Source organism: Oncorhynchus mykiss, chromosome 18 (assembly GCF_013265735.2).
Source record: "Oncorhynchus mykiss isolate Arlee chromosome 18, USDA_OmykA_1.1, whole genome shotgun sequence".
Taxonomy (NCBI): domain Eukaryota; kingdom Metazoa; phylum Chordata; class Actinopteri; order Salmoniformes; family Salmonidae; genus Oncorhynchus; species Oncorhynchus mykiss.
Genome location: NC_048582.1, coordinates 66,694,857 through 66,839,035, shown reverse-complemented (window position 1 = coordinate 66,839,035; position 144,179 = coordinate 66,694,857). Strand labels below are relative to the sequence as shown.

Below are 144,179 nucleotides of genomic sequence, written 5' to 3'. Positions count from 1 at the left end.
TTGGTTTGTAGCCACTCAAAGACTGACCTAGCATCCTCCCCTCTTGTTGGTATTGCCTCTACCCATTTGGAGAACCTATCTACTATAACTAGGAGATAGAGTTAGCCTTTAGATAAATTTTCGGGGCCCATGTCGGTGTAGTCTATACTAATATCCTGAAAACATGCATTAGGTATTACGTATGAGCCCATTGGTGTTTGATATGGTTTCTTTGGGTTGTGTCTGTCACAACCATTGCATTCGTCACAAAATAAATCATCGTCATAAAATAAGTCAGTCATATTTTTTATGTGAGGGTGCCACCAGATGTGCGAGGCCTTTTGGAGGGTCTTTAGTTTGCCTTCGTGTGTGGGGCCATGTGTTTCTCATAAAAGTTCTGGGTCCATCAGTGTGGACTGCTTCATGGTCATGGGCTGAGTCTGTATAGATATTCACAGTCTTTCCTTTTCCTGCCGTGGGTGGTGGGCATCTTTTATGGCCAGGGCATGGTGTTCCCTGCCCTGCCTTGGAACTGTGATTGGTTGTAATCTTGCTGCTCCTGCTGCATGTGGCTAGATTCTGGGTGGTTGTATGCTGGCTGTTGCTGAGGTCCTGGGTGGTTGTAGTGAAAAGGGGGTGGTCCTCCTCTTCCTCTCCATTGCAGTTGGTGCGGGGAGAGTGGTTTTGTGCAATATCTGGCATAGTGACCGGAAATTCCGCAGTTATAACACTGGTAGTTTCCCTTTCTGGGTTGTCCAGTGTAGGGCCCTCGTTGAGCCCATTGTGGCTGTTGTTGTTGCATGATATACTGCTGTGGGGGAGGGTATTGGGGTGGTTGGGCCCCCCTAGTGGCCGTGAGTGAGGCTGCCTGCTGTTGGATCATCTGAGAGACAGTCTGGGCCACTATTTGGGAGATGTCTGTTTTGGTTCCTGGCTCCTTCGTTTCTTCCGCCACCATCTGTTTCTTAGGTTTTTCTCCTTGTTGTGCTTCCTTCAATTGGAGTTTCAGGAGTTGTACCTGGAGGGACTGCACCTGGCTCTCAGCACCCCCTCTTTCCTTGTTGTGCTGGGTCACATGGTGGTGCACATGCGTATTGAATTGGGTCAGAGGAAGTGCAATCAACCCTAACGTTCCTCTGAGTTTGGTTTTAACATCTCCAGGACACCCGTTGACCACCATTTCCTTCCACATGCTGAGTGTGGTATCAGTGTGATCGAATGGTTCTTCGTGGACCGATCTCCATGTGGTCTTAGCCCTGTCCAGGTATGCTGCAGGTTGCTCACCTGGGTTGATTGTAAAGGAGGATAAGGTGGCATGGTTTCTTTCTGTAGGGTATGCTCTCCGTAGAACTTCCCATAATCTGGTACGGAAGTGGTCTATGGGCAGTGTTGGGGCCCGCCATCCAAGGTCAGCTGCTGTCATGAGGGCCTCCATGGTTCCGTGGTCGGTGGCTCTTGCTAGAAGTGCTTTCATGTCTCCTAGGCAGAGTTGCAGGCCTGACGTAAGTGTCTGCAGTTGAAGTAGCCACGCTGAAGCTCCTCCATGTAGGCTAGGCCCATGTCCCTATCTTGAGCTCCACCTCCGCTCTCTCTCTCTCTCTTGTACCTACTTTTTTGAACCTGTGTATCTTGTTTCTCTCCGCCTCACTCGCTTTTGCATGCTCTACTGCGTCCTCTAATTCTGTCTGCATATCTTGGAGTTTCCCCCCTGTAGGGGGTCCTCCGCTAAAATAACCTGCTTGTGTCCATTTTATCCGTAATCCTTTCCACACTTTCTCCACTTTCCCATACTGTTCTTTACCTCCCGCTCTATCAATCATACTCTGATCTAAATATTCATTGAATTTTAGTTTGGGCGTGGTGGCATTTTATCTAGTTCGTCTGATAATGTGTATAATGCGTTATTTAGGTATATTCAATCCTTACTATGTGGTGTTTATTTCTATCGTTGTATGCTTAGCCCGTCCCTGGTCGAGACCAGGGATGTACTGCTGTACTGGCTATGGCTTATCTCTTCCACCCCCACCCTCGCATACAAAGGGGGTTATCAGTATGTGACGCCCGCCACGTGTGTGTTTCTCCGGTATTTTATTTGAATTTGTTCAGCGATTCGTTTAGGTATTTTCTAGAAATGATTCGGCGATTTCCTTTTGGAACAATATATCAGTGAATATATGCGGTTCTATAACAATTTTCAGAGTAATTCTAGCTCTGTAGGAAATATAGATAGAATTTCTAGACAACTAAGAGTTGTTCAGTGAATTATTTAAATACTTTCTGTAAACAATTCAGTAACTTCCTTTATGAACTTATATCAGTAAATTTGAGCGATTCTATAGCAATTGTCAGAATAATTCTATCTCTTTAGGAAATATGGATAGAATAGAAAAACCCAAAAATCAGTGTGTAGCTTTTAGCATCTGTCAAACAAAGTCTGTAGTAAGCTCGGCGGCTTATTTAAATACTTTCTAGAAACAATTCAGTAAGTTCCTTTATGAACTTATATCAGTAAATTCCAGTGAGTCTATAGCAATTGTCAGAATAATTTTAAACTTTAGGCAATATCAACAGGAATGAAAAAAAGCGAAAATCAGTATTTCAGCCCGGCTGCTGTCAATCAAAGTTGCACGGCCATTCGATACTAAGGTAGCTTTGTCTATCAGCACGTGTTAGCCCAGTTACGTATCCCAACCTAGCGGTTTACTCCGCGACAAACGTTTCTTTCAATTTAATTTCCCCGGTCTCAGAATCATGGAACGTCAACTTTGGTTCATATGTTTTCTCAATACTACATTCATTCATACGAATTTCACATTGAAATTCCAACATCCATAATTGTGTCCTTTACATGTTAAAACACAGCCTCTGCTTTTCCTCACCTCTATACACAACCCAATATATATATCATTAGGACAGTTTTCTATGCAGATTTCAGAACAAACAGCGTCCCGAAGGAATTTAACACATTGGTCAATCACAATTCACACATTCCTATTAAAATAACTGAGTATAGGCCAATTAATAAGATTTTTTGTTTCTTTTTTTTTGTACAAAACAAGATATCTTTAATCAATATCTTAGGTTCTTATGTAAAAAAATTTGGGCACCGATTCATACTCACGCCCAGTACTTTCTGATCAAAATTTGGTTTAGGCTATAATACAATATGCAGATTTCGATTTAACAGGCTCTGCTCACCTTATATAGAGCGCTCCGATCAGATTTCCTGAGGCAAGATGAATGGCTGGGGAAGTCACTCTTCCGTCTGATTTTTTAGCCGTGATCAGTCTCGTCCTCTCACACTAACTTATCATAGATCGAATTCAAGAATAACCATCCTACGCTACCAAGTTCTGTTAGTGTTTAAATACTGGAGAGTCGAGACCAAATCACGGACGCTGGACAGAGTGGATTTCAGTTGTAACAAAAGACAGTTTTAATGAGTCAGAGATATCTTGTCCCGCAGTTTTACGTGCACGGATCTAGTTCACATAACTCGGCAAGGAGTCAGGTGAAAAAGAGGCCTTATACAAAGGTTACATTCATTTTTATACATAGAATAAAGTAGGTGGAGTCTTGTCGTTTCGGTCTTCTTGACTGGTCGGAGGGTTGGAGGCGGGCCTTGCTCTAGCCAGAGCAGAAGCCCCATTGGTGCACAGCAGAGCCTTATCCTGAGCATCCGACCAATAGAGGGGGTCAGTCTTGTGGCTGGGTGTATGTGTTCTTGCGACGGAATGTCTTTGTTTATATGAGCTATGTGTATGAATATTTATATAACAATACATCCATAACAATGAGCTAATGAGGTGTGATTTCACTTGTCATAGAACACTGATGTTCAGAGGAGCTAGTCAACAACACTGCTAACACAATCACTTCAAACTGAAGCAGGACACTGCTGTTCAGAGGAGCTAGCCAACAACACTGCTAACACAATCACTTCAAACTGAAGCCGGAAAGACTGCAAACTAGCTGCACTTTGTTTTTTCAATTGACATTTCTTTGTATATATCCATACAGAAAATTACCAGCTGTTTCATGATTTTGACTGGCTGAGAAAAACTGCCTGTCGGGCTCGTCCTGACTCCCAACACATTCATTACTATGGGACAGCTGGCAATCGAATTTGAAAATTGAAACAATGTTGCAAATATCGGAGAGACAGAGAGCAGGTTAATACAAGTCTAAAAGAAATGTGAGATAACGTCTAGATGCTTTTTATAGTGGAGATCAAGTTTATAAATTGCCTGGCTGGGCTGATGAGACAGTGGATTGTGCAGTCAGATGGAACAAAGTAAATAGGCATTTTAATGTCATAGATTTAGCTGCTGGAAACTTGTGGAATAGACACCGGCCGGAATGCGGTTTTAACCAATCAGCATTCAGGATTAGGCCAACCCATTGTATAAAATATGAAACAACACTGAGGTTCAGGGTCCTGATTCTTGTTATGCAAAAACTCAAGGAGAAACATAAGAAATTGCGGAAGTCAATTTCCAGTAACCTTTTTGAGGAATAGCAACTTTGTTTAACTTTCTTTATAAGTCTATAGTTAGATAAGAGCTGTGTTTGAATAGTCATACTAACATACTGTTGTTACGGTGCGTGAATGAGGACCCAAAAGCGAATCAACTTAAACAGAGCTTCTTTAATTACCAAACATAGGTAGGCTCAGATGGACCGGCAGATTCCGACAGGACAGGACAAGGTTACAGCAAACATGACGGCAGTCTGGTTCAGGCATGAATGACACAAACAAACAAGAATCCGACAAGGACAGGAGCAGAAACAGAGAGAGATATAGGGACCTAATCAGAGGGAAAAAGGGAACAGGTGGGGAACGGGGTGAATGGGTAGTTAGAGGAGACAAGGGACAGCTGGGGGAAAGCGGGGGAGAAAAGGTAACCTAACACGACCAGCAGAGGGAGACAGGGTGAAGGGAAAGGACAGAGACAAGACAACATGACAGTACATGACAGTACCCCCCCACTCACCGAGCGCCTCCTGGCGCACTCGAGGAGGAAACCTGGCGGCAACGGAGGAAATCATCAATCAGCGCACGGTCCAGCACGTCCCGAGAGGGAACCCAACTCCTCTCCTCAGGACCGTACCCCTCCCAGTCAACTAGGTACTGATGACCACGGCCCCGAGGACGCATGTCCAAGATTTTACGGACCCTGTAGATAGGTGCGCCCTCGACAAGGATGGGGGGGGGGGGGGGGAAGACGAGCGGGGGCGCGAAGAACGGGCTTAACACAGGAGACATGGAAGACCGGGTGGACGCGACGAAGATATCGCGGAAGAAGAAGTCGCACTGCGACAGGATTAATGACCTGAGAGATACGGAATGGACCAATGAACCGCGGGGTCAACTTGCGAGAAGCCGTCTTAAGGGGAAGGTTCTGAGTGGAGAGCCAAACTCTCTGACCGCGACAATATCTAGGGCTCTTCGTTCTACGCTTATTGGCAGCTCTCACAGTCTGCGCCCTATAACGGCAAAGTGCAGACCTGACCCTCTTCCAGGTGCGCTCGCAACGTTGGACAAAAGCCTGAGCGGAGGGGACGCTGGACTCGGCGAACTGAGATGAGAACAACGGAGGCTGGTACCCGAGGCTACTCTGAAAAGGAGATAGCCCGGTCGCAGACGAAGGAAGCGAGTTGTGGGCGTATTCTGCCCAGGGGAGCTGTTCTGACCAAGACGCAGGGTTGCGAAACGAAAGACTGCGTAAGATGCGACCAATAGTCTGATTGGCCCGTTCTGCTTGACCGTTAGACTGGGGGTGAAAGCCGGAAGAGAGACTGACGGAAGCCCCAATCAAACGGCAAAACTCCCTCCAAAATTGAGACGTGAATTGCGGACCTCTGTCCGAAACGACGTCTGACGGAAGGCCATGAATTCTGAAAACATTCTCGATGATGATTTGTGCCGTCTCTTTAGCAGAAGGAAGCTTAGCAAGGGGAATGAAATGAGCCGCCTTAGAGAACCTATCGACAACCGTAAGAATAACAGTCTTCCCCGCTGACGAAGGCAGTCCGGTGACAAAATCTAAGGCGATGTGAGACCACGGTCGAGAGGGAATAGGAAGCGGCCTGAGACGGCCGGCAGGAGGAGAGTTACCGGACTTAGTCTGCGCGCAGACCGAACAAGCAGCCACGAAACGACGCGTGTCATGCTCCCGGGTGGGCCACCAGAAACGCTGGCGAATGGAAGCAAGCGTACCCCGAACGCCAGGGTGGCCGGCTAACTTGGCAGAGTGAGCCCACTGAAGAACGGCCAGACGAGTAGGAACGGGAACGAAAAGAAGGTTCCTAGGACAAGCGCGCGGCGACGGAGTTTGAGTGAGTGCTTGCTTTACCTGCCTCTCAATTCCCCAGACAGTCAACCCGACAACACGCCCCTCAGGGAGAATCCCCTCGGGGTCAGTGGAGGCTACTGAAGAACTGAAGAGACGAGACAAAGCATCAGGCTTGGTGTTCTTAGAGCCCGGACGATAAGAAATCACGAACTCGAAACGAGCGAAAAACAGCGCCCAACGCGCCTGACGCGCATTAAGTCGTTTGGCAGAACGGATGTACTCAAGGTTCCTATGGTCAGTCCAAACGACAAAAGGAACGGTCGCCCCCTCCAACCACTGTCGCCATTCGCCTAGGGCTAACCGGATGGCGAGCAGTTCGCGGTTACCCACATCATAGTTACGTTCCGACGGCGACAGGCGATGAGAAAAATACGCGCATGGGTGGACCTTGTCGTCAGAGAGGGAGCGCTGAGAAAGGATGGCTCCCACTCCCACCTCTGACGCGTCAACCTCGACAACGAACTGTCTAGAGACGTCAGGTGTAACAAGGATAGGAGCGGATGTAAAACGATTCTTGAGGAGATCAAAAGCTCCCTGGGCGGAAACGGACCACTTAAAGCACGTCTTGACAGAAGTAAGGGCTGTGAGAGGAGCTGCCACCTGACCGAAATTACGGATGAAACGACGATAGAAGTTCGCGAAGCCGAGAAAGCGCTGCAGCTCGACGCGTGACTTAGGGACGGGCCAATCAATGACAGCTTGGACCTTAGCGGGATCCATCTTAATGCCTTCAGCGGAAATAACAGAACCGAGAAATGTGACGGAGGAGGCATGAAAAGTGCACTTCTCAGCCTTCACAAAAAGACAATTCTCTAAAAGGCGCTGGAGGACACGTCGAACGTGCTGAACATGAATCTGGAGTGACGGTGAAAAAATCAGGATATCGTCAAGGTAAACGAAAACAAAGATGTTCAGCATGTCTCTCAGGACATCATTGACTAATGCCTGAAAGACAGCTGGAGCGTTAGCGAGGCCGAAAGGAAGAACCCGGTATTCAAAGTGCCCTAACGGAGTGTTAAACGCCGTCTTCCACTCGTCCCCCTCCCTGATGCGCACGAGATGGTAAGCGTTACGAAGGTCCAACTTAGTGAAAAACCTGGCTCCCTGCAGGATCTCGAAGGCTGAAGACATAAGAGGAAGCGGATAACGATTCTTCACTGTTATGTCATTCAGCCCTCGATAATCTATGCAGGGGCGCAGAGACCCGTCCTTCTTCTTGACAAAAAAAAACCCCGCTCCGGCGGGAGAGGAGGAGGGGACTATGGTACCGGCGTCAAGAGCTACAGACAAATAATCTTCGAGAGCCTTACGTTCGGGAGCCGACAGAGAGTATAGTCTACCCCGGGGGGGGGTGGTTCCCGGAAGGAGATCAATACTACAATCATACGACCGGTGTGGAGGAAGAGAGGTGGCCCTGGACCGACTGAACACCGTGCGCAGATCGTGATATTCCTCCGGCACCCCTGTCAAATCACCAGGCTCCTCCTGTGAAGAAGAGACAGAGGAAACAGGAGGGATAGCAGACATTAAACATTTCACATGACAAGAGACGTTCCAGGAGAGGATAGAATTACTAGACCAATTAATGGAAGGATTATGACAAACTAGCCAGGGATGGCCCAAAACAACAGGTGTAAAAGGTGAACGAAAAATTAAAAAAGAAATGGTTTCACTATGATTACCAGAAACAGTGAGGGTTAAAGGTAGCGTCTCACGCTGAATCCTGGGGAGAGGACTACCATCCAGGGCGAACAAGGCCGTGGGCTCCTTTAACTGTCTGAGAGGAATGTCATGTTCCCGAGCCCAGGTCTCGTCCATAAAACAGCCCTCCGCCCCAGAGTCTATTAAGGCACTGCAGGAAGCTGACGAACCGGTCCAGCGTAGATGGACCGACAAGGTAGTGCAGGATCTTGAAGGAGAGACAGGAGTAGTAGCGCTCACCAGTAGCCCTCCGCTTACTGACGAGCTCTGGCCTTTTACTGGACATGAAGTGACAAAATGACCAGCGGAACCGCAATAGAGACAGAGGCGGTTGGTGATTCTCCGTTCCCTCTCCTTAGTCGAGATGCGGATACCTCCCAGCTGCATGGGCTCAGCACCCGAGCCGGCAGAGGAAGATGGTAGTGATGCGGAGAGGGAGGCGACGGAGAGCGCGAGCTCCTTTCCACGAGCTCGGTGACGAAGATCAACCCGTCGCTCAATGCGAATAGCGAGTTCAATCAAGGAATCCACGCTGGAAGGAACCTCCCGGGAGAGAATCTCATCCTTTACCTCTGCGCGGAAACCCTCCAGAAGACGAGCGAGCAAGGCCGGCTCGTTCCAGCCACTGGAGACAGCAAGAGTGCGAAACTCAATAGAGTAGTCTGTTATGGATCGATTGCCTTGACATAGGGAAGACAGGGCCCTGGAAGCCTCCTCCCCAAAAACAGATCGATCAAAAACCCGTATCATCTCCTCCTTAAAGTCTTGATACTGGTTAGTACACTCAGCCCTTGCCTCCCAGATTGCCGTGCCCCACTCACGAGCCCGTCCAATAAGGAGAGATATGACGTAGGCGACACGAGCAGTGCTCCTGGAGTAAGTGTTGGGCTGGAGAGAAAACACAATATCACACTGGGTGAGGAACGAGCGGCATTCAGTGGGCTCCCCAGAGTAACACGGCGGGTTATTGATTCTGGGCTCCGGAGATTCGAAAGCCCTGGAAGTGGCCGGTGGATCGAGGCGGAGATGGTGAACCTGTTCTGTGAGGTTGGAGACTTGGGTGGCCAGGGTCTCAACGGCATGTCGAGCAGCAGACAATTCCTGCTCGTGTCTGCCTAGCATCGCTCCCTGGATCTCGACGGCTGAGTGGAGAGGATCCGAAGTCGCTGGGTCCATTCTTGGTCGGATTCTTCTGTTACGGTGCGTGAATGAGGACCCAAAAGCGAATCAACTTAAACAGAGCTTCTTTAATTACCAAACATAGGTAGGCTCAGATGGACCGGCAGATTCCGACAGGACAGGACAAGGTTACAGCAAACATGACGGCAGTCTGGTTCAGGCATGAATGACACAAACAAACAAGAATCCGACAAGGACAGGAGCAGAAACAGAGAGAGATATAGGGACCTAATCAGAGGGAAAAAGGGAACAGGTGGGGAACGGGGTGAATGGGTAGTTAGAGGAGACAAGGGACAGCTGGGGGAAAGCGGGGGAGAAAAGGTAACCTAACACGACCAGCAGAGGGAGACAGGGTGAAGGGAAAGGACAGAGACAAGACAACATGACAGTACATGACAACTGTATACTACATACTGAGTATATACTACATACTATATACAATTAGTTCATTTTAGTACTGTAAACGAACAGTATCCTTTCATCCTTTCAGTTGAGCGTACTAGCGCTTCGCCTGTCTACCGGAATTTGATGCTGTTGCTATGCAACCCCTTGCTAGCTTGTTAGCATAACAAATTAACTAGCTAGACTTCAGGTCCGTTTGTAAATGCAGAGCGTTTCACTCTCGGAGCGTTCAGAGCAGACACTGGACTCTCTGTCTGAGGAGTAAGGTTGATCCGAGTGTTCTGACCTCATAAATACTGTCAAGCAACCAAGCTAACTGGCTAACTACTTCCAGACGTGAATGAGAGAACACCTCACTCACATTTTACTCGCCGTAGCAGAGCTGGTTAGGGTCAGTTTTCATGTTATCCAGAGTGTGGGTGATTGCAACTGTGCTGCTGACAACAATATAATTACGCTTTTTTTGATGAAGTTTACTGACACCGGCTACATTCAACAGGTGTTGAGCGTTAGTAAATTCATCAGTTATTCTGCACTCTGGAACAGTAGGACGAGAGTGCTCTAAAATCGGAGTAGATATCCAGAGCGAATTTACGAACACACCCGAACCACTATACCACTTGGCTAAGCTATGAATGACGTTAATAATCAAGTCAATAAACATTGGGTAGTTAGTTAGATAGCATAAAATAAATATACTGGCAAGTTTGATGTATTAGTTGCCAACTAACGTTACAGTAGGTAGCTAACATACCCAGTACATACTGCTGCTGTAATGATATGCTATGTGGTTCGTAAGGATAACGTAGATAAATTGTCAGCCAACATAACGTTTAATGTAACTTCTTTGAAAAGTCATTACTTTATTACGTTGCTCAATATTTTCTTAGCATTATGCGTAATTAGTTAACCTGTTGGATCTCTAGGGGCGCTATTTCATTTTTGGATAAAAAACGTTCCCATTTTAAGCGCAATATTTTGTCACGAAAAGATGCTCGACTATGCATATTCTTGTTTTTGAAAGAAAACACTCTGAAGTTTCAGAATCTGCAAAGATATTGTCTGTAAGTGCCCCAGAACTCATTCTACAGGCGAAACCAAGATGATGCGTCAAGCAGGAAATGAGCAGAATCTCTGAAGCTCTGTTTTCCATTGTCTCCTTATATGGCTGTGATTGCGCAAGGAATGAGCCTACACTTTCTGTCGTGTTTGCAGCATTGTGACGTATTTGTAGGCATACCATTGGAAGATTGACCATAAGAGACTACATTTTCCAAGTGTCCGCCTGGTGTCCTGCGTGGAATTCGGTGCGCAAACGCCAGCTGCTTGTACTTTTCCATTTGATTGAGGGGAGAAACCATGCTTCCACGAACGATATATCATTGAAGAGATATGTGAAAAACACCTTGAGGATTGATTCTAAACAACGTTTGCCATGTTTTCAGTCGATATTATGGAGTTAATTTGGAAAAAAGTTCGCGTTTTGAGGACTGAATTTTCGTTTTTTTTTTGGTAGCCAAATGTGATGTAGAAAACGGAGCTATTTCGAATTCACAAAGAATCTTTTTGGGAAAAACTGAGCATCTGCTATTTAACTGAGAGTCTCCTCATTGAAAACATCCGAAGTTCTTCAAAGGTAAATTATTTTATTTGAAGGCTTTTATGTTTTTGTTGAAATCTTGCGTGCTGGATGCTAAAGCTAATGCTAACGCTAAATGCTACGCTAGCTAGCCACTTTTACACAAATGATTGTTTTCCTATGGTTGAGAAGCATATTTTGAAAATCTGAGATGACAGTGTTGTTTACAAAAGGCTAAGCTTGAGAGATGGCATATTTATTTCATTTCATTTGTGATTTTCATGAATAGTTAACGTTGCGTTATGGTAATGAGCTTAGGTCTGTAAATAGAATTCCGGATCCGGGTTTGGTCGACGCAACAGGTTAAAGCAACTAATTTGTATCCGCTCTCCGCTATATTCAAATCTGAGAATGTTATGAATCCACGCACATTTCTGAAGAATTGCATTATGGGCCTTAAAAGCACGGAAATAGTGCCCACTGCTTGTATACTTCATATTTGTGACTCCTGCTTCCAACTCACACTCTCAAACACGTAGATCCCCTGAACACAGCTCACTGTCCAGCCCACTTTCCAGCTCACACTCTCAAACACGTAGATCCCCTGAACGCAGCTCACTCTCCAGATCCCAATCACCTGAATTCTGATCACCTGTTCACACACCTGTATGTCATTATCACACACTATTTAGTTCAGTTCTTTGCACCCCATCATTGTGAGCTATTGTTTGTTTTGTGACACACTTCTATTATGAGGGCTGTGTTTCATGTGATTTACTCATCCTCCCTTGTATGATAGTTTTTGTCTGCCTCACTAACGACGCCTTTTGCCTATTCACTGCCTGTACTTTAGCCTACTGGATTTCCTGTTATCAACCAATTGCCTGATCTCCTGGGCGACGTTACTAGCCTTTTCCCTTCCTGTACTGTTGCCTTTTTGGACCCCCTGTGTATGACCTTCTGCTACCTGCCTCCTCCTGTGTATGACCTTCTGCCTGCCCCTGGACCCAGCTACCTGCCTCCTCCTGTGTATGACCTTCTGCCTGCCTCTGGACCCAGCTACCTGCCTCCTCCTGTGTATGACCTTCTGCCTGCCCCTGGACCCAGCTACCTGCCGCCTCCTGTGTATGACCTTCTGCCTGCCCCTGGACCCAGCTACATGCCTCCTCCTGTGTATGACCTTCTGCCTGCCCCTGGACCCAGCTACCTGCCTCCTCCTGTGTATGACCTTCTGCCTGCCCCTGGACCCAGCTACCTGCCGCCTCCTGTGTATGACCTTCTGCCTGCCCCTGGACCCAGCTACCTCCCTCCTCCTGTGTATGACATTCTGCCTGCCCCTGGACACAGCTACCTGCCTCCTCCTTTATGACCTTCTGCCTGCCCCTGGACCCAGCTACCTGCCGCCTCCTGTGTATGACCTTCTGCCTGCCCCTGGACCCAGCTACCTGCCTCCTCCTGTGTATGACCTTCTGCCTGCCCCTGGACCCAGCTACCTGCCTCCTCCTGTGTATGACCTTCTGCCTGCCCCTGGACCCAGCTACCTGCCTCCTCCTGTATGACCTTCTGCCTGCCCCTGGACCCAGCTACCTGCCGCCTCCTGTGTATGACCTTCTGCCTGCCCCTGGACCCAGCTACCTGCCTCCTCCTGTGTATGACCTTCTGCCTGCCCCTGGACCCAGCTACCTGCCTCCTCCTGTATGACCTTCTGCCTGCCCCTGGACCCAGCTACCTGCCGCCTCCTGTGTATGACCTTCTGCCTGCCCCTGGACCCAGCTACCTGCCGCCTCCTGTGTATGACCTTCTGCCTGCCCCTGGACCCAGCTACCTGCCTCCTCCTGTGTATGACCTTCTGCCTGCCCCTGGACCCAGCTACCTGCCCCTGGACCCAGCTACCTGCCCCTGGACCCAGCTACCTGCCTCCCCCTGCGCTTTGAACCAGTTCTCTGTCTCCCATCATGTTCATTTACAGTATTTTGGAGAATTTAGTACGACATCTGGGAACTTTTGGCATACCAATTATATCCATACTATGACCAATAAGCATATTACATACTTGATTTATGTCACAAATAGTGTGTTCAGTGCAGTTAGTAAGAGTATTCGAACACAGCTAAGGTTTTGTGAATCTGGACCCAGATTCACAAAACCATTTTTAAGAAGGAATGTATTCTTAACTGGCATTTTTTCTCCTTATGAAGAAAGTTCCTATAGTTCCTAAAGTTCCTATACCACAAAAAAGGTTATTGGAAATGTTGTTGTGCTATTTCTTATGTTTCTCCTTATGAAAAAAAAGTTAATAATGATACTTTTATTCTTGAAAATAAAGTTATTGAAAATGTTCTTAATTCCAAAATAGCAACAACATTTTTTTACCTTTATTTAATTAGTCAAATTCAGCAAGAACAAATTCTTATTTTCAATGATGGCCGAGGAACAGTGGGTTAACTGCCAAGTCCAACACTCTAACCACTAGGCTAGCTGCCAGACAGACAAAAGCAAGGTCCCTAGCCTGTACACACTCAACCGATTAGCCCCTAACCACTGACCCCCCTTTCCCCTCAAACAACTCTACTACAGACTGACCTCTGTGTTACAAACAAGGAAGAGTAATGGCCCTGTACCGTGCTTCTCCATTCCTACTCTCCTAATTGGTAAAGGTATGTTTGGTAAAATTTAGATTCTTGCTAATGAAAGCAATTGAACATGTTAAATTCATTCACAAACGTCATCTGAAAGTTTCAGTATTGCTTATTTAAACCCAAGAACATGTTTTAGAACAGTAATCTCAGTAAGAAGCATGCTAACATGATTCCCACTGCTAACTAGATAGCTATCTAAAACCGTTGCCTAGCAACAATTATCTTATTTGAGAAGTTTGTAAGAAAATCATTCAATCTTAAAATATTGTTGTGAGGAATTGCACTTACGAACCATTTTATGAACTTCTTACTTTTTTTTTTCTTAAGATGCTTCTCAAGTTTTTGCGTAAGAAGTGTTTTTGTGACTCTGGGCCCAGAAGACTAAGCAGTGAGGACAGATCCAGTGAGGTGGTGGAGTTGAACTGTGTTGTTGAACACTACTGACACCTAGTGGCAGAGACTGGACATTCACAGGACACCTGGGTCAGCCATATTCATGGATTCCTAACCTTTTTCCCCAAGGACCCCTATTTCACATTTATATAATGTCACTTGTTTTTTGAGATAGCCTATATTAGGAACATGTTTTGTGACAACCATTTATTCATTCAGTCATTAGACACAATAAAGTAACATAAGGAATAGGAACATGTGTGTATTGGACAAGTTCGGGTGATACCATTTCAGGCCCAATGAACACATTTCTTTTGCTCACAGTGAATGAATGGTACTGCTGGGTTGACATCTGATGCTTGTGAACCAATATTTTCAACCTCTTGCCCTGAAACTCAAAATTGATCTGTTAAAATAATGTCTGAATGTGCCTCAAGGTTGAGAGCCTAGATAGAGAGAGACAGAGAGAGAAAGAGAGAGCGTGGAGAATTTAAAGTAGATGAGGAGTTGGGGGAGGAGTTCAGTGAGGATCACTTCTGGTCTCTATCAGCAATCAGGGTCATGCAGAGTGCTATGGGGAAACATTCCAGGCACTTACATTACACACACGCAAACGTACAAATACACACACAAATACAAATAAACACACATACAAACACACACACTTGGACATACACACGCACACGCACTTAGACACACGTAAAACACACTTAGATATACACACACACACAAACATAAAAAAAACACACTTAGACACACATGTAAAAACACACACACACACACACACACACACACACACACACACATATAGACATACACACACACACACACACACACACACACATATAGACATACACACACACACACACACACACACATATAGACATACACACACACACACACATAGACATACACACACACACACACACACACACACACACACACACACACACATATAGACATACACACACACACATATAGACATACACACACACACACACACACACACACACATAGACACACACACACACACACATATAGACACACACACACACACACACATATAGACATACACACACACACATACACACACACACACACACACACATATAGACATACACACACTGTGTTATTGGAAACAGAGGTAAAAGACATTCAGTTAATTGACAAGACATCTATGTGATCATATGACTCCAGTGCTTCCCTACACTGGCTTCCTGTTAAGGCAAGGGCTGATTTCAAGGTTTTACTGCTAACCTACAAAGCATTACATGGGCTTGCTCCTCCCTATCTCTCTGATTTGGTCCTGCCGTACATACTTACATGTACGCTACGGTCACAAGACGCAGGCCTCCTAATTGTCCCTAGAATTTCTAAGCAAACAGCTGGAGGCAGGGCTTTCTCCTATAGGGGTCCATTTTTATGGAATGGTCTGCCTATCCATGTGAGAGACGCAGACTCGGTCTCAACCTTTAAGTCTTTACTGAAGACTCATCTCTTCAGTGGGTCCTATGATTGAGTGTAGTCTGGCCCAGGAGTGTAAAGGTGAACGGAAAGGCTCTGGAGCAACGAACCGCCCTTGCTGTCTCTGCCTGGCCGGTTCCCCTCTCTCCACTGGGATTCTCTGCCTCTAACCCTATTACAGGGGCTGAGTCACTGGCTTACTGGTGCTCTTCCATGCCGTCCCTAGGAGGGGTGCGTCACTTGAGTGGGTTGAATCACTGACGTGATCTACCTGTCTGGGTTGGCTCCCTGTGCCGTGGCGGAGATCTTTGTGGGCTATACTCGGCCTTGTCTCAGGATGGTAAGTTGGTGGTTGAAGATACCCCTGTAGGGGTGTGGGGGCTGTGCTTTGGCAAAGTGGGTGGGGTTATATCCTTCCTGTTTGGCCCTGTCCGTGGGTGTCCTCGGATGGGGCCACAGTGTCTCCTGACCCCTCCTGTCTCAGCCTCCAGTATTTATGCTGCAGTAGTTTATGTGTCGGGGGCCAGGGTCAGTTTGTTATATCTGGAGTACTTCTCCTGTCTTATCTGGTGTCCTGTGTGAATTTAAGTATGCTCTCTCTAATTCTTTCTCTCTTTCTTTCTCTCTCTCTGAGGACCTGAGCCCTAGGACCATGCCTCAGGACTACCTGGCATGATGACACCTTGCTGTCCCCAGTCCACCTGGCCGTGCTGCTGCTCCAGTTTCAACTGTTCTGCCTGCGGCTATGGAACCCTGACCTGTTCACCGGACGTGCTACCTGTCCCAGACCTGCTGTTTTCAACTCTCTAGAGACAGCAGGAGCGGTAGAGATACTCTTAATGATCGGCTATGAAAAGCCAACTGACATTTACTCCTGATGTGCTGAACTGTTGCACCCTCGACAACTATGTGATTATTATTATTTGGCCAACATCTTGGCCATGTTCTGTTATAATCTCCACCCGGCACAGCCAGAAGAGGACTGGCCACCCCACATAGCCTGGTTCCTCTCTAGGTTTCTTCCTAGGTTCTGCCTTTCTAGGGAGTTTTTAGCCAACGGGCTTCTACACCTGCATTGCTTGCTGTTTGGGGTTTTAGGCTGGGTTTCTGTATAGCACTTTGAGATATCAGCTGATGTAAGAAGGGCTATATAAATACATTTTATTTGATTTGATCTATAACATACATAATGACATCACCAGGCTATAACATACATAATGACATCACCAGGCTATAACATACATAATGACATCACCACCCCTATAACATACATAATGACATCACCACCCCTATAACATACATAATGACATCACCACCCCTATAACATACATATTGACATCACCCCCTCTATAACATACATAATGACATCACCACCCCTATAACATTCATAATGACATCACCACCCCTCTATAACATACATAATGACATCACCACCCCTGTAACATACATAATGACATCACCCCCTCTGTAACATACATAATGATATCACCACCCCTTTAACATACATAATGACATCACCACCTCTATAACATACATAATGACATCACCACCCCTATAACATACATAATGATATCACCACCCCTTTAACATACATAATGACATCACCACCCCTATAACATACATAATGACATCACCACCCCTATAACATACATAATGACATCACCACCCCTCTATAACATACATAATGACATCACCACCTCTTTAACATACATAATGACATCACCACCCCTATAACATACATAATGATATCACCACCCCTTTAACATACATAATGACATCACCACCCCTATAACATACATAATGACATCACCACCCCTATAACATACATAATGACATCACCACCCCTCTATAACATACATAATGACATCACCACCCCTATAACATACACAATGACATCACCACCCCTATAACATACATAATGACATCACCACCCCTCTATAACATACATAATGACATCACCACCCCTTTAACATACATAATGACATCACCACCCCTCTATAACATACATAATGACATCACCACCCCTATAACATACATCATGACATCACCACCCCTATAACATACATAATGACATCACCACCCCTTTAACATACATAATGACATCACCACCCCTCTATAACATACATAATGACATCACCACCCCTATAACATACATCATGACATCACCACCCCTATAATACATAATGACATCACCACCCCTATAACATACATCATGACATCACCACCCCTATAACATACATAATGACATCACCACCCCTATAACATACATATTGACATCACCCCCTCTATAACATACATAATGACATCACCACCCCTATAACATTCATAATGACATCACCACCCCTCTATAACATACATAATGACATCACCACCCCTGTAACATACATAATGACATCACCCCCTCTGTAACATACATAATGATATCACCACCCCTTTAACATACATAATGACATCATCACCTCTATAACATACATAATGATATCACCACCCCTTTAACATACATAATGACATCACCACCTCTATAACATACATAATGACATCACCACCCCTATAACATACATAATGACATCACCACCCCTATAACATACATAATGACATCACCACCCCTATAACATACATAATGACATCACCACCCCTCTATAACATACATAATGACATCACCACCTCTTTAACATACATAATGACATCACCACCCCTATAACATACATAATGACATCACCACCCCTCTATAACATACATAATGACATCACCACCTCTTTAACATACATAATGACATCACCACCCCTATAACATACATAACGATATCACCACCCCTTTAACATACATAATGACATCACCACCCCTATAACATACATAATGACATCACCACCCCTATAACATACATAATGACATCACCACCCCTCTATAACATACATAATGACATCACCCCCTCTGTAACATACATAATGATATCACCACCCCTTTAACATACATAATGACATCACCACCCCTATAACATACATAATGACATCACCCCCTCTGTAACATACATAATGACATCACCACCCCTATAACATACATAATGACATCACCACCCCTATAACATACATCATGACATCACCACCCCTCTATAACATACATAATGACATCACCCCCTCTGTAACATACATAATGATATCACCACCCCTTTAACATACATAATGACATCACCACCCCTATAACATACATAATGACATCACCCCCTCTGTAACATACATAATGACATCACCACCCCTATAACATACATAATGACATCACCACCCCTATAACATACATCATGACATCACCACCCCTATAATACATAATGACATCACCACCCCTATAACATACATCATGACATCACCACCCCTATAACATACATAGGTGCACCACTCTCCCTAATAATGTATTTCAGACTCTCTATGTGAAGATATGACATCTGGAATGTCATTATCTTCTAGGCTACTGCTCTGTGGTATATGAGGTCTTTATACACCATTATCTCTCTCTGGTTTTCTCTCAGCTTGTCAACATGCAGCTGCATTATTCATCTTGATGTGCCATGATCCGTCGCTCTGCGTGAGGTGCCACGATCTCTCGCCTCGCCGACCAAGCGCCGTCTGCTGATCCTGAAGACGAGTCTATTGACTTTGTGAACTGAACTCCTCATGTTACGCCAGGGAGCAGTGGGGGGATGGAGTGTGTGTGTGTGTGTGTGTGTGAGAGAGAGAGAGAGAGAGAGAGAGAGAGAGAGAGAGAGAGAGAGAGAGAGAGAGAGAGAGAGAGAGAGAGAGAGAGAGAGACAGAGAGCACATCAGGAAAAAGCTCTTTCTCTGTGACAACTCCTCCATCCTGAGTGAGTCTGATCTCACCTCTTCAAACTGTCCTGTAGACGAGGATAGTCTCCCGTCCCCCGTCCCCCCCGTCCCCCGTCCCCACCATCCCCCCGTCCCCCCGTCCCCCGTCCCCCAGCACTGAACACACCCAGGTCCCACAACTGCTCCTCCATCAATGAGAGGGATAAATTCACAGAGCTGCAGAAAGACATGGTGCTCAGAGAGCTCGTCCACAAACTCCAGACAGAACAAACCCACAAAACTGACCAGCACAACAACAACAACTTCCACTTTCACCAACGCACAAGTTGTTATCTCCACCCTGCTACCTTGCCACCATACAGCTGGTGAATGTAAGCATATTCTGCGAGACTGTGCCTCAATCCCTAATCTCTACCTGGCCCACCACTCCACCCTGGACTTGAACAGCCTGTGGTATAGGGCTCTGAGGGATTCTAGAACGACATGATGATTCTGCTCTCTCTACAAGGCAGCAATCCCAACCTTTGCCAGGACCCTGAAGGACGTCACCCCTCCCAGACCTGCAAGACCCCCTACTGAAGGACCTGCACCGAGAGAACCCATGCCAGGAGGACCTACACCCAGACCACAGCATCACCAGCCACACCCAACCAGCTAAGACCACCCCAAGCAAACCCTGGCCACACCCTTTATAGACCTCCCCATTCTAGATATATGCCCTATCTGCCCACCCCATGCCCCCCGCACCTGTGGCAAGGGCCTCAACATGACAGCAGGACATATGCCCAGGCCGTGAGCAGAGCAACAGGCCCAACCCCCACTATTACCCCCCCCCCCCCCCCCCCCCCCCCCCAGCACCATCCATGCAGTACTGGTTTGCGCGCGTGACTTTGTGTGCTCTTCGTTCTTTTTCCTTTCTATTGAATACGCTATTGTCCGGTTGAAATATTATCGATTATTTAGATAATTGACAACCTTAACATTAATTCTAAACATCGTTTGTCATGTTTCGACGAACTTTACCGGTACTTTTAGGATGTATTCGTCTGCATGTTTGGACTACCTTTGAGCCAGTGGATTACTGAACAAAACGTGCCAACAAAACTGAGTTTTTGGGATATAAAAGAGGGATTTTATCGAACAAAATGACATTTTATTGTGTAGCTGGGACCCTTTGGATTGCCAACAGAGGAAGATCTTCAAAGGTAAGTGATTTATTTTATCGCTATTTCTTACTTTCCTCTACTTGGTTGGGAAATGTTTCTATGCTTTTGTATGCGGGGCGCTGTCCTCAGACAATCGCATGGTATGCTTTCGCCATTAAGTCTTTTAGAAATCTGAAAAAACAGCTGGATTATCAAGAAGTTCATCTTTTAACCTATGTATAACACTTTTATTTTCATGGATGTTTATTATTACTATTATTGTAATATCGACAACAGTATGTTGTCGAGGTGGGACGCTAGCGTCCCAATGAGCCCAAAGAAGATAAAGGAGATGGCCCCACTGGTTGCCCTCTAGGTTACAGAGCGCTGGTAGTCCCATCCACCAAACTACTAGGTGTGAACAGGGAAGAGACTCAGGGGGTATGCTAATTCGGTACAGAGAAGACCTAACCCACTCTATTAAATTAGTCAAAACAGGAACATTTTACATCTGGCTAGAAATTAATAAGGAAATCATCACAACTGAAAAAAATAGAGGGGGAGATGAACAATTTCCAGGCCCAGGGACATGTACTAGTCTGTGGCGACCTAAATACCAGAACTGGACAAGAACCTGACACCCGCAGCACACAGGGGACAAACACCTACCTGGAGGTGACAGCATTCCTTCCCCCATATGCCCCCCTAGACACAACTACGACAACATAACCAACAAAAATGGGTCACAACTACTGCAGCTCTGTCAGACGCTGGGTCTGTACATAGTCAACGGTAGGCTTCGAGGGGACTCTTACGGTAGGTACACCTACAGCTCATCCCTTGGCAGTAGTACTGTAGATTACTTTATCACTGACCTCAACCCAGAGTCTCTCAGAGTGTTCACAGTCAGTCCACTGACACCCCTTTCAGTTTACAGCAAAATCACAGTCTACTTGAACAGAGCAATAATCAACCATGAGGCATCAAATACAAAGAAACTGAATAATATTAAGAAATGCTATAGCTGGAAGGAAAGTAGTGTGGAAATCTTCCAAAAAACAATTAGACAACAACAAATTCAATCCTAGACAATTAGACAATTTCCTGGACAAAATGCTTCACTGTAATAGTGAACGTGTAAACTTAGCAGTATAAAACCTAAAAAGTACAGTACCACAAATTTGGACACACCTACTCGTTCCTGTCACATTGGCATGAATGATTCGGGAGACAGGAGCAGGAGTGCGTAATAGTTTTTTTTTAAGCTCTGTTAAGGGAAGAAAACCAAACAAACACATAACAAAACACAGGATAGAAACGCAAAACAAAGAGCGAGGAGTACCTCGAATAAATAACGCACGCACAATGATTAACCCACGGGACGAGACCCATAATCATCTGCGCAATCCTCAATGGAACGAAAGCCAAAACACAGAGAGTTAATCACATGCACCAGCGGACATTGTAACAATAATGGACAGCCCAATGGAAACAAAAGGGCACACTTATACAAGTACTAATCAGTGGAAATAGGGAAGAGGTGTGCGTAATGAAAGTTCCGGAGGGATCCGTGACAGTTCCAGGGTTTTTCTTTATTTTTACTATTTTTTACATTGAGGAATAATGGTGAAGACATCAAAACTATGAAATAACACATATGGAATCACGTAGTAACCCAAAAAGAGTTAAACAAATAAAAATATATTTGAGATTCTTCAAAGTAGCCACTCTTTAACTTGATGACAGCTTTGCACACGCTTGGCTTTCTCTCAACCAGCTTCATGAGTAAGTCACCTGGAATACATTTCAATTAACAGGTGTGCCTTGTTAAAATGTGTGGAATTTCTTTCCTTGTTAATGCATTTGAGCTAATCAGTTGTGTTGTGACGAGGTAGGCGGGTATACAGAAGATAACCCTATTTGGGAAACGACCAAGTCCATATTATGGCAAGAACAGTTCAAATGAGCAAAGAGAAACAGCAGTCCATCATTACTTTAAGACACAAATGTCAATCTATCTGGGAAAATTTCAAGAACTTTGAAAGTTTCTTCAAGTGGAGTCACAAAAACCATCAAGCACTATGATGAAACTGGCTCTCATGAGGACCTGCCACAGGAAAGTGAGGACCAGAGTTACCTCTGCTGCAGAGGATTTACCAATTTACCAAGTTACCAATCTCAGAAATTGCAGCCCAAATAAATGGTTCACAGAGCTCAACTAACAGACACATCTCAACATCAACTGTTCAGAGGAGACTGCGTGAATCAGGCCTTCATTGTCAAATTGCTGCAAAGAAACCACTACTGAAGGACACCAATAAAAAGAAAAGACTTGCTTGGGCCAAGAAACACGAGCAATGGACATCAGACCGGTGTAAATCTGTCCTTTGGTCTGATGAGTCCAAATGTGAGATTTCTGATTCCAACCGCCGTGTCTTTATGAGACACAGAGTATGTGAACGGATGATCTCCGCATGTCTGGTTCCCATCTTGAAGCACGGAGGAGGATGTGTGATGGTGTTGGGGTGCTGTGCTGTTGACACTGTCTGTATTTTATTTAGAATTTAAGGCACACTTAACCAGCATAGCTACCACAGCATTCTGCAGCAATTCGCCATCCAATTTGGTTCACGCTTAGTGGGACTATCATTTGTCTTTCAACAGGACAATGACCCAACACACCTCCAGGCTGTGTAAGGGCTATTTGACCAAGAAAGAGAGTGATGGAGTGCTTCATCAGATGACCTGGCCTCCACAAACACCCGACATCAAAACCAATTGAGATGGTCTGGAATGAGTTGTTTCGCAGAGTGAAGGAAAAGCAGCCATCATGTGCTCAGCTTATGTGGGAACTACGTCGAGACTGTTGGAAAAACATTCCAGGTGAAGCTGGTTGAGAGAATGCCAAGAGTGTGCAAAGCTGTCATCAAGGCAAAGGGTGGCTACTTTCAAGTATCTCAAATCTAAAATATATTTTGATTTGTTTAACATTTTTTGGGTTACCACATGATTCCATATTTGTTATTTCATAGTTATGATGTCTTCACTATTATTGTACAATGTAGAAAATAGTAAAAATACAGAAAAACCCTTGAATGAGTAAGTGTGTCCAAGCTTTTGACAGGTACTGTATATTTGACCTCTCAGCTTCCCTATCAAATCTAAACATTTCAAGCAGACAACCTAAGAAAATTAACAACAACGACAAATGGTTTGATGAAGAATACAAAAACCTAAGAAATAAAATGGGGAAATCTATCCAACCTAAAACATAGAGACCCAGAAAACCTGAGTCTACGCCTTCACTATGGTGAATCATTAAAACAATAGAGAAATACACTACGGTGAAAGAAGGAGCAGCACATTTGAAATCAGCTCAATGTAACTGAAGAATCCACAGAATCTAATCACTTCTGGAAAAATTGGAAAACAAACAACAACACAGAGTTATCTATCCAAAACAAAGATGTATGGATAAACCACTTCTCCAATATTTGTGTCTCTGTAACAACGACCAAACAGCAAAAACGTATACATGATAAAATATAAATCTTAGAATCACTTATTAAAGACTTCCTGAACCCACTGGATTCTCCAATTACATTGAACGAAAGGAAGGACAAAATACAAACCCTCCAAAAACCCTCCACAAACCCTCCAACCCAGAAAGGCCTGTGGGGTTGATTGTATCCTAAATGAAATGATAAAATATACAGACCACACATTCCAAATGACTATACTTAAACTCTTTAACATTATCCTCAGCTCTACAATATTCCCCAATATTTGGAACCAAGGACTGATCACCCCAATCCACAAAAGTGGAGACAAATTTGACCCCAATAACTACCGTGGGATATGCGTCAACACCAACCTTGGGAAAAGTCAAAGGCAAAGTCTTCTCATGCTTTATTGATTTCAAAAACGCTTTCGACTCAATTTGGCATGAGGGTCTGCTATACAAATTCATGGAAAGTAGTGTTAGGGGAAAAACATACGACATTATAAAATCCATGTACACAAACAACAAGTGTGCAGTTAAAATTGGCAAAAAACACACATTTCTTTCCACAGGGTCAGGGGGTGAGACAGGGATGCAGCTTAAGCCCCACCCTCTTCAACATATATATCAACGAATTGGCGAGGGCACTAGAACAGTCTGCAGCACCTGGCCTCACCCTACTAGAATCTGAAGTCAAATGTCTACTGTTTGCTAATGATCTGATGCTTCTATCCCTAACCAAGAAGGGCCTACAGCAACACCTAGATCTTCTGCACAGATTATATCAGTCACGGGCCCTGACAGCAAATATCAGTGAGACAAAAATAATGGTGTTCCAAAAAAGGTCCAGTTGACAGAACCACAAATACAAATTCCATCTAGACATCGTTGCCCTAGAGCTCACAAAAAAACGATACATACCTCGGCCTAAACATCAGCACCACAGGTAACTTCCGCAAAGCCGTGAACGATCTGAGAGACAAGGCAGGAAGGTCCTTCTATGCCCTCAAAAGGAACATAAAATTTGACAAACCAATTAGGATTTGGCTAAAAATACTAGAATCAGATTTAGAACCCATTGCCCTGTGAGGTCTGGGGTCCGCTCACCAACCTGGAATTCTCAAAATGGGGACAAGCACCCCAAAATTGTCAGATATCTCCAAAAAGAGATGTGCGTGTGGAGTCAGGCGCAGGAGAAAGCAAGTTTCCGAAAAGGGGCGTTTAATAAACAAGGTCCAAAGAACAGGAAAAACAGGACTAACACAGTAGCCTCAAACCACCTGTACAACAGAACCTAAAAACGCAACCCAGAACTGAACGACAGCAAACGAAACAACCCCACACAAAACCCAGAAGAAATGGCGAGATTTAAATACCCCAACTAATTATCCAAAATAGAACACAGGTGACACATAAGACAGACACAACCAAATGAAAGGAAAAAAGGATCGGTGGAAGCTATTAGACCGGCGCCGACGAGCGCCGAGCACCGCCTGAACAGGGAGAGGAGCCACCTTCGGTGGAAGCTATTAGACCGGCGCCGACGAGCGCCGAGCACCGCCTGAACAGGGAGAGGAGCCACCTTCGGTGGAAGCTATTAGACTGGCGACGCCGAGCACCGCCTGAACAGGGACAGGAGCCACCTTCAGTGGAAGCTATTAGACTGGCGACGACGAGCGGCGCCTGAACAGGGAGAGGAGCCACCTTCGGTGGAAGCTATTAGACTGGCGACGACAGGCGCCGAGCACCGCCCGAACATGGAGAGGAGCCACCTTCGGCGGAAGTCGTGACATAAATATCCTCTGTGTAAAACACCAAATAATGCCTGCAGAGTAGAATTAGGCCGAGACCCGCTAATGATCAAAATACAGAAAAGAGACATTAAATTCTACAACCACCTAAAAGGAAACAATTCCCAAACCTTCCATAACAAAGCCATCACCTACAGAGAAATTAAACTGGAGAAGAGTCCCCTAAGAAAGCTGGTCCTGGGGCTCTGTTCACAATCACAAACACACCCCACAGAGCCCCAGGACAGCAACACAATTAGACCCAACCAAATCACGAAAAAACTAAAAGATAATTACTTGACACATTGGAAAGAATTTACAAAAACCTAGAATGCTATTTGGCCCTAAACAGAGAGTACACATTGGCAGAATACCTGATCACTGTGACTGACCCAAACTTAAGGAAAGCTTTGACTATGTACAGACTCAGTGAGCATAGCCTTGCTATTGAGAAAGGCCACCGTAGGCAGACATGGCTCTCAAGAGAAGACAGGCTATGTGCTCACTGCCCACAAAATGAGGTGGAAACTGAGCTGCACTTTCTAACCTCCAGCCAAATGTATGACCATATTAGAGATGCATATTTCCTTCAGATTACACAGATCTACCAAGAATTCGAAAAACAAATCCAATTTTGATAAACTCCCATATCTACTGGGTGAAATTCCACAGTGTGACATCACAGCAGCAAGATTTGTGACCTGTTGCCACGAGAAAAGCGCAACCAGTGAAGAACAAACACCATTGTAAATACAGCCTATGTGTACTTTAACTATTTGCACATCGTTACAACACTGTATATATAGACGTGGTATGACATTGGAAATGTTGTTTACTTTTGGAACTTTTGTGAGTTTAATGTTTACTGTTAATCTGCTATTTTATTATTATCTATTTCACTTGCTTTGGCAATGTTTCCCATGCCAATAAAGCCCTTAAATTGAATTTAAATTGATTTGAGAGAGAGAGAGTGAGGAGAGAGAGCAGGGGGGAGAAGAGAAAGAGAGAGAAACTGTAATGATAGTGGTTCTGCCTCGGTAGCTTCTTCCTTCCATAATGACGTAATGGATTAACTCTGCAGTCCCTACACAGAGCCTCAGTGGTTGGCCTGTCTGTGTGGGGTGATTGGTGACAGCCACTGTCTGTAGAAAATACACACCCAGAGCAGCAGGCCATAATATGGTCATATAACAGGAGACTTTATCCAGAGTGTTGAGAGAGAGAGAGAGAGAGAGAGAGAGAGAGAGAGAGAGAGAGAGAGAGAGATGTGAGGGAGAGAGAGAGGGAGATGTGAGGGAGAGAGAGAGGGAGAGAGAGAGAGAGGGAGAGAGAGAGAGAGAGAGAGAGAGAGAGATGTGAGGGAGAGAGAGAGAGAGAGAGATGTGAGGGAGAGAGAGAGAGAGATGTGAGGGAGATGTGTTGCGTCCCCTTGGTGACATACTCACTGACAATGTTCATTACTAAAATCAATACTAGGAGTACACTGTGTTCCCTCTGTAAATATCCTACTATCTGATAGGAGTACACTGTGTTGCCTCTGTAAATATCCTGCTATCTGATAGGAGTACACTGTGTTCCCTCTGTAAATATCCTACTATCTGATATAGGTACACTGTGTTCCCTCTGTAAATATCCTACTATCTGATATGGGTACACTGTGTTCCCTCTGTAAATATCCTACTATCTGATATGGGTACACTGTGTTCACTACCAGTGGGATCAGATGGTCTTGAGTCACAACGATTTTAAAGGTGCTTCACCTAGGATTTTTTATTCTACACTGTTTCTCAATTTCAGTTTACGTGAGAAAACAACTTTAGATTTTAGTCCATCAGCTTCAAAGCTGTAAAAACAATATTTGTTGTTACTGAAAAGATGTTTCACAGCAATTTAGATGGTACAATGGTTTCACTACACTATTCAGTGCTCGTTTTCTCACAAAAAAAGCTGAAATTGAACACGCCCACAAAGTCAGAACAGCTTTCTCAGTTCGACAACAGATGTCGCTCAGGCAGGGGAAATCAATAGGCGAGCATCACAGCCAATCACAACACTGTGAGTGAAACACTCATCATTCCACTATTAGAGGCAGATATACAGTATTAGCGACATTTTCTGAAATTACAATGCAAAAATTCAAAATAATCCTATGTGTAGCACCTTGAAAACTCATTAGTACAGTTGTGATCAAGACCAATAATCAACTGAATAAACAGTTAGATAAAGAAATAAATAAAAATGTGTTTGGCTTGGCATGACAATGAAGAGTTGAATTTGTTGAATGCAGAAACAATCCGGTAACCAAGATTCCCTTATTCTCCTTTTATTTCGTTTCCCTAAAGGAGGGTCTATATCCCAACCGGCACCCTATTCCGTAGTGCACTACGTAGGGAATATACTGTCATTTGGGAAGCAAAGGTGATGTTTTGTTGTTGTTTTCCTGCGGGACGTGTTGTGTCACTGGTTTAGGATATTACATACCGTATGAATTATACATGGCCAGGACCAAATTAAATATGTACATAACCCACATAATCAGGATGTGACTCGGTGTGCGTGAGAGAGTTTGTGTTCGACTTCACTCCCCATCACATCTTATTACCCATTGCATCGGACGTGTTGAATTACAGAACTGAATAGCCGACGGAAACGAATGTGTAGAAACCTGCCCCTCCAAAATAGTACGTTATTCACTCTGTGGTCAGTAGACTTGTCTCTACACTTGACGGTTTGGAGTTGGATATTCGATACAGCCTGTGGAACTCAACTCCTCTTTGTAATTTGATTTCCACGAAACCATCACTGCCCAACACCATGTGCTACAGGCACGGTCACTGAAAGGCACTGCCGGAGTGTCGAGGTAAGTTTTAGGAGGAAATCTCATTATAGGCTATTGAAGGAAACAGATCAATTGAAGAAATAGGCAGCGTGTAGCCATGGTTGTTGGTAACTAGTGACAACCGGGTTCCTCTGATAACAAATGTGTTGGAGCTGTGCACCTGCGCACAGGCTCTTTATTGCAAATTGAGTGTTGATGTCAAGTGTAGATTCACTGGTTCTGAGAGCTCGTTCTGCAATGGGACTCGAGTAAGACCGTGGCGCGGAAGCGAGCACTCCGGACAAGGTAAGATTAGAAAATGAGCCTAAACACGTTCATGTTCACGTTCATGCTAATAAAATACATGTTTTGCAAAGAGTTTCTCTGGAGTTGTGAAAACGGCATTTTGTAGCACGTAATTGGACAATGAGGATTGGGGGAAAGAGTTGAGACACTACATTATCTTCTGTCTATCTACATTATCTTCTGTCTACCTACATTATCTTCTGTCTACCTACATTATCTTCTGTCTACCTACATTATATTCTGTCTACCTACATTATCTTCTGTCTACCTACATTATCTTCTGTCTACCTACATTATCTTCTGTCTACCTACATTATCTTCTGTCTACCTACATCATCTTCTGTCTACCCACATTATCTTCTGTCTACCTACATTATCTTCTGTCTACCTACATTATCTTCTGTCTACCTACATTATCTTCTGTCTACCTACATTATCTTCTGTCTACCTACATTATCTTCTGTCTACCTACATTATCTTCTGTCTACCTACATCATCTTCTGTCTACCCACATTATCTTCTGTCTACCTACATTATCTTCTGTCTACCTACATTATCTTCTGTCTACCTACATTATCTTCTGTCTACCTACATTATCTCCTGTCTACCGCTGTGGGGAGAGTTCGGTCTGTTTTCAGCACCGCAATCGAAAACTAATTCACTGCTGCAAAATCGATCAATTTACCGACATTTAGTCTTGCCGTCTTTAATCTGAACAAACAATGTGGAAAAAAGAAGCTGAGGAATTAGCTGACGAGAACCAGTCGGGTATCTAAATGTGATACATTTAATATGTTGTGTCGCACGTCTCTCTCTATTCTTGACACATCATGCACCCTCAGCTCAGTGATAATAATAGATAAGCTAGTTATTTGACAGTGTTGCACACAGCGCATCTTGTCAAGTGTTATGAGTAAGTCTCTAGTGTAGCCATTTCTGTTCTCACTAAAGCTATTCAAGTAACAAGACAATAGCTCCTTATAGACGCAGGGTGTGTGTGTGTGTGTGTGCGTGTGAGTGACTCATCCGTGGGTGGCTATCAACCCCTGGGCCTTGGCGTCATGGCATCATCCTACACAGACAGAGCTCTATCCTTCTAACGTTGCTTGATGAAACTGAGGCGAAGGAGACACCCAGGGAATACTGAAGCAACAGGGCCCCGTTTCACAAAACACTTCTAATGCAAAAACTTAGGAAGCTTCTTTAAGAAAAACAATAAGAAGTTCATAAGATAATTAGTAGGTGCAACTCCCCAACAATATGATTAAGATTTCATGTTTTTCTTATGAACTTTTGAAATATCTTTCCTGCAGTAAAATGACCAAAACTCTAGTGGCCTCATGGGTGGAATGTTTTTAATATTTTTAATACTTTTATAATGAATAAATGTTATTAAAAGAAAACTGCCAAAACTCTGGTGTTTCTGTTGTCAAACAGTTTTATTATAAACTCAAAAACAAAAAAAGAAACGTCCTCACTGTCAACTGGGTTTTATTTTCAGCAAGCTGAACATGTGTAAATATTTGTATGAACATAAGATTCACCAACTGAGACATAAACTGAACAAGTTCCACAGACATGTGACTAACAGAAATGGAATAATGTGTCCCTGAACAAAGGGGAGGGTCAAAATCAAAAGTGACAGTCAGTATCTGGTGTGGCCACCAGCTGCATTAAGTACTGCAGTGCATCTCCTCCTCATGGACTGCACCAGATTTGCCAGTTTTTGTTGTGAGATGTTACCCCAGTCTTCCACCAAGGCACCTGCAAGTTCCTGGACATTTCTGGGGGGGAATGGCCCAAGCCCTCACCCTCCGATCCAACAGGTTTCAGATGTGCTCAATGGGATTGAGATCCAGGCTCTTCGCTGGCCATGGCAGAGCACTGACATTCCTGTCTTGCAGGAAATCACTCCAGAACGAGCAATATAGCAGGTGGCATTGTCATGCTGGAGGGTCATGTAAGGATGAGCCTGCAAGAAGGGTACTACATGAGGGAGGAGGATGTCTTCCCTGTAACGCACAGCATTGAGATTGCCTGAAATGACAACAAGCTCAGTCCGATGATGCTGTGACACACCGCCCCAGACCATGACGGACCCTCCTCCTCCAAGTCGATCCCGCTCCAGAGTACAGGCCTCGGTGTAACGCTCATTCCTTCGACGATAAACGCGAATCCGACTATCACCCCATGTGAGACAAATCTGCAACTTGTCAGTGAAGAGCACTTTTTGCCAGTCCTGTCTGGTCCAGCGACAGTGGGTTTGTGCCCGTAGGCGACGTTGTTGCCGGTGATGTCTGGTGAGGACCTGCTTTACAACAGGCCTACAAGCCCTCAGTACAGCCTCTCTCAGCTTATTGCGGACAGTCTGAGCACTGATGGAGAGATTGTGCATTCCTGGTGTAACTCCGGCAGATGTTGTTGCCATCCTGTACCTGTCCCGCAGGTGTGATGTTCGGATGTACCGATCCTGTGCAGGTGTTGTTACACATGGTCTGCCACTGCGAGGACGATCAGCTGTCAGTTCTGTCTCCCTGTAGCGCTGTCTTAGGCGTCTCACTGTACGGACATTGCAATGTATGACCCTGGCCACATCTGCAGTCGTCATGTCTCCTTGCAGCATGCCTAAGGCACATTCATGCAGATGAGCAGGGACCCTGGGAATCTTTGTTTTAGTTTTTTTCAGAGTCAGTAGAAAGGCCTCTTTAGTGTCCTAAGTTTTCATAACTGTGACCTTAATTGCCTACCGTCTGTAAGCTGTTAGTGTCTTAACGACCGTTCCACAGGTGCATGTTCATTATTTGTTTATGGTTCATTGAACAAGCATGGGAAACAGTGTTTAAACCCTTTACAATGAAGATCTGTGAAGTTATTGGGATTTTTACTAATTATGTTTGAAAGACAGGCTCCTGAAAAAGGGATGTTTCTTTTTTTGCTGAGTTTATTTCAGTCTCCTTTGATGTGTAGTACCAGTCAAAAGTTTGGACACACCTACTCATTCTAGGGTTTTCCTTTATTTTTACTCTTTTCTACATTGTAGAATAATAGTGAAGACATCAAAACTATGAAATAACACATATGGAATCATGTAGTAACCAACATTTTTAAACAAATCAAAATATATTTGAGATTCTTCAAAGTAGCCACCCTTTGCCTTGATGATTGCCAAGTGTTTGCAAAGCTTTTTCTCAACCAGCTTCATGAGGTAGTCACCTGGAATGATTTTCCAACAGTCTTGAAGGAGTTACCACATATGCTGTGCACTTGTTGGCTGCTTTTCCTTCACTCTGCAGTCCAACTCATCCCAAACCATCTCAATTGGTTTGACATTAGCTTCCGTTTCCGTAACAGACATTTGCTTCCGTTTCTACACCCCAGATCACAAGCAAACACAGTTGACTTTCATAGCAGCCACATACAAACAGCATGGTCACTTTGCTCGTTAATTTCTTCTCATATCTATGTGCTCTCCTCCTCTCACCTTTTCCCTTCACTTGTGGGCTTCAGTGCACAACACATCAGCAGTCTGTGACCAGCCAAAATAACCTTTCCAAGACAAACCTTCATATCATAACCACTAACCGCTACACACAGCCTACATCGTTGTCACCATATTAATTAACGTCATAGTCAACATAGCTACTAGAACTAACGCGTTAGTAAACAGCAGTTTAGCAGTTACATCGTTGGGCCTCGGTGGCAAGAAATTAATAAAACCAAAAGCTTACTTGGAAGCGTTCCAGTGTTGGATAGCGATAGCCAGCTAGCTAACATAGCATCCCTCTCTGTTGGATAGCCATAGCCAGCTAGCTAACATAGCATCCCTCTCTGTTGGATAGCCATAGCCCGCTAGCTAACATAGCATCCCTCTCTGTTGGATAGCCATAGCCAGCTCGCTAACATAGCATCCCTCTCTGTTGGATAGCCATAGCCCGCTAGCTTACATAGCATCCCTCTCTGTTGGATAGCCATAGCCAGCTAGCTAACATAGCATTCCTCTCTGTTGGATAGCCATAGCCCGCTAGCTAACATAGCATCCCTCTCTGTTGGATAGCCATAGCCAGCTAGCTAACATAGCATCCCTCTCTGTTGGATAGCCATAGCCCGCTAGCTAACATAGCATCCCTCTCTGTTTGAGCCAGGTGTTTGAGTAGGCTAAACTAGCTAGCTGCATTCGCTAGCTAATTAAGTGAAAGCGAATGTTTTTTTTAAAAATACAACAAAATATAGCTAACTCTCTCTCAATTCAATTCAAGGGGCTTTATTTTTTATTCTCTCTCTCTCTCTCTATCTTGCTTCTCCATTTTGGAAGAATTTAATTTGGTCAACTATTGTCTTTCTCTTTCTTTGAGTCAACTACTCCCCACATTTTGTGCACTGCAGTGCTAGCTAGCTGTAGCTTATGCTTTCAGTACTAGATTAATTCTCTGTTCCTTTGATTGGGTGCACAACATGTCAGTTCATGCTGCAAGAGCTCTGATAGGTTGGAGGACGTCCTCCGGAAGTTGTCATTATTTGGTGTTTAAGTCTATGGAAGGGGGTGAGAACCATGAGCCTCCTAGGTTTTGTATTGAAGTCAATGTACCCAGAGGAGGACGGAAACTATCTGTCCTTCGGCTACACCATGGTGCTACCCTACAGAGTGCGGCTGAGGCTACTGTAGACCTTCATTGCGTAACAGTGTGTTTTAATCAATTATTTGGTGACGTGAATATATTTAGTATAGTTTTATCTAAAAATGATAACTTTCACTATTTTTCTGAAATTCACTGAGGAGGATGGTTCTCCCCTTCTTCCTCTGAGGAGGCTTCACTGGTAGTCTACAGTCTAAAGTAGGAGACAAGGAGACAGTTGCTGTTGGTTGTCTACAGTCAGTTAATGATTTATATATACACTAGATTATTGATAAGGGGCGCTGTGCTTAAGCCACCCACTGCGCCTCCATCTTGTCACTCCTACACTATTTTGGTAGTTATAGAAATACCTTTATATTAATGTCTACATTAGTTTTCGCCAGATGTATTCTTCTACAGACACCTTAATGCATACTTTATCATTATATTATGTGAGCTAAACATAAATAAATAAATTGTTTTTAAAAATCATTAAAGTATATATTTTTTTGATTACTAATGTTACTGTTCCCACTATAATAAAAAATATTATACTTAAATATGTGTAATTTTGTCTTTGATACAATGAATTGAAATACTGTAGAATTTCATTCATTCCTATGGAGGACTTCTTCTACTGGGGAGAGCCAATATGGCCAACCAGTGGCTTCAAAGTCTCTCAATGGCCAATACATAGCATCAGCAATCTCGGGTTTACATATTATTGTATTTTACAGTCTAAAGCAGGAGACGAGACAGTTTGATGTACGTCTGTAGGCCTTGGAAACAGTTAGGGAAAGTCAACCACAATTGAGAGTGTGTGTGTCCTCATGTCTCTGTGTGTGTGTGTGTGTGTGTGTGTGTGTGTGTGTGTGTGTGTGTGTGTGTGTGTGTGTGTGTGTGTGTGTGTGTGTGTGTGTGTGTGTGTGTGTGTGTGTGTGTGCGTGCCTGTGTGTCTCTCCAGGTGTATGAGGTGTGATGGCGTCGTGCTCTGAGGCCTGTAACTCAGGGTCTGGATGTGGGGCAGGGTCCTCAGGCTGTGAGGTGAGATCTTACTAATCTGCTTTCTTAGTTTGAACATTTATACACTGGTATTTATTATTTGGTTCCCTCTATGGTTCCCTCCCACAGGTAGGTTCTAGCTGTGCCTGTCTGCAGTTTGGGGTGCGTTCCTACCTGCACCATTTCTATGAGGGGTGCAGCACTGCATCAGGGTGGGAGAGAGACCCTGAGGGAGTGGGGGACGTCCAGACCTTGAGATCGCCCCTGAGGTGGAGCTCAGCACTCTGGAAGGTAGACAACTAATGCACTGTCAATGACTGACCTTATCTCTCTCTCTCCCTCTGTCTCTCTCTCTATGTCTCTCTCTCTATGTCTCCCTCTCTATGTCTGTCTGTCTGTCTGTCTGTCTGTCTGTCTGTCTGTCTGTCTGTCTGTCTGTCTCTCTCTCTCTCTCTGTCTCTCTATGTCTCTACCCTCTTTCTCTACCTCATCTGGTCACTCTCTGTCTCCCTATCTTCCTTTCCGGTCCCTTCGTAACTCACTCACTTTTATCTCTCTCTCTCTCTACTCCCTCTCTATCTCTCTCTCTCTCTACTCCCTCTCTCTCTCTCTCTCTCTCTCTCTCTCCCTCTCTCTCTCTCTCTCTCTCTCTCAGGTCTCTCTGGCCCTTGGTCTCCTGATGGTGACCTCTGGTCTGGTCAGTCTGTCCGTGGGTTACTCCGGCCCCACCAGGATCGAGTCCTTCGGGGAGGGGGACCTCCTCTTCATAGACACCCAGGCTGTCAGTTTTAACAGGGGTCTGCATCACTGCGTGGCGGCCGGGATCGGTCTCACCTGCCTGGGAACGGGTCTGACCGTGGCGGGCCTCCTTTTCTGGTCCTTCTCCAGGAGCCGATTGAAAGAGAGGCTATATCGGAGAGAGATAGAGAAGAAGGGAGGGATAGAGGGGGGGGCACAGGGAGGAGGACAGGGGGAGATGGGGACGGCTGTTATGAAGGCCCCTGGAGCAGGGGAGGGGAAGGTGCCTGCCACCCTGACCAAAGTGGAAACGGTCCAGCCATCAGGAAGATAATCCCCATAGGTTTTAAAAGGTCTTTATGTGGTGCACATGTGTCCTCTTTTAAAATGAGCTGAATTTAGTCAAATCGCACATGTTGAAAAGTCTATAAGCTATATAAATAATGGTCACATGTTGAAAAGTCTATAAGCTATTTGAATGGTGGTCTTGATAAGGAGTGATTTGGTACAACTCTCATACATTTGTTCTTTGGATTTACGCATCAATGATTTTTGCATTGTGTTCCACCTCACTGTTGTAAAATATAAGAAATGGACTTTTCTCATGTCATTTTAGAACAATTTGGGAGACCAATTTTACTCAATTCCATAGCACTTTTTCTCCTAAGATGAATTGTGTGTTGGGTAAAGCAATCCGTGTGGAATTGAATACATACAATGCATACATGAAAATACTGTATATATATACATATATATATATATATATATATATATATATATATATATATATATATATATATATATATATATATACATATATATATATATATATATATATATATATATATATATATATATATATATGTATACAGTGGGGCAAAAAATTATTTAGTCAGCCACCAATTGAGCAAGTTCTCCCACTTAAAAAGATGAGAGAGGCCTGTAATTTTCATCATAGATACACTTCAACTATGACAGACAAAATGAGAGAAAAAAATCCAGAAAATCACATTGTAGGATTTTTAATGAATTTATTTGCAAATTATGGTGGAAAATAAGTATTTGGTCAATAACAAAAGTTTATCTCAATACTTTGTTATATACCCTTTGTTGGCAATGATAGAGGTCAAACGTCACAAGGTTTTCACACACTGTTGCTGGTATTTTGGCCCATTCCTCCATGCAGATCTCCTCTAGAGCAGTGATGTTTTGGGGCTGTTGCTGGGCAACATGGACTTTCAACTCCCTCCAAAGATTTTCTATGGGGTTGAGATCTGGAGACTGGCTAGGCCACTCCAGGACCCTGAAATGCTTCTTACGAAGCCACTCCTTCGTTGCCAGGGCGGTGTGTTTGGGATCATTGTCATGAAAGACCCAGCCACATTTCATCTTCAATGCCCTTGCTGATGGAAGGAGGTTTTCACTCAAAATCTCACGATACATGGCCCCATTCATTCTTTCCTTTACACGGATCAGTCGTCCTGGTCCCTTTGCAGAAAAACAGCCCCAAAGCATTATCTTTTTAAGTGGGAGAACTTGCACAATTGGTGGCTGACTAAATACTTTTTTGCCCCACTGTATATATATATATATATATTACTGTATTATCACATGATTTACAGTGGGTGTGTTTACTCACATGTGTAAACACTCCGGCCTCATTGAGCATTACACCCATTACCTGTACTCCTGTACTCACGCACCGAACCAACAACCTTCTCTCTAATTGGTCAATTTATTCCAAGCTCTTATTGGCCATCAATGCATGTCCATGTCCATCAATGCACTGACGTGAACGCATGAACAAGTAGAAGCAATGTAGGGGAAAGCGTACTGGGAACTTGCTTACACTTGTCCAATTCTTTATCGATGTAGTGTAGATGAAGGGAAGGAGAGGAGGAAAGGAAACAGCTGAAGACCATTGAGATACAGCCTGTGTGAAGTGTCTTAAGTTCAACTGTCGTGAGGAACCTTATTAACATTTCAAACGATCATGATGTTGAGTGAAGTGAATAGGTGTAGTATAGTATACCTGTATAGTATAGCTGCATAGTATACATGTATGGTATATACCTGTATAGTATATACCTGCATAGTATCTACCTGTATAGTATAGCTGCATAGTATACATGTATGGTATATACCTGTATAGTATACCTGCATAGTATATACCTGTATAGTATATACATGCATAGTATCTACCTGTATAGTATAGCTGCATAGTATACATGTATGGTATATACCTGTATAGTATACCTGTATGGTACATACCTGTATAGTATATACCTGCATGTTATACCTGCATAGTACATACCTGTATAGTATATACCTGTATAGGATACATGTATGGTATATACCTGCATAGTATATACCTGTATTGTATACCTTTATGGTATATACCTGTATAGTTTATACCTGCATTGTATATACCTGTATAGTATAGCTGCATAGTATACATGTATGGTATATACCTGTATAGTATACCTGCATAGTATATACCTGTATAGTATATACATGCATAGTATATACCTGTATGGTATATACCTGCATATGATATACCTGTATGGTATATACCTGTATAGTATACCTGTATAGTATACCTGTATCATATATACCTGCATAGTATATACCTGTATAGTATATACATGCATAGTATATACCTGTATGGTATATACCTGTATAGTATACCTGTATAGTATACCTGTATCATATATACCTGCATAGTATATACCTGTATAGTATACCTGTATGGTATATACCTGTATAGTATACATGTATGGTACATACCTGTATAGTATATACCTGCATATTATACCTGCATAGTACATACCTGTATAGTATATACCTGTATAGGATACATGTATGGTATATACCTGCATAGTATATACCTGTATTGTATACCTGTATGGTATATACCTGTATAGTATATACATGCATAGTATATACCTGTATAGTATACCTGTATAGTATACCTGTATGGTATATACCTGCATAGTATATTCCTGTATAGTATACCTGTATAGTATATACCTGTATAGTATATACCTGTGTGGTATACTATAGTATATACCTGTATAGTATATACCTGTGTAGTATATACCTGTATAGTATATACCTGTATGGTATACCTGTATAGTATATACCTGTATGGTATACCTGTATTGTATATACCTGTATAGTATATACCTGTATAGTATACCTGTATAGTATATACCTGTGTGGTATACCTGTATAGTATATACCTGTATAGTATATACCTGTATAGTATATACCTGTATGGTATACCTGTATAGTATACCTGTATAGTATATACCTGTGTGGTGTACCTGTATAGTATATACCTGTATAGTATATACCTGTATAGTATGCCTGTATAGTATATACCTGTATGGTATACCTGTATAGTATATACCTGTATAGGATACATGTATGGTATATGTGGTATACTATAGTATATACCTGTATAGTATACCTGTATAGTATATACCTGTGTGGTATACTATAGTATATACCTGTATGGTATACCTGTATAGTATATACCTGTGTGGTATACTATAGTATATACCTGTATGGTATACCTGTATAGTATATACCTGTGTGGTATACTATAGTATATACCTGTATGGTATACCTGTATAGTATATACCTGTGTGGTATACTATAGTATATACCTGTATGGTATACCTGTATAGTATATACCTGTGTGGTATACTATAGTATATACCTGTATGGTATACCTGTATAGTATATACCTGTGTGGTATACCTTTATGTGAGAATTGGAGTGGAGCAAACGGTTGTCTGCTGAATAAACCCCTGATCTGCAAACTCTACCTGGAGTTGAATTACTGATGTTCTACTGACTACTGACTCAGGTCTCGACGTTTAACACTTGTCCGGGACAAGTAAAAAACATTTAGGATAAGACTGCATATCGCAATGTCAAACACTTTCTGAGATCAGAATCGGATCAGAGATGCCAACATTGGAATAATACATAAATAACGCAGCAAGGTGTAGGAAATGTGCAGTTTGGCTACAGCCTTGTGTCCAAACCAATGCTGACATGAGGGAGACGCCAGGAAATGTAGCATAACTTAAATGAATCTTTGAATTACATACAGTACCAGTCGAAAGTTTGGACACGCTTATTCATTCCATGGTTTATTTTAATTTTCCTATAATAGTGGAGACATCAGAACTATGAAATAACACATATGGAATCATGTAGCAACCAAAAAAGTGTTAAACAAATCAAAATATATTCTTCAAAAGTTAAATTCCACAAATGAAAAGTTAATTTGTGATATTTCTTTCCTTCTTAATGCGTTTGAGCCAATCAGTTGTGTTGTGACAAGGTAGGGATGGTATACAGAAGATAGCCCTATTTGGTAAAAGACCAAGTCCATATTATGGCAAGAACAGCTCAAATAAGCAAAGAGAGACGACAGTCCATCATTACTTTAAGTCATGGTCAGTCAATCTGGAAAATGTCCTTCTTTCTCATGGCACAAACTATCAAGGCACAAGGCGAGACCTAGATGCAGACACAGGAGGCAGATGGTTGGAGTTTTACAATGTTTATTCATCCAAAAAGGGGCAGGCAAGAGAATGGTCGTGGACAGGTGAAAGGTAAAAACCAGCTCAGAGTCCAATAGGTACCGAAGGGCAGGCAGATTCAAGGTCAGGGCAGGCAGATTCAAGGTCAGGGCAGGCAGGATGAACAGGCAGGCAGATTCAAGGTCAGGGCAGGCAGGATGAACAGGCAGGCAGGATGAACAGGCAGGCAGATTCAAGGTCAGGGCAGGCAGGATGAACAGGCAGGCAGATTCAAGGTCAGGGCAGGCAGGATGAACAGGCAGGCAGATTCAAGGTCAGGGCAGGCAGGATGAACAGGCAGGCAGATTCAAGGTCAGGGCAGGCAGGATGAACAGGCAGGCAGGATGAACAGGCAGGCAGATTCAAGGTCAGGGCAGGCAGGATGAACAGGCAGGCAGGATGATCAGGCAGGCAGGATGAACAGGCAGAAAGGATGATCAGGCAGGCAGGATGAACAGGCAGGCAGGATGAACAGGCAGGCAGGATGATCAGGCAGGCAGGATGATCAGGCAGGCAGGATGATCAGGCAGGCAGGATGAACAGGCAGGCAGGATGATCAGGCAGGCAGGATGAACAGGCAGGCAGGATGATCAGGCAGGCAGGATGATCAGGCAGGCAGGATGAACAGGCAGGCAGGATGAACAGGCAGGCAGGATGATCAGGCAGGCAGGATGAACAGGCAGGCAGGATGAACAGGCAGGCAGGATGAACAGGCAGGAGGGAAAGTAGTCCAGAGTCAGGCAGGGGTCAAAACCAGGAAGACGATCAATAGAAAAGGAGTACGGAGGAATACACACTGGTTGACTAAACATACAGGACAAACTGGCACAGAGAGACAGGAAACACAGAGATAAATACACTGGGACAGAGAGACAGGAAACACAGGGATAAATACACTGGCACAGAGAGACAGGAAACACAGGGATACATACACTGGGACAGAGAGAGAGGAAACACAGGGATAAATACACTGGCACAGAGAGACAGGAAACACAGGGATACATACACTGGTACAGAGAGACAGGAAACACAGGGATAAATACACTGGCACAGAGAGACAGGAAACACAGGGATACATACACTGGGACAGAGAGACAGGAAACACAGGGATAAATACACTGGCACAGAGAGACAGGAAACACAGGGATAAAAACACTGGGACAGAGAGACAGGAAACACAGGGATAAATACACTGGCACAGAGAGACAGGAAACACAGGGATAAATACACTGGGACAGAGAGACAGGAAACACAGGGATAAATACACTGGCACAGAGAGACAGGAAACACAGGGATAAATACACTGGGACAGAGAGACAGGAAACACAGGGATAAATACACTGGCACAGAGAGACAGGAAACACAGGGATAAATACACTGGTACAGAGAGACAGGAAACACAGGGATACATACACTGGGACAGAGAGACAGGAAACACAGGGATAAATACACTGGGACAGAGAGACAGGAAGCACAGGGATAAATACACTGTTACAGAGAGACAGGAAACACAGGGATAAATAAACTGGCACAGAGAGACAGGAAACACAGGGATAAATACACTGGCACAGAGAGACAGGAAACACAGGGATAAATACACTGGGACAGAGAGACAGGAAACACAGGGATAAATACACTGGGACAGAGAGACAGGAAACACAGTGATAAATACACTGGGACAGAGAGACAGGAAACACAGGGATAAATACACTGGCACAGAGAGACAGGAAACACAGGGATAAATACACTGGGACAGAGAGACAGGAAACACAGGGATAAATACACTGGCACAGAGAGACAGGAAACACAGGGATAAATACACTGGCACAGAGAGACAGGAAACACAGGGATAAATAAACTGGGACAGAGAGACAGGAAACACAGGGATAACTACACTGGCACAGAGAGACAGGAAACACAGGGATAAATACACTGGCACAGAGAGACAGGAAACACAGGGATAAATACACTGGGACAGAGAGACAGGAAACACAGGGATAAATAAACTGGCACAGAGAGACAGGAAACACAGAGATACATACACTGGGACAGAGAGACAGGAAACACAGGGATAACTACACTGGTACAGAGAGACAGGAAACACAGGGAGAAATACACTGGGACAGAGAGACAGGAAACACAGGGATAAATACACTGGCAAAGAGAGACAGGAAACACAGGGATAAATACACTAGTACAGAGAGACAGGAAACGCAGGGATAAATACACTGGCACAGAGAGACAGGAAACACAGGGATAAATACACTGGCACAGAGAGACAGGAAACACAGGGATAAATACACTGGCACAGAGAGACAGGAAACACAGGGATAACTACACTGGTACAGAGAGACAGGAAACACAGGGAGAAATACACTGGCACAGAGAGACAGGAAAAACAGGGATAAATACACTGGCACAGAGAGATTGGAAACACAGGGATAAATACCCTGGCACAGAGAGACATGAAACACAGGGATAAATACACTGGTACAGAGAGACAGGAAACACAGGGATAAATACACTGGCACAGAGACACACAAAACACAGGGATAAATACACTGGCACAGAGAGACAGGAAACACAGGGATACATACACTGGCACAGAGAGACAGGAAACACAGGGATAAATACACTGGTAGAGAGAGAGTCCTCTGTAGTTCAATTAGTAGAACATGGTCCTCTGTAGTTAGTAGAACATGGTCCTCTGTAGTTCAGTTAGTAGAACATGGACCTCTGTAGTTCAGTTAGTAGAACATGGTTCTCTGTAGATCAGTTAGAAGAACATGGTCCTCTGTAGTTAGTAGAACATGGTCCTCTGTAGTTCAGTTAGTAGAACATGGTCCTCTGTAGTTCAGTTAGTAGAACATGGTCCTCTGTAGTTCAGTTAGTAGAACATGGTTATCTGTAGCTCAGTTAGTAGAACATGGTTATCTGTAGCTCAGTTAGTAGAACATGGTTCTCTGTAGATCAGTTAGAAGAACATGGTCCTCTGTAGTTAGTAGAACATGGTCCTCTGTAGTTCAGTTAGTAGAACATGGTCCTCTGTAGTTCAGTTAGTAGAACATGGTTCTCTGTAGTTCAGTTAGTAGAACATGGTTATCTGTAGCTCAGTTAGTAGAACATGGTCCTCTGTAGTTAGTAGAACATGGTCCTCTGTAGTTCAGTTAGTAGAACATGGTTCTCTGTAGTTCAGTTAGTAGAACATGGTTCTCTGTAGTTCAGTTAGTAGAACACTGTCCTCTGTAGTTCAGTTAGTAGAACATGGTCCTCTGTAGTTAGTAGAACATGGTCCTCTGTAGTTCAGTTAGTAGAACATGGTTCTCTGTAGTTCAGTTAGTAGAACATGGTCCTCTGTAGTTCAGTTAGCAGAACATGGTCCTATGTGGTTCAGTTAGTAGAACAAGGTTCTCTGTACTTCAGTTAGTAGAACATGGTCCTCTGTAGTTCAGTTAGTAGAAAATGTCCTCTCTAGTTCAGTTAGTAGAACATGGTCCTCTGTAGTTCAGTTAGTAGAACATGGTCCTCTGTAGTTAGTAGAACATGGTCCTCTGTAGTTCAGTTAGTAGAACATGGTCCTATGTGGTTCAGTTAGTAGAACAAGGTTCTCTGTACTTCAGTTAGTAGAACATGGTCCTCTGTAGTTAGTAGAACATGGTCCTCTGTAGTTCAGTTAGTAGAACATGGTCCTCTGTAGTTAGTAGAACATGGTCCTCTGTAGTTAAATTAGTAGAACATGGTCCTCTGTAGTTAGTAGAACATGGTCCTATGTGGTTCAGTTAGTAGAACATGGTCCTCTGTAGTTAGTAGAACATGGTCCTCTGTAGTTAAATTAGTAGAACATGGTCCTCTGTAGTTCAGTTAGTAGAACATGGTCCTCTGTAGTTAGTAGAACATGGTCCTCTGTAGTTCAGTTAGTAGAACATGGTCCTATGTGGTTCAGTTAGTAGAACAAGGTTCTCTGTACTTCAGTTAGTAGAACATGGTCCTCTGTAGTTCAGTTAGTAGAACATGGTCCTCTGTAGTTCAGTTAGTAGAACATGGTTCTCTGTAGTTCAGTTAGTAGAACATGGTCCTCTGTAGTTCAGTTAGTAGAACATGGTCCTCTGTAGTTAGTAGAACATGGTCCTCTATAGTTAGTAGAACATGGTCCCCTGTAGTTCAGTTAGTAGAACATGGTTCTCTGTAGTTCAGTTAGTAGAACATGGTCCTCTTTAGTTCAGTTAGTAGAACATGGTTCTCTGTAGTTCAGTTAGTAGAACATGGTCCTCTGTAGTTCAGTTAGTAGAACATGGTCCTCTGTAGTTCAGTTAGTAGAACATGGTCCTCTGTAGTTCAGTTAGTAGAACATGGTCCCCTGTAGTTCAGTTAGTAGAACATGGTCCTCTGTAGTTCAGTTAGTAGAACATGGTCCTCTGTAGTTAGTAGAACATGGTCCTCTATAGTTAGTGGAACATGGTTCTCTGTAGTTAGTAGAACATGGTCCTCTATAGTTAGTAGAACATGGTCCCCTGTAGTTCAGTTAGTAGAACATGGTCCTCTGTAGTTCAGTTAGTAGAACATGGTCCTCTGTAGTTCAGTTAGTAGAACATGGTCCCCTGTAGTTCAGTTAGTAGAACATGGTCCTCTGTAGTTCAGTTAGTAGAACATGGTCCTCTGTAGTTAGTAGAACATGGTCCTCTATAGTTAGTGGAACATGGTTCTCTGTAGTTCAGTTAGTAGAACATGGTCCTCTGTAGTTCAGTTAGTAGAACATGGTCCTCTGTAGTTAGTAGAACATGGTTCTCTGTAGTTCAATTAGTAGAACATGGTTCTCTGTAGTTCAGTTAGTAGAACATGGTCCTCTGTAGTTAGTAGAACATGGTCCTCTGTAGTTAGTAGAACATGGTCCTCTGTAGTTAGTAGAACATGGTCCTCTGTAGCTCAATTAGTAGAACATGGTTCTCTGTAGTTCAATTAGTAGAACATGGTTCTCTGTAGTTCAGTTAGTAGAACATGGTCCTCTGTAGTTAGTAGAACATGGTCCTCTGTAGTTCAGTTAGTAGAACATGGTTCTCTGTAGTTCAGTTAGTAGAATATGGTCCTCTGTAGTTCAGTTAGTAGAACATGGTCTTCTGTAGATCAGTTAGTAGAGCATGGTCCTCTGTGGTTCGGTTAGTAGAACATGGTCCTCTGTAGCTCAGTTGGTAGAGAATGGCTCTTGCAATGCCAGGATAGTGTGTTGATTCCGGGGACCACCCGTTCATAAAATATATGCACAAATGACAATAGATATTGACAAAACTGATGTATGTCATCTGATAAATGACATATGTATAAAAATATAGCGTATTTTTACTCACAATCATCATTAGAAAACCGTCACCTTCAGTGACGGTTTTCTCCTTTTATCAATGAGTTGTGTTCTGTCACCTTACAATGAACGTTGTTCTGTCACCTTACAATGAACGTTGTTCTGTCACCTTACAATGAACGTTGTTCTATCACCTTACAATGAACGTTGTTCTATCACCTTACAATGAACGTTGTTCTGTCACCTTACAATGAACGTTGTTCTAACACCTTACAATGAACGTTGTTCTGTCACCTTACAATGAACAGTGAGAGTCAAGGATGCTTGCTTGGCCACCTACACTGTTTTGCATATTCATTTTACTTTTGCACATTAGGTAAGTGACTGCACTTATCTAAATGAAGGCCTCTGTGTAGAGTCCCCCCATGCCAGGCATGTGTCCCTACTGCTTCATCATTGTAGGATATATGGGGGGAGAGTCGGCTCAAGAGATTGGAGGTAATATCGCATGGTTATAGTTAATGCAGTTTTTCTTCTGTGTACACCAGCTGTTTGGCCTCCCAAATGGCAACCTACAGTATTCCCTATATAGTACACTAGTTTTGACCAGGGCCCACAGTGATCAGAACCCTAAGCAGTACACCATGTAGAGAATAGGGTGCCATTTGGGATTGTAGGGTCGTCGCTCTGACTAAAGACCAAGGCCAATTCCAAGTGTCTGGCAGTTGGCAGACCGTACCCGATACACATCTACTCGCCGATCGGCATGACAACGGTAGAGATGAAAAATACCCTGGCACATCCCAGCCACTTCCCCTTTCCCAGCACACAAGATAACACTCCAGAGGGCCCTTAAACGGCAGAACATCCACTTATAAATGTTCTATCCAGGACAGGATGGCACCGTGACAGAGGGTGCCCGCCAAATGGCTCTCGCTCTCTGCTCTTAAAGGACAGAATCCAGACTAGTCATGTGGAATCAGGAGGACATTCTTGTTAACACCAATAACCTTTATGTAAGGATCTGGGCTGGGAGGCAAAAAGTGTACTGATGCACACGATGATCATTCTGCACTGTAGAAATGTTAAATTGTGTATTCTCCCCCCCGTTGTGATTAACTTCTCTCTTTAAAGGAGAACAGGAGAACATGTCATGTTTTGCACACTATATATATCTACAAAAGTATTTGGACACCGCTTCAAATTAGTGGATTTTTTTCTATTTTCAGCCACACCCGTTGCCGACAGGTGTATAAAATCGAGCACACAGCCATGCAATCTCCATAGACAAACATTGGCAGTAAAATGACCTTACTGAAGATCTCAGTGACTTTCAATGCGCCACCTTTCCAGCATGTCAGTTCTGTCAAACTTCTTCTCTTCTGGAGCTTCCCCGGTCAACTGTAAGTGCTGTTATTGTGAAGTGGAAACATCTAGGAGCAACAACGGCTCAGCCCTGAAGTGGTAGGCCACACAAGCTCACAGAACGGAACCACCAAGTGCTGAAGCACGTAGTGCGTAAAAATCATCTGTCCTCGGTTGAAACACTCACTACCAAGTTCCAAACTGCCTCTAGAAGCAACGTCAGCACAAGAACTGTTCGTTTCCATGCCCCCGGGAAGTCATACACAAGCCTAATATCACCATGTGCAAAACCAAGCGTCGGCTGGAGTGGTGTAAAGCTTGTTGCCATTGGACTCCAGAGCAGTGGAAACGCATTCTCTGGAGTGATGAATCACGCTTCACCATCTGGCAGTCCGGTGGATGAATCCGGGTTTGGCGGATACAAGGAGACCACTACCTATAATATAACCTATAATATTACTATCTCTGAGATTTTGAATCTGACTTATAATTGCGACAGGTATAATTGCGACAGGTATAATTGCGACAGGTATAATTGCGACAGGTATAATTGCGACAGGAATAATTGCGACAGGTATAATTGCGACCGGTATAATTGAGACAGGTATAATTGCGACAGTTATAATTGCGACAGGAATAATTGCGACAGGTTTAATTGCGACAGGTATAATTGCGACAGGTATAATTGCTACAGGTATAATTGCGACAGGTAATATTGCGACAGGTATAATTGCGACAGGTATAATTGCGACAGGTATAATTGCGACAGGTATAATTGCGACAGGTATAATTGCGACAGGTATAATTGCGACAGGTATAATTGCGACAGGTATAATTGCGAAAGGTAATATTGCGACAGAAATAATTGCGACAGGTATAATTGCGACAGGAATAATTGCGACAGGTATAATTGCGAAAGGTAATATTGCGACAGAAATAATTGCGACAGGTATAATTGCGACAGGTATAATTGCGACAGGTATAATTGCGACAGGAATAATTGCGACAGGAATAATTGCGACAGCTATAATTGCGACAGGTAATATTGCGAAAGGACTAATTGCGACAGGTATAATTGCGACAGGTATAATTGCGACAGGAATAATTGCGACAGGTATAATTACGAAATGTATAATTGAGACAGGTATAATTGCGACAGGTATAATTGCGACAGGAATAATTGCGACAGGTTTAATTGCGACAGGTATAATTGAGACAGGTATAATTGCGACAGGTATAATTGCGACAAGTAAAATTGCGACAGGTATAATTGCGACAGGAATAATTGCGACAGGTATAATTGCGAAAGGTAATATTGCGACAGGTATAATTGCGACAGGTATAATTGCGACAGGTATAATTGCGACAGGTATAGTTGCGACAGGTAAAGTTGCGACAGGTAATGTTGCGACAGGAATAATTGCGACAGGTAATATTGCGACAGGAATAATTGCGACAGGTATAATTGCGACAGGTATAATTGGGACAGGAATAATTGCGACAGGTTTAATTGCGACAGGTATAATTGCGACAGGTATAATTGCGACAGGTATAATTGCGACAGGTATAATTGCGACAGGAATAATTGCGACAGGTATAATTGCGACAGGTATAATTGCGACAGGAATAATTGCGACAGGTATAATTGCGACAGGTATAATTGCGACAGGTATAATTGTGACAGGTATAACTGTGACAGGTATAATTCAGGTATAATTGCGACAGGTATAATTGCGACAGGTATAAATGCGACAGGTATAATTGCGACAGGTATAATTGCGACAGGAATAATTGCGACATGTATAATTGCGACAGGTATAATTGAGACAGGTATAATTGCGACAAGTATAATTGCGACAGGTATAATTGCGACAGGTATAATTGCGAATTGCGACATGTATAATTGCGACAGGTATAATTGCGACAGGTATAATTGCGACAGGAATAATTGCGACGGGTATAATTGCGACAGGTATAATTGCGACAGGTATAATTGCGACAGGTATAATTGCGACAGGTATAATTGCGACAGGTATAATTGCGACAGGTATAATTGCGACAGGTATAATTGCGACAGGTATAATTGTGACAGGTATAATTGCGACAGGAATAATTGCGACAGGTATAATTGCGACAGGTATAATTGCGACAGGTATAATTGCGACAGGTATAATTGCGACAGGTATAATTGCGACAGGTATAATTGCGACAGGAATAATTGCGACAGGTATAATTGCGGCAGGTATAATTGCGACAGGTATCAAACAAGTCCATAGGGTTGAGAGTGCTTGATGTGTCTGGGAATCCGTTGGACATCTCCGTCGTCACAGGAAGTGTTTTTCCAAACCTTCAGAAGTTAAACTTAGCCTACTGTGGCCGTAATGGAAGCGTGCAATGGGATGTGGCAGACAGGTCTTTTCTGAGGAACGTGTCGAGTCTTGACATGAGTAGTCTCCACATGTCTCTGGAGGTTATGAGCATGTTGCTGCGGAGCTTCGACTCCCTGTTAGATTCTCTGACACTTTCTCATTTAGGAATAGAGACGTCTGCCTATACAAAAGTCCTCGCCAATATTGCCTGCCACATACCTACGTTGAGAATACTCCAATTTAGATATAACAACATCAGTTTTGTTTCTGAGGAACTCCTGCAGTTCTGCACCCAGATGACAGATCTGGGAATGCAATATAATAATATGATTGATCTGTCTGACTCTTCATTCTGGCAAATGAAGCAGCTGCGAAATCTGGAATTGGGACACAACATGCTTTCACCTGTGCTAAAAGCCACAAGCAATCTCCCCACCTGGGATGTCCTGGATCTCAGCTTCAATAGAATCAATCAACTAGAATGCTCAGATTTTGCCAATAAAACTGGACTCACATAACTCTTCCTTCACAAAAACAAAATCCCTCAATTTGAAAGCTGTGTTTTCCAGGATGTGAAGTCCTTAAAGGTCCTAAACATTGGAACAAACCAAATGCTGGCCTTGAGTGATGCTTTCAAGAATGGTTTTCAAAAACTTGAGATCTTGGATTTGCGAGGCAATAAACTAAGTTCTGTCAGAAAAGAAGACTTTAACAGCTTACAATCACTCAAGGAATTGCTTTTATTCAGAAAATCTAATTAGCAGCTTAGAAGATGTCGGCATTTGAGGTGATGGTCAACCTTTAGAAGCCTTACTCTTTCAGCAAATAGAATCAGTCAAACTGAAACAAGAGACCGGGTGTTCAGAGGACGAACACGCATAACCAGCCTCAGTATTTCTTCCAATCATATCAAACATGAAACACATGATAAACTCAACCCTCCACCCTTCTATCACCTGACATCACTCAAGATTCTATATGTCTTCAGCCAACGGATGGATAATAAACCATCAAACTTTCTTGAGGGTCTGGAATGTTTATCAGAATTCAGGGCAGGGTATCTGAATATTGAGTCTCTGCACTCAGACACATTCATTCACACCCTCCAATTGAGGTACCTTGACATCAGCAATAATGTGTTCTCAACCCTCACTCCAGAGCTGTTTCTTCCAATGCCAAAAATCAGCAGACCATATCTGTCCAAATCTCAACTTCAGTCTTTTAGATTTCCTCATACTAGCCAATCTATCTCAAGTTGCATTTCTGCTGTTGGAAAACAACCAGATTAGAGAGATCAATGAGACATTGATACGTTCTCTCCCTGCCTTAACGTCCTTGAAAATGAATAATAACCCTTTCATATGTGACTTGGTTCATCCAGTGGGTGTAGGACAATAAACCAAACACAAGTTGGTGAAGCCCATGACTATAACTGCAGCCATCCAGACCATCTGAGGGGCACTAAACTGTTGGACCTTGACACCCGTCCGTGTTCAGTAGACGTAGGTTTCTTCTACTTCCTGTCCACCACTTCTCTGGTCCTCCTCACCCTGCTGGGGTCCATCATCTACCTTCTCCTGAGACTGCAAGTTGTCTATTCCTTCTTCTTCTTCTTCGTGGCATTTCTCTACGACACCAAGCGGAGGAACAGGCGTGCAGCTTATCAGTATGATGCCTTTGTCTCCTACAATACCCACGATGAGCCCTGGGTCCCGAGGGAGCTTCTGCCAGAGCTGGAGTGGCAGCAGGGCTGGAAGCTGTGTCTGCACCACCGGGACTTCCAGCCAGGCAAACCCATCATAGAAAGCATCCCAGATGCCATCTACGGGAGCCGCAAGACCATCTGTGTGATCAGCCGTCACTGTCTGGAGAGTGAGTGGTGCTCCAGAGAGATACAGGTGGCCAGGTGGGTCTAACAATCTTCAATTACAGTTATAAGAATATTTTGACGATAAATACACAACGCAGGGGATGAAGGACTAAAAACTAGAGTACTAATGGTCAATAGGGAATTGTAAATATGAGTTGGGTTTCCGTTAAACAGCTGTTTAGAAACTGTGGAATGTCAGTCCTGAACTCAGAGCTACGTGTGCTACGTTCTGTACATTGAGTCTGGAGCAGGATACTTGTTATTTGGCCATCGGCCCAGTTGTACTGCAAGGACTAAACCCCAGGCTAGGGTGGGGGGGTTGTAAAATGGTATCCTGTCCCTTTGTTCTGTAGAGAATAGCTGAGGACAGGGGAGACTGAATATCTACCTCCCAACATGTATGATTTGTCCTTCTCAAATAAATCTATTTTTCTCCCCCTGATTTGCTCTGGAGTATGTGTTATTGAAGAGTAACATCAACTGCTAACACAGTACACATAAACACACATATACTGTACTTCATAAAGAATTTCTACTTTACTCTCCAGCTTCCGTCTGTTTGACGAGCAGAAGGATGTGTTGATCCTGGTGTTTCTGGAGGAGATCTCAGACCAGCAGCTCTCTCCCTACCACCGCATGAGGAGGCTGCTGAAGAGACAAACCTACCTCAGCTGGCCCAGAGCTGGGGAGTACACCGGGGTCTTCTGGCAGAAACTACGGGTGGCTCTGGAGACCAGGGACTGCCCTGCTGAGCAGAACCCAATCCTCACTGGGGTGGAGAGATGGTGACAGAAATAAACTAAATGTACTAACCTTTAACCTATATGTTCATCAGACATGTTATGATATAAACATGAGTGAACGTTATTCACAAATACTAATGCATCTTATATAATTAGAAATTCAGCTAATTTACTTGCGTATAGTTACATGCCTACCCAGCTAGCAAAATATTGAACCAAATGTGAAGTGGGCCAATGACTGCAGATGTGTTGCTATTATAAGTTGGCTCTCAGGGTCATTTTTTATTAACTTGCTTAGCTTTGCCTAATATCATTGGTGTTTTTTCTTCTTCGAGTAAGATAAAATGTACAATTATTATGACAAATAGTGTTCTACCTTATTTTTTTGTTGTTAATTTGTCAAAATCCTTTTGACTCGTAATGTTTATGATGAATACAAGTTTATAATAGTCACACCTTTGTCAGTTATGCTTCAGTTGAACTAGCATCCCAGCTAGATAATGCTAGCTACCTGACAAGCTAATGAAGACAACTATTGCTAGTTAGCTGACAAGCTAATGAAGATAACTATTGCTAGCTAGCTGACAAGCTAATGAAGATATCTATTGCTAGCTGACAAGCTAATGAAGATAACTATTGCTAGGTTGCTGACAAGCTAATGAGGATAACTATTGCTAGCTAGCTGACAAGCTAATGAAGATAACTATTGCTAGCTAGCTGACAAGCTAATGAAGATAACTATTGCTAGCTGACAAGCTAATGAAGATAACTATTGCTAGGTTGCTGACAAGCTAATGAGGATAACTATTGCTAGCTAGCTGACAAGCTAATGAAGATAACTATTGCTAGCTGACAAGCTAATGAAGATAACTATTGCTAGCTAGCTGACAAGCTAATTAAGATAACTATTGCTAGCTGACAAGCTAATGAAGATAACTATTGCTAGCTAGCTGACAAGCTAATGAAGATAACTATTGCTAGGTTGCTGACAAGCTCATGAAGATAACTATTGCTAGCTAGCTGACAAGCTAATGAAGCAAAACACTCAGATGAAGATAACTAACTTAGCTAGCTGGTTAGTTTGCTAGATTCAATTCGCATGATGATCTTGATATAATTTTAGCTACACACACTATCCTTACAGACTCTGTAATAAACAGTGGGGCTTGAACCACCAATGATTACAAGGCAAGCAGGATGATGCAGACCTCCAAGAGCTGTAGTACAGAGTGCGCTTACACACAACAGGGCTCCTTCTGACGTCGCAATTCCAGGGTGTAGAGTGGCAAATCCACCACTAGAGGGCGCGCCATCTCCATAAATGTCAGTGAGTGTACAAAAACATTAGGAACACCATCCAATATTGAGTTACAACTCCTTTTGCCCTCAGAACAGATCCAATATGCCGGGGGCATGGACTCTACACGGTGACAGAAGTGTTCCACAGGGATGCTTGCCCATATTGACTCCAATGCTTCCCACAGTTATATCCAGGTGGCTGGTAGACCATTCTTGATACACAAGAGGAAACTGTTGAGCATGAAAAACCCAGCAGCGTTGCAGTTCTTGAGTTACTCAAGACGGTTACCATGCCACCCACTACCATATCCCGTTCAAAAGCACATTGTTTGTCTTGCCCCCTGAACGTCACACATACACAATCCATGTCTCAATTGTCTCAAGGCTTTCAAAGCCTTCTTTAACCTGTCTCCTCCCCTTCATCTACACTGTTAAAGTGGATTTAACAAGTGACATCAACAAGGGATCATAGATTTCACCTGGATTCACCTTGGTCAGTCTGTGTCATGGAAGGAGCAGGTGTTCCTAATTTTTTGTACACCCAGTGTATAACGTCAAGAGAACCTGTCTGATATGGAAAGTTAACCACAAGTACAATAATTATAGACTTCTGACATGCTGTGAACACTGTATGTGGTGTTGCCTGCGGGCGATGTTGAAATACTCTCAGGGACTGTAGCTACAGCCTGAGGTTCCTTCTACTCAGCCACCTGCACAAAAACTGAGATGTACAGTTTCCCTGAGGGATATACAGTTTCCCTGAGGGATATACAGTTTCCCTGAGGGATATACAGTTTCCCTGAGGGATATACAGTTTCCCTGAGGGATATACAGTTTCCCTGAGGGATATACATTTTCCCTGAGGGATATACAGTTTCCCTGAGGGATATACAGTTTCCCTGAGGGATATACAGTTTCCCTGAGGGATAACGTGTGTTAAGTATTTAAATGACATTGTATTCTATTGCGTGAAACACTGATTAGTGTTGGTTAACATTTGGATAAGGAGCATCAGGGATGATATCACTAAACTGTTGAATTAACACTGTCAGAGCTGTGTTGTTGAATAAACACTGTCAGAGCTGTGTTGTTGTATTAACACTGTCAGAGCTGTGTTGTTGAATTAACACTGTCAGAGCTGTGTTGTTGAATAAACACTGTCAGAGCTGTGTTGTTGAATTAACACTGTCAGAGCTGTGTTGTTGAATGAACACTGTCAGAGCTGTGTTGTTGAATAAACACTGTCAGAGCTGTGTTGTTGAATTAACACTGTCAGAGCTGTGTTGTTGAATAACACTGTCAGAGCTGTGTTGTTGAATTAACACTGTCAGAGCTGTGTTGTTGAATTAACACTGTCAGAGCTGTGTTGTTGAATTAACACTGTCAGAGCTGTGTTGTTGAATTAACACTGTCAGAGCTGTGTTGTTGAATTAACACTGTCAGAGCTGTGTTGTTGAATTAACACTGTCAGAGCTGTGTTGTTGAATAACACTGTCAGAGCTGTGTTGTTGAATTAACACTGTCAGAGCTGTGTTGTTGAATTAACACTGTCATAGCTGTGTTGTTGAATAAACACTGTCAGAGCTGTGTTGTTGAATTAACACTGTCAGAGCTGTGTTGTTGAATTAACACTGTCATAGCTGTGTTGTTGAATTAACACTGTCAGAGCTGTGTTGTTGAATAAACACTGTCAGAGCTGTGTTGTTGAATTAACACTGTCAGAGCTGTGTTGTTGAATTAACACTGTCATAGCTGTGTTGTTGAATAAACACTGTCAGAGCTGTGTTGTTAAATTAACACTGTCAGAGCTGTGTTGTTGAATTAACACTGTCATAGCTGTGTTGTTGAATTAACACTGTCAGAGCTGTGTTGTTGAATAAACACTGTCAGAGCTGTGTTGTTGAATTAACACTGTCAGAGCTGTGTTGTTGAATTAACACTGTCATAGCTGTGTTGTTGAATAAACACTGTCAGAGCTGTGTTGTTGAATTAACACTGTCAGAGCTGTGTTGTTGAATTAACACTGTCATAGCTGTGTTGTTGAATTAACACTGTCAGAGCTGTGTTGTTGAATAAACACTGTCAGAGCTGTGTTGTTGAATTAACACTGTCAGAGCTGTGTTGTTGAATTAACACTGTCATAGCTGTGTTGTTGAATTAACACTGTCAGAGCTGTGTTGTTGAATAAACACTGTCAGAGCTGTGTTGTTGAATTAACACTGTCAGAGCTGTGTTGTTGAATAAACACTGTCAGAGCTGTGTTGTTGAATTAACACTGTCAGAGCTGTGTTGTTGAATTAACACCGTCAGAGCTGTGTTGTTGAATAAACACTGTCAGAAGTTAGAGGAAGATTATCAGGGACTCCCAGCCACCCGAGCCATGGCCTGTTCTCCCCGCTTCCTTCACCCAGAGCATCATGGCAGACTGGCCAATAGCTTTTTACCCCGAGACCATAAGGCTGCTGAATAGCCACTAGACGGCTACCTGCTCTGCCTGCCCCCCCCCCCCCCCCACTCCCAATGGACATTTATCAATGGTACAGGGTAAATATGTATAAAGGATTCTTTATTTTTATTCAATTTTTTACGTTTCATTCATCTCTCACTCCCTCCCCCCTCCCTGCTGCTCCCCCTATGGACATTCCCTAATGGACTCTTACCCCCCACCCCCTCCCTGCTGCTCCCCCTATGGACATTCCCTAATGGACTATTAACCCCCCTCCTCTATCTATCTATCTAACTAACTAACTAACTATCAATCTATCTAACTATCTATCGATCTATCTAACTAACTAACTATATATCTCAAATCAAATTTATTTATATAGCCCTTCTTACATCAGCTGATATCTCAAAGTGCTGTACAGAAACCCAGCCTAAAACCCCAAACAGCAAGCAATGCAGGTGTAGAAGCACGGTGGCTAGGAAAAACTCCCTAGAAAGGCAAAAACCTAGGAAGAAACCTAGAGAGGAACCAGGCTCTGAGGGGTGGCCAGTCCTCTTCTGGCTGTGCCGGGTGGAGATTATAACAGAACATGACCAAGATGTTCAATGTTCATAAATGACCAGCATGGTCAAATAATAATAATCACAGTAGTTGTCGAGAGTGCAGCAAGTCAGCACCTCAGGAGTAAATGTCAGTTGGCTTTTCATAGCCGATCATTAAGAGTATCTCTACTGCTCCTGCTGTCTCTAGAGAGTTGAAAAGAGCAGGTCTGGGACAGGTAGCACGTCCGGTGAACAGGTCAGGGTTCCATAGCCGCAGGCAGAACAGTTGAAACTGGAGCAGCAGCACGGCCAGGTGGACTGGGGACAGCAAGGAGTCATCATGCCAGGTAGTCCTGAGGCATGGTCCTAGGGCTCAGGTCCACCGAGAGAGAGAAAGAAAGAGGGAAAGAGAGAAAGAATTAGAGAGAGCATACTTAAATTCACACAGGACACTGGATAAGACAGGAGAAGTACTCCAGATATAACAAACTGACCATTGCCCCCTGACACATAAACTACTGCAGCATAAATACTGGAGGCTGAGACAGGAGGGGTCAGGAGACACTGTGGCCCCGTCCGATGATACCCCCGGACAGGGTCAAACAGGAAGGATATAACCCCACCCACTTTGCCAAAGCACAGCCCCCACAACACTAGAGGGATATCTTCAACCCCCAACTTACCATCCTGAGACAAGGCCGAGTATAGCCCACAAAGATCTCCGCCACGGCACAACCCAAGGGGTGGCGCCAACCCAGACAGGAAGATCACGTCACTGACTCAACCCACTCAAGTGACGCACCCCTCCTAGGGACGGCATGAAAGAGCACCAGTAAGCCAGTGACTCAGCCCCTGTTATAGGGTTAGAGGCAGAGAATCCTAGTGGAGAGAGGGGAACCGGCCAGGAAGAGACAGCAATGGCTCCAGAGCCTTTCCGTTCACCTTCACACTTCTGGGCCAGACTACACTCAATCATATGACCCACTGAAGAGATGAGTCTTCAGTAAAGACTTAAAGGTTGAGACAGAGTCTCCATTTCTCACATGGGTAGGCAGACCCTTCCATAAAAATTGAGCTCTATAGGAGAAAGCCCTGCCTCCAGCTGTTTGCTTAGAAATTCTAGGGACAAAATTAGGAGGCCTGCGTCTTGTGACCGTAGCGTACGTGTAGGTATGTACGGCAGGACCAAATCAGAAAGATAGGTAGGAGCAAGCCCATGTAATGCTTTGTAGGTTGCAGTAAAACCTTGAAATCAGCCCTTGCCTTAACAGGAAGCCAGTGTAGGGAGGCTAGCACTGGAGTAATATGATAACATTTGTTGGTTCTAGTCAGGATTCTAGCAGCCGTATTTAGCACTAACTGAAGTTTATTTAGTGCTTTATCCGGGTAGCCAGAAAGTAAAGCATTGCAGTAGTCTAACCTAGAAGTAACAAAAGCATGGATTAATTTTTCTGCATCGTTTTAGGACAGAAAGTGTTTTATTTTTTGCAATGTTACGGAGATGGAAAAAAGCTGTCCTTGAAACAGTCTTGATATGTTCGAAAGATCAGGGTCCAGAGTAACGCCGAGGTCCTTCACAGTTTAATTTGAGACGACTGCACAACCATCAAGATTAATTGTCAGATTCAACAGAAGATCTCTTTGTTTCTTGGGACCTAAAACAAGCATCTCTGTTTTGTCCGAGTTTAAAAGTGGAACTTTTGCAGCCATCCACTTCCTTTTGTCTGAAACACAGGCTTCTAGCGAGGGCAATTTTGGGGCTTCACCATGTTTCATTGAAATGTACAGCTGTGTGTCATCCGCATAGCAGTGAAAGTTAACATGATGTTTTCGAATGACATCCCCAAGAGGTAAAATATATAGTGAAAACAATAGTGGTCCTAAAACGGAACCTTGAGGAACACCGAAATGTACAGTTGATTTGTCAGAGGACAAACCATTCACAGAGACAAACTGATGTCTTTCCGACAGATAAGATCTAAACCAGGCCAGAACTTCTCCATTTAGAGCAATTTGGGTTTCCAATCTCTCCAAAAGAATGTGGTGATCGATGGTATCAAAAGCAGCACTAAGGTCTAGGAGCACGAGGACAGAGCAGAGCCTCAGTCTGACGCCATTAAAAGGTCATTTACCACCTTCACAAGTGCAGTCTCAATGGTATGATGGGGTCTAAAACCAGACTGAAGCATTTCGTATACATTGTTTGTCTTCAGGAAGGCAGTGAGTTGCTGAGCACAAGCTTTTTCTTTAAAAAAATGAGAGGAATGGAAGATTCGATATAGGCCGATAGTTTTTTATATATACAGTGCCTTGCGAAAGTATTCGGCCCCCTTGAACTTTGCGACCTTTTGCCACATTTCAGGCTTCAAACATAAAGATATAAAACTGTATTTTTTTGTGAAGAATCAACAACAAGTGGGACACAATCATGAAGTGGAACGATATTTATTGGATATTTCAAACTTTTTTAACAAGTCAAAAACTGAAAAATTGGGCGTGCAAAATTATTCAGCCCCCTTAAGTTAATACTTTGTAGCGCCACCTTTTGCTGCGATTACAGCTGTAAGTCGCTTGGGGTATGTCTCTATCAGTTTTGCACATCGAGAGACTGACATTTTTTCCCATTCCTCCTTGCAAAACAGCTCGAGCTCAGTGAGGTTGGATGGAGAGCATTTGTGAACAGCAGTTTTCAGTTCTTTCCACAGATTCTCGATTGGATTCAGGTCTGGACTTTGACTTGGCCATTCTAACACCTGGATATGTTTATTTTTGAACCATTCCATTGTAGATTTTGCTTTATGTTTTGGATCATTGTCTTGTTGGAAGACAAATCTCCGTCCCAGTCTCAGGTCTTTTGCAGACTCCACCAGGTTTTCTTCCAGAATGGTCCTGTATTTGGCTCCATCCATCTTCCCATTAATTTTAACCATCTTCCCTGTCCCTGCTGAAGAAAAGCAGGCCCAAACCATGATGCTGCCACTACCATGTTTGACAGTGGGGATGGTGTGTTCAGCTGTGTTGCTTTTACGCCAAACATAACGTTTTGCATTGTTGCCAAAAAGTTCAATTTTGGTTTCATCTGACCAGAGCACCTTCTTCCACATGTTTGGTGTGTCTCCCAGGTGGCTTGTGGCAAACTTTAAACGACACTTTTTATGGATATCTTTAAGAAATGGCTTTCTTCTTGCCACTCTTCCATAAAGGCCAGATTTGTGCAATATACTACTGATTGTTGTCCTATGGACAGAGTCTCCCACCTCAGCTGTAGATCTCTGCAGTTCATCCAGAGTGATCATGGGCCTCTTGGCTGCATCTCTGATCAGTCTTCTCCTTGTATGAGCTGAAAGTTTAGAGGGACGGCCAGGTCTTGGTAGATTTGCAGTGGTCTGATACTCCTTCCATTTCAATATTATCGCTTGCACAGTGCTCCTTGGGATGTACGGAGACTTGATTACACACAGGTGGATTGTATTTATCATCATTAGTCATTTAGGTCAACATTGGATCATTCAGAGATCCTCACTGAACTTCTGAAGAGAGTTTGCTGCACTGAAAGTAAAGGGGCTGAATAATTTTGCACGCCCAATTTTTCAGTTTTTGATTTGTTAAAAAAGTTTGAAATATCCAATAAATGTCGTTCCACTTCATGATTGTGTCCCACTTGTTGTTGATTCTTCACAAAAAAATACAGTTTTATATCTTTATGTTTGAAGCCTGAAATGTGGCAAAAGGTCGCAAAGTTCAAGGGGGCCGAATACTTTCGCAAGGCACTGTATTTATATATTTTCTGGGTCAAGGTTTGGCTTTTTCAAGAGAGGCTTTATTACTGCCTCTTTTAGTGAGTTTGGTACACATCCGGTGGATAGAGAGCCGTTTATTATGTTCAACATAGGAGGGCCAAGCACAGGAAGCAGCTCTTTCAGTAGTTTAGTTGGAATAGGGTCCAGTATACAGCTTGAAGGTTTAGAGGCCATGATTATTTTCATCATTGTGTCAAGAGATACAGTACTAAAACACCCTAGTGTCTCTCTTGATCCTTGGTCCTGGCAGAGTTGTGTAGACTCAGGACAACTGAGCTTTGGAGGAATACGCATATTTAAAGAGGAGTCTTTAATTTGCTTTCTAATGAATGATCATGATATTTTCCTCAAAGAAGTTCATGAATTTATTACTGCTGAAGTTAAAACCATCCTCACTTAGGAGACGATATATCTATCTATCTATCTATCTATCTATCTATCTATCTATCTATCTATCTATCTATCTATCTATCTATCTATCTATCTATCTATCTAACTAACTAACTAACTATCTATCTATCTATATCTAATTATTCATTTCAATTCAAGGGGCATTATTGGCATGGGAACATGTGTTAACATTGCCAAAGCAAGTGAGGTAGATAATAAACAAAAGTGAAATAAACCATAAAAATGAACAGTAAACATTACACACACAGAAGTTTCAAAACAATATAGACATTACAAATGTCATATTATGTATATACAGTGGGGCAAAAAAAGTATTTAGTCAGCCACCAATTGTGCAAGTTCTCCCACTTAAAAAGATGAGAGAGGCCTGTAATTTTCATCATAGGTACACTTCAACTATGACAGACAAAATGAGAAAACAAATCCAGAAAATCACATTGTAGCATTTTTTATGAATTTATTTGCAAATGATGGTGGAAAATAAGTATTTGGTCACCTACAAACAAGTAAGATTTCTGGCTCTCACAGACCTGTAACTTCTTCTTTAAGAGGCTCCTCTGTCCACCACTCATTACCTGTATTAATGGCACCTGTTTGAACTTGTTATCAGTATAAAAGACACCTGTCCACAACCTCAAACAGTCACACTCCAAACTCCACTATGGCCAAGACCAAAGAGCTGTCAAAGGACACCAGAAACAAAATTGTAGACCTGCACCAGGCTGGGAAGACTGAATCTGCAATAGGTAAGCAGCTTGGTTTGAAGAAATCAACTGTGGGAGCAATTATTAGGAAATGGAAGACATACAAGACCACTGATAATCTCCCTCGATCTGGAGCTCCACGCAAGATCTCACCCCGTGGGGTCAAAATGATCACAAGAGCGGTGAGCAAAAATCCCAGAACCACACGGGGGGACCTAGTGAATGACCTGCAGAGAGCTGGGACCAAAGTAACAAAGCCTACCATCAGTAACACACTACGCCGCCGTGGACTTAAATCCTGCAGTGCCAGACGTGTCCCCCTGCTTAACCCAGTACATGTCCAGGCCCGTCTGAAGTTTGCTAGAAAGCATTTGGATGATCCAGAAGAAGATTGGGAGAATGTCATATGGTCAGATGAAAACAAAATATAACTTTTTGGTAAAAACTCAACTCGTTGTGTTTGGAGGACAAAGAATGCTGAGTTGCATCCAAAGAACACCATACCTACTGTGAAGCATGGGGGTGGAAATATAATGCTTTGGGGCTGTTTTTCTGCAAAGGGACCAGGACGACTGATCCGTGTAAAGGAAAGAATGAATGGGGCCATGTATCGTGAGATTTTGAGTGAAAACCTCCTTCCATCAGCAAGGGCATTGAAGATGAAACGTGACTGGGTCTTTCAGCATGACAATGATCCCAAACACACTGCCCTGGCAATGAAGGAGTGGCTTCGTAAGAAGCATTTCAGGGTCCTGGAGTGGCCTAGCCAGTCTCCAGATCTCAACCCCATAGAAACTCTTTGGAGGGAGTTGAAAGTCCATGTTGCCCAGCAACAGCCCCAAAACATCACTGCTCTAGAGGAGATCTGCATGGAGGAATGGGCCAAAATATCAGCAACAGTGTGTGAAAACCTTGTGAAGACTTACAGAAAACGTTTGACCTCTGTCATTGCCAACAAAGGGTATATAACAAAGTATTGAGATAAACTTTTGTTATTGACCAAATACTTATTTTCCACCATAATTTGCAAATAAATTCATTAAAAATCCTACAATGTGATTTTTGACTAAATAGTTTTTTGCCCCACTGTATACAGTGTTGTAACAATGTACAAATGGTTAAAGTACACAAGGGAAAATATATAAGCATAAATATGGGTTGTATTTACAATGGTGTTTGTTCTTCACTGGTTGCCCATTTCTTGTGGCAACAGGTCACAAATCTTGCTGATGTGATGGCACACTGTGGAATTTCACCCAGTAGATATGGGAGTTTATCAAAATTGGGTTTGTTTTCGAATTCCTTGTGGATCTGTGTAATCTGAGGGAAATATGTCTCTCTAATATGGTCATACATTGGGCAGGAGGTTAGGAAGTGCAGCTCAGTTTCCACCTCATTTTGTGTGCAGTGAGCACACAGCCTGTCTTCTCTTGAGAGCCATGTCTGCCTACGGCGGCCTTTCTCAATAGCAAGGCTATGCTCACTGAGTCTCTACATAGTCAAAACTTTCCTTAAGTTTGGGTCAGTCACAGTGGTCAGGTATTCTGCCACTGTGTACTTTAATAAGCCTGGGGACAAGGTTAGGGTTGGAGAGGTTGATTTCGGGTTAAGGGGACTCAGGAACAGCAGAATACTGATTGAGGCAGAGAATTGACACCTAGTGGGATGAGCATGATATCTGAGGACTCATCACACTTCCCTGACCCACCGTTCAGTACAATATTTTTATCAGAATCACCTTTATTTGCCAAGTACAATTACACATCCTCAGAATGTTACCTGGTGATATGGTGCTGCTAGACAACATACTCAGAATGTTACCTGGTGAAATGGTGCTGCTAGACAACATACTCAGAATGACCTGGTGATATGGTGCTGCTAGACAACATACACCGAATGTTACCTGGTGATATGGTGCTGCTAGACAACATACTCAGAATGTTACCTGGTGAAATGGTGCTGCTAGACAACATACTCAGAATGACCTAGTGATATGGTGCTGCTAGACAACATACTCAGAATGTTACCTGGTGATATGGTGCTGCTAGACAACATACTCAGAATGTTACCTGGTGATATGGTGCTGCTAGTGATAGGCAACATTTAGAGACAGACTACAAGCAAAGGAGTTTAAACAAAGTTTACATACATTATATACAACTAGTTAGAGTGAGCATAGATTTGTAAGAGAATGAACAGATAGAGTTGGTATATGGTTGATATATTTTTAGTTATTTATCCGTTGTTTTATCAGGTAAGTTGACTGAGAACAAATTCTCATTTGGGGAATAGTCACAGGGGAGAGGAGGGAGAGGAGGGAGATGAATGAGCCAATTGTAAACTGGGGATTATTAGGTGACCGTGATGGTATGATGGCCAGATTGGGAATTTAGCCTGGACACCAGGGTTAACATCCCTACTCTTACGATAAGTGCCATGGGATCTTTAATGACCTCAGAGAGTCAGGACACCCGTTTAACGTCCCATCCAAAAGACGGCACTCTACACAGGGCAGTGTCCCCAATCACTGCCCTGGGGCATTGGGATATTTTTTTAGACCAGAGGAACGAGCAGCATCTGGTCTCCCATCCAGGAACTGACCAGGACCAACCCTGCTTAGCTTCAGAAGCAAGCCAGAAGTGGCCAGAAGTGTTACGCAGGGTGGGACGCTGCTGGCTATATAGTGGGTATATGGTTGATATCCAATAGGTATATGGTTGATATTCCTTGTATTTACAGTATCAGTATTACTATATCTAAATGCAGAGTGATGAACAGCGTAATGCAGTATAGTGTAGTAGTTATTTAGAGTTCAGAGATGGCATGACACCATGTGCAAAGTCCTTTGTTGGCCTACATTGTTAAATCCACAGATATGGATAATAAAAACATACGGTTCAAATAACAAAATGAGATCATTTTCAAATTATTGAAGTTAATTTGAACATTTTATTCAATATAAACAACTTATTTTGAATGATCTTCCATTCCGTCATTGACACTGACATTATTAAAATAGCTCAGGCAGCTACAGAAAAGTTCCCTCCCTTCGGTAATTCCATTCAAAGTAAGCTTCCTTAGCCTCGGGGAGTTCTGAAGTGTTTTTCCACGACACACCTAAAATATGTGAATGATGTTGTACTGTACAGAGAGCTTCAAGAGACAACACGGCAAGCTGAGACGGAGTTGTGGGTGGCAACACAGACAATAGGCGTTTCTGGTTCATGCAAGTGTGAGATTTAAAAAGGTCTGAATGAAGTTTGAGACAGAGAAACTTTCTTGGTGCTTGTGATTTCGTTTCGTCTGTCTGTATGCTTGTTACGTATTCATAGATATTCAGTAACACATGCAGCGTCAGGACTCTGTTGGTTATTGAGAGCACTCGGTGGAGAGAGAAGAGGCATCCGCGACTCCGTGTCTTGACACGGGTGTAATCATTAGTACAAAACGTTTTGCAACGGGAACCATTTACTACAAACGAAAACGTTTTGCATTAAAACGAGACTTTATATTGGACAAATCCAGCTAGGTCTCTCCCCGTTTCGTTCCGTTTACTTCCGTTTTGGTTCCTAGTTAACAATAATACACAACAGGCAATGCTCTGACGTCACAAGTGAGACTCTCAACTAAAGCAAGCCTAATCGAATATATATATATATATTATGGTTCAATCAGTGGATATACTTCCCGGGACAGAGAACTCTTTGTTTGGAGCCAAAATCATGAAAGCACAGGTGGCAGAGTAACCGCAGGACATCGAGGTAATACATTTTACCCCGGCTCTTTTTTTGTTGTTGTTAGATTTACTGCAAGGTATTCAACTCCCCTCCCGTGGGACATAGATAATACTTCTGTTTAAAGTTCTCAGCGGCAGTCTCAACAGTTATGTAATGCCTTGTAGACAGCCCAAGTTCAACATTTGAGTTATACACAGCATAAACACTGACATGTGTGGTTATCACGTTAATACACAATTACAACACCAAGTTAAAAACATAAGTAAACATGATCGTATGGAGAATACATGTTGCTGTTTAAATCAGTTATATGATAGTATGGAGAAGACATGTTACTCTTCACACCAGTCATATGTCATTTAGATGTGGGTCAAGTTGCAGGAAGACCATTTCACTCAAATCAATATTTCAAGTCAATCGAATCAGTAAAAATCTGCTGAATTCAAATCAGTAGAATCAGTACAAATCTGCTGAATTTAAATCAGTAGACTGGCATGACTACAGTTCATCACATTTTTGCAGCCAAGGGGCCAACACATTAATGTTAATATGTCTCTCATGTCAGTTGAAAACTAATAGGTGGTTTCAATATGTCACATATGAATATCAGAAAAAAAGCTTTCTCGTTAACCCACATTGCATGTAGAGTGGACTTGACAGCATTGGACATAGCAGTTGTTATCATACATACTGCAGCTGGTCTGACTCATGATCTACATCCCAAATGACACCCTATTCGCTACATGGTGCACTACTCTATGGGCCCTGGTCAAAAATAGGGCACTTATGTAGGGAATAGTGTGCCATTTGGGACACAGCTCATGAGTCCGACCAGCTGCACTCTGTAAAAGTGTACCGATGACATGGAACAGCACACTGTGGTCCGGATGAATTGACCCATTTCACCCATTTTCTGTGATTGTCCAAATCTATCATGTCCAATTCCCCCTCTCTCTCTGTTTTCTTTTTATAGGCTGTTCTTTGCTGGGGTTCTCCCTCCAGACTATTTCTCTCTTTCATCCTCCCTTTCCCTTCACTCTCTTTCTCCACCTGCACATCAGTCCCTCCATCCTTCCTTGTCTCTTAACTCCACCCAGAGGCACTGCCGTCATGCGTCGGTACAGCTCCGAGGGGTCTCTACTCGATATGGATTTCCTGCCGCGGAGGAAAGTATCCGTGAAGAGCCACAACTACCACAGCCGGGACGGGGAGTCAGGTACCTACAACCCCGACCTGGAAGGTGACGAACTGGATGGGCGAACCACCTCTTTCCCCCCTACCCCTATCATCGTGGAGCCTGGAGCCAGCCACGGGAGGGGGGAGCTGAGCAGGGATCACAGCGTCAGTGTGGAGAACTTCACAGAACTGGGGAAGCTAGAGGGCAAGGGATTTCTTGGAGTGGTGAACCTCAGTGAAGGGTGTAGGGCATATAGTGACGGGCAGTTGGCGCCGGGGACGACGAGCCGCAGCACAGAGAGCGTGGGCAGCGACAACCAGCCACCGTCCTCTCCCTCGCTCTCAACCTCTGGCTTCAGCCCCTTGTCCTTGAAGTCACAGCAACGGTCCCACACCAGAGCCAAGCTGTCAGCAGCCAAGCTACACCTGAAGAGCCTGTTTGGGCAGGTAAAGGGGGATGTGGGAGGTCAGGATCACTAGAGGAGTGGTCCCTGGCAGTGTTTAGGGTATTGGGTGTTTTAGGACGACTGTATGGGAATGGATAGCCTGTGTGTGTTAGATGGGTTTTGACTAGGTGCGCTAGTTCTAGATTTCCGGGTGCACCATTTCAGACCATTCCATTGGACCTTGTGAAATCTCTACTCCAATCAGGGAAGTGTATGAGCTAATAAAGAAATGCACCCTTTCTGGTTCCTCTCAGTAGTAATTCCAACCTTGAGATTCATCCGACAGAGTGTTCCTTATAAAGCGGTTTTGTTAATGTCAAGGTCACACTAAGTTGACAAAGGATTAAATAATCACGCTCAACAGCACACATTTACCTCAAATATTCTCAATTTGATTTAAATATTGTCACGTGTAACGGATGTGAAACGGCTAGCTTAGTTAGCGGCGGTGCGGCGCTAAATAGCGTTTCAATCGGTGACGTCACTTGCTCTGAGACCTTGAAGTAGTGGTTCCCCCTTTGCTCTGCAAGGGCCGCGGCTTTTGTGGAGCGATGGGTAACGATGCTTCGCGGGGTGACTGTTGTTGATGTGTGCAGAGGGTCCCTGGTTCGCTCCCGGGTATGGGCGAGGGGACGGTTTAAACTTATACTGTTACACAGGCATATTATTCTGTCATTGTGTAACTCATTAGAACCTCATCCAGTCTTTCCTTTTGTTATTTTAGATAAAAGCATCTGCCAAATGGCCAAACCAATGAATACCGAGTCCCCCTCTTCTCCTATTTCTCCTATATGTTGACATCCACATTGACATCCACTACGTCACGTTTTAATGCTTTAGGTTTGGAATGTTGAATGTTCTTTTTAAAATGGCGACAATGACTCGATACAGGAAAATATTGCTCAAACAGAACTTCTTAAAATGTTGTATAACGTTTGGGCCAAAACCAAAGAAGTGTGTGTGTGTGTGTGTGTGTGTGTGTGTGTGTAGGAGTGTGTGTGTGTGTGTAGGAGTGTGTGTGTGTGTGTGTGTGTGTGTGTGTGTGTGTGTGTGTGTGTGTGTGTGTGTGTGTGTGTGTGTGTGTGTGTGTGTGTGTGTGTGTAGGAGTGTGTGTGTGTGTGTGTGTGTGTGTGTGTGTGTAGGAGTGTGTGTGTGTGTGTGTGTGTGTGTAGGAGTGTGTGTGTGTGTGTGTGTGTGTGTGTGTGTGTGTGTGTGTGTGTGTGTGTGTGTGTGTGTGTGTGTGTGTGTGTGTGTGTGTGTGTGTGTGTGTGTGCGTGTGTGTGTGTGTTGACTGTAGCAGTGACACAAGCCAATCATTTCAACTTGGAAACAAACGAATTGTGTCTGTATTTCCAGAGTCCCCATTCATCACATTCCAACCTGTTTAACCCAGAACAGAAAGAACAGAGAGACAGGTGAGGTCATCGACTGTGGGCAATAGACTGTGGGCAATAGACTGTGGGCAATAGACTGTGGACAATAGACTGTGGGTAATATACTGTGGACAATAGACTGTGGGTAATAGACTGTGGACAATAGACTGTGGGCAATAGACCCTGGGCAATAGACTGTGGGTAATAGACTGTGGGCAATAGACTGTGGGTAATAGACTGTGGACAATAGACTGTGGGCAATAGACCCTGGGCAATAGACTGTGGGCAATAGACTGTGGGCAATAGACCCTGGGCAATAGACTGTGGGTAATAGACTGTGGGCAATAGACTGTGGGTAATAGACTGTGGACAATAGACTGTGGGCAATAGACCCTGGGCAATAGACTGTGGGCAATAGACTGTGGGCAATAGACTGTGGGCAATAGACTGTGGACAATAGACTGTGGGCAATAGACTGTGGGCAATAGACTGTGGACAATAGACTGTGGGCAATAGACTGTGGGCAATAGACTGTGGGCAATAGACTGTGGGCAATAGACTGTGGACAATAGACTGTGGGCAATAGACTGTGGGCAATAGACTGTGGGCAATAGACTGTGGGCAATAGACTGTGGACAATATAATGAGGACAATAGACTGTGGACAATATAATGAGGACAATAGACTGTGGACAATAGACTGTGGACAACATAATGAGGACAATAGACTGTGGACAATAGACTGTGGACAATAGACTGTGGACAATAGACTGTGGACAATATAATGAGGACAATATAATGAGGACAATAGACTGTGGGCAATATAGTGAGGACAATAGACTGAGGACAATATGAGGACAATAGACTGTAGACAATAGACTGTGGACAATAGACTGTGGACAATAGACTGTGGGCAATAGACTGTGGGCAATAGACTGTGGGCAATGGACTGTGGGCAATAGACTGTGGGCAATATACTGTGGACAATAGACTGTGGGCAATAGACTGTGGGCAATAGACTGTGGGCAATAGACTGTGGGCAATAGACTGTGGGCAATAGACTGTGGGCAATATAATGAGGACAATAGACTGTGGACAATATAATGAGGACAATAGACTGTGGACAATAGACTGTGGACAATAGACTGTGGACAACATAATGAGGACAATAGACTGTGGACAATAGACTGTGGACAATAGACTGTGGACAATAGACTGTGGACAATATAATGAGGACAATAGACTGTGGACAATATAATGAGGACAATAGACTGAGGACAATAGACTGTGGACAATATGAGGACAATAGACTGTGGACAATATAATGAGGACAATAGACTGTGGACAATAGACTGTGGACAATATGAGGACGACTGTGGACAATATAATGAGGACAATAGACTGTGGACAATAGACTGTGGACAAGATAATGAGGACAATGGATTGTGAACAATATAATGAGGACAATATACTGTGGACAATAGACTGTGGACAATATAATGAGGACAATGGACTGTGGACAATATAATGAGGACAATATACTGTGGACAATAGACTGTGGACAAGATAATGAGGACAATGGACTGTGGGCAATATAATGAGGACAATAGACTGTGGACAATATAATGAGGACAATAGACTGGGCAATAGAATGTGGACAATATACTGTGGACAATATACTGTGGACAATAGACTGTGGGCAATAGACTGTGGACAATAGACTGTGGACAATAGACTGTGGGCAATAGACTGTGGACAATAGACTGTGGGCAATAGACTGTGGGCAATAGACTGTGGACAATAGACTGTGGACAATAGACTGTGGACAATAGACTGTGGGCAATAGACTGTGGACAATATACTGTGGACAATATACTGTGGACAATAGACTGTGGGCAATAGACTGTGGACAATAGACTGTGGACAATAGACTGTGGGCAATAGACTGTGGACAATAGACTGTGGGCAATAGACTGTGGGCAATAGACTGTGGACAATAGACTGTGGACAATAGACTGTGGGCAATAGACTGTGGACAATAGACTGTGGGCAATAGACTGTGGGCAATAGACTGTGGACAATAGACTGTGGACAATAGACTGTGGGCAATAGACTGTGGGCAATAGACTGTGGGCAATAGACTGTGGACAATAGACTGTGGACAATAGACTGTGGGCAATAGACTGTGGACAATAGACTGTGGGCAATAGACTGTGGGCAATAGACTGTGGACAATAGACTGTGGACAATAGACTCTGGACAATAGACTGTGGGCAATAGACTGTGGACAATAGACTGTGGACAATAGACTGTGGGCAATAGACTGTGGACAATAGACTGTGGACAATAGACTGTGGACAATAGACTGTGGGCAATAGACTGTGGACAATAGACTGTGGACAATATAATGAGGACAATAGACTGTGGACAATATAATGAGGACAATAGACTGTGGACAATAGACTGTGGACAATATAATGAGGACAATAGACTGTGGACAATATAATGAGGACAATAGACTGTGGACAATAGACTGTGGACAATAGACTGTGGACAATAGACTGTGGACAATAGACTGTGGACAATAGACTGTGGGCAATAGACTGTGGACAATAGACTGTGGACAATATAATGAGGACAATAGACTGTGGACAATAGACTGTGGACAATAGACTGTGGACAATAGACTGTGGACAATAGACTGTGGACAATAGACTGTGGACAATAGACTGTGGGCAATAGACTGTGGACAATAGACTGTGGGCAATAGACTGTGGGCAATAGACTGTGGACAATAGACTGTGGACAATAGACTGTGGGCAATAGACTTTGGACAATAGACTGTGGGCAATAGACTGTGGGCAATAGACTGTGGACAATAGACTGTGGACAATAGACTGTGGGCAATAGACTGTGGACAATAGACTGTGGACAATAGACTGTGGGCAATAGACTGTGGACAATAGACTGTGGGCAATAGACTGTGGGCAATAGACTGTGGACAATAGACTGTGGACAATAGACTCTGGACAATAGACTGTGGGCAATAGACTGTGGACAATAGACTGTGGACAATAGACTGTGGGCAATAGACTGTGGACAATAGACTGTGGACAATAGACTGTGGGCAATAGACTGTGGACAATAGACTGTGGACAATATAATGAGGACAATAGACTGTGGACAATATAATGAGGACAATAGACTGTGGACAATAGACTGTGGACAATATAATGAGGACAATAGACTGTGGACAATATAATGAGGACAATAGACTCTGGACAATAGACTGTGGACAATATAATGAGGACAATAGACTGTGGACAATAGACTGTGGACAATAGACTGTGGACAATAGACTGTGGACAATAGACTGTGGACAATAGACTGTGGGCAATAGACTGTGGACAATAGACTGTGGGCAATAGACTGTGGACAATAGACTGTGGGCAATAGACTGTGGGCAATAGACTGTGGGCAATAGACTGTGGGCAATAGACTGTGGACAATAGACTGTGGGCAATAGACTGTGGACAATAGGCTGTGGACAATAGACTGTGGACAATAGACTGTGGACAATAGACTGTGGACAATAGACTGTGGACAATAGACTGTGGACAATAGACTGTGGGCAATAGACTGTGGACAATAGACTGTGGGCAATAGACTGTGGGCAATAGACTGTGGGCAATAGACTGTGGGCAATAGACTGTGGGCAATAGACTGTGGGCAATAGACTGTGGGCAATAGACTGTGGACAACGTAGCTTTCTAAGAGGAAGATGTCTAAAGCAGTCCCTGGCCAAATGGCATCCTATTCCCTACGTAGCCCTTTGGGCTCTGGTAAAGATTAGTGCACTAAATAGGAAATATGAGGTACTTTCCCTGGTCAAAAGTAGTGCACTACATCGGGAATGGGGTGCCATTTGGGACGTATCCTAAGAAGTTCCGTTTGAAACGATACCCATCCGGACCTCAGTCGCCAAACAGTTGTGGAAATGAGGGGTTGTGTTTTCATGAAATCTGATGCCTGTCTCCTCTCTCCCTTTGTCTCCGTCTCTCCCCCCTCTCTCCCTCTCTCCCTGCCTCTCTCCCGTTCCCCTCCTGTCTCCCTATTTCTCCCTCTCTCTCTCCCTCCCTCTCCCTATCCCTCCCTCTCCCTGTCTCTCCCTCTCCCCCCTCTCCAACTGTCTCCCTATCTCTCCATCTCCCTCCCTCACTCTCTCTCCCCCTATCTCTTCCTGTCTCTCTCCTCACCCTTCCTCTCTCTGAATCTCTCTCACCCTTCCTCTCCCCCCTCTCCTCCCTAACAGTGATAAAGAGCGGAGGTCTCGCCACCCGTTGATGCACCAGTGGAGTCAGGTGGGCCACAGCAACGCCAAGTTCAGTCGGGTGGAACTTGATAAGTGGGCTGAATCGCTGGACGACCTCCTGGCCAGTCGGAGTAAGTAGACTAGGACACCCTCCAGACCAGTAAACAAGGACACCCTCCTGACCAGTAGACTAGGACACCCTCCTGACCAGTAGACTAGGACACCCTCCTGACCAGTAAACAAGGACACCCTCCTGACCAGTAGACTAGGACACCTTCTCCTGACCAGTAGACTAGGACACCTTCTCCTGACCAGTAGACTAGGACACCTTCTCCTGACCAGTAGACTAGGACACCCTCCTGACCAGTAGACTAGGACACCTTCTCCTGACCAGTAGACTTGAACACCTTCCTGACCAGTAGACTAGGACACCCTCCTGACCAGTAGACTAGGACACCCTCCTGACCAGTAGACTAGGACACCTTCTCCTGACCAGTAGACTAGGACACCTTCTCCTGACCAGTAGACTAGGACACCTTCTCCTGACCAGTAGATTTGAACACCTTCCTGACCAGTAGACTAGGACACCCTCCTGACCAGTAGACTAGGACACCCTCCTGACCAGTAGACTAGGACACCCTCCTGACCAGTAGACTAGGACACCGTCTCCTGACCAGTAGACTAGGACACCTTCTCCTGACCAGTAGACTAGGACACATTCTCCTGACCAGTAGACTAGGACACTCTCCTGACCAGTAGACTAGGACACCCTCCTGACCAGTAGACTAGACACCCTCCTGACCAGTAGACTAGGACACCCTCCTGATCAGTAGACTAGGACACCTTCTCCTGACCAGTAGACTAGGACACCTTCTCCTGACCAGTAGACTAGGACACCCTCCTGACCAGTAGACTAGGACACCCTCCTGACCAGTAGACTAGGACACCTTCTCCTGACCAGTAGACTAGGACACCTTCTCCTGACCAGTAGACTAGGACACCCTCCTGACCAGTAGACTAGGACACCCTCCTGACCAGTCGACTAGGACACCCTCCTGACCAGTAAACTAGGACACCCTCCTAACCAGTAGACTAGGACACCCTCTCCTGACCAGTAAACTAGGACACCCTCCTGACCAGTAGACTAGGACACCCTCCAGACCAGTAAACTAGGACACCCTCCAGACCAGTAGACTAGGACACCCTCCTGACCAGTATACTAGGACACCCTCCTGACCAGTAGACTAGGACACCCTCCTGACCAGTAGACCAAGACACCCTATCCTGACCAGTAGACTAGGACACCTTCTCCTGACCAGTAGACTAGGACACCTTCTCCTGACCAGTAGACTAGGACACCCTCCTGACCAGTAGACTAGGACACCCTATCCAGACCAGTAGACTAGGACACCCTCCTGACCAGTAGACTAGGACACCCTATCCAGACCAGTAGACTAGGACATCCTCCTGACCAGTAGACTAGGACACCCTATCCAGACCAGTAGACTAGGACATCCTCCTGACCAGTAAACTAGGACATCCTCCTAACCAGTAAACTAGGACACCCTCCTGACCAGTAAACTAGGACACCCTCCTGACCAGTAAACTAGGACACCCTCCTGACCAGTAGACTAGGACACACCCTCCTGACCAGTAAACTAGGACACCCTCCTGACCAGTAGACTAGGACACCCTCCTGACCAGTAGACTAGGACACCCCCTCCTGGCCAGTAGACTAAACCACTCCCTACTCTTCCTCCTTGGCCCTTACCCTTCCATGTTTGCTGATCTGAAGGGCTTTATTCAGGCATAATCAGTGTAGTGGTAAAGCTGTACAGATCTACAAACATGGAAGGGTTAGGGCAAAGGTCATCTGGGCATCCCAGAAGGAAAATCTGGCGCCAACTACTTGATTAGATTCTAGGAGGGGGGAGAGGTATGAGAAAAGATACTAGATTGAGGAAAGGAAGCAGGGTGATAGCACCCTCCCCCCCCCCGTCTGCACGTTTCGGGTCAAGTCTATGAGACGAATGTCTCTTTCAGAAATGTAAAAGATGCGCACACCTGCCAAAACGTGATTTATCCAAATGACCAGGGACGTTGAAAGAACCACCAGAACAATTGTTGCACCGGAGTGTATACTGGGCACCTGTAATTAAGCAATAAGGGGAGGGGGTGTAGTATATGGCCAATATACCACGGCTAAAATCTGTTCTTAAGCACGACGCAACGTGGAGTGCCTGGACACAGCCCTTAGCCGGTGTATATTGGCCATATACCACAAATCCCAGAGATGCCTTATTTGGTATTATAAACTGGTTACCAAGGTAATTAGAGCAGTAAAAATACATGTTTTGTCCTACCCGTGGTATACAGTCTGATATACCACGGCTGTCAGCCAATCAGCATTCAGCTTGAAGCACCCAGTTTATAATTAGAGTTGGATGTTGATCTTGTCATTATTGAAGTGTATTGTTTTTCTGTGGTCTCTCTTTGAGTTGAGTTTGCGTCTCACAGGCCGCTGACAGATGTTCTGATACCATTTATGTTACGTAGTCTGTCCACAAGAGACTAGGGCTCAGGGAGAAGGAGGGGTGGGGAGGAAATGCAAAGTGTACTCTGATCCTGTTTTCAACCTCAGCTCACGAGTGTCTTGCAGTGTGTTGTGATGTCAGCGCGATAGGGCCGTATGGTCTTTGCGTACGTCATTGGTTTCCGTGTGCTGTGCCATAAAGCTGAGTGCAGCACTAGTTACTATGAATAGATGTGATAGAAAACAGTAAGACCGTTTTAGACGACTGTCTCGAATGATCTGGATTGTGTTCCAAATGTAGGGCTGGGAAATATGGGAAAAAAATATCACAATGCATTTGTTCTGTTGACGGTATTTGACAGTATTTTGTGTTTTTACATAATAAAAGTCATCCATTTTGCTTTATGAGTTGTCCGTGACCCTAGAGTGGAAACACATACCTTCCAAAATCATTTGAATGAGGCTTTCTCCATTCTGATTGGTTGAAGTTTGATTGAACAGTACAAACAAAAGTCGATCTGATTTTGAGATCATCTCCACTCTGCCACGTAGGGCTGCACGATATGGGCGTTTAATTATAGGACGCTTGTGGATGTACATTAAAAAACAAAGTGGAAAGCAGCGTTGTTGTCAACTAACATATTGTTGCATCTGCTCAGTGGTGTAAAGTACTTAAGTTGGGGCGGCAGTTAGCCTAGTGGTTAGAGTGTTGTGCAAGTAACCGAAAGGTTGCTAGATTAAATCCCTGAGCTGACAAGATTAAAAAATCTGCCATTCTGCCCCTGAACAAGGCAGTTAACCCACTGTTCCTAGGCTGTCATTGTAAATAAGAATTTGTTCTTAACTGACTTGCCTAGTTAAATAAAAGTTTAATAAAAATACTTGAAAGTACTACTTAAGTTTAATAAAAAAATACTTGAAAGTACTACTTAAGTTTAATAAAAAATACTTGAAAGTACTACTTAAGTTTAATAAAAAATACTTGAACGTACTACTTAAGTTTAATAAAAAATACTTGAAAGTACTACTTAAGTTTAATAAAAAAATACTTGAAAGTACTACTTAAGTTTAATAAAAAATACTTGAAAGTACTACTTAAGTTTAATAAAAAATACTTGAAAGTACTACTTAAGTTTAATAAAAAATACTTGAACGTACTACTTAAGTTTAATAAAAAAATACTTGAAAGTACTACTTAAGTTGTTTTTGGGGGTATCTTTACTTTACTACAGTCTTAATGAAAAATATGTACTTACATTATCCCTGACACCCAAAAGTACTTGTTACATTTGGAGTGCTTAGCAGGACAGATTTTTTTTTAAATATCAGAGCGGCGGTAACTCACCAGCCTTACGACCAGGAATACGACTTGGATCCTTTGTTCGTACCCCCCAGGGCAATTGAACTTATCCCAGAGGCTGCTCCAAAACACCGCCAGCAGAGAAGAGATATTCGGAGTGGGACTTCTAGTCTGACACAGGAGGCGTGCACACCATCCACCGCTTCCGAGTATATTACTCTCTAATGTTCAGTCTTTGAATAATAAAGTAGACGAGCTCAGGGCGAGGATCTTCTTCCAGATAGACATCAGGGATTGTAACATACTCTGTTTCACGGAAACATGGCTCTCGGGATATACTGTCCCTGTCTATACAGTCAGCTGGATTCTCAGTACATCGCACAGACAAGAATAAAGAACTCTCCTGGGAGAAGAAAGGCGGGGGTGTATGTTTCATGATTAACTACTCATGGGGTGATTGTGATAACATACAGAAACTCAAGTCATTTTGTTCCCCCAACCTAGAATACCTCACAATCAAATGCCAACGTATTACCTCCCAAGTGAATTCTCTTTGGTTATAGTCACAGCCGTGTATATTCCCCCTCAAGCCGATACCACGACGGCCCTCAAAGAACTTCACTGGACTTCATGCAAACTGGAAACCAGATATCCTGAGGCCGCATTTATTGTAGCTGGGGATTTTATATAAAGCAAATTTAAGGAAAACGCTACCGAAGATCTACCAACACCATTGACTGTAGTACTTGTGCTGGGAAAACATTGGACAACTGCTACTCAACTTTTCAAAATGCCTGCAAGGCCCTCCCCTGCCCTCCTTTTAGCAAATCAGATCACATCTCCATTTTGATCCTCTCTTCCTATAGGACGAAATTCAAACAGGAAGTACCTGTGCTAAGGTCTATTCAACGCTGTTCTGACCAATCGGAATCAATGCTTCAAGATTGTCATATCCTAGTCTGCGTGATCAAAACAAAGTGGAGTCGCAATTCAACGGCTCAGACACGAGACGTATGTGGCAGGGTCTACAGACAATCACGACCTACAAAGGTCAAATCGGCCACGTCACGGACACCGCTTTGGACAAGCTAAACACCTTCTTCTCCCACAAATAGCCATCACTAACTGGCTTCCACCCGGTTACACAACCCTACACCTTAGAGGCTGCTGTCCTATGTACATAGACTTGGAATCACTGGCCACTTTAATGATGGAACACTAGAAACTTTAATAATGTTTAAATACTGATTTACTCATCTCATATATATATACTGTATTCTATTCTACTGTATTTTAGTCAATGCCACTCCGACATTGCTCGATTTAATATTTATATTTTTCTTAATTCCGTTATTTTACTTTTAGATTGTGTGTATTGTTGTGAATTGTTAGATACTACTGCTTTGTTAGAGCTAGGAACACAAGCATTTCGCTACACCCGCAGTAACATCTGCTAAATATGTGTACGTGACCAATAAAAATATATTTGAACGAGCAACAACTGCCCTCTTTCATACAGCGTCTCAGAGAATAACATCAGGTCCATGCCGTCGTATTCATTGTGATCTAAAAGGCCAAACTGATCCTAGGTCAGCACTCCTACTCTGAGACGCTTCGTGAATACAGTCCCAGTTCTCAGATTGATTGTTCTACGTGACGAGGGTCATGGGTGGGACCTTGGAACCATTTATAATAGGTGTGCCTACTGACTGTCCCCAAATGGCACCCTCTTCTCCCTATATAGTGCACCACTTTTGACTATTGACTCTGGTTAAAAGTAGTGCACTATATAGGGAACTGGGTGCCATTTGGGGGACACACGCCGTGACCAAGGAAGATACAGTAATGTCTTATTTACTTCCTCATTCCTTCTAGAATTTCTCCTGTCCTGTTACTAACACCCGTATTATTCCACCACACCACACCACACTACACACTGTTGTGACAGTTTGTTGTCGTTATCTTGTAAAACAGGTTTAGGCAACCCTGGTCCTGGAGGGGCCCGCAGGCACTTCATGTTTTTGATTTGACTGACCTGGAAGACCAGGTGTGTTGAATTTAGTCAATTCACTGAACTGATCAATTAGCTCAGTTGTTCAGGTGTGGGCGCCTAGTTAGTACTTGCGGCAGTCCAGGAACAGGGTTACCTACCCCTGTCGTACGGGATCAAAATAACTAAGGGATGGTGTTTTCAGTAACCTTCCTTTTGATAGTCACATTCCAGGAAAGCTTTGAAAGCCAAACTGTCTAGTGTCCTTGCTCTTCTAGGAAAATGGTTGTCAGTTAAAGATAAATCCTAGGTTGTCATGGCTACATGTGCCCCCACCTACCTACACACACACACACACACACACACACACACCATACTTTAGTGTAGTCCTATTAGAATGTGGAACATTAGAGAACCATTAATGCTAACAGTGCATTGGGAAAGTATTCAGACCCCTTGACTTTTTCCATTGTTTTGTTATGTTACAGCCTTGTTCTAAAATCGATTAAATTACATTTTTTCCCCGCATTAATCTACACACAATATCCCATAATAAAAAAGTGTAAACAGGTTTTTAGAAATTTTACCAAATGCATTACAAATAAAAGCAGATACCTTATTTACAGTCGTGCACAAAAGTTTAGAGAATGACACAAATATTAATTTTCAAAAAGTCTGCTGCTTCAGTGTCTTTAGATATTTTTTGTCAGATGTTACTATGGAATACTGAAGTATAATTACAAGCATTTCATAAGTGTCAAAGGCTTTTATTGACAATTACATGAAGTTGATGCAAAGAGTCAATATTTGTTAGTGTTGACTCTGCAAACCTCTGCAATCCGCCCTGGCATGCTGTCAATTAACTTCTGGGGCACATCCTGACTGATGGCAGCCCATTCTTGCATAATCAATGCTTGGAGTTTGTCAGAAGTTGTGGGTTTTTGTTTGTCCACCCGCCTCTTGAGGATTGACCACAAGTTCTCAATGGGATTAAGGTCTGGGGAGATTCCTGGTCATGGACCCAACATATTGATGTTTTGTTCCCCGAGCCACTTAGTGTCACTTTTGCCTTATGGCAAGGTGCTCCCTGCTGGAAAAGGCATTGTTCGTCACCAAACTGCTCCTGGATGGTTGGGAGAAGTTGCTCCCGGAGGATGTGTTGGTACCATTCTTTATTCATGGCTGTGTTCTTAGGCAACATTGTGAGTGAGCCCACTCCCTTGGCTGAGAAGCAACCCCACACATGAATGGTCTCAGGATGCTTTACTGTTGGCATGACACAGGACTGATGGTAGCGCTCACCTTGTCTTCTCCGGACAAGCTTTTTTCCGGATGCCCCATACAATCGGAAAAGGGATTCATCAGAGAAAATGACTTCACCCCAGTCCTCAGCAGTACAATCCCTGTACCTTTTGCAGAATATCAGTCTGTCCCTGATGTTTTTCCTGGAGAGAAGTGACTTCTTTGCTGCCATTCTTGACACCAGGCCATCTTCCAAAAGTCTTCACCTCACTGTGCGTGCAGATGCACTCACACCTGCCTGCTGCCATTCCTGAGCAAGCTCTGTACTGGTGGTGCCCCGATCCTGCAGCTGAATGAACTTTAGGAGACGGTCCTGGCACTTGCTGGACTATCTTGGGCGCCCTGAAGCCTTCTTCACAACAATTGACCGCTCTCCTTGAAGTTCTTGATGATCTGATAAGTGGTTGATTTAGGTGCAATCTTACTGGCAGCAATATCCTTGCCTGTGATGCCCTTTTTGTGCAAAGCAATGATGATGGCACATGTTTCCTTGCAGGTAACCATGGTTGACAGAGGAAGAACAATGATTCCAAGCACCACCCTCCTTTTGAAGCTTCCAGTCTGTTATTCGAACTCAATCAGCATGACAGAGAATTCTCCAGCCTTGTCCTCATCAACACTCACACCTGTGTTAACGAGAGAATCACTGACATGATGTCAGTTGGTCCTTTTGTGGCAGGGCTGAAATGCAGTGGAAATGTTTTTGGGGGATTCAGTTCATTTCCATGGCAAAGAGGGGCTTTGCAATTAATTGCAATTAATCTGATCACTCTTCATAACAATCTGGAGTATATGTAAATTGCCATCATTCAAACTGATGCAGCAGACTTTGTGAAAATTAATATTTGTGTCATTCTCAAAACTTTTGGCCACAACTTTACATAGGTATTTAGACCCTTTGCTATGTGACTCAAAATTTAACTCAGGTGCATCCTGTTTCCATTGATCATGATTGAGACGTTTCAACAACTTGATTGGAGTCCACCTGTGGTAAATTCAATTCATTGAACATGATTTGCAAATGTACACACACCTGTCTCAGAGCAAAAGCCAAGTCATGAGGTCGAAGAAATAGTCCGTAGAGCTCCGAGAAATGATTGTGTCGAGGCACAGGTCTGGGGAAGGGTACCAAAACATGTCTGCTGCATTGAAGGTCCCCAAGAACACAGTGGCCTTCATCATTCTTAATTGGAAGAAGTTTGGAACTACCAAAACTCTTCCTAGAGCTGGCCGCCTGGCCAAACTGAACAATCAGGAGGAGAAGGGCCTTGGTCAGGGAGGTGACCAAGAACCCGATGGTCACTCTGACAGAGCTCCAGAGTTCCTCTGTGGAGATGGGAGAACCTTCCAGAAGGACAACCATCTCTGCAGCACTCCACCAATCAGGCCTTTATGGTAGAGAGGCAAGACGGAAGCCACTCCTCAGTAAAAGGCACATGACAGCCCGCTTGGAGTTTGCCAAAAGGCACCTAAAGACTCTCAGACCATGAGAAACACGATTCTCTGGTCTGATGAAACCAAGATTGAACTATTTGGCCTGAATGCCAAGCGTCACGTCTGGAGGAAACCTGGCACCAACCCTACGGTGAAGCATGGTGGTGGCAGCATCATACTGTGGGGATGTTTCTCAGCGGCAGGGACTGGGAGACTAGTCAGGATCGAGGGAAAGATGAACAGAGCAGAGTACAAAGAGATCCTTGATGAAAACCTGTTCCAGAGCGCTCAGGACCTCAGACTGGTGTGAAGGTTGACCTTCCAACAGGACAACGACCCTCAGCACACAGCCAAGACAACGCAGGCGTGGCTTCGGAACAAGTCTCTGAATGTCCTTGTAGACCAGCCTGAGCTCGGACTTCAACCCTTCCGCCTCTGGAGAGACCTGAAAATAGCTGTGCAGCGACGCTCCCCATCCAACCTGACAGAGCTTGAGAGGATCTGCAGAGAAGAATGGGAGAAACTCCCCAAATACAAGTGTGCCAAGCTTGTAGAGTCATACCCAAGAAGACTTGAGGGTGTAATCACTGCCGAAGGTGCTTCAACAAAGTACTAAGTAAAGGGCATAAAATACTTATGTAAATGTGATTCATTTTTTATTTGTTTTTATAAATTTACCAACATTTCTAAAAATCTGTTTTCTCTTTGTCATTGTGGGGTATTGTGTGTAGAGTGATGAGGGGAAAAAAACGCAATTTAATCCATTTCAGAATAAGGCCGTAACATAACAAAATGTGGAAAAAGTCAAGGGGTCTGAATACTTTCCGAATGCACTGTATATGGAGCCTGTAGACATATAGGCTATATTCCTACATCTCAATGGCTGGGTTTAGACAGGCAGTCCATTTCTGATCTTTTGCCCAATTATGGGCAAAAGAGCTTATCTGGTTGGCCAAAAGGCAAGTAATAAACTCAGCCAATGTTCCTTTCAGATTACAAACTGTATTGTCCATTCTTGTGGAATGGAAATGTCTTTATAGTGATGTGGCTCACACATAGCAATCAGACAGAATACAAAAACAGTCTAAATGACAGCCTCATAAATACAACCGCATAAACACTATCATCAGTCTACTGTTATTGAAATTAAAAGCTTTCTTGGACTGCTTTCATCTACTTCTATCTACTACCCAGGGATTACATGTCATATACATATACAGAAAGATGGATTTCTTTCAGCTTTTATTTCTTTCATCACATTCCCAGTGGGTCAGAAGAACACTAAATTAGTAGTTGGTAGCATTGCCTTTAATGTTTTTAACTTGGGTCAAACGTTTCAGGTAGCCTTCCACAAGCTTCCCACAAGAAGTTGAGTGAATTTTGGCCCATTCCTCCTGACAGAGCTGGTGTAACTGAGTCAGGTTTGTAGGCCTCCTTGTTCGTACACGCTTTTTCAGTTCTGCCCACAAATGTTCTATAGGATTGAGGTCAGTGCTTTGTGATGGCCACTCCAATACCTTGACTTTGTTTTCCTTAAGCCATTTTGGCACAACTTTGGAAGTATGCTTGGGGTCAATGTCCATTTGGAAGACCCATTTGTGAACAAGCTTTAACTTCCTGACTGATGTCTTGAGATGTTGCTTCAATATATCCACAACATTTTCCTACCTCATGATGCCATCTATTTTGTGAAGTGCACCAATCCCTCCTGCAGCAAAGCACCCCCACAACATGATGCTGCCACCCCCGTGCTTCACGGTTGGGATGGTGTTCTTCGGCTTGCAAGCCTCCTCCTTTTTCCTCCAAACACAACAATGGTCATTATGGCCAAACAGTTCAATTTTTGTTTCATCAGACCAGAGGACATTTCCTCAAAAAGTACAATCTTTGCCCCCATGTGCAGTTGCAAACGGTAGCCTGGCTTTTTTATGGCGGTTTTGGAGCAGTGGCTTCTTCCTTGCTGAGCGGCCTTTCAGGTTATGTCGATATAGGACTCGTTTTACTCTGGATATAGACACTTGTGTACCTGTTTCCTCCAGCATCTTCACAAGGTCCTTTGCTGTTGTTCTGGGATTGATTTGCACTTTTCACACCAAAATACGTTCATCTCTAGGAGACAGAACACGTCTCCTTCCTGAACTGTATGATGACTTTGTGGTCCCATGGTGTTTATACTTGAGTACTATTGTTTGTACAGATGAATGTGATACCTTAAGGCGTTTGGAAATTGCTCCCAAGGATGAACCAGACTCAATTGAGGTCTACAATATTTTTCTGAGGTCTTGGTTGATTTCTTTTGATTTTCCCATGATTTCAAGCAAAGAGACACTGAGTTTGAAGGTAGGCCTTGAAATACATCCACATGTACACCTCCAATTTCAATTAGCCTATCAGAAGTTTCTAAATCCCATGACATAATTTTCTGGAATTTTCCAAGCTGTTTAAAGGCACAGTCAACTTAGTGTATGTAAACTTCTGACCCACTGGAATTGTGATACAGTGAATTATAAGTGAAATAATCTGTCTGTAAACAATTGTTGGAAAAATTACTTGTGTCATGCACAAAGTAGATGTCCTAACCGACTTGCCAGAACTATAGTTTGTTAACAAGACATTTGTGGAGTGGTTGAAAAATGAGTTTTAATGACTCCAACGTAAGTGTATGTAAACTTCCGACTTCAACTGTACATATGAGATGAGTAATGCAAAATATGTAAACATCATTATTAAAGTGCCAATAATAAAGTGTCTAGTGAAGCATTTGTTAGAGTGGCCAATGATTTGAGTCAGTATATTGGCAGCAGCCACTCTATGTTAGCGATGGCTGTTTAACAGTCTGATGGCCTTGAGATAGAAGCTGTTTTTCAGTCTCTCGGTCCCTGCTTTGATGCACCTGTACTGACCTCGTCTTCTCGAGGTTAGCGGGGTGAACAGGCAGTGGCTCGGGAGGTTGTTGTCCTTGATGGTCTTTAGCTTAGTTATACATTATGAAGTGATTCAGTTTTGATTATGTTAGGTGAAGTGTTTAAACTTGTTTTAATTGCTGAACTATTATTCAAAATAAACTAGTGTCAGTGTTGATTAATTAGTGTCAGTGATTAACTAGTGCCAGTGATTAACTAGTGCCAGTGATTAACTAGTGCCAGTGATTAACTAGTGTCAGTGATTAACTAGTGTCAGTGATTAACTAGTGTCAGTGTTGATTAACTAGTGTCAGTGTTGATTAATTGGTGTCAGTGATTAACTAGTGTCATTGTTGATTAATTGGTGTCAGTGATGAACTAGTGTCAGTGTTGATTAGTTGGTGTCAGTGATGAACTAGTGTCAGTGTTTATTAATTGGTGTCAGTGATTAACTAGTGTCAGTGATTAACTAGTGTCAGTGATTAACCAGTGTCAGTGATTAACTAGTGTCAGTGATGAACTAGTGTCAGTGTTGATTAATTGGTGTCAGTGATTAACTAGTGTCAGTGTTGATTAATTGGTGTCAGTCATCAACTAGCGTCGGTGAATAACTAGTGTCAGTGTTGATTAATTGGTGTCAGTGATTAACTAGTGTCAGTGATTAACTAGTGTCAGTGATTAACCAGTGTCAGTGATTAACTAGTGTCAGTGATTAACCAGTGTCAGTGATTAACTAGTGTCAGTGATTAACTAGTGTCAGTGTTGATGAATTGGTGTCAGTGATTAACTAGTGCCAGTGATTAACTAGTGTCAGTGAATAACTAGTGTCAGTGTTGATTAATTGGTGTCAGTGATTAACTAGTGCCAGTGATTAACCAGTGTCAGTGAATAACTAGTGTCAGTGTTGATTAATTGGTGTCAGTGATTAACTAGTGCCAGTGATTAACCAGTGTCAGTGAATAACTAGTGTCAGTGTTGATTAATTGGTGTCAGTGATTAACTAGTGCCAGTGATTAACTAGTGTCAGTGATTAACTAGTGTCAGTGATTAACCAGTGTCAGTGATTAACTAGTGTCAGTGTTGATTAATTGGTGTCAGTGATTAACTAGTGCCAGTGATTAACCAGTGTCAGTGATTAACTAGTGTCAGTGATTAACTAGTGTCAGTGTTGATTAATTGGTGTCAGTGATGAACCAGTGTCAGTGATTAACCAGTGTCAGTGATGAACTAGTGTCAGTGTTGATTAATTGGTGTCAGTGATTAACTAGTGTCAGTGTTGATTAATTGGTGTCAGTGATTAACTAGTGCCAGTGATTAACTAGTGTCAGTGATTAACTAGTGTCAGTGATTAACTAGTGTCAGTGTTGATTAACTTGTGTCAGTGATTAATTAGTGTCAGTGATTAACTAGTGTCAGTGTTGATTAATTGGTGTCAGTGATTAACTAGTGTCATTGTTGATTAATTGGTGTCAGTGATGAACTAGTGTCAGTGTTGATTAGTTGGTGTCAGTGATGAACTAGTGTCAGTGTTTATTAATTGGTGTCAGTGATTAACTAGTGTCAGTGATTAACTAGTGTTGGTGATTAACTAGTGTCAATGTTGATTAATTGGTGTCAGTGATTAACTAGTGTCAGTGATTAACTAGTGTCAGTGATTAACCAGTGTCAGTGATTAACTAGTGTCAGTGTTGATTAATTGGTGTCAGTGATTAACCAGTGTCAGTGATGAACTAGTGTCAGTGTTGATTAATTGGTGTCAGTGATTAACTAGTGTCAGTGTTGATTAATTGGTGTCAGTCATCAACTAGCGTCGGTGAATAACTAGTGTCAGTGTTGATTAATTGGTGTCAGTGATTAACTAGTGTCAGTGATTAACTAGTGTCAGTGATTAACCAGTGTCAGTGATTAACTAGTGTCAGTGATTAACCAGTGTTAGTGATTAACTAGTGTCAGTGATTAACTAGTGCCAGTGATTAACCAGTGTCAGTGATTAACTAGTGTCAGTGTTGATTAATTGGTGTCAGTGATGAACCAGTGTCAGTGATGAACTAGTGTCAGTGTTGATTAATTGGTGTCAGTGATTAACTAGTGTCAGTGTTGATTAATTGGTGTCAGTCATCAACTAGCGTCCGTGAATAACTAGTGTCAGTGTTGATTAATTGGTGTCAGTGATTAACTAGTGCCAGTGATTAACTAGTGTCAGTGATTAACTAGTGTCAGTGATTAACTAGTGTCAGTGTTGATTAACTTGTGTCAGTGATTAATTGGTGTCAGTGATTAATTAGTGTCAGTGATTAACTAGTGTCAGTGTTGATTAACTAGTGTCAGTGATTAACTAGTGTCATTGTTGATTAATTGGTGTTAGTGATGAACTAGTGTCAGTGTTGATTAGTTGGTGTCAGTGATGAACTAGTGTCAGTGTTTATTAATTGGTGTCAGTGATTAACTAGTGTCAGTGATTAACTAGTGTTGGTGATTAACTAGTGTCAATGTTGATTAATTGGTGTCAGTGTTGATTAGTTGGTGTCAGTGATGAACTAGTGTCAGTGTTTATTAATTGGTGTCAGTGATTAAATAGTGTCAGTGATTAACTAGTGTCAGTGATTAACTAGTGTCAGTGATTAACCAGTGTCATTGATTAACTAGTGTCAGTGTTGATTAATTGGTGTCAGTGATTAACCAGTATCAGTGATGAACCAGTGTCAGTGATTAACCAGTGTCAGTGATGAACTAGTGTCAGTGTTGATTAATTGGTGTCAGTGATTAACTAGTGTCAGTGTTGATTAATTGGTGTCAGTCATCAACTAGCGTCCGTGAATAACTAGTGTCAGTGTTGATTAATTGGTGTCAGTGATTAACTAGTGCCAGTGATTAACTAGTGTCAGTGATTAACTAGTGTCAGTGATTAACTAGTGTCAGTGTTGATTAACTTGTGTCAGTGATTAATTAGTGTCAGTGATTAACTAGTGTCAGTGTTGATTAATTGGTGTCAGTGATTAACTAGTGTCATTGTTGATTAATTGTGTCAGTCATCAACTAGCGTCGGTGATGAACTAGTGTCAGTGTTGATTAATCACATATCACAAACCTGCAATAAAGAGGTGATTGTGTCTGTAATTTGTCTGTGTTTCTGGGATTTATTCTCAAATGAACATTTCCTTGTCTGGTTGTAAGATCTCTAATATGTTTTATTTGATTGTATATCAGCTCTCAGTATATCAGCTTTATGAATACATTTAGCTGCTTATCATATAGCATCGCATCGCCAATGTAGGACCACAGAATGATGGCATTACTAGCCTTGTGGGCATCTGTCATATGAAGCAGAGAATAGCTAAACTCACACATTGTTTACATGTTGACGTTCTCAATTTAAAATGATACCAGTAGACAATGTATATAAGGTAAAGAATATACCAGATTTTGTACATGCCTTTTAAGTTTTAAGTTCTGACATCAAATTTTGTGCAAATCCAACCCTTGTATGAAAATAAGGAGATGACAATTAGGCTAAAGGAGATGAGCATTACAGGCAACATTCTACGAGGTTAATTTTATTTCATTCATTTTTAGCAATATTGCTAGCAAAATCATTGCAGCTCCCATAGCAACCAGGAACTGTCTATGCATCATTGACCCTGCATAAGCTAGTGACTGGGCTAACAGAGGAAACCTTTTAGGTCAATAATATGCTGTTTTTATTTTTTATTGCTTTCTAATAGTAGCTAGCTAGTAGCTAGCTAGGTTAGTTAGTTAAACCTACTCTAGGTAACTTACAAGGTTAGCTGACTTTTCAAGAACAACAAAAATAACTCAATGTGGCTAGCTACTTGTCCCTCATGCTAGCCTTTACAGCCAAATATCACTTACGTCAAGAATAAAGCCTATTTTTATGGCCAGCATTGTAGACTGTTGCTCCTTACAGCACTAAACTGGTGAGCGCCTTCGGAGCTCCGCCCAAGCAAAGCATTTGATTGTTTGGCGAGTTGCGAGGCGTCACTGATTGACATCTGGTGCTGACCCCTCTTGAGCTGATTTCTGCCATGGAGCCTCCTCAGGCTTCCCGTTTTTCTGGTTTGCGATGAGGCTAGGTTAAAGGTTACGGTTGGTGTTAGGGAAAATACGATTTTTGAATAGGAATCAATTATTTGGTCCCCAATAAGGATAGTAAAACAAACCTGTGTGTGTGTGTATGTGGGCGTATGTGTGTGTATGTGGGCGTATGTGTGTGTGTGTGTGTGTGTGTGTATGTGGGCGTATGTGTGTGTGTGTGTGTGTGTGTGTGTGTGTGTGTGTGTGTTTGTGTGTGTGTGTGCGCGTACGCGTTAATGTGTTGCCCTGCCTATCCCAGTCACGGTGTGTGAACAATGACATGTTGTAACCACTGTGTCAGCAATCTGCTGGACTCCTTCGCTTCCCCACCCCCACTCAGTCTGCACTAAAACATGTTGCAACCCACTGTCTAAGCAGAGAGAGAGAGAGAGAGAGAGAGAGAGAGGGGGGAGGGGTTAGAGGGAGAGCGAGAGAGAGAGAGAGGGGAGGGGTTAGAGAGAGAGAGAGAGAGAGAGAGAGAGAGAGAGGGGTTAGAGGGAGAGAGAGAGAGAGAGAGAGAGAGAGAGAGAGAGAGAGAGAGATAGTAAAGGGGGTGGATGTGTGACTGATTAAAGATAGCACGAATGACAATATACTGGGGGAAAAAATCCTATGATTGATTAGTACTTTACAGACTGTGTATATTTTTGTGTAAATGCTGTATCTGTGTGTGTGTGTGTGTGTGTGTGTGTGTGTGTGTGTGTGTGTGTGTGTGTGTGTGTGTGTGTGTGTGTGTGTGTGTGTGTGTGTGTGTGTGTGTGTGTGTGTGTGTGTGTGTGTGTGTGTGTGTGCGTGTGTGTGCGCACACATGAACTTTTTTGAAACGTCAGGATTTTTTCAGGTCCTGAATTTGTTCAAATGCTATTTTAAGCTTAAGGGTTAGGTTTTGGGTTTTGCAGGTTAGAGTTGACTCCAAAAAGTCACAAATAAAGCTGTGTCTGTGTGTGTTTGCATGTCAGTGTATTGGCCAATGCGGTGTGTGTTTGCATGTCAGTGTATTGGCCAATGGTGTGTGTGAACATCCCATCTGTCTCCCCTTCCTCGTCTTCCCCTCTAGTGACTTCCTAAATGTACTTTAATAAACCCTAATACTCCTCCCTCCCTCTCTCCCCCCCCCTCCCTCCTCCCTTCCTCGCCCCCCACCCCTCCCCCTCTCCCCCCCCTCCTCCCTCCCCCCTTTCTCACTTCCTCGCCCCCCACCCCTCCTCCTCTCTCCCTTCCTCGTCCCCAACCCCCCCCCCCCCTCCCTTTCTCACTTCCTCGCCCCCCACCCCTCCTCCTCTCTCCCTTCCTCGTCCCCCCCCCCTCTCCAGTGGGTGTGTCTGTGTTTGGAGCATTCCTTCGCTCAGAATTTAGTGAGGAGAATCTGCAGTTCTATCTGGCCTGTGAGCAGTACAGAAACTCGTCCAACAACTTCAGCCTGCACAGACGGGCCAAGACGATCACTGCCACCTATATTGATGCGGGGGCGCCACGAGAGGTATACAGCATTCGTCTATACTTGAAGCTGCCTGACCGGCCTTTCTATCGGTTTATCTGTAAATGGGCTTCTCTTTATCCATCTACCATTCTGTAATCTTCTTCCTTCTGCACGATGGTGTGTTTGTTAAACCAGTTGATTCACCCATCCCCTGTCCTCTCCCTCTTTCACTCTCTCTCTCCCTCCATCCCCTGTCCTCTCCCTCTTTCACTCTCTCTCTCCCTCCATCCCCTGTCCTCTCCCTCTTTCACTCTCTCCCTCCCTCCATCCCCTGTCCTCTCCCTCTTTCACTCTCTCTCTCCCTCCATCCCCTGTCCTCTCCCTCTTTCACTCTCTCTTTCCCTCCATCCCCTGTCCTCTCCCTCTTTCACTCTCTCTCTCCCTCCATCCCCTGTCCTCTCCCTCTTTCACTCTCTCTCTCCCTCCATGCCCCATCCTCTCCCTCTTTCACTCTCTCTCTCCCTCCATCCCCCGTCCTCTCCCTCTTTCACTCTCTCTCTCCCACCATCCCCTGTCCTCTCCTTCTTTCACTCTCTCTCTCCCTCCATCCCCTGTCCTCTCCCTCCCTCCATCCCCTGTCCTCTCCCTCTTTCACTCTCTCCCTCCCTCCATCCCCTGTCCTCTCCCTCTTTCACTCTCTCTCTCCCTCCATCCCCTGTCCTCTCCCTCTTTCACTCTCTCTCTCCCTCTATCCCCTGTCCTCTCCCTCTTTCACTCTCTCTCTCCCTCCATCCCCTGTCCTCTCCCTCTTTCACTCTCTCTCTCTCCCTCCATCCCCTGTCCTCTCCCTCTTTCACTCTCTCTCTCTCTCCCTCCATCCCCCATCCTCTCCCTCTCACTATCTCTCTCCCTCCATCCCCTGTCCTCTCCCTCTTTCACTCTCTCTCACTCCCTCCATCCCCTGTCCTCTCCCTCTCTCCCTCCCTCCATCCCCTGTCCTCTCTCTCCCATCCATCCCCGTCCTCTCCCTCTCTCTCCCCTCCATCCCCCATCCTCGCCCTCTTTCACTCTCTCTCCCCCCCTCTCTCTCTGTCTCCATCTCCCTCTCTTTCCCACTGCCCCTCTCTCTCCTCCGTCTCTCCATACCTCTCCCGCTCTTGCTCTTTCTTTCTCCCCTCTCTCTCCCTCCCTCCCTTTCCCCACTCTGCCTCTCTCTCTCTTTCTTTCTTTCTCTCTCTCTCTCTCTCTCTCTCTCTCTCTCTCTCCCTTTCAGGTGAACTTGGACAGTAAGACCAGAGACTTAACCACACAGCTCCTACAGGCCCCATCACACACCTCCCTGTCCCACGCCCAGAAACGCATCTACTCCCTCCTGGATACAGACTGCTACCCTCGCTTCCTCCAGTCCGACATCTACCTCACCTTGCTGGGCCAGGCTGACTAGAGACTAAAGGCTCCATTCAATCTGTATCGTGGAAGTTCAGCACTATAGCCTCGATTGAAAGGTATAGGCAAATGTGCCTGCGTTTGCGGAGACTACATTCACGTTAAACGCTGTATATGATGGCTCAATCTGAAATTACCTTTACATTTCAATCACGCCGAGTGTTGAATTACTGCAATAAGAATTGAATGGAGACCTAAGGCTGCGTCCCTATTCCTCCACTCTCCACCCTTCTCCTAAAGTGTACACTTGCACACTATCTTACATGGATTTAACAATAGTGGAAAGGACACTCCAATGCAGTGCTTTTGAAATCTATGATGGGTGTGTGTAAGTGCTTACTGGAAAAGGGTGGAAAACAGAGACCTATCTGTCGTGGAAATTGGATTGGACAGTTGCAGGAGATGCCGTTACATAATGTGGAGTTAAAGAGGTTTTGGGGTTTAGTCATTCCAGTTAAGGAGCAGGGTTGTGTTCATTTGGGCATGGAACAGAAAAACTTTTAAAAATGTTTTTCAAAGCAAAAAAAAAACGAATATGAGAGTTCCTTATTGGACAAGTCCAGGTAGTCCCTTTCTGTTTCAGTGCCCAATGAACATAACCCAGGGGGTTCTGTTAGGTTCTGTTCTGCTTAGGGCGTGAAGAAGCTTGGGGAAATGACAGCAGGGAATGCCATGGGGTTTGGATTGAAGGAGCTTGCCAATCGATCCACAGAGGTTACGAGACAGGGACCTGTTTCTTCCATGACTTAGTGAGTGTGAAACTGCCGATTATCATCGTTTGTAATCATTAAACATCCTCTTTTTGTTGGCATCATTCATAGCAGAGCAGCTAAGAAACCGATAGGTCGCCCACGGTCCAATGAGCACGTATGGAATTCCGACAGCGGAGACAAAGAAAAAACAAGTAGAGCAAGATGCCACACTAGTTAAAAAGCACAACACATTTTGTGAAACCCAAAACAGGCCACACTGGCAGAGGAGGTTGGGTGAGGGTGGCCCGTACAAGGAAGTAACCTATTTAAAGATTGCCTCCAGGAACTCTTTTTGCAAAAAAGGGATTCCTTTTCAAAGATGTCACCTTATAATCCCTCAGATCAGATGGATGGTTTTATTAACATATCAAGGCAGATCATTTGTCGCTAGATAATTCAAAAAAAATTGTATTGCTTCCAAGTAAGCCATCTTCCATTACAATAACACAAAAAGGGAGATGTCCCATCAGGCCTCTGGCAAAACAAAGTCAGTGTTGGTTTGATGCTGTTCTTATGTGACTGCAGTGTGCTAAACGGCGTGTGAAAACCAAGAGAGAACCCCCTTTCACTTCATGCTCCATTGTACATATTTTTTAAACAGTAATCTGAAGAGAATCCAACAGATAAACAAAGAATATAATCATGTATTTCGTGTGTATAATTTCTTTGTACCTAGTTTTGAATGTGTTTTTGTCAAACTATTTTTAAAGATAAATAAAATGCACGTAGATGTTGTGTACATATGACAGAAGTCGTTGGTCATTACAGGTGCTATCGGTCTAAACACTTGTGCGGTTGCTAAGTAACGCTAACGAAATAAACTATACGTCTCTGTGTCCAGTATGAAGGAAGTTTGAGGTGGTTTCGCGAGCCAATGCTAACTAGCATCAGCGCAATGAATGGAAGTCTATGGGGATCTGCTAGCATAACTGAAAGTAATCATTACGTTGCTGAGTTTGGGTAATCCAAAAGTTACGTTACTGATTGCAATTTTGTACAGGTAACTATAGTAACGGATTACATTTAGAAAGTAACCTACGTAAACCCGGGATTGATGTTTGGGTTTAAAAATCAGATTTTAAGAAGATAAATTGTAGAACTATACTGATAAAAAAAATATATAAACACGAACATGTAACAATTTTAACAATTTTACTGAGTTAAAAGTTCCTATGAGGAAATCAGTCAATTGAAATAAATTAATTAGTCCCTAATCTATGGATGTCACGTGACTTGCCCAGTCATGGGTAGGCACAGGTGCGAGCCGTGGGTAGGCACAGACCCATCGACTTGGGAGCCAGGCCCAACCAATCAGAATACATTTTCCCTCACAAAAGGGCTTTATTACAGAGAAAAATACTCAGTTTCATCAACTGTCCGGGTGGCTGGCCTCAGACGATCCCGCAAGGGAAGAAGCCGGATGTGGAGATCCTGGGCTGGAGTGGTTACACGTGGGTCTGCGGTTGTGAGGCCGGTTGGACGTGCTGCCAAATTCTCTAAAACTACATTGGAAGCTGCTTATGGTAGAGAAATTCCATTAAATTATCTGGCAACAGCTCTGGTGGACATTCCGGCAGTCAGCATGCCAATTGCACGCTCCCTCAAAACTGGAGACATCTGTGGCATTGTGCTGTGGCAAAACGGCACATTTTAGAATTTTATTGTTCACAGTGCAAGATGCACTTGTGTAATGATCATGCTGTTTAATCAGCTTCTTGATATGCCACACCTGTCAGGTGGATGGATTATCTTGGCAAAAGATAAAATGCTCACTAACAGGGATATTAACAAATTTGTGTAGAAAATATGAGAGAAATTAGCTTTTTGTGCATATGGTACTTTTCTGGGATCTTTTATTTCAGCTCATGAAACATGGGACCAACACTTTACATGTTGCGTTTATTTTTTGTTCAGTGTAGGTGGGGCTTCTGACGTTGTAGCTTGATGGTACTAACGTCGCATTCACGTGCCGTATGAAACTAGGAAACTCTGAAATGTCCCGACTTGCTAACTGGTTTAATAACTGTGTGTGTAACTGCAAGTCGGAAATGTCAGAGTTACCTAGTTCCGACTAAAGGTAAACGCGGCATTAGTAGTGAATGTTTTAACATATGTAATCAGGATACCAATGTTTTGGGGATGATATCTATGTGTTTGGGGAAGCAGGGATGTGTTCATTAGGGCACACTATACAAACTATACACATTACACAAAACGTTTTGAAACAAAACAAAAATGGCCATTTCTTATTGGACAAGTCCAAGTTGTTCCACCCTATTTAACTAAATTGTCTTCAGTTTTGGTGTCGAATGAACACAACAAACCTGTCTTGTACTGACTGCCTGTTGAGTTCTCGTGATACTGCAGTACCGGATTTAGCCAGTAGAGGGCAGTGCAGGGGTGTAGAGGGGACATGAGGGAAACACAAAGCACTATATCAACATTTAGGTAATCAAATGTAATCTATGATCAATACATGGGTAAATAACACAAGACATAACAAGTAAAGCTATTCCAACAACATTTAGGGACGAGTCTTTCTGTGATCAGCTTAGGCCATTTATTTCTACATTGAAAACATCTTAACGCGTCAACTCAGGTCTGATGGAATTTCCAGCATGGCTCCATTGCCTTTTTCCTTCAAGTGAATAGCTGCTGGTACATGTGACAGATTTAGTAGGTCTCTAACGCTGTGGTTCTCATTACCATCATCAACCTACTGACTAGTACTCAGTATTCACTGCTACATTCTGTTCATTGTACTGTAACCCACCATTTTACACCCTCAGACTGTGTCTAAGTCCCAAATGGCACCCTATTCCCAATATAGTGCACTACTTTTGACCAGGTCCCATAGGGAATAGGGTGCCATTTGGGATGTATACTGTGACATCTGGCTGACTATTGTTGCATACCAACCAAACCCTTCACTTGTTCTGTCTCAAACACAGCACCACTACCACTAACCAGTGATCAGGTGAGAGGGATGAAGGGAAGTGGGTGAGGATTGGCTGTGGCTGTCTTCCCGTCTATCTCAACTCTAGCTCACAGTCCATTTCTCTAAATCTCTATTAAATCAGTCTGTCAGTCGGTCTCTTTCTCCTCTCTACTTCCTGTTTCTTATCCATCCGTCTGTCAGTATGTCAGTCAGTCTTCAATCGCCTGCTTCTTATCCATTCATCCGTCTGTCTTCCATCTCCTGATTCTTATCCATCCATCTGTCAGTCAGCCCGTCTTCTATCTCCTTCTTCTTGTCAGCCCGTCTGTCTTCCATGTGGGTCACCAGGGTCTGGTGTTGTTATATTCCTGCTTCTGCCTGACCCACTGAGCTGTGTTACAGCAGCTCTCTCCCACCGTCCATAACCAGCCTCCTCTCCCCCTGTCCTTCTCAGCCTCCAATGGCCCCTTCTCAACCACCTGGGGCCCACCTCCTTTCTCTCCAGCCCTCCCAGGCCAGAGCTCTCCCCCTAACCCCTCCTGGAGCCTATTCTCCAGCACCCTGGTCTCCATCCCAGCCTGTCTGTCTGGTTCTCTGGTGGTCTGGGAGCAGAGCAACTCCTTCCTGGATAGGGACAGAGGTGGAAGGGACCTGGACGGGGACAAGGAGGGTTGGAGAGAGGAGGCATATGACGAGAGGTAAGATGAGGGGATGAGTGATAGAGAAACGGAGAGTGTGAAGAAGGAAGATAACTTGTTTTTGTGCTGCAGAGAAGGAAATGTAGTTCAGGCAAAACACAAATCCACTGTAATTCCATCTTATTTTTCTTGCTTTCAATTGTAGCCATTCAATGCCTTTCTGCCAGATATATCCTGAGTATGTCTATGTGAGGGGAAATTACATCTTGGCAAACCTGTCTGTGTGTCCCAGGGTGTCTGTCTGTCCCCCTGTGTCAGTCTCTCTCTCTCTCAATAATGGTGTCAAACCTGAGGAGGTACACAGCACTAACAGGTCAGAGGTCAGTCACAAGACAACACAGTACATTCCTGGGTACAGTGGTCTATGTACTAAATGGCACCCTATTCTCTATATAGTGCACTACTTTATACCAGAGCCCTATTCCCTATATAGTGCACTACTTTAGACCATGGCCTGGTCTAAAGTAGTGCACTAAATAGGGAATATACTCAAAAAGGCCCATAGTGTTCTGGTCTCAGAGCCTGGTTCCTCTCTAGGTTTCTTCCTAGGTTTTGGCCTTCCTAGGGAGTTTTTCCTAGCCACTGTGCTTCCACAACTGCATTGCTTGCTGTTTCGGGTTTTAGGCTGGGTTTCTGTACAGCACTTTGTGACATCAGCTGATGTAAAGAAGGGCTTTATAAATACATTTGATTGGTTGATTGAGTGATTGGTCTAAAGTAGTGCCCTATAGCAAACAGGGTGCCATTTGGGAGACGTACATAGTCCTTTGTGGTGTGTTGTTACGGTGTACTACACATGTCCCATAGCCAATCAGATCTGGTTACCTGGCAGTTTGAAGGTGTTCTGCTGGGTCTCCAACAACAGCCCAAAGCCCCGGGTGTTGATGTAGCGACTGTAGAGGTTTCCCCTGGCAACTAGGCCCTGTTGGCTACCACGGTGATGGAGCAGGGAAGGTAGAGAGGATAGGAAGAGCAAGGGAATGGGAGATGGAGGACAAATAAGAGCAGGACAGAGAAAACAAGAGAGAGTGCAAGAAAGAGGAAGAAAGAGGGAGGGAAACATGAATAGGGAGCGAAGGAGGAGACAAGACAAGAAGACAAGTGTGTGCAAAAGGAAAAAAGTGAAGTAAACAGCAAGAGAATTCAACAGAAAGGAAACAGCAAGAGAATTCAACCGAAAGGAAACAGCAAGAGAATTCAACAGAAGAGAAACACTTAATTAAAACAGAATTAGCAAACAATGGCAAAACTGAATGCTTGACAAATCGTACAAACAATAACTGAAAACAAAAAAACAAACATATTATTGTGATATGAAGTGAAAGCAACGCCAACAGAAAGACCCGAAGACTAATGTGAGAATTATACAAGTAGGGCAGGGGTTACCAAAGTTTTTCCTAAGATGACAGATTTTCTCAGGGGACTCCATTTAAAATTTCAGGGGAACCCACATGGGGTCCCAACCCCAAGTTTAAGAACCACTGAAGTAGGGGCCTATTAATGAAAAAGCCTTCTCTGGCTCATTATCAAATTCTAAGCATTGTTTCTTGTTGATGTGTCATGTTGTTATTTATTTATTTTATTTCACCTTTATTTAACCAGGTAGGCAAGTTGAGAACACCTTTATTTAACCAGGGAGGCAAGTTGAGAACAAGTTCTCATTTACAATTGTGACCTGGACCAAGATAAAGCAAAGCAGTGCGACACATACAACGACACAGAGTTAGTACACATGGAGTAAAACAAACATACAGTCAATAATACAGTATAAACAAGTCTATATACGATGTGAGCAAATGAGGTGAGATAAGGGAGGTAAAGGCAAAAAGGCCATGGTGGCAAAGTAAATACAATATAGCAAGTAAAACACTGGAATGGTAGATTTGCAAAGTAGCGATAGAAATAATGGGGTGCAAAGGAGCAAAATAAATAAATAAATACAGTAGGGAAAGAGGTAGTTGTTTGGGCTAAATTAATGTACAGGTGCAGTAATCTGTTATGACAAAGTGAAAAGTTTTTTTTATTTTTTAAACATTATTGGCGAACTTCATGTTAATAAACATGAATGAATATGCCTCCAAAAGTTATCCAAATATTATTTTAGTGGCCTCATACACTTAACGAGATTACCTATGAAATAACATTGTAACTTAACGAGAGTACCTACGAAAGAACATTCTAACTTAACGAGAGTACCTATGAAATAACATTCTAACTTAACGAGATTACCTATGAAATAACATTGTAACTTAACGAGAGTACCTACGAAAGAACATTCTAACTTAACGAGATTACCTATGAAATAACATTCTAACTTAACGAGAGTACCTATGAAATAACATTGTAACTTAACGAGATTACCTATGAAATAACAGTCTAACTTAACGAGATTACCTATGAAATAACATTCTAACTTAACGAGATTACCTATGAAATAACATTCTAACTTAACGAGAGTACCTATGAAATAACATTCTAACTTAACGAGAGTACCTATGAAATAACATTCTAACTTAACGAGAGTACCCATGAAATAACATTGTAGTTAAAAGGTACAACTATTGGTTAAAACAAGCTCTAAACAGGGTTACCAAGGGAACTTGTCCAGTTTTGTTGGAGATCGTTTTAATGCTTTCTTCTAGGAAACGTCAGGTAAAAGGCAGCTTAATAAAAAATTCCCTGAATCGGACGACCAGCACACTAGGAAAGGTTGAACACCCACACGCTCACTGGACCGTACCCACACGCTCACTGGCCCGTACCCACACGCTCACTGGACCGTACCCACACTGGACCGTACCCACACACTAGGAAAGGTTGAACAAGCTCTAACCGGCGTAGAGAGCCATGTTTGTTCTGTTTTGTTCTTCCCATCACAGATCCCTAAACCTTGGATGGGATGTAAACATTGGGGCGCGGGGGAAGTTCCCACCATTGAGGGAGTTTGATTAAGGGCACCAGTCTATGGCCTGTGACTAGAACGGGCAAAAGCGGTGAGTGAGGAGCGCCCTTCTCCAATCGAACAGACACCTCTCGCTGCTCGGTCATGTTGTCAACAAGGTAGCTTGGTGCATCTTCCAGAAACATACAAAAGCTATTTTCCATAACATATATGTTAGAAAAAATAAAATAAAATCAAAAACAATAATAATTTTTGCATGTGAAAAAAACAGAATCTTATTCATTACTACACGTGCCTCACCTACGTCACTTCATTTTGAGACGACTTCACCATCTGCCAAAACGAGGCACGCTCACTGGACCGGTATCCACACGCTCACTGGACCGGTACCCACATGCTCACTGGACCGGTACCCACATGCTCACTGGACCCTTACCCACACGCTCACTGGACCGGTACCCACACGCTCACTGGACCGGTACCCACACGCTCACTGGACCGGTACCCACACGCTCACTGGACCGGTACCCACACGCTCACTGGACCGGTACCCACACGCTCACTGGACCGGTACCCACACGCTCACTGGACCGGTACCCACACGCTCACTGGACCGGTATCCACACGCTCACTGGACCGGTACCCACATGCTCACTGGACCGGTACCCACATGCTCACTGGACCCTTACCCACACGCTCACTGGACCGGTACCCACACGCTCACTGGACCGGTACCCACACGCTCACTGGACCGGTACCCACACGCTCACTGGACCGGTACCCACATGCTCACTGGACCGGTACCCACACGCTCACTGGACCGGTACCCACATGCTCACTGGACCGGTACCCACACGCTCACTGGACCGGTACCCACATGCTCACTGGACCGGTACCCACATGCTCACTGGACCGGTACCCACACGCTCACTGGACCGGTACCCAAACGCTCACTGGACCGGTACCCACATGCTCACTGGACCGTACCCACACTGGACCGTACCCACACGCTCACTGGACCGTACCCACATGCTCACTGGACCGTACCCACACACTCACTGGACCCTTACCCACACGCTCACTGGACCGGTACCCACACACTCACTGGACCGGTACCCACACGCTCACTGGACCGTACTCACACGCTCACTGGACCGGTACCCACACGCTCACTGGACCGGTACCCACACGCTCACTGGACCGTACCCACACGCTCACTGGACCGTACCCACACGCTCACTGGACCGTACCCACACGCTCACTGGACCGTACCCACACGCTCACTGGACCGTACCCACACACTCACTGGACCGGTACCCACACGCTCACTGGACCGGTACCCACACACTCACTGGACCGGTACCCACACGCTCACTGGACCGGTACCCACGCGCTCACTGGACCGGTACCCACACGCTCACTGGACCGTACCCACACTGGACCGTACCCACACTGGACCGTACCCACACGCTCACTGGACCGTACCCACACGCTCACTGGACCGGTACCCACACGCTCACTGGACCGTACCCACACTGGACCGTACCCACACGCTCACTGGACCGTACCCACACTGGACCGTACCCACACGCTCACTGGACCGGTACCCACACGCTCACTGGACCGGTACCCACACGCTCACTGGACCGGTACCCACACGCTCACTGGACCGGTACCCACACGCTCACTGGACCGTACCCACACGCTCACTGGACCGGTACCCACATGCTCACTGGACCGGTACCCACACGCTCACTGAAATGGATGTGAGGAAGGAGGAGGATTGGATGATTGTGGTCAAATTGGATAAAAAGGGGGTGGGTGGAGGTTTCAAATGTACACAGACAGTAGAGAAGGAATGGAAGAGAGAGAGAGAGAGAACAGTATTTAGAAAGAGAGGTCACAAAGAGAGCAGTGCTGGTCACACAGGACAATTAGGTGTGGGGGGGAGCAAGAGAGAGAGAGAGAGAGAGAGAGAGAGAGACGGACACTTGGAATCAGAGAGAAAGCACTTTACCCAGGAGCTGTGTACACTCCCAAATGGCACCCTATTCCCAAAGTGAATAGTGTGGCATTTGGTGCCCTGAGGCTGCCTCTTTGTATGAACAATACTCTTAAATGAGAAGAACTCCGTGTCCCCCGGGCCAAGCCTTCCAAACCTGGCAGAGATACTGACAGGCCCTCATATTTAATGCTGTGCTGTACACACTCTCCCACAAAACTGGATTAGTTTAGATAGTTCGCGTGGAGTGAAGTTGTATAAGTACCTAGGGTAAAAAAAAATGCTGACAACCTCCAAAATGACTTAGTCCCTACTGATTCTGGGAGTCAGGGATCACTCCATCCGAGATCCCTCCTGATTCTGGGCGTCAGGGATCACTCCATCCGAGATCCCTCCTGATTCTGGGAGTCAGGGATCACTCCATCCGAGATCCCTCCTGATTATGTGAGTCAGGGATCACTCCATCTGAGATCCCTCCTGTAAAACCTGGGCATTTAGTTTTGACAGTTTTTCAGGAATACCATACCTGGTGTGTTTTACCCTGTAGTTGAGACTGCCGATGAGTGGGGGTTTGGGGGCCGGGCCCCTGTAGCCCCCAGGGGCAGATGCTGGGGCCAGGGCCGGGTTGGGGCACTGGCGGGCCCTGCTTGGGGAGCACGGGGAGGATACCGACAACGGAGGAGAGAAGGGAGGAGCCGCGGGGCAACACAAAGGCCAGGGGAGAGCCCTCTGCTCCTCTCGCACAGCTGGAGGGGGGAGACAATACCATGAGGGAGAGGAGACAATATCATGAGGGATAGGAGAGATGGGGAGACAATACCATGAGGGAGAGGAGAGGGAGGAGACAATATCATGAGGGAGAGGAGAGATAATACCATGAGGGAGAAGAGAGATGGGGAGACAATACCATGAGGGAGAGGAGAGACAATACCATGAGGAAGAGGAGAGACAATACCATGAGGGAGGGGGGAGACAATACCATGAGGGAGGGGGGAGACAATACCATGAGGGAGAGGAGAGGGGGGAGACAATACCATGAGGGAGAGGAGAGATGGGGAGACAATACCATGAGGGAGAGGAGGGTAGAGGGGGAGACAATACCATGAGGGAGAGGAGGGTAGAGGGGGAGACAATACCATGAGGGAGAGGAGAGACAATACCATGAGGGAGGGGGGAGACAATACCATGAGGGAGAGGAGAGACAATACCATGAGGGAGGGGGGAGACAATACCATGAGGGAGAGGAGAGGGGGAGACAATACCATGAGGGAGAGGAGGGTAGAGGGGGAGACATAGAGATGACTGTCAAATAGAGTATCACTGTATTACTCAGAATCTAATAAAGGCTGATTTAATAGTGCATGATCACTGCACTAACAGAGGTATTTTTTAAGTATTGATGAAGTGGACATAAACTCAAAACTAGATTGACACAAGGAGATGAATCAAGCAACTGCACTGAGACTAGACTGGACACAGAGGTTCTATGTTACTAGACTGGACACAGAGGTTCTATGTTACTAGACTGGACACAGAGGTTCTATGTTACTAGACTGGACACAGAGGTTCTATGTTACTAGACTGGACACAGAGGTTCTATGTTACTAGACTGGACACAGAGGTTCTATGTTACTAGACTGGACACAGAGGTTCTATGTTACTAGACTGGACACAGAGGATCTATGTTACTAGACTGGACACAGAGGATCTATGTTACTAGACTGGACACAGAGGTTCTATGTTACTAGACTGGACACAGAGGATCTATGTTACTAGACTGGACACAGAGGTTCTATGTTACTAGACTGGACACAGAGGATCTATGTTACTAGACTGGACACAGAGGATCTATGTTACTAGACTGGACACAGAGGTTCTATGTTACTAGACTGGACACAGAGGTTCTATGTTACTAGACTGGACACAGAGGTTCTATGTTACTAGACTGGACACAGAGGATCTGTGTTACTAGACTGGACACAGAGGTTCTATGTTACTAGACTGGACACAGAGGTTCTATGTTACTAGACTGGACACAGAGGTTCTATGTTACTAGACTGGACACAGAGGTTCTATGTTACTAGACTGGACACAGAGGTTCTATGTTACTAGACTGGACACAGAGGTTCTATGTTACTAGACTGGACACAGAGGTTCTATGTTACTAGACTGGACACAGAGGTTCTATGTTACTAGACTGGACACAGAGGATCTATGTTACTAGACTGGACACAGAGGTTCTATGTTACTAGACTGGACACAGAGGTTCTATGTTACTAGACTGGACACAGAGGATCTATGTTACTAGACTGGACACAGAGGTTCTATGTTACTAGACTGGACACAGAGGATCTATGTTACTAGACTGGACACAGAGGTTCTATGTTACTAGACTGGACACAGAGGATCTATGTTACTAGACTGGACACAGAGGTTCTATGTTACTAGACTGGACACAGAGGATCTATGTTACTAGACTGGACACAGAGGTTCTATGTTTCTAGACTGGACACAGAGGTTCTATGTTACTAGACTGGACACAGAGGTTCTATGTTACTAGACTGGACACAGAGGTTCTATGTTACTAGACTGGACACAGAGGTTCTATGTTACTAGACTGGACACAGAGGTTCTATGTTACTAGACTGGACACAGAGGTTCTATGTTACTAGACTGGACACAGAGGATCTGTGTTACGTTTTTCAACGTCCTAATGTTCACCAAGCTGCTCCTGAATGCTTATCCCAGTGAATGGCTCAGGGTCTCTCAGACTAAACTGACCTACAGTAACGAGGCAGAATATAAACGCCTGTCATAGAGGCCACACAAATTCAGCCAAATGACAACTGTCCTACAGCACTCTGTTTACAATGAAGTGGGGAAATATCCCTACAATTAACTATGTTTAGTCCCAGGGAAAATATACTGTATCGTCATCAAGCTGTCATATCAATGTCTTGACTGGGTTTTCTAGTACAACTAAATGGTGTAAATCTGACGTTTTACAGCTGTACTGGGCTGGTTTCCCGGACCCAGATTAAACCTAGTCCTGGAATAAGAATCTCCATTAAACGAGTTTAATCCAGGACTAGCCTTAATCTGGGTCCGGGAAACTGGCCCATTAGGAGTTATCCTCCACGTGTTCTGTCCAAGTTTAAACGGTGGCTCACCCCCCCTCTGTGTTAGTGAGTAGGGCTTGATCTCTCCGTCCAGCTTTTTGGGGGGAACCTTTCTCCACTGGGCCGCTGTGGAAGAGGATACAGTCAGCAAGGGGGGAAAACATTATGTCAACCCTATGGCAGGCCTACGGTAACCCTATGGCAGGCCTACGGCAACCCTATGGTAGGCCTATGTCAACCCTATGGCAGGCCTATGTCAACCCTATGGCAGGCCTACGGCAACCCTATGGCAGGCCTATGTCAACCCTATGGCAGGCCTATGTCAACCCTATGGCAAGCCTATGTCAACCCTATGGCAGGCCTATGTCAACCCTATGGCAGGCCTATGTCAACCCTATGGCAGGCCTATGTCAACCCTATGGCAGGCCTATGTCAACCCTATGGCAGGCCTATGTCAACTGGTATATGGCAACCCAATGGCAGGCCTATGGCAGCCCTATGGCAGGCCTATGGCAACCCTATGGCAACACTACGGCAGGCCTATGTCAACCCTACGACAGGTATATGGCAACCCAATGGCAGGCCTATGGCAACCCTATGGCAACACTACGGCAGGCCTATGGCAGGCCTATGGCAACCCTATGGCAGGCCTATGGCAACCCTATGGCAACCCTATGGCAACCCTATGGCAACACTACGGCAGGCCTATGGCAACCCTATGGCAGGCCTGGGTACAATGTTAGAGGACCTAAACATGCCGTCTTACCTTCATACAAACAAACACTGCAACGTACTGCACATACACTATGTACTGCACATACACTATGTACTGCACATACACTATGTACTGCATATACACTATGTACTGCACATACACTATGTACTGCACATACACTATGTACTGCACATACACAACGTACTGCACATACACTATGTACTGCATATACACTATGTACTGCACATACACTATGTACTGCACATACACAACGTACTGCACATACACTATGTACTGCACATACACTATGTACTGCATATACACTATGTACTGCACATACACTATGTACTGCACATACACAACGTACTGCACATACACTATGTACTGCATATACACTATGTACTGCACATACACTATGTACTGCACATACACAACGTACTGCACATACACTATGTACTGCACATACACTATGTACTGCACATACACAACGTACTGCACATACACTATGTACTGCACATACACTATGTACTGCATATACACTATGTACTGCACATACACTATGTACTGCACATACACAACGTACTGCACATACACTATGTACTGCACATACACAACGTACTGCACATACACTATGTACTGCACATACACAACGTACTGCACATACACTATGTACTGCACATACACTATGTACTGCACATACACTATGTACTGCACATACACTATGTACTGCATATACACAACGTACTGCACATACACTATGTACTGCACATACACTATGTACTGCATATACACTATGTACTGCATATACACAACGTACTGCACATACACTATGTACTGCACATACACTATGTACTGCATATACACTATGTACTGCATATACACAACGTACTGCACATACACTATGTACTGCACATACACTATGTACTGCATATACACTATGTACTGCATATACACAACGTACTGCACATACACTATGTACTGCACATACACTATGTACTGCATATACACAACGTACTGCACATACACTATGTACTGCACATACACTATGTACTGCACATACACTATGTACTGCACATACACTATGCACTGCACATACACTATGTACTGCACATACACTATGTACTGCACATACACTATGTACTGCACATACACAACGTACTGCACATACACTATGTACTGCACATACACTATGTACTGCATATACACTATGTACTGCACATACACAACGTACTGCACATACACTATGTACTGCACATACACTATGTACTGCACATACACTATGTACTGCATATACACAACGTACTGCACATACACTATACGTAGATGTCATGTGATCCTGAGAAAATGCCTTTGTCCAAGAACATTAAAGTGGAGTGAGGTGAATGTAACTTGCCTCTATAAAGACATGGCAGACATTGAACGTTAGTGGGTAGAGCCATCGATACAAACAGGTAGAGCCATCCATCCAAACAGGTAAAGCCATCCATCCAAACAGGTAGAGCCATCCATCCAAACAGGTAGAGCCATCTATACAAACAGGTAGAGCCATCTATACAAACAGGTAGAGCCATCCATCCAAACAGGTAGAGCCATCCATCCAAACAGGTAGAGCCATCTATACAAACAGGTAGAGCCATCCATCCAAACAGGTAAAGCCATCCATCCAAACAGGTAGAGCCATCCATCCAAACAGGTAGAGCCATCCATCCAAACAGGTAGAGCCATCTATACAAACAGGTAGAGCCATCTATACAAACAGGTAGAGCCATCCATCCAAACAGGTAGAGCCATCTATACAAACAGGTAGAGCCATCCATCCAAACAGGTAAAGCCATCGATACAAACAGGTAGAGCCATCGATACAAACAGGTAGAGCCATCCATCCAAACAGGTAGAGCCATCCATCCAAACAGGTAAAGCCATCGATACAAACAGGTAGAGCCATCGATACAAACAGGTAGAGCCATCCATCCAAACAGGTAAAGCCATCCATACCAACAGGTAAAGCCATCGATACAAACAGGTAAAGCCATCTATACAAACAGGTAGAGCCATCTATACAAACAGGTAGAGCCATCTATACAAACAGGTAGAGCCATCGATACAAACAGGTAGAGCCATCGATACAAACAGGTAGAGCCATCCATCCAAACAGGTAGAGCCATCGATACAAACAGGTAGAGCCATCCATTCAAACAGGTAGAGCCATCGATACAAACAGGTAGAGCCATCCATCCAAACAGGTAGAGCCATCCATCCAAACAGGTAGAGCCATCGATACAAACAGGTAGAGCCATCCATCCAAACAGGTAGAGCCATCGATACAAACAGGTAGAGCCATACATCCAAACAGGTAGAGCCATCTATACAAACAGGTAGAGCCATCTATACAAACAGGTAGAACCATCTATACAAACAGGTAGAGCCATCTATACAAACAGGTAGAGCCATCCATCCAAACAGGTAGAGCCATCTATACAAACAGGTAGAGCCATCGATACAAACAGGTAGAGCCATCCATCCAAACAGGTAGAGCCATCTATACAAACAGGTAAAGCCATCCATCCAAACAGGTAGAGCCATCCATCCAAACAGGTAAAGCCATCCATCCAAACAGGTAGAGCCATCTATACAAACAGGTAGAGCCATCTATACAAACAGGTAGAACCATCTATACAAACAGGTAGAGCCATCGATACAAACAGGTAGAGCCATCGATACAAACAGGTAGAGCCATCGATACAAACAGGTAGAGCCATCGATACAAACAGGTAGAGCCATCGATACAAACAGGTAGAGCCATCGATACAAACAGGTAGAGCCATCCATCCAAACAGGTAGAGCCATCTATACAAACAGGTAGAACCATCTATACAAACAGGTAGAGCCATCGATACAAACAGGTAGAGCCATCGATACAAACAGGTAGAGCCATCCATCCAAACAGATCATGTGACACTTAGATTGCACACAGGTGTACTTTATTTAACTAATTATGTGACTTCTGAAGGTATTTGGTTGCACCAGATCTTATTTAGGGGCTTCATAGCAAAGGGGGTGAATACATACTGTATGCACACACCACTTTTCAGTTTTTTTTTATTTTTTCACTTCACCAATTTGGACTATTTTGTGTATGTCCATTACATTAAATCCAAATAAAAATCCATTTAATTTGCAGGTTGTAATGCAACAAAATAGGAAAAATGCCAGGGGGGTGAACACTTTTGCAAGGCACTGTATGTGTGTAAATGGCTCTGGTAGTGGGTGGGACTACAAACAGGTCTATTATTATCCGTGGTGGGAAGGAAGCCAGGGACATTGTTAGGGGTAGTGTGTCTATCTGATCTCAGGGTAACCATAGCAGCCTGGTACCTGGGAGGGCTTGCTCCAGTATATCACATATCTACAGTATATCTGTCAGATACATTGTGTCATATAATGGACCCAGCTGGGAGAGAAGCAGGGTAGTGATACAGAAGAGCAAGCACACACACACACAGACAGAGAGAGAGACAGGAGAAACAGGAAAACAGGAGAGAGAGAGAGAGAGAGAGAGAGAGACAGAGAGACAGAGAGAGAGAGAGAGAGAGAGAGACAGAGGGAGAGAGAGACAGAGAGAGAGAGAGAGAGAGAGAGAGAGAGGGAGAGACAGAGAGAGAGGGAGAGACAGAGAGAGAGAGAGACAGAGAGAGAGAGAGCAAGAGAGAGACAGAGAGAGACACAGGGAGAGAGAGAGACAGAGAGAGCAAGAGAGAGACAGAGAGAGACAGAGGGAGAGAGAGAGACAGAGAGAGAGAGAGATAGAGAGAGAGACATAGAGAGAGACAGAGGGAGAGAGAGAGAGAGACGGAGAGAGAGAGCAAGAGAGAGACAGAGAGAGCAAGAGAGAGACAGAGAGAGAGAGAGAGAGAGATAGAGAGAGAGACAGAGAGAGAGGAAGAACCCCAAGCCCAGAGGCTCTCACCCCCTCTGAGCACCCCCCCTGTCAGCCACCCTGATAGCCCTTTTGACAACCCCCCCACACCCACTGAGGACAAACACAAGACACAGATTGTACTACTTATGGACTCAAATGGGAAATATATAGAAGAAAAAAAACTTTTTCCCAAACACAGTGTGTCTAAACTCTGGTGTCCAAACACCCAGCGTGCCCTCGACCTTCTGTCTGAGGCCAAACTAGGCTCACCCAGCCACATAATAATACACACAGGCACAAACGACCTGAGAGCACTGCAGGAAAGAGTGGCCACAGCACTGAAGAGAGTGATTGAAAAGGCTTCTTCTACTTTCCCCAACGCACAAGTGGTTATCTCCACCCTGCTACCACGAAAAGACTTCCACCCTGCCACAATACAGCGGGTAAATGCAAGTATTTCCCGTGACTGTGCCTCAAAACCAAACGTTTTCCTGGCCCACCACTCCACCCTGGACTTGAACAGCCTCTATGACCAGGTCCACCTCTACAAGGCAGCAGTGCCCACCTTTGCCCGAACTCTAAAGGACATCGCTCTCAAACGTATCCCCAACACTTCACACAGGAGCAACAGATCAATAGACACCCCATCCAGACCAGCGAGACACCCTCCCAGATCTGCAGGACCCCCCCCTGGACCTACACATAGAGGACCCACGCCAAGAGGAATTACATCCAGACCACAGTACACCCAGACACATCCACACCCCCACCCCAACCAATCAACACCCCCCCACGTCAACCATGCCCACACCCCATTTAGGCCCACCCAGGTCAGACCTATGCCACTCCTGCCCACCCCATGCACCCCACCCCCGCAAAGAGGGCCTCAACATGGAAGCCACACATACGCCCAGGTAGTGAGCGGGCAAACAGTCCCAACCCCCACTCTCACACTCGCCGAAGCCAATGGCATGTACCAGATGCTCAGCAGGCTCTGCTCACACTTACTGGCCTGAGGCCAAACCACGACCAACAACATTGGACACTCTATGGAACAAAAAGCCTTCACTATATTATCATGGAATATCCAAGGCCTGAGGTCATCTGCCTTTGGCCTAAAGAGCAGAAACCCGGACTTCACCAAAGAAATCGGTAATACAGACATTGTCATCCTGCAAGAAACCTGGTATAGAGGAGACGGACCCACTGGTTGCCCTCTAGGTTACAGAGAGCTGGTAGTCCCATCCACCAAACTACCAGGTGTGAAACAGGGAAGGGACTCAGGGGGTATGCTAATTTGGTATAGAGCAGACCTAACTCACTCCATTAAATTAATCAAAACAGGAACATTTTACATTTGGCTAGAAATTCAAAAGGAAATTATCCTAACAGAGAAAAATGTCCTCCTGTGTGCTACCTATATCCCCCCACTAGAATCCCCATATTTTAATGAAGACAGCTTCTCCATCCTGGAGGGGGAAATCAATCATTTCCAGGCCCAGGGACATGTACTAGTCTGTGGCGACCTAAATGCCAGAACCGGACAAGAACCTGACACCCTAAGCACACAGGGGGACAAACACCTGCCTGGAGGTGACAGCATTCCCTCCCACATATGCCCCCCTAGGCACAACTATGACAACATAACCAACAAAAACGGGTCACAACTCCTGCAGCTCTGTCGCACGCTGGGTATGTACATAGTCAACGGTAGGCTTCGAGGGGACTCCTATGGTAGGTACACCTATAGCTCATCTCTTGGCAGTAGTACTGTAGACTACTTTATCACCGACCTCAACCCAGAGTCTCTCAGAGCGTTCACAGTCAGCCCACTGACACCCCTATCAGACCACAGCAAAATCACAGTCTACTTAAACAGAGCAATAATCAATCATGAGGCATCAAAGCCAAAGGAACTGAGTAACATTAAGAAATGCTATAGATGGAAGGAATGCAGTTTGGAAACCTACCAAAAAACAATTAGGCAACAACAAATTCAATCCCTTTTAGACAATTTCCTGGGTAAAACGTTCCGCTGTAATAGTGAAGGTGTAAACTTGGCAGTAGAAAATCTTAACAGTATATTTGACCTCTCAGCTTCCCTATCAAATCTAAAAATCTCAAATAGAAAACCGAAGAAAATTAACAATAATGACAAATGGTTTGATGAAGAATGCAAAAATCTAAGAAAGAAATTGAGAAACCTGTCCAACCAAAAACATAGAGACCCGGAAAACCTGAGTCTACGCCTTCACTATGGTGAATCACTAAAACAATACAGAAATACACTACGGAAAAAGAAGGAACAGCATGTCAGAAATCAGCTCAATGCAATTGAAGAATCCATAGACTCTAACCACTTCTGGGAAAATTGGAAAACACTAAACAAACAACAACAAGAAGAATTATCTATCCAAAATGGAGATGTATGGGTAAACCACTTCTCCAATCTTTTTGGCTCTATAACAAAGAATAAAGAGCAAAAACATATACATGATCAAATACAGATCTTAGAATCATCTATTAAAGACTACCAGAACCCACTGGATTATCCAATTACATTGAATGAGTTACAGGACAAAATAAAAACCCTCCAACCCAAAAAGGCCTGTGGTGTTGATGGTATCCTCAATGAAATGATCAAATATACAGACAACAAATTCCAATTGGCTATACTAAAACTCTTTAACATCATACTTAGCTCTGGCATCTTCCCCAATATTTGGAACCAAGGACTGATCACCCCAATCCACAAAAGTGGAGACAAATTTGACCCCAATAACTACCGTGGAATATGTGTCAACAGTAACCTTGGGAAAATCCTCTGCATTATTATTAACAGCAGACTCGTACATTTCCTCAATGAAAACAATGTACTGAGCAAATGTCAAATTGGCTTTTTACCAAATTACCGTACAACAGACCATGTATTCACCCTGCACACCCTAATTGACAACCAAACAAACCAAAACAAAGGCAAAGTCTTCTCATGCTTTGTTGATTTCAAAAAAGCCTTCGACTCAATCTGGCATGAGGGTCTGCTATACAAACTGATGGAAAGTGGTGTTGGGGGTAAAACATACGACATTATAAAATCCATGTACACAAACAACAAGTGTGCGGTTAAAATTGGCAAAAAACACACACATTTCTTCACACAGGGTCGTGGGGTTAGACAGGGATGCAGTTTAAGCCCCACCCTCTTCAACATATATATCAACGAATTGGCGCGGGCACTAGAAAAGTCTGCAGCACCCGGCCTCCCCCTGCTAGAATCCGAAGTCAAATGTCTGCTGTTTGCCGATGATCTGGTGCTTCTGTCACCAACCAAGGAGGGCCTACAGCAGCACCTAGATCTTATGCACAGATTCTGTCAGACCTGGGCCCTGACAGTAAATCTCAGTAAGACCAAAATAATGGTGTTCCAAAAAAGGTCCAGTCACCAGGACCACAAATACAAATTCAATCTAGACACTGTTGCCCTAGAGCACACAAAAAACTATACATACCTTGGCCTAAACATCAGCGCCACAGGTAACTTCCACAAAGCTGTGAACGATCTGAGAGACAAGGCAAGAAGGGCATTCTATGCCATCAAAAGAAACATAAATTTCAACATACCAATTAGGATTTGGCTAAAAATACTTGAATCAGTCATAGAGCCCATTGCCCTTTATGGTTGTGAGGTCTGGGGTCCGCTCACCAACCAAGACTTCACAAAATGGGACAAACACCAAATTGAGACTCTGCACGCAGAATTCTGCAAAAATATCCTCCGTGTACAACGTAGAACACCAAATAATGCATGCAGAGCAGAATTAGGCCGATACCCACTAATTATCAAAATCCAGAAAAGAGCCGTTAAATTCTACAACCACCTAAAAGGAAGTGATTCACAAACCTTCCATAACAAAGCCATCACCTACAGAGAGATGAACCTGGAGAAGAGTCCCCTAAGCAAGCTGGTCCTGGGGCTCTGTTCACAAACACAAACACACCCTACAGAGCCCCAGGACAACAGCACAATTAGACCCAACCAAATCATGAGAAAACAAAAAGATAATTACTTGACACATTGGAAAGAATTAACAAAAAAACAGAGCAAACTAGAATGCTATTTGGCCCTAAACAGAGAGTACACAGCGGCAGAATACCTGACCACTGTGACTGACCCAAAATTAAGGAAAGCTTTGACTATGTACAGACTCAGTGAGCATAGCCTTGCTATTGAGAAAGGCCGCCGTAGGCAGACATGGCTCTCAAGAGAAGACAGGCTATGTGCTCACTGCCCACAAAATGAGGTGGAAACTGAGCTGCACTTCCTAACCTCCTGCCCAATGTATGACCATATTAGAGAGACATATTTCCCTCAGATTACACAGATCCACAAAGAATTCGAAAACAAATCCAAATTTGAAAAACTCCCATATCTACTGGGTGAAATTCCACAGTGTGCCATCACAGCAGCAAGATTTGTGACCTGTTGCCACGAGAAAAGGGCAACCAGTGAAGAACACACACCATTGTAAATACAACCCATATTTATGCTTATTTATTTTATCTTGTGTCCTTTAACCATTTGTACATTGTTAAAACACTGTATATATATATATAATATGACATTTGTAATGTCTTTACTGTTTTGAAACCTCTGTATGTGTAATGTTTACTGTTAATTTTTGTTGTTTTTCACTTTATATTTTCACTTTGTATGTTGTCTACCTCACTTGCTTTGGCAATGTTAACACATGTTTCCCATGCCAATAAAGCCCTTGAATTGAATTGAATTGAATTGAATTGAATTGAATTGAATTGAATTGAATTGAATTGAGAGAGAGAGACAGAGAGAGAGACAGAGATCCCTTTGTTTATGTCAGGGCCCCTTGTTTCTCGTCCTCTTTCTCAGAGAAAAAGAGGGGCCCTGACATCAATGAAAGGATAGACGAGCAGCTAAACGAGAAAGAAAGTGGGGAGTGGATGCGAGGAACGAGGAGGACTAAAAGAGAAAGAGAGTTCCTTACAAAAAGCCGTACATTCTCTGATCCGGCAGAGGGGAGGGAGGCGAGCCTGGGGAAAGTTTGGTGAAACAAAAGCTGGCGTATGGAGAAACGCAATAAGAACAAGTAGTGCACTTCACAGAACTTTCCAGGGTTAGTAGTGACTCTCCAAAAATATCCTATATACTGGAGGGTGCAAATGGGGAACTAGTTCTTTCTTTTTTTTGTAGCCTACTTTTGTTCATTTAACAAAAATGTAAAAAATTAAATTAAATAAAAAAGTACAATATATTACTTCAGGAAAGTAGCACTGCAGCTTATCTCATACTACGGTGTACAGACAGACATGCTTCTGGAGACTGAACACAGTGTACGATATGTCTGCTACATGCAAGTCTTGGCAATGTGTCTCCACAGACACTTTTATCACAACTAAGATGGCCGCTACAGATTTGGGTTTTAGTGCGACACCTTTTGAGCGGTTTAAGGGCAAATACATGCATTGACAGGATGATGTAACATCTATTATTATTTTAAAAACAAACCCAGCTGCAAAACATTTTTTTTTTAGAGTGTCTGTTTTTGGCAAGGATACAGAGAGGAGAGACAGCCCAGTCTGTATTAGGCGTGACACAAGCGGACACCTGTGAGGGTGTGGACACCCACGCTAAGCACAAACCCTGCTCCTATTACCAGTCACCACACCACCACAGGCAGGAAGCCAACACTGACTACACCAGAGTGGTGCTGTTATTTCGGATGAGAAGTGTTGCGCAACGGGCTGCGTCACAACTGACATTCTAGTTCTCTTTTTAGTGTACTACTGTTAACCAGGACTCATACGGGCTCTGATCAGCAGTAGTGAACTACATTAGGGGAAAGGGAGCCATTTGGGATACAACCTAGTTGCACAACACTACTCATCGAAAATAACCCAGAATGAATTAAGACATAGCCTGGCACAGAGATGGGAATATTACCTGATCTGTTGGTGAAGAAACCATCAAACACCACAAAGTTATTGACCTAGAGGAGGGGAGGGGAGACAAGTGGACAAGGGGGAGAGAGGGGGAGAGAGAAGGGGAGAGAGAAGGGGAGAGGGGAGAGAGAAGGGGAGACAGAAGGGGAGAGAGAAGGGGAGACAAGTGGACAAGGAAAGGGAGAGAGAAGGGGAGAGAGAAGGGGAGAGAGAAGGGGAGAGGGGAGAGAGAAGGGGAGACAGAAGGGGAGAGAGAAGGGGAGACAAGTGGACAAGGAAAGGGAGAGAGAAGGGGAGAGGGGAGAGAGAAGGGGAGACAGAAGGGGAGAGAGAAGGGGAGACAAGTGGACAAGGAAAGGGAGAGAGAAGGGGAGAGGGGAGAGAGAAGGGGAGACAGAAGGGGAGAGAGAAGGGGAGACAAGTGGACAAGGAAAGGGAGAGAGAAGGGGAGAGGGGAGAGAGAAGGGGAGACAGAAGGGGAGAGAGAAGGGGAGACAAGTGGACAAGGAAAGGGAGAGAGAAGGGGAGAGGGGAGAGAGAAGGGGAGACAGAAGGGGAGAGGGGAGACAGAAGGGGAGACAAGTGGACAAGGAAAGGGAGAGAGAAGGGTAGAGGGGAGAGAGAAGGGGAGAGGGGAGAGAGAAGGGGAGAGAGAAGGGGAGACAAGTGGACAAGGAAAGGGAGAGAGAAGGGGAGAGAGAAGGGGAGAGAGAAGGGGAGACAGAAGGGGAGACAGAAGGGGAGAGGGGAGAGAGAAGGGGAGAGAGAAGGGGAGAGGGGAGAGAGAAGGGGAGACAAGTGGACAAGGAAAGGGGGAGAGAAGGGGAGAGAGAAGGGGAGAGGGGAGACAGAAGGGGAGAGAGAAGGGGAGAGAGAAGGGGAGACAGAATGGGAGAGGGGAGAGAGAAGGGGAGACAGAAGGGGAGAGGGGAGAGAGAAGGGGAGACAAGTGGACAGGGAAAGGGAGAGAGAAGGGGAGAGGGGAGAGAGAAGGGGAGACAGAAGGGGAGAGAGAAGGGGAGACAAGTGGACAAGGAAAGGGAGAGAGAATGGGAGAGGGGAGAGAGAAGGGGAGACAGAAGGGGAGACAAGTGGACAAGGAAAGGGAGAGAGAAGGGGAGAGGGGAGAGAGAAGGGGAGACAGAAGGGGAGAGAGAAGGGGAGACAAGTGGACAAGGAAAGGGAGAGAGAAGGGGAGAGGGGAGAGAGAAGGGGAGAGGGGAGACAGAAGGGGAGAGAGAAGGGGAGAGGGGAGAGAGAAGGGGAGAGAGAAGGGGAGACAAGTGGACAAGGAAAGGGGGAGAGAAGGGGAGAGAGAAGGGGAGAGAGAAGGGGAGAGGGGAGACAGAAGGGGAGAGAGAAGGGGAGAGAGAAGGGGAGAGAGAAGGGGAGACAGAAGGGGAGAGGGGAGAGAGAAGGGGAGACAGAAGGGGAGAGGGGAGACAGAAGGGGAGACAAGTGGACAGGGAAAGGGAGAGAGAAGGGGAGAGGGGAGAGAGAAGGGGAGACAGAAGGGGAGAGAGAAGGGGAGAGGGGAGAGAGAAGGGGAGGGGAGACAAGTGGACAGGGAAAGGGGGAGAGAGAAGGGGAGAGGGGAGAGAGAAGGGGAGGGGAGACAAGTGGACAGGGAAAGGGGGAGAGAGAAGGGGAGAGGGGAGAGAGAAGGGGAGACAGAAGGGGAGAGAGAAGGGGAGAGGGAAGGGGAGGGGGACAAGTGGACAGGGAAAGGGGGAGAGAGAAGGGAAGAGAGAAGGGGAGAGAGAAGGGGAGAGAGAAGGGGAGACAAGTGGACAGGGAAAGGGGGAGAGAAGGGGAGAGGGGATAGAAGGGGAGACAGAAGGGGAGAGGGGAGAGAAGGGGAGACAGAAGGGGAGACAGAAGGGGAGAGAGAAGGGGAGACAAGTGGACAGGGAAAGGGGGAGAGAAGGGGAGACAGAAGGGGAGAGGGGAGAGAGAAGGGGAGACAAGTGGACAGGGAAAGGGAGAGAGAAGGGGAGACAGAAGGGGAGAGGGGAGAGAGAAGGGGAGGGGAGACAAGTGGACAGGGAAAGGGGGAGAGAGAAGGGGAGAGGGGAGAGAGAAGGGGAGACAGAAGGGGAGAGAGAAGGGGAGAGGGAAGGGGAGGGGGACAAGTGGACAGGGAAAGGGGGAGAGAGAAGGGAAGAGAGAAGGGGAGAGAGAAGGGGAGACAAGTGGACAGGGAAAGGGGGAGAGAAGGGGAGAGGGGAGAGAAGGGGAGACAGAAGGGGAGAGGGGAGAGAAGGGGAGACAGAAGGGGAGACAGAAGGGGAGAGAGAAGGGGAGAGGGGAGAGAGAAGGGGAGACAAGTGGACAGGGAAAGGGAGAGAGGGAAGGGGAGAGGGGAGACAGAAGGGGAGAGAGAGAGGAAACTGAAAAACATATTAAGAATTCATTCATCCGTCCCATGCAGATGATAGATGGCCGGCCCATGATGATGACATCATGTAGCTAGTCTGTTAACCAGAATCATTAACTGTAGGACTCCGCCTGATGAGAGCTAGTCTGTTTACCAGAATCATTAACCGTAGGGCCCAGCCTGATGTAGGGCCCAGCCTGATGTAGGGCCCAGCCTGATGTAGGGCCCAGCCTGATGTAGGGCCCAGCCTGATGTAGGGCCCAGCCTGATGAAGGGCCCAGCCTGATGTAGGGCCCAGCCTGATGAGAGCTAGTCTGTTTACCAGAATCATTATTTAGCCAATACCCCCTTCACCTCCTGTCTTATCTCAGTCTGAAACAGTTAGTTTATGAAATGTTCATATCTATTTGCATTATCTGAGGCTGTACTGTCAGGCCTGTATAATAATTTACCAGAGTGAAGATACAGCGTTGAGGAACACAAAGCACTGGTGGCACAATCACAGGAGAGACCGCCGTCAAATCATACCTGAGGTACACCGTTTTTCAGACAGTAATGCTTCTCCAGGAAAGAGAGGAACTTAGGGGAGGGCCTGTCGTAAGCCATCATCACTGGCTCTACCTTTTTGTGCTGAACATGGAGGGGAAGAGACGGAGGTAAAACATAGCAATTACAACACGTCTCAACAAGCAAACAGACATTTGAAGAACAGCCTCTTGGCAACACCCTGTAATTTCTAGTCCAACGACTCTGCCTCAGCCACCATCACATTCCAGTCTGTGCGTTCTACTTTTCAACAAAAAAAATCAAGAATACTGTACTCAACAATGGTGAGAGCCGAGGTGTATTCATTAGTGCAAAACGTAACAAAAAAAAAAAAAAATGTTTAAAAATGTTTGTTTTGCAACGAAAAGGAGAGTTTCTTATAGGACAAATTCAGGTAGGTCCATTCCCGTTTCCTTCCCTTTGATTCCTAATGAATACACCCCAGCTGTAACCAGGCTATAGTGGTCATTCCTTCTGTCCAGGGTGTCAATTCTAATTGAAGTCACTCAATTCAGAAAGTGATTTGAATAAAAAAAATCTGAACAAAAATATAAACACAACATGTAAAGTGTAAAATAAATGGTTTAATCCCATGTTTCATGAGCTGAAATAAAAGATCCCAGAAATGTTCCATACGCACAAAAAGATTATTTCTCTCAAACTTTGTGCACAAATGTGTTAATATCCCTGTTAGTGAGCCTTTGTCCTCTGCCAACATAATCCATCCACCTGACAGGTGTGGCATATCAAGAAGCTGATTAAACAGCATGATCATTACACAGGTGAACTGTCGTGACGTTGGCCTGGGGGTAGGTTTATGACAGTCATAAATACCTCTTCCCCCCTTTTTCCTCTCTCTACCCTACTGATGTTACATTTGCAAACCCCTTGGTTAACATAGAGATTCTGGGAACATCAGAAGGTGGGGGGAAATTAACTATATTCTGGTAATCCGACCAGTTGAACATATGCGGTGGTACTTAATGAATATGATGTCAGTTCGGTTGTCATCTGAGACATTCTCATCAATGATATAAACTCTACAGTGGAAAGTCTACATATCAGAGTTATCGGATTCACATGGAATTGTTCAATTTAAATGTTTGAGTATGAAATGATTTGTGATGTGATGAAATGTGATTAGGATAGGGCTCTGCTCAATCAGTGGCCCGCCCCTGTGAAGGGACATGGGCTATAAAACTTTTCAAACACGCCCTCCTCTCCCTTCCTATATAAAGCCTTGATGACAATATAACCTCCTGTTCCGAGGATGTCAGGACGACGGTCCGATGTCAGAATGGTTCAGATAATAACTACAGAACGAAGCCAACATCAGCGTGAGCTTTGGTTGCGAATGGTATGAACTCTGAACTCTTATTCACTACAGAAGTGATACCTCCTAGCCGTTGAGTTAGCAACAGCCGCTGCAAACGAGGTTAGGAAGGAACAGACACAGTATCCCGTCTACCACACAACGACGTTACTACAACGTATTAAATTCACCACCAGAGACATTCTTCAAAGGACTCTGTTGGGCAACACGGCCTTCCATCTACCAGCAACCTATTGAAGAGCAGCTCAGAGTAAATAGTTATTGCATTTTCCTTTTCCAAATGGGCGGTAATTTAGAATGCATAAGATACTGTATTTACGATAGCACAGCTTCTTCCTTTGTTCCTCAGTCTTCCCGCTCTTTCACTCAAACCCAGCCCCTTTTCTTTTGTGTAACCAGCTGTCATATCTGTTCCGCCAGCTAGGGACGATTTCCTTTATGACGTAATTTGTAATCAAGTTATGATTTAATTATGTGTAATTCTGTGTGATTAGTTAGGTATTTAGTAAATAAATAATTAAACCCAATTTTGTATTGCTGATTCAACTTGTTAGCCAGGGTTCGTGCAGATAACCAAGAATTTACAACTTTCAGATGAGACTGAATTAAGATGACGATTATATTGACTGCTATTGGTGTAAAATATTACTAGGTCTTTAAGAGTTTATTTGGAAGATAACAGCTCTATAAATATTATTTTGTGGTGCCCGACTCTCTAGTTAACTACATTTACATGATTAGCTCAATATTAATTATTTTATAGAATAGCATGTCATATCACTTAATCCGGCATAGCCAAAGACACGACAGTACCTTGTGCTGAGGACAATAAAAGGCCACTTTAAAATGTGCAGTTTTGTTAGACAATCTCATGTCTCAAGTTTTGAGGGAGTGTGCAATTGGCATGCAGACTGCAGGAATGTCCACCAGACCTGTTGCCAGAGAATTTAATGTACATTTTTCTACCATAAGCCGCCTTCAATGTCATTTTAGAGAATTTGGTAGTAGGTCCAATCGGCCTCACAACCACAGACCATGATGGCAGTGGGGTTATGGTGTGGGCAGGCATAAACTATGGACAATGAACACAATTGCATTTTAGCGATGGCAATTTGAATGCACAGAGACACCGTGGCGAGATCCTGAAGCCCATTGTCGTGCCATTCATCCGCCGCCATCACCTCATGTTTCAGCATGATAATGCACGGCCCCATGTCACAAGGATCTGTACACAATTCCTGAAAGCTGAAAATATCCCAGTTTTTCCATGCCCTGCATACTCTCCAAACATGCCACACATTGAGCATGTTTGGGATGCTCTGGATCGACATGTACGACAGCATGTTCCAGTTCCCGCCTATATCCAGCAACTTCACACACCCATTGAAGAGTGGGACTATATTCCAGACCACAATCAACAGCCTGATCAACTCTATGCGAAGGAGATGTGTCATGCTGCATGAGACAAATAGTGGTCACACTACATACTGACTGGTTTCCTGATCCACGCCCCTACTTTCTGTGACCAACAGATACATATCTTTATTCCCAGTCATGTGAAATCCTTAGATTTGGGTAAACTCCAACCCTACATCTGTCCCAGGTAAACCCCGACCCTACATCCGTCCCAGGTAAACCCCAACCCTGCATCCGTCCCAGGTAAACCCCAACCCTTCATCCGTCCCAGGTAAACTTCAACCCTGCATCTGTCCCAGGTAAACCCCAACCCTACATCCGTCCCAGGTAAACCCCAACCCTGCATCCGTCCCAGGTAAACCCCAACCCTGCATCCGTCCCAGGTAAACTTCAACCCTACATCCGTCCCAGGTAAACCCCAACCCTACATCCGTCCCAGGTAAACCTCAACCCTACATCCGTCCCAGGTAAACCCCAACCCTACATCCGTCCCAGGTAAACCCCAACCCTGCATCAAGGCGTGGTCTCTGTCTCACCTGCAGCATGAAGCTAAACAGCTCCAGTCCGTAGCCGTGCCTCTGAAGGTGCTCTGTCACAAAGAAATCCAAGACACACAGAGGCTCCGTCTCGACATGCGCCCCTCGCTGGTCCTAGGGAGGCATTACAATACATTCAATTAAATTCAAGTCAAGTCAATTCTCAATTGAATTTAATTCAACTTGATTAATCCCCTCAGGAGCAATTACGAGTAACCATAGTGAGGGAAACTAGGACATTTGAATGAGGCTGGCTCCATTCCTGTATAACCGTGTAACCGACGGTTATGGATAAACACCATTCTGAAAATAAAACACAACCGACATAACCGATTAAAAATAAATATATATATATATATATATTTTTTTTTTGTCAAACAAACAGCTGACTGAATGATCAGCAGCAGCGCAGCACATATAAATATAATGAATAGAACAGGCTGGGAACCTCTAACCCTGGTAATGTGACTGGTAAATAGAATGAATAGAACCGGCTTGGAACCTCTAACCCTGGTAATATGACTGGTAAATATAATGAATAGAACCTCTAACCCTGGTAATATGACTGGTAAATAGAATGAATAGAACCTGTAACCCTGGTAATATGACTGGTAAATAGAATGAATAGAACCTGTAACCCTGGTAATATGACTGGTAAATATAATGAATAGAACCTCTAACCCTGGTAATATGACTGGTAAATAGAATGAATAGAACCTGTAACCCTGGTAATATGACTGGTAAATAGAATGAATAGAACCTCTAACCCTGGTAATATGACTGGTAAATATAATGAATAGAACCTCTAACCCTGGTAATATGACTGGTAAATAGAATGAATAGAACCTCTAACCCTGGTAAATATGACTGGTAAATAGAATGAATAGAACCTCTAACCCTGGTAATATGACTGGTAAATAGAATGAATAGAACCTCTAACCCTGGTAAATAGAATGAATAGAACCTCTAACCCTGGTCATGTGACTGGTAAATAGAATGAATAGAACCTCTAACCCTGGTCATGTGACTGGTAAATATAATGAATAGAACCTTTAACCCTGGTCATGTGACTGGTAAACTCAAATTGGTAAAGAGGTCAATGGAACGCCGACCGTTGAGGATAAAAGAAAGATGGCGGACGGGCATTCAACAAATCTGATCTAACTAAAGTGGATATTTGTCAAATCCGTCATTATTTATGTATTGTAACAGGCACATCATGAAGGTTAATAAAGTCTGGATTTGTGTAAATATCTGGCTGTTTTCACTGAATAACATTTAGAAGTTGACCCTTTTTTCATGTTTAGAATAAGTTACTGCTAAATGCTAACTCCTGTTCGTATAAACTGTTAGCATAGCTAGCGTACAAAGCTCAGTGGTGATAGTCTAGAGTCGTTTTTAACTGTTATGCAGTTAATTGGTGACGATGACATGGACACGTATTGGGGTTGACATCCATACACGCATTACACTCTGATTTTAACCTCAACATAGTGTGAAATGAACAGATTGAGGATCGTTTCCATTGTTTTGGTTGATTTCCATTGACATCTTTATCACACCTATGGCTAGGTTAAAGAAGGGGAAGTAAAATATTCATTCCCATGTGGAAGCGTTTGAAAATAAACAGATTCATGGGACCAGTGCCATTGCTGGATTCTACAGGATTAGCATTGAAAACGTGACCAGCGGTCGGGAAAAGCAGTTTCTATAACATCTAAATTAATAGAATGACAGTTATGCTTCATCTTAGTAGTTTGCTGAAATTCTCTCAACAATCGTGTTAATTCTCTGGTTTACTCCGATGGGTACACTCCCAATGGCCTCCAGTCCACCCACTATACCAGCTATGACTTGAATGGGGACACCTGTTCTTTTCATTCTATTTATACCAAACAAAAATATAATAATGCAACATGGAACCATTTCAAATATTTTACTGAGTTACACTACATTTCAGGAAATCAAGTCAATTTAAATAAATTCACGAGGTCCTACTCTATGGAGTAGAGCAGTGGTGCAGCCATGGGTGGGCCTGGGTGGGCCTCCCCACCCACTGGGGAGCCAGGCCCGGCCAATCAGAATGAGTATTTCCCCACAAGACGGCTTACTACAGACAGATATACTCCTCAGCACTCCCACCCCAGACGATCCCACAGGTGAAGAAGCCAGATGGAGGTCCTGGGCTGGCGTGGTTACACGGTTGTGAGGTTTGTTGGACACACTGCCAAATTCTCTAAAATTACATTGAACTAAGCTTAAAGTAAAAAAAAAATAACATTAAATTCTCTGGCAACATGCCAATTGTACGCTCCCTCAAAACTTGAGACATCTGTTGCATTTTTGTTGTGTAACAAAACACGGCACATTTTAAAATGGGCTTTTATTGTCCCCGGCACAAGGTGCACCCGTGTAATTATCGTGCTGTTTAATCAACTTATTGATATGCAACACCTGTCAAGTGGATTTAATTACTTTGGCAAAGGAGCAATGCTCACTAACTGGGATATAAACAAATCTGTGCACAACATTTGAGAGAAATAAGCTTTCTGTGCGTAAAATAAACATTTCTGGTATTTTTTTTTGTTCAGCTCATGAAAGATGGGACAAACACTTTACATGTTGCGTTTCATATTTTTGTTCAGTGTATATGGCAGCACATGCTCATGTAACGGATGTGAAACGGCTAGCTTAGTTAGCGTGGGCGCTAAATAGCGTTTCAATCGGTGACGTCACTTGCTCTGAGTCCTTGAAGTAGTGGTTCCCCCTTTGCTCTGCAAGGGCCGCGGCTTTTGTGGAGCGATGGGTAACGATGCTTCGAGGGGTGACTGTTGTTGATGTGTGCAGAGGGTCCCTGGTTCGCGAGGGGACGGGGTAAAGTTATACTGTTACACTCAGTCAGGAGCGGAGGAGAGGAGAAGATGTGCTTAAATTAAAATGTTTTCGCTATAATGGTTATTACGGTGAACAAGGCCATTTGGCCGGCCAATTCCCGTCATCCAAAATCCCATGACCGTCACAGCCCTACATTCGAAATGAGCTGAAACCTCCTTTTACTACTGAAATGTTGCAAACAGGGAACACACTTTCGCATTAATAGGAACAAACTTTCGCATATGTTGCATTAAATACATTGTGGGAACACACAAGTAAAGAAAGTGGGACTCACAAGCAGAAATAACTTCTTACAGCCAACTTTTAGAAAACCCACTGCAAGTCCCCTTCCTCTGTGTGCGTGGGGGAGAAAGAGAGAGAGAGAGAGAGAGGGGAGTGTTACAGTCAAGCTGCTACATTGGGAAGCGAGAGGAGGGTTGAAATCACAAAATGATTAACCTAGTTTTCCATTTGAGTGAATTCCACTGAGAGAAACCAGAACTAGTATAGTGTTGGTTTCAGCACCACACCGTTTCTTGTCAAACCACTAACACTGTGCCTCCTGTGTGACCTCACAACTCAAGAAAGAAAGAAAGAAAGAAAGACAGACAGACAGACAGAACCCGTACTGGAACGGAACGGAACGGAACGGGACAGACAGACAGACAGACAGACAGACAGACAGACAGACAGACAGACAGACAGACAGACAGACAGACAGACAGACAGACAGATAGATGTGACAGTAGTGGACATGTCAAGGTGGCCTTGAAAAGCTTTTGCTACTCTATGATGATGAACAAACATGAATTCTTGAAGGACTTCCAAAAAGAGGTTCGAAACAGATGTGCATGCGTGTCCTTGTGTCTTATGCTGGACAAAATGTCCTCCATAGTAGAGGATTACATGTTCTAATCTAATCTGTGACGGGGAGTGAGGAGTTAAGAGGCTTTTCCCGTTCTAGTAATACTATTTCTATGTTCTAGAAAAAGGATAGAAACCAGGAGCTGTTCTGTGATGATGATGATGAGTGAGTGAGTGAGTGAGTGAGTGAGTGAGTGAGGCAGGCAGGCAGGCAGGCAGGCAGGCAGGCAGGCAGGCAGGCAGGCAGGCAGGCAGGCAGGCAGGGGTACCCGTTGCTTTCTCTGTCTTTCAGCAGGTAGAGATGGTGCTTGTTGGTCTGCAGCTTTGATGCACTTGTGATTGGTGCTGTCAAGTATTGGGCCTGGGGGGAAAGACAATACAGTGAATGAAACTAGGGCCTACGGCAACACAAATATAGGCTGTAGCGCACACGCACACACCTTGGCTGAGGCTCTTCCAAGTTCATCAATTACTGCTGCAATTAGAGATTGAGGATCTGACCTGCATTAAAGAATAAAATAACAAAATAACAATTTAAAAAAAAGAGGAGATGGGAGGTTTGATTCATGCCACACTAACAGTAAAATATCTATTGATCTTGTGTGTGTTTTAGGCCTATTTAATGTATTGGTCAAATGTGGTAGCCTAGTGTTTCAAACTGCTCAGTGGTCTTCTATCCAAAATAGTAAACACTTAAGAATATAATGTAGGTTACATATAGACTTTTTTTTTTCTGTCAGCTTTAATTAAGAACTGTCACTTTGCATTTTTTTTTTGCAAACCGAGGAAGGGATTGAATGATTGTCAATACACAGACGTCATGCACAACTGTATTTTGGCTGAACCTCTCCGCAGTCATGTTGTAAATCGACATCACTTGTAACCAGAGATGGTAAACTTAACGGCGAATGTCCCGAATGAAAAGCTGTTCGTTCTGGCTGCAGAAAACGACTAGAATGACGTTACCTTCCCAGCGATTTTGTAAATGAAATCAGGTTTTGATCCAAAACTGTAATCCTTTCAGGGAAAATGTGGTTTACATCAACAGTGGTTTCCATATTCCTTTAAAAAAGTCGTCTCTCGTAGTATAAAATCAGTGCTCCCGCATGTGTTTTATTGTTTGCTAACGTGCCAGTCAGCTAGAGGTTTAACAATAACACTGTTAGCAAAGCTAGCTAGCAACCTCGTCCCTTAAAGATAGAACAACATCGGCCACTGATTTTACAGTCACTTAACTATGTTATCAATGAGCAACAGTAACTAGCTACAGTATCAAAACGGTCCGGCCATTGTAGTGGTAATATTGTATCAATACTATACCCCCGTAACCCAATAATACCATTATACAACAACAAAAACACGGATCTTTATAAAAGCGTAGCCCACTAAACTTTCAAAAACTTACAAAAACTCTAGTAAATAAACAATGACATAAAATAAAAACTTTAGATGCCAATATTGCACATCTTATCAGTTCGTGTAAAACAGGCACGATGAGCCTGAAGTATAATCTGTACATTTATACACTGCCCTACGGCGAACGGGTCCGGGCTGTCGCTGTACAGCTCGATTTGGTTGTTAGGAAAGCAAAGGAGGCTCGTGAACGCGCCCAGATGGCTCATGAACGCGCTGAGGGGGCTCATGAACGCGCCGAGTGGGCTCACGGACGCGCAAATGAGGCTCATCAACGCACCAATGTGGCTCATGAACGCGCCAAGCAGGCTCATGAACGCGCCCAGGTGGCTCATGAACGCTCCCAGAGTCCTTGAATGCGCGCAACCTGTCCTCTATCTCTGTCATCAGGGATCTCTGCAAGAAAGAAGACTGCTGGTATTCTAATCAAATCAAATCAAAGTTTATTTGTGACGTGCGCCGAATACAACAGGTACCTTACAGTGAAATGCTGAATACAACAGGTACCTTACAGTGAAATGCTTACTTACAGGCTCTAACCAACAGTGCAAAAAAGGTATTAGGTGAACAATAGGTAAGTAAAGAAATAAAACAACAGTAAAAAGACAGGCTATTTACAGTAGTGAGGCTATAAAAGTAGCAAGGCTACATACAGACACCGGTTGGTCAGGCTGATTGAGGTAGTATCTACATGTAAATATGGTTAGTGACTATGCATATATGATAAACAGAGAGTAGCAGCTGCGTAAAAGAGGGGTTGGGTGAGGCACACAATGTAAATAGTCTGGGTAGCCATTTGATTACTTGTTCAGGAGTCTTATGGCTTGGGGGTAAAAACTGTTTAGAAGCCTATTGGTCCTAGACTTGGCACTCCGGTACCGCTTGCCGTGTGGTAGTAGAGAGATCAGTCTATGACTGGGGTGGCTGGGGTCTTTGACAATTTTTAGGGCCTTCCTCTGACACCGCCTGGTGTAGAGGTCCTGGATGGCAGGCAGCTTGGCCCCAGTGATGTACTGGGCCGTATGCACTACCCTCTGTAGTGCCTTGCGGTCGGAGGCTGAGCAGTTGCCGTACCAGGTAGTGATGCAACCAGTCAGGATGGTCTCGATGTTTCAGCAGTAGAACCTTTTGAGGATCTCAGGACCCGTGACAAATCTTTTTAGTTTCCTGAGGGGGAATAGGCTTTGTCGTGCCCTCTTCACGACTGTCTTGGTATGTTTGGACCATTCTAGTTTGTTGTTGATGTGGACACCAAGGAACTTGAAGCTCTCAACCTGCTCCACTACAGCCCCGCCGATGAGAATGGGGGCGTGCTCGGTCCTCCTTTTCCTGTAGTCCACAATCATCTCCTTAGTCTTGGTTTACGTTGAGGGAGAGGTTGTTATTCTGGCACCATCCGGCCAGGTCTCTGACCTCCTCCCTATAGACTGTAGGCTAAGGGGTTATTGTCTGCCCACTAAAATATACATAATACACAGTTGTGTTTTAAGTTTCCACAAATTATGAAATCAAATGCATCCATTTAGCACAAGCTAAAGGATTGTCAATTTGAGACCAAAATCATTTTCATTATGTGGTGAGATAAGGTGACATAATTGATAAGCCTTATTGTATCAAAGCCAACAACTTCCTGCCTTTGGAAGATGACATCATAAGATGACATCATAAGATGGCATCATAATATGACTTATTGCAGATGAGCCACTTTGTTCCTTTAGGCTTTGACGCAGATGTTATTTCTGGTGTCAGATAAGCCCTTGGCCCATGTCATTCAAACCCACTCAATAGAGCGGAAGAGTTTAATGAGTCAAACTAATCATTGAGTGAGTGTATCCCAAATAGCCCTATAAGTCCCGGTCAAAAGTTAGGGCACTATGTAGGGCATAAGTTGCCATTTGGAACACTGTAGCATACACTCATCCAGAGTTGGAAACATCCTAATTTAAAAAAATGCAAAAGATCAGCCTCTTCACTTCCTCCACATAGATAAAATATAGAATGTGTTAATTTATGCATGGTGGGTAACGTTTTAGCATGCAATGCTAACATTTCACTTCCTCCTTAGTGAATATTTTTTATTATTTTACCTTTATTTAACTAGGGCAAGTCAGTTAAGAACAAATTCTTATTTTCAATGATGGCCTATGAACAGTGGGTTATTCAGGGGCAGAACGACCTTGTCAGCTCGGGGATATGTACTTGCAACCTTCCGGTTACTAGTCCAACGCTCTAACCTAAAACGCAAACTTGTGTGTTTAGTAGCGAAGTTTCCATCCAATTTGCAACAGATTTTCATGCAAATATTCTAAAATCGGCAATAATAAATAAAAACTATATGTGCATTTTCCCACCAGAGATGCGTTTCCATCAAACTGACTTTTTACCAGTGGTGGAAAAAGTATCCAAATATCATACTTGAGTAAAAGTAAAGATACCTTAGAAAAGTCACCCAGTAAAAATCTACTTGAGTCAAAGTCTAAAAGTATTTGGTTTTAAATATACATAGGTATCAAAAGTTAAAGTATAACTCATTTCAAATTCCTTATATCAAAGCAAACCAGACGGCACCAATTTTGTATTTTTATTTACACTCAGACATCATTTGCAAAGAAGGATGTGTTTAGTGACTCCGCCATATCAGAGGCAGTAGGGATGACCAGGGGTGTACGGTATTGAGTGGGAAAATGTACGGATTAAAAAGTACATCATTTTCTTTAGGAATGTGGTAAAGTATAAGTTGTCAAAAAATATAAATAGTAAAGTACAGATACCCCCCCAAAAAATGACTTAAGTAGTACTTTCAAGTATTTTTACTTAAGTACTTTACACCACTGCTTTTTACGGATAAAAGGATGTGCGTGATGAGGCAGCAGTGCTCATAAAAATAACCTTTGCCATTAATTTCCCATGTACCGAATGAAAATACTAGTTAAATAGGTTTCCATCGCATTTTTAAAACTGTTGCGTTACGTTATATACCAAATGTGCGCACTTTGGTCTTAGCGCATGCGCTCTAGCCAACAGCTCGTAGATATATTGCTGGTAGGCTACTTTATATTATGAGATTATTATGGACAAGAGCGATAAGACCATCGATCATCATGTCACCAGAATAAGTCCATCGATATTTATTGAAATGGAGCATCAAGCTCATCACCTTGCACATTCACCACAACTTATTTCATCTGTAGCCTAGTAAACTGCATTCTTTTTCGAGTCGTAGTTGGAGGATCACACAACATATCGCGTGGCTCCATGTTTACTTGGATGGTTATTTCCACAGGCATTTCTTGCCTAATTAATTTTAACGAGACAAAAAAAGATCCCACCATGGAACGAACGAACAAATTGTCTGTCAGCATTTATAAAATTGTTCCGGCATTTCATGTTTCCGTCAACCGTGTCTTGATTTTTTTTAATGCGTCAGGTAATTCATCCACATAAAATGGTTGGATGGAAACGTGGTTAGTGTCATCAACTCACATTTGGGCCTAATTCAGATGACTACTGCAGAGAAAATGAATTCTAAATGTCTATCTAGAAAATGATTATAATTACGCATACAAAACAAAAACATAAAGTCAGCTGTTTCCAATTTTGGAATTCACAGAATTGCAATAGTTAGGTGAAACTGAAAAGCAGAAAGCTATATTAGGATGTGAGGTGTTGTTCAAATTGATATTTCAAACGCTAACATCAACATATCCACAAATGTAAGAATCAAAGTTAAGATCAAATAACTTAAATCGAGCATCTACACCTACACAGTATAACTCACCTTGAGCTGAAATTGTTTGGGCATGTTACACTTGTGTGGACATGTTACACACGTTTACAATGACAGTGGGCCAGTCATCGTAAATAAGAATTTGTTCTTTAATAACTGACTTGCTTAGTTTAAATGATGGTTAAATAATTTGTTTAAATAACAGACATGACCACAAGTTGGGGCTAAATGTAAAGAAGTTGTGAGTCATTGAAAAGGTGGGGCTACAAGAAGATAAGTTCTGGGTCATTCACAGCCATGTGCTTCTATTCTATCTCACTTCCATCCATGGCATTTTCAACAGTTAGGCCTTTCAACTGTTTGACTATGTCTATTACCATTATATTTGTTGTCATTTAAACTACATTTCATTTGATGAATTTACAGGTGCAACTGGTGCCAAGCGATACAAGTATCTCAGAGGGAGATTGAATGAGAGATTGACTAAAATGCAATCCTTATCTAACCTAATTTTAAACCACAAGTGGACCAATATTTGCCACTCACACCCCCCCCCCCAACACCAGTAGCGTAATGGTTCCAAAAGCCTGGATGGAAAGGAAGCCACAGAGTTTCACTTAGTCAGAGCTCTGAATGTCCCTTTTCCTCCTGTCTCTCTTTAGCTGGTATGTTTCACCTTTAATGGTCACACCTGTGACCACCTTCCTCTCACTCCTTCTAATCTCCTTTCTCACGTCCTCCTTTCTCTCCCACGTATATTCTTTCTACCCTTTCTCAATAATACACAGTCATATATTTTTTTTTTCCTATGATACTGAGCTTCAGGGCAGGAAGGGCTTATTGCATCATTCTCAAACCAATACTAAACGCCTCGACTACACCGACAGTGTCATTGAACAAAATAGCACGCAGCATGATCTGGATATGTACGCTACAAAAGTTAAACATTCACACATTCCTGCTACCATACAGCGTACCGTTTGAAGCGTATGTTGGATAAATCCGATTTATGCATCACCCAGAACGCACTGCAACTGCCTCTGCAACGCAATGGTGCAAGGCAAACCCAGCGTTTCATTGGAAATTAATGTAATTCTTGTGTACTAAAAATGTAATGACGCTGTCGGTGTGATCGAAGCATAAGACCAATTGAAATGGGGTGGGGGGGGGGGGGTGGGGGGGGGGGGGGGGGGTGGGGGGGGGGAATGCCAACACTCCACAATAGTGACTGTTCCTTCTTCTCGATATTTCACAGAAACACCAATGTTTGAAGTCCAAATATCTTATTGTCTAGAATGGCCTTCCATCTTTCAAATCCCCCTTTTTGGTTTAATGCGGTTGTAGGTTTTACTTCCCTGTCTTAAGGTCAACTCTTCTTCGTGGTATTTTTCAGCCAATAGAGTGACTTTCACATGATACTGACGAAAACGTTCTTTCTTCTGTCTTTGGAAATACCTTTAATAGCATCTTTGAATGTTTCATATGATATGGGAATGTTTCTGGATTCATTATTATTTTGTTGCTATCAATGTTGTCAGTGTTGAGGCTATAATCAGCTGACAGTTGTGTACAGTACATGATTTTAAGACCAACTTTTAAAGCTCTGATGGTTCAAGTTGAAATTGAATCAAAGCTAATAGGTAAAAAAAATGGGACTTCCCCTGGACCGTATGGGAATCTCTCTCTCTCTCTGTCTCTCTCTGTCTCTCTGTCTCTCTGTCTCTCTCTCTCTCTCTCTCTCTCTCTGTCTCTCTCATCAAATCAGTCACCAAGAAATGCCCCACTTTCAGCCCCTTTCTGGTGAAGCTCACCTCCTCAGTGTGTAAACACCTCCGCAGTGTTCCAGTGGTGGCCTTGATGTGGTCCGTATGTAGTAATACCACACAGTGCAATGATGCATTACTACATTCCACTGAACTGGAAATGAATCCACGCCGTGCGTCTGTACTAGATTTGGCCCCTCACAGGCCCTGTACTACAACTATAATGTAGGGACTACAACACATTACACACAGTGGTTGTAATACAACATATCATTTTTTTTGTGGAATATAATAGAGTATCTCCACAACCTTTTACAACCAGTGTGTCTCCACAATGCTTATATAATCGTCTTCTTTTTTTTTAGCAGTAACATTTTTTCAGTTTTATCACAACTGTTGTGCCAAATGCGTTGTACATCAATTGCAGAAGTGGAATGTCTAAAAGGGGGCCAATGTCTATGCACTACTAAGCGCTGTGCTGTGTGAATGACTGCGCCCCCATTCACCCACGGATAAACAAGCTGCGGTGAGATAGAGAGAACGACGTGAAATAAAGCAAGACGTGGGAAGGTGTTTGTCCTTTTCTCATCAACTGATAATTCTGTCGACACGAGAGTAGGAAAATATGTTTTACGACAATGGACTGTAAACTAAACGTGGGGGGAACTACTCCAACTATTCATAATGGAAGTGTCAAATAATTATAATAATTCTCCAATATGTCAAATACCTCTTTCAAAAAGGTAGATGAAGAGACTGACACTCCAAACAAAACAACAACAAAAAAACATTCACCGTCTCGGAATGAGATGCCAGGTGAAACACATCGGTTACATCCCCCCAAAAAACTGCAACCTATTCACATTTCACAGATGTAGGATCTTGTGGCTGATAATTGTCCTGGGCCGCAGTAAATGCAGATGAGCTTCGTGATTGACATGAATTCACTGAAAACCCACACTGACACATTAAATTAACAGTATGGCTCTTTTCATGTAGCCTACTTTTTTAGCCAGCTAATAGCCATCCATCAAGCAACATTATGGACAAAATGCTCAAATCCTTTTGCTGCAGTATTATCATAGTAAGATCTTATATACCGGTCAAAAGTTTGGACACACTTACTCATTCAAGGGTTTTTCTGTATTTTTACTATTTTCTATTTTGTAGAACAATAGTGAAGACATCAACACTATGAAATAACACATATGGAATCATGTAGTAACCAAAAAAGTGTTAAACAAATCTAAATATATTTTATATTTGAGATTCTTCAAAGTAGCCACCCTTTTGCCTTGATGATAGTTTTGCACACTATTGGCATTCTCTCAGGAGGCCAGGTCATCTTATACACCAATCCATCACTCTCCTTCTTTGTCACATAGCCCTTACACAGCCTGGAGGTGTATTGGGTCATTGTCCTGTTGAAAAACAAATGATAGTCCCACTAAGCGCAAACCAGTTGGGATGGCTTACTGCTGCAGAATGCTGTGGTAACCATGCTGGTTAAGTGTACCTTGAATTCTAAATAGATCACTGACAGTGTCACTAGCAAAGGACCCCCACACCATCACACCTCCTCCTCCATGCTTCACAAGGGGAACCACACATGCGGAGATCATCCGTTCACCTACTCTGCATCTCACAAAGACATCACACCTCCTCCTCCATGCTTCACAGTGGGAACCACACATGCGGAGATCATCCGTTCACCTACTCTGCATCTCACAAAGACATCACACCTCCTCCTCCATGCTTCACAGTGGGAACCACACATGCGGAGATCATCTGTTCACCTACTCTGCATCCCACAAAGACACGGCGGTTCAAACCAAATTTCTAATGTCCATTGGTCTAATGTCCATTGGTCTAATGTCCATTGATCTAATGTCCATTGCTCGTGTTTCTTGGCCCAAACAAGTCTCTTCTTATTTTTTGTGTCCTTTAGTAGTGTTTTTTTTCAGCAATTAGACCATGAAGACCTGATTCACACAGTCTCCTCTGAACAGTTGATGTTGAGATGTGTCTGTTACTTGAACTCTGTGAAGCATTTATTTGGGCTGCAATTTCTGTGGCTGGTAACTCTTAATGAACATCCTTTGCAGCAGAGAGTAACTCTGGGTCTTCCTTTCCTGTGGCGGTCCTCATGAGAGCCAATTTCATCATAGCACTTGATGGTTTTTGCGGCTGCACTTGAAGAAACGTTCAATGTTATTGACATTTTTCGAATTGACCTTCATGTCTTAAAGTAATGATGGGCCGTTGTTTCTCTTTCCTTATTTGAGCTGTTCTTAATATAATGTGTGTGTGTGTGTGTGTGTGCGTGCGTGCGTGCGTGTGTGTGTGTGTGTGTGTGCGTGTGTGTGCGCGTGTATCATCTTATTACTCATGCTGGACCAGTCATCGTCAGGTGTTTTGCACCTAGACAGAAAGTGTTGTAATTACAAAGCTTTAATGTGTTTTCTAGGGCTCTTAACTCTGTTGATCCACCTCAGCCCATACTTTAATACATACTTATCTGTTGAGTGTCTGTTTACTAAATTGTTCACTTTGTGTGATCTATTAACCTCTTTTTGTTGTTGTTGTTGTTGTTGTTGTTGTTGTTGTTGTTGTTGTGATCAAACAGTCTAATTTTATTTTTGCCAGTTGAATGAATGACTAATGTAAATGAATAATAGTTTCTGTTAGCGTCACGGCCGTCAAAAGAAGCGGACCAGGCGTCCATTTTCCTCTTTGTTTTTGGAATGACGCCACGAAAACAAGAACCCAAACGAGCAACAAACGTGACGCTTACAGGGCTTCAGTGCTACAAACAACGTTAACTACCCACCACGAAAGGAGGGCAAAAGGGCCTGCCTAAGTATGGTTCCCAATCAGAGACAACGATAGACAGCTGTCCCTGATTGAGAACCACACCCGGCCAAAACATAGAAATAAGGAAACATAGAAAACAAAAACATAGAATGCCCACCCCCATCTCACACCCTGACCTAACCAAATAGAGAAATAAAACGTCTCTCTAAGGTCAGGGCGTGACAGTTAGATTGTAGTTCTGGGATTTATATGGGATGTTTGTTGTTACTTGTTCCCACAATGTGTGTGTGACATAATGTTGCCCCTTCATTATTAGTACTTATCTATTCAAATATCCTCACGCTCAAAATAAGGAAGCGCTAAATATAGCCGTTCAGTCATAGGCAAATCCCTAGAATGTCAACATGCCATACAGTACAATGGCAACAAATATACTCCCACACGGCTCTGTAGTTGTAATGTCGATGACATCACCTACTTCCAAACCCCCTGTCCTAGCGTGAGAAATCCTGGGCTTCAGAGGCTAGTCAGACACTAACTCACTTAGGGATATTATTGGTGAATCGGTAACATCCGCACCGACTGAGTAAATGTGTCACAAAGTCACAAATATGTTTGTCCATTGATATGTGTGAATGTACAGGGAACCCAGCTACATTTTGGAAAGCTGTTAAATCACTGAAGGCTTGTGTCTCCTCTTCTCTCTCTCTTCCCAAGACATTCATTTAGATTCTGGTCCTATTACTGACAAAATTGATATCATTCATGCATTTAATAACCATTTTATCTCTGCGGGCTTGATATTTGAATGTATTTCAAAGCCAGCTCTTGAAAAAAAAAGTAGTTTGGATGTAGATGGTGAAACTCTATTGAATGATACTGAAAATGCTGGTCAGGAGTTTTCATTCGTTTTTTATTTCACATTGTTATTAGGAAGTGCTCCAAAAGCATGGAAATCCACGTATGTGCTGCCACCCCATAAGGGTGAAGATACAAAGGATCTTGACAACTATCGCCCCATAAGGGTGAGGATACAAAGGATCTTGACAACTATCGCCCCATAAGGGTGGGGATACAAAGGATCTTGACAACTATCGCCCCATAAGGGTGGGATACAAAGGATCTTGACAACTATCGCCCCATAAGGGTGGGGATACAAAGGATCTTGACAACTATCGCCCCATAAGGGTGGGGATACAAAGGATCTTGACAACTATCGCCCCATAAGGGTGGGGATACAAAGGATCTTGACAACTATCGCCCCATAAGGGTGAGGATACAAAGGATCTTGACAACTATCGCCCCATAAGGGTGGGGATACAAAGGATCTTGACAACTATCGCCCCATAAGGGTGAGGATACAAAGGATCTTGACAACTATCGCCCCATAAGGGTGGGGATACAAAGGATCTTGACAACTATCGCCCCATAAGGGTGAGGATACAAAGGATCTTGACAACTATCGCCCCATAAGGGTGGGATACAAAGGATCTTGACAACTATCGCCCCATAAGGGTGGGGATACAAAGGATCTTGACAACTATCGCCCCATAAGGGTGGGATACAAAGGATCTTGACAACTATCGCCCCATAAGGGTGGGGATACAAAGGATCTTGACAACTATCGCCCCATAAGGGTGGGGATACAAAGGATCTTGACAACTATCGCCCCATAAGGGTGGGGATACAAAGGATCTTGACAACTATCGCCCCATAAGGGTGGGGATACAAAGGATCTTGACAACTATCGCCCCATGAGGGTGGGATACAAAGGATCTTGACAACTATCGCCCCATAAGGGTGGGGATACAAAGGATCTTGACAACTATCGCCCCATAAGGGTGGGGATACAAAGGATCTTGACAACTATCGCCCCATAAGGGTGGGGATACAAAGGATCTTGACAACTATCGCCCCATAAGGGTGAGGATACAAAGGATCTTGACAACTATCGCCCCATAAGGGTGGGGATACAAAGGATCTTGACAACTATCGCCCCATAAGGGTGGGGATACAAAGGATCTTGACAACTATCGCCCCATAAGGGTGGGGATACAAAGGATCTTGACAACTATCGCCCCATAAGGGTGGGGATACAAAGGATCTTGACAACTATCACCCCATAAGGGTGGGGATACAAAGGATCTTGACAACTATCGCCCCATAAGGGTGAGGATACAAAGGATCTTGACAACTATCGCCCCATAAGGGTGGGATACAAAGGATCTTGACAACTATCACCCCATAAGGGTGAGGATACAAAGGATCTTGACAACTATCGCCCCATAAGGGTGGGGATACAAAGGATCTTGACAACTATCGCCCCATAAGGGTGAGGATACAAAGGATCTTGACAACTATCGCCCCATAAGGGTGGGGATACAAAGGATCTTGACAACTATCGCCCCATAAGGGTGAGGATACAAAGGATCTTGACAACTATCGCCCCATAAGGGTGGGGATACAAAGGATCTTGACAACTATCGCCCCATAAGGGTGGGGATACAAAGGATCTTGACAACTATCGCCCCATAAGGGTGGGGATAAAAAGGATCTTGACAACTATCGCCCCATAAGGGTGGGGATACAAAGGATCTTGACAACTATCGCCCCATAAGGGTGGGGATAAAAAGGATCTTGACAACTATCGCCCCATAAGGGTGGGGATACAAAGGATCTTGACAACTATCGCCCCATAAGGGTGAGGATACAAAGGATCTTGACAACTATCGCCCCATAAGGGTGGGGATACAAAGGATCTTGACAACTATCACCCCATAAGGGTGGGGATACAAAGGATCTTGACAACTATCGCCCCATAAGGGTGAGGATACAAAGGATCTTGACAACTATCGCCCCATAAGGGTGGGGATACAAAGGATCTTGACAACTATCGCCCCATAAGGGTGAGGATACAAAGGATCTTGACAACTATCGCCCCATAAGGGTGGGGATACAAAGGATCTTGACAACTATCGCCCCATAAGGGTGAGGATACAAAGGATCTTGACAACTATAGCCCCATTTCAAGACTACCTTGTTTAGCTAAGATTCTTGAATCCTTGGTTAATGTGCTGCCTTGTTCATTGACCTGTAAAAGGCATTTGACACTGTGGATCATTCTGTTTTGCTGAAGGAATTATCAAGAGTCGGCCTGAGATATACAGCCTGTTTATGGTTTCAGAATTATCTTAGCAATAGAACTCGGCCCATCTTCATAGACGGGGTTAAATCTGAATTATTTTAGCGACAGAACTCAGGCCATCTTGACAGATGGGGTTTAATCTGAATTATTTTAGCGACAGAACTCAGGCCATCTTGATAGATGGGGTTTAATCTGAATTATTTTAGCGACAGAACTCAGGCCATCTTAATAGATGGGGTGAAATCTGAATTTCTTGAGATTCAAAAAGGTGTTCCTCAGGGTTCTATTTTAGGTCCATTATTGTTCACCTTGTATATTAATGAAATAGGAAACACTTAATACTTGTAACATTCGTCTCTATGCAGATGACACAGTTTTGTATTCCTGTGCCACCTCGGTGCAGCAGGCCATTTGTGAACTTCAGCATGACTTTGATTCAATTCAGAAATCACGTACAGATCATAAATTAGTGTTATATACAAGTAAAACCAAGCTCGTGCTGTTCTCTAGGTCACGTAATGTTGACCCTGAGGACCTGTATATGTGCCCTATAAATGGAGCCCAAATTAAGCGTGTTTGTCAATATAAGTACCTGGGTGTCTGGATTGATGACAAGTTGTCCTTCGTAACTGGAAGTTGTCCTTCGTAACGCATATCAAAAATCTGACTAAGAAGCTAAGATCCAAGATAAAAAAAAAACTATATCAAAATAAATCACGCATTAGTATTAAAAATAGGAGAAAGATTGTTCAAACAACATTTCTCCCTGTATTGGATTTTGGTGATATTGTGATATTAAAACACTTGGACACTGTCTACCATTCAGCATTAGGTTTTATCACAGGGGACCATTTTAGGACTCATCATTGTAGTCTGTATAAAAAATGTGGGATGGACCTCTCTCTGTCTGTAAGAAGAAAGTTTCATTCTCTTTTATGTACAAAGCAATCTGACTGAAACTCCCTCTATATGTAACGTCGTTAATTAAGATTTTTTTTTAAATAAGAAGTTACCAAACCCTTTCACAGGAATGGATAACAGTAGAGATCCCTCCAGTCTCCACAGATTTGGGAAAATCTGCATTAAACAAAAAAAAAAAAATGTATCCCTACTTTGTGGAACAATCTGCAGAATTCACTGCAGTTAGATGTGCTGGAGTCACTCAGGCAAAACATTATAAACATTATAGATTGATTATGTAGTTGAATGTGATCGCTTTTATTAAATGTTTATTTTTATTGTGCTGAATTATATTGTTTTAAATACACGTGTGTATGTTGTTTTAATATTCTGTTTTTGTTGTATCGTGTACAGGGATATCTTTGTAAAAATATATGTTTAATCTCAATGTGACTCCATGTTGAAATAAAGGTTAAATAAATACACACAAAATAATACACAGTCACTATTTATCATCTTTACCACTGATGTTACAGTATTACCTCTGAGTACGACACTGGAGTGGATGCAGTTGTTAAAAATCAGCTGGATGAGACTGGATGAGGCAAAACAGAACAGGGTGAGACTGAGGCCATTCTGATATGTATGGGTGCCTGAGTTTGTCTGAAAGTGGGGGTGCAAAAGCTTGTGGGAGGGGGGGGGGGGCTCAGTTTTCCTGCAATTCTGTACCGTTTCTTAACAGGGAGAATCAATATTTATGAACAGAACACAACAATCCTTCTTACCTTTTGCCACAATAAATGATATAAAAAAACATGTTTTGATGACTAGTTTACTAATCTACTCCCTTCCCTGAAAATCCCACCCCCAATACACGGGTCTGAAACCCTACCAAATCTGTGACTCATAAACATCATGCCCACTTCCCTAAAACCCCCCCACCTACAGTGATCGATTGACAGGCCAAACTGTTAAGAAAGTGGGCATGACAACGCATGACAACGCATGACAACGCATGACAACGCATGACAACGCATGACAACGCATGACAACGCATGACAACGCATGACAACGCATGACAATAATGACAACAATGAAGAAACACAATTGAAAATGGGTGGAATAATATTGTTTTACCTAATAAGAATTTTAATTGTGTACTTATAGGTTAAGGAAAAAACATTATTAAATTGCAAATAAATTGTAATTTGTATTTTTTTATCCCAAATAATGCAATCACAGTAATGTAGTACAATTACAAATGTGAATTTTTATTTATCTTTAAACAATTTTCTTTCTCAGTTTGGCAGTGTTATCTGGTAGGACATTGAACAATAACTGTCAACTTGAAAATGCAAACTGGAGTTTTGCATTTAAATTTGGTCATAGATGATGTTCACATAAACACAACATTGCACACATATTAATTTATAATTATCATTGTGAAATTAGCATTTTTGGGGGGGCCAGCTATATATATCCATATATTACGGCCCGAAATCTGCAATTAAAATAATATATTATATTATTTTAACGGTTTGGGCTAGAGCAGAGGTTTTTTGAACAGAAATCACGTGACTGTTGCCTACGTTGAGAATCTTGTCTTTTCAAGACAAGAGAAGAAGAAAATAAGTTTTGGATTTGAACAAATCTGTAGGGTTCCGTTACAGGACTAGGCGACTATAAATACTTTTTGCATATTTGACAACAAATCATGAAGAAACAGATTAATCATGACAAGTATGAGGAATAACAAAAGTGTAGTCTCAGCAAGCACACTACTTGACCGTTCCCCTTTATCGCAAACATTTTTTTTTAATGTATTTTTTATTAACTTGGACTCAGCAGCATACATATGTGATAAAACGAGAGTAGAAATGCCTTATTTGGTCGATAGTATTTACCAAGCAAAAGCAGAGCTGTTTTATCGAGGTACAAATATCCTGTCGTTTTTCATTTTGCACATAGACACCTACAGACACAGCTTGGCTGCGTTGCGAAGCAGCTACGGTACGCTCTCATATAGGGAACAGCCAGGACTGTTACTTTAGTAACTGAATGAAAATATTTTAACAATATGATTTAACTGATTAATGTTCGGAAAATATATGTAAAAAAAAAAAAATGCAGAATGGTGTTGAATGCTTGTTAACAGTTTGGGAAGAAAAAAAACATTTCATAGATTTAATTATGTAATATTAGGCCTACAGAATACTTCTTGCAAGCTACTAACTGACAGCCCGCGAGCTACCGGACATGCCGTTTTCTGCAAAGGAACAACCTTCGGTAGGCTGATGGGAGGCTACGAGTCAGAGGCTGCGATACAACGAAGCCGAATCAGACTGCCCGCATTGCTCTCGGTTCTTACAGGCAACGTGAAATTACAATGAATTTGCTTGTGTCAAGCCGCTCAAATGGTATGCAGTGGTATAAAGTAACTAAGTAAAATATACTTTGAAGTACTACTTAAGTAGTTTTTTGGGGCTTCTGTGCTTTACTTTACTATTTATATATTTTTTTTGACAACTTGTACGTTTACTCCACTACATTCCTAATGAAAATCTGTACTTTTTACACCCTGCATTTTCCGTGACACTCAGAAGTTCTCATTACATTTAGAATACCCAGGCAGGACAGCAATAGGGTGCAATTCACGCATCTATCAATATAATGCGTTATCATACCTACTGCCTCTGACATGTTGGACTCAGTAAACACAAATACTGCGTTTGTAAATTATGTCTGAGGTTTGGAGTGTGCCCCCTTGCTGTCCATACATTTTTTAAAAAAGAAAGAAAATGGAAATATTATGTCTAGTATTTACTTTTACTTTGTATTTTTACTCGAGACAGTTGACTACTTTTTCCACCGCTGTACTTAAGTCCATTTAAAACCAGATACTTTTGGACTTTTACTCAAGTAGTATTTTACTGGGTGACTTTCACTTTTACTCTATTAAGGTATCTTTACTTTTACTCAAGTATGACAATTGAATGCTTTTTCCTGATTATATATATATATATTAAACACAGGGGAGAGGAAAAACAACCCTTATTTTGAAAGTAGAGATTCAGCCGCTCCGTTCGCTCCGTTCGTTCCGTTCGCTCCGTTTGCTCAGGTTCCTAGGATATTTTTGGTTTTTATTTAACTTTTATTTAACTAGGCAAGTCAGTTAAGAACAAATTGTTATTTATAATGACAGTCTACCAGTTAACAGTGGGTTAACTGAGGGGAATAGTGGGGTTAACTGCCTTGTAGAGGGGAACAGTGGGTTAACTGCCTTGTTCAGGGGAACAGTGGGTTAACTGCCTTGTAGAGGGGAACAGTGGGGTTAACTGCCTTGTTGACGGGAGCAGTGGGTTAACTGCCTTGTAGAGGGGAACAGTGGGGTTAACTGCCTTGTTCAGGGGAACAGTGGGTTAACTGCCTTGTAGAGGGGAACAGTGGGGTTAACTGCCTTGTTGACGGGAGCAGTGGGTTAACTGCCTTGTTGACGGGAACAGTGGGTTAACTGCCTTGTTCAGGGGAACAGTGGGTTAACTGCCTTGTAGAGGGGAACAGTGGGTTAACTGCCTTGTTCAGGGGAACAGTGGGTTAACTGCCTTGTCGAGGGGAACAGTGGGTTAACTGGCTCGTTAAGGGGAACAGTGGGTTAACTGCCTTGTTTGAGGGGAACAGTGGGGTTAACTGCCTTGTTGATGGGAGCAGTGGGTTAACTGCCTTGTTAAGGGGAACAGTGGGTTAACTGCCTTGTTTGAGGGGAACAGTGGGGTTAACTGCCTTGTTGACGGGAGCAGTGGGTTAACTGCCTTGCTCAGGGGAACAATGGGTTAACTGCCTTGTTCAGGGGAACAGTGGGTTAACTGCCTTGTTGAGGGGAACAGTGGGTTAACTGCCTTGTTGAGGGGAACAGTGAGTTAACTGCCTTGTTCAGGGGAACAGTGGCTTAACTGCCTTGTTCAGGGGAACAGTGGGTTAACTGCCTTGTTGAGGGGAACAGTGGGTTAACTGCCTTGCTCAGGGGAACAGTGGATTAACTGCCTTGTTCATGGGAACAGTGGGTTAACTGCCTTGTTGAGGGGAACAGTGGGTTAACTGCCTTGTTGAGAGGAACAGTGGGTTAACTGCCTTGTTGAGGGGAATAGTGGGTTAACTGCCTTGTTGAGGGGAACAGTGGGTTAACTGCCTTGTTGAGAGGAACAGTGGGTTAACTGCCTTGTTGAGGGGAACAGTGGGGTTAACTTCCTTGTTGAGGGGCAGAACGACAGAACCTTGTCAGCTCGGGGATTCGATCCAGCAACCTTTTCGAGTTACTGGCCCAAAGGTCTAACCACTAGGCTACCTGCCAACTAAATATGGACGCCGTACATCCTACTAAATGATCAACGATTGTATAGATCATGTTTTATCATAGTAAAGCTACATTTTCTTATGATCTTTTATTACTTACGTTTCCACTATAAAAAGATATACATCACACGTTGTTTCATTATTACATTAACAATAAGTATCTCTCAACGCATTACAAACATTTGCATTAATGCAATGGGGAAAATAAGAGGCTGAAATATTTAGAGAGAGGGGGGAGATGGGGGACTCCCCCCTCCCCCCCTCCCCCCTCCCCCCTCCCTGTATGCTTGGCCTATTTTAAAAGAGATGGAAGGAAGTGTCAGTTATACCATTACAGATAGCAGCCATGACACATCTCTGTGGGCCCATATTTGGCAAATGAGGATGTTTGTTTGTGAGAATGTATAGCGCCAATGTACCTGGAACGTACAAGCTTCAGCACAGCAGTGATGATGTTGCTTTACCATTAACATACAGTAACATAACATTTACTTTTATCCTTTATATATATATATATATATATATATATATATATATATAAACATCATACTAACTGCTATATCCCCTTTACGGAAGTAAAATTATACCACAACGTCGTCTGTCACTCAATAGACTGCTCTGTCCTTCTAACCAGCCACCAGTGCTGATACTAATGGACATGCAAAAGTAGAAAACACGTCGATATGTAGCAAATAAAGTTCAGTGAAAAGCAGAACATTAAAAGGCCAAGAAAGAAAGAAAGTCAAAAACAAAAGAAAAAAATCCCGTAGAGACGAAAGGAAAATAAAATTGATTAAGGAACAGAGTAAAGATGAAGTTAGAGAGAGGGATGTTGGTGTTTACTTCGGGAGAGATAGAGAGGGAGAGAGAAAGTGAGACAGGTGTGTGTGTGTGTGTGTGTGTGTGTGTGTGTGTGTGTGTGTGTGTGTGTGTGTGTGTGTGTGTGTGTGTGTGTGTGTGTGTGTGTGTGTGTGTGTGTGTGTGTGTGTCTGTGTCTGTGTGTGTGTGTGTGTCTGTGTCTGTGTCTGTGTCTGTGTGTGTGTGTGGTCAGATGTTTCCTTTAGTTTCGTTTATTAGGGTATTGCATGCAGCAGCTGATCTTCCTGTGTTTTTTGGTTTCAATACCTTTCTCAATTGTGAAAAAACCACAGGTCCCTCCAGCCATTACCCACACCTCCTCCTCCTCCAAAATTCTGTTCCCTTGCTAGCCTCCACTCTGAGTGACATCACTGGAGTTTCCCTTGGCAGCTAGATGTATATAACAGCAGCAGTGAGAGTATCAGTCAATCAATCCGCAGGCCTGTCACTACCTACTACCTTCAAAACACAGTCAACCTCTAATACCACTGTGGGAACTTAGCTACTGAAGTTATTCTCAGTTTACCAACTTGTATACCTATCGCAAACCAGCTTGATTGACATTGGAGCTCCAGGCTTCTCTTGGATACTAAGGACTTTGACGGAAGGTTCTACTATACAATGGCAGGTGATTGCAGCAGAGTGATGTTAGACGTGGAGAGTGGCCCTGTGTACCCTGCAACGAGCGTGACCCTGGTACGGGAGAAGTCCACACACCGGTGGAGGCTGTGTGGTGCCCTGCTGGCCATGGCACTGTGTGTCTCAGCTGCACTTTTCGTTACCTGGCACGCCAAGGTAAGAAAATATACAGGCAATTTTATCTAATCATGAATTATTAGTGGCATAATGGCTAGTTAAATCAATAAGGGAACTGGATTATTTTGGATGAGCTGATATCAAGTGTATTCCATCAGCAATTTGATCAATTAAGTTTGAACTTTGAAGTTGAACTTAGATCCTGATTGAAACTACTGTTTATCTCTGTAGCGATATTTACATTTTAGATTTAAATCTACTTTTCCTTACATATCTTCTGTATATCACTATATATCTACATATCTATATATATTTAAATATCTATATATCACCATGTCTCTTTGTAAATCTCTGTAAATCTCTGTATATCTCATACATCTCCTGTGTAGCGTCAATGTGAAACCGATCACGGGACTAACTTTCTTCATTTTTCCCCATTTCTCTTTTCCTCTAACTCAGAGACAAGATCAGGTCGAGGAAGTTGATGGTGAGTTTGTTTCCATTTTTTTTCCAGTCAGGTTCTATATGTTCTACTGCTGGTAGTACGGCGTTATAACGGTGAATATACACCGCCAGTCTCTTGACAAAGGAGGTATTCTAAATAGCATCCTATACCAGGAGCCCCGTCGGCCCTGGTCAAAAGTAGTCCACTGTATAGGGACAGTTTGAGACAAGAACACCTAAATGTGTAAGATAAACTCTCGCAAAGCTCTCGCAGCAGTACGGCGTTATATGGAGTGTCAGTTTTCTAAATCTCTGTCTTCTTCCCTCTTCAGAACTTCAGCATACACTGAGACAACTCTCTGTAAACAGAAAGGCTGCCATTCATCTAGAAGGTAAGATGACACTTTACAGTAATGTATACAATGTCTGCTTCCAAAGTGGCACCCTACTCCCTATTTGGTGCACTAGTTTTGACCAGGACCCATATGTAGGGGATAGGGTGCTATTTGGATAAGGGAAGGTTACCTGACAGGATGCCGTATTAGAGTCCTTTCAACAGCACTGTAGAACTGGAAGGAACTGGTCTGCATGGTGAATCATCTGGATATATGCCATGTAAATTTGATCTGTGCATAAGAAGCTGGGAATGAATCGAGCCTGTTTGACATACGGTATAAAGTCAAAGACATAACCTTCATCTCTTTTTTTGAAACCGGCT

The 144,179-nt window shown here is 43.7% G+C and overlaps 4 protein-coding genes and 1 pseudogene across 11 annotated transcripts in view; 4 read left to right on the top strand and 1 right to left on the bottom strand.

Moving 5' to 3' along the window:
• The first annotated feature begins 28,543 nt into the window (after positions 1-28,543).
• On the top strand, positions 28,544-36,166 carry LOC110496725 (neurensin-1). Of its 2 annotated transcripts, none has more exons than XM_021572763.2 (4): positions 28,544-28,804; positions 34,646-34,725; positions 34,813-34,974; positions 35,339-36,166. In XM_021572763.2, exons 2-4 carry the CDS (start codon positions 34,660-34,662, stop codon positions 35,753-35,755), a joined length of 645 nt encoding a protein of 214 aa, XP_021428438.2. In that variant the 5' UTR covers positions 28,544-28,804; positions 34,646-34,659; the 3' UTR covers positions 35,756-36,166. The 2 variants fall into 2 exon arrangements, with proteins under 2 accessions (XP_021428438.2, XP_021428437.2); XM_021572762.2 differs by lacking the exon at positions 28,544-28,804 and adding an exon at positions 28,863-29,068.
• Positions 36,167-50,041: 13,875 nt separating this feature from the next.
• Positions 50,042-51,988, top strand: LOC110496895 (annotated as a pseudogene).
• An 11,966-nt stretch (positions 51,989-63,954) lies between these two features.
• On the top strand, positions 63,955-90,854 carry LOC110496726 (regulator of G-protein signaling 3). Of its 2 annotated transcripts, none has more exons than XM_036953580.1 (6): positions 63,955-64,108; positions 65,572-66,221; positions 67,577-67,635; positions 71,905-72,035; positions 88,772-88,938; positions 90,152-90,854. In XM_036953580.1, exons 2-6 carry the CDS (start codon positions 65,709-65,711, stop codon positions 90,320-90,322), a joined length of 1,041 nt encoding a protein of 346 aa, XP_036809475.1. In that variant the 5' UTR covers positions 63,955-64,108; positions 65,572-65,708; the 3' UTR covers positions 90,323-90,854. The 2 variants fall into 2 exon arrangements, with proteins under 2 accessions (XP_036809475.1, XP_036809474.1); XM_036953579.1 differs by having other exon boundaries at positions 63,956-64,622.
• Positions 90,855-93,621: 2,767 nt separating this feature from the next.
• atat1 (alpha tubulin acetyltransferase 1) lies at positions 93,622-124,887 on the bottom strand. Of its 6 annotated transcripts, XM_036953573.1 has the most exons (12): positions 124,258-124,887; positions 123,732-123,792; positions 123,561-123,652; positions 122,723-122,780; positions 119,554-119,667; positions 116,251-116,352; positions 113,347-113,392; positions 102,787-102,861; positions 100,143-100,362; positions 95,538-95,641; positions 94,928-95,000; positions 93,622-94,665 (listed from the first exon to the last, which is right to left on the bottom strand). In XM_036953573.1, the coding sequence occupies exons 1-12, from the start codon at positions 124,347-124,349 to the stop codon at positions 94,356-94,358; spliced, it is 1,347 nt and encodes a 448-aa protein (XP_036809468.1). In that variant the 5' UTR covers positions 124,350-124,887; the 3' UTR covers positions 93,622-94,355. The 6 variants fall into 6 exon arrangements, with proteins under 6 accessions (XP_036809468.1, XP_036809469.1, XP_036809470.1 ...); XM_036953574.1 differs by lacking the exon at positions 102,787-102,861; XM_036953575.1 differs by lacking the exon at positions 94,928-95,000 and having other exon boundaries at positions 113,347-113,351.
• Positions 124,888-142,708: 17,821 nt separating this feature from the next.
• LOC110496727 (tumor necrosis factor) overlaps positions 142,709-144,179 on the top strand; it is a 2,990-nt gene continuing 1,519 nt past the window's right edge. The window contains exons 1-3 of the mRNA XM_021572765.2: positions 142,709-143,056; positions 143,477-143,504; positions 143,794-143,853. Coding sequence (XP_021428440.2) covers positions 142,883-143,056; positions 143,477-143,504; positions 143,794-143,853 — 262 coding nt within the window. The 5' untranslated portion in view covers positions 142,709-142,882. The remainder of the gene's footprint in view (positions 143,057-143,476; positions 143,505-143,793; positions 143,854-144,179) is intronic.

What these genes read in the sequence shown, in the direction of transcription:
- LOC110496725 (XM_021572763.2), top strand. Translation starts at nt 34,660, where the DNA reads ATGGCGTCGTGCTCTGAGGCCTGTAACTCAGGGTCTGGATGTGGGGCA. An exon ending in CAGGGTCCTCAGGCTGTGAG is followed by an intron (nt 34,726 to 34,812) that starts GTGAGATCTTAC and finishes TCCCTCCCACAG; the next exon opens with GTAGGTTCTAGCTGTGCCTG. An exon ending in GGAGCTCAGCACTCTGGAAG is followed by an intron (nt 34,975 to 35,338) that starts GTAGACAACTAA and finishes TCTCTCTCTCAG; the next exon opens with GTCTCTCTGGCCCTTGGTCT.
- LOC110496726 (XM_036953580.1), top strand. Translation starts at nt 65,709, where the DNA reads ATGCGTCGGTACAGCTCCGAGGGGTCTCTACTCGATATGGATTTCCTG. An exon ending in CAGAAAGAACAGAGAGACAG is followed by an intron (nt 67,636 to 71,904) that starts GTGAGGTCATCG and finishes CCTCCCTAACAG; the next exon opens with TGATAAAGAGCGGAGGTCTC. An exon ending in ATGCGGGGGCGCCACGAGAG is followed by an intron (nt 88,939 to 90,151) that starts GTATACAGCATT and finishes TCTCCCTTTCAG; the next exon opens with GTGAACTTGGACAGTAAGAC.
- atat1 (XM_036953573.1), bottom strand. Translation starts at nt 124,349, where the DNA reads ATGGAAACCACTGTTGATGTAAACCACATTTTCCCTGAAAGGATTACA. An exon ending in TTTCTTCACCAACAGATCAG is followed by an intron (nt 102,862 to 113,346) that starts GTAATATTCCCA and finishes CCTCTTCCACAG; the next exon opens with CGGCCCAGTGGAGAAAGGTT. An exon ending in ACCCTGGGACACACAGACAG is followed by an intron (nt 94,666 to 94,927) that starts GTTTGCCAAGAT and finishes GTCCCCGTCCAG; the next exon opens with GTCCCTTCCACCTCTGTCCC.